Genomic DNA, 144,179 nt, shown 5'->3' on the forward strand with positions numbered 1-144,179 from the left:
AACAGCCACAGTGTCACGGCAGCAGCGGCACCTCTCCGGCAGTGAGCGCCGGGCCCACGCCTGCCAACTCCCCTCACGGGCGGGCCCGATGGTACCGCACACCGAAACCGGCGCGGTCCCGCCCGGAGAGCGCAGCACCGACCGCCGCCGCCTCGGCGCGTCCCTGAGGTGCCTCCAGCCCCGCCCCGCCAGAGCGGGCTGCCCGGGTGCAACCAACTGTCGCGGCGGGTAGAGGGGGGAGGAGAGCGCGCCGCTCGGCACAGCCAGAGCGCGTCCCTTGTAACGTGCGCACCACAACGCTCCCATCCCCCCTGCCGGCCGTACCACTTCGCTGCCTGTCCGGCGCTGTGGCGCGCTGGGCAGGAACGTACCAACGCCGCGGAGGGAAAGGGGTAGCCAAGAAGATCGCGTCACAAGCGGAGGTCACGTTCAAAGAACGCAGCGCCGACTCTCGGTCCCACTGCTTTGGCCGAGATCTCCCAGGCGGCCACGGCCTTATCGGGGCTCCCCCTCCCAGCGGGAAAGGAGGAGGAGCAGCCGGTCCTCCTTAACCCTTCCCGACGGGACTGGGATGGGCCGTCCCGCTGGGCAGCCGCCCCCGCCCCCCGCGCACAGCGTTCTTCCCGGATCGCTGCCGCCTCCCGCCGCTGCTGGTTCCGCGGGGCGCGTGAGCGGGCGGGCGGCGGGGGCGGACCCTCCTGGTGCGGCCCGACATGTCGGTGGCGTTCGCGGCCCCGAGGCAGCGGGGGAAGGGCGAGATCACGCCGGCCGCCATCCAGAAGGTGAGTGCAAGAGAAGGAGCCGGGTCGGGCCTGGGGGCTGCAGCTGCTTCCTGCCGCCGGGCCGCGCGGGGAAGGGGGTGGCGGCGGCGCTCCGGAGCACCAAGGCCCCGGCGGCGGAGGGGCGGCCAGGCCGTGGCTGCTCCAGTCGGGCACGGCCCGGCGAGGCGCTGCCTCTCTGCACTTCGGCAGTTGTTCGGGGGTCCCGGCGCCGGGAGGAGGCGCCGGGCGGGCGGGCTGCGGCGGAGCGGGGGCGGCCGGTGGCCCTGGGGCCCTCCCAGCTGCTGCGAGCGCTCCCGGGGCCGCGGGCGGGAATTAACCCGTAAGGACTCCGCCGGGCACGATGAGGAAACGGCGGAGTCGAGTAACCCCTTCCTGTGAGGGGTGTCTGTAAGTCGGACTTAGTTGGGTTGTTCCTAAAGGCTGCCGAACTTCGGGCTCTGCGTGCGCGGGCTGAGCGGCGACCGCAGCTCCCAAGCTTGGTCCGCATAGCAGTGAGGCTGCTCCTAAACTTTTAAGCGTTATTAACGAAGAACATGATGGTCGGAGCCAATGACAGCGACTCCGAACGACTCGATCTAAGCCTCTGTGGGAGGGAGCAAGTTAATTCGCTAAAGCAATCAAAGAAGAGCGTGTATAGGATTTGTTACAACCCGTGGTGTTTTGCATGGGCAGAAGCAAAGGAGTGCGTTCAAGTTCACTGGTGGTTTGGTTGTATTCAGAAACTGAACTGAAGACTTGCACTGTTACCGGTGTAAATAGCCATGAATTGAATTGATTCCAGAGCACTACGAGCTCCTTGTGTAGGAGCTTTTCAGGTAGGTACAGCTAACCTAGGATTTAGTAGAAAACGAGAGTGTCAGCAAGGTAGATGTTGTAGCAATCAGGACCTCAAAGGAGACCTCAGAGTTATAATAGAGGCCTCCACAGTTACAGAGCAGAAGTCCTTGCTTGACAAATGTATGTGAAAAATCCATACCCACTGGGTGGAAAGCTGCTTAAAGGTGATAGTCAGTAGAGACTTCAGGTTGCTGGGGTGCGTATGGCAAATGCAGACAATTAAGTTTTTCTTGTGCTGTAGTCAAACCAGTAATTTGATGCTGGTGTGCTGGCAAAACCCTGGTGTAGTTAAAGCTGAAGAATCTTTGTAATTTACATAAACTGTCAGAAGCCCTGGAGGTGTCTTCATCCATCTGGAAACTAAATTCTTTTTTGACAGTAGGTGTTTATAACTCTTTGAAAGAACTGTTTCAATTTTCTACCAGCAACTGCTCAATCAAAACTGGATAAAACAGTGCCTGCAGCCCTGTCTCAGATACAATTGTATTCCTTCTTGCTTGCTCTCCTATTCCTTTCCCACCTTCCCCTCAGCCCCAAAAGGTCCAGATTATGTGGGGACAGTGAAGAATGCAACCTTCTAACTGGCAGTTGGAAGGTCTACCTGTCTGCTAAGCTTTAAGTATCTGCTGCCTTGCTCTGGAAGGTAGGAGATGTTTTGAGGAGAGCCTTGATTCACAGCTTCCTTTCAAGTGCTCTGTTAGACTTTGGTGTCAAAGGTATTAGTTCCTTTTTCCCTTTTTTTTTTTCTTTTTTTTTTTTTTCCCCCTGGTGAAAATGCACACTGCATTTCTGTAATACTTGATGTTAATAGATGTGAAATGTGTCTGTGTAGCAGCGTGTTTATGATCCTTATCAGTGTGTGCAGCTACAGTTCTGCCTAGTTTCTGAGGCTGAGACAGTAACTCAAAATACTGCAGTTCTGTCTGTATTTAGTGCTTAATGACAGTGTTTCCAGATCCAACAGTTTAGGCAAAATAATTGCTCAGTGATTGTTCTAGTCAGTTATGGTGAATTACTGGTTTAGTTTAAGCAGACTCATCTGGTTGGCTCAGTCTTACAAGGCTAGAAGTCCTGAGTGGACTGCATGAAGTTTCTGACTCCATACTCTTTTCATAGTAGAGGTGGATTAATCAAAAGGGAAAAAAAAAGTGTCAGTACCTTTTTTCTTTATTTCTTCTTCTCCTTTCTTTTTTCTTTTTTTTTTTTTTTTTTTTTTTCCTATATAGTTTGTTTAGGTTGGATTCCTAGGGAAATAAAGATGATTTCATGAGAGTGTTTGCTTTCCTTGTAGACGCGTGAGCCTTTTGGCTAGTCTCAACCATGTTTGGAAGAAGGAAAGAAAGTGGAGATGGTTAAGATCCTGTTATTTTTGTTAAATTCAGCAACTGGATAAAGGGATCTAAACAGCTTTCGACTGAGAGTAAGCAAAGGGAGAAATTGATGCAGAATTTTCCATTTGACAGTAAATTTTCTGTTTAGTTCAGTTGACTTGGATAACTTAGCTGGTAGCTCAGATTAGCTATGGTTCTGATGACTCTCAACTGATCAGAGTGCAGGAGGGTGCTTAAAAAGATGTGAATGTGGGGATATGCAGTTCTAGGGAACGAGACTGTATTTTTTTTTCTGTTTACGGAGCTTGGAACACCTTGAATTGATCAGGTCTTTGTGAAAAGCTGAGATCTGCTATTTCTCCTTATTTTAGGACTACTTCTCCCCCTCCCTTCCCCCCCCCCGCCCCCCAAGTAATTCACTTATCTTCATATTCCTGGACACTTTTGAAGTGTAGTAGATCTAGTGTGCCCATTATACAGAATATTTATGAAGTGCAGTTTAATTGGACATTCTTAATGTAAATATGGCCTAGCTTTCCAATGCATTTCCTTGAAACAAACCTGTCTGGTAAGCTCATTTTCTATCAATAACAATTTCAGTGCCTTTTGTTATTAAATTTTTTAATGTTTGTGGGCTTCAGAAAGTAAAAGGAAATTTGGGAAATAAATTTTTAAGTAAATTTATTTGTAGAGATCAAACGAAGAAATGCAGAACTTTGAAAGCTTCATAAGAACTTAATGTAGAAAAAGGATAGGTATTTGAATAGGAAGCTTCACAAATGTAACTACAGTGGTGTCTTCAAACCCTTATGCTGAAGACTGTAAAACTAATGGGAGGGAGATGAGGAGATGGGAGCGAAATTGTGTTCTATAAATATTTGGTTGAACTTTCTGGAATACTACTTTTTTATTTGCTTTTAAAAGCTTCAAGAAGAGGAACAAGAATCAAATTTATCCTAAGTTTCTTTCTGTAAAGAACGTGAAACTTACTCAAGACTTCTTCTTTATCATTTCAGATGTTGGATGAAAATAACCATCTTATTCAGTGTATAATGGACTATCAGAACAAAGGAAAGACGTCTGAATGCTCTCAGTAAGACATTAATCCAAATCTACTGTGGACTGGGTGAATTTCCATCTAGAGGACTGTTCTTGATTTGTTTGGCTCACTTTGTATGGGAAGTGTGCTGCGGAGAATAAAAAAGTATTGCTGCAGATAGTAAACTTGAAATATATGTTTATGTTTGCCATATGACTATCACTTCTATCACTGAATTGTTGCAACTTCACTGCTACAAGTTGGTGTTATGATGGTGATGCTCATAAAAGTGGGGACTGTATAACCAGGACCTTTTTGCTCTGCATCATAATTACCTTTCAGGAAAGGTAGTTTTCCTCGTAAACCCTTCAAAATCATTCAGGGAAGGACCTTCCTGATGGCATGTTTAAAAACTACCTGTTTACCACTTGCCCAGGATGAGCAAGCTTGTCTTGAAAGTTTGGCTTGCCAGAGTATTTCAGGTGGACTCACTGTCTAGTGGGGTCTCTGGAGAGTGATCTGAGACAACTGTCGAAGGAGTGAATTATGAAGGAATATTATTTTCCCATTACTGTTTTCTGTCATGGAATCATCATGGTACCCTTGGAATCACACAAATATTCAGTTACATGACAGATGGGGCATCATAGTCTGGCTCTTGAGCCCTTACTAAGAGAGGGGTCATAAATGGTAGGTATTTTTACTTTAAGGGAATGCTTTTATTGTAGCACAGTTACTCTGTTAAGCTGTTTGCAAGCCTGTTGTTACGTATTCGTAATATGTTCCTGCTTTGAAGGTTATTCTTGTGACTGTGGGGCTACTTGTTGAGACCTTGGAATGTGGTTCTTTAGCAGAAAAATGATTCTATAGCAAACTTCCAAAGCTCAGGGTCCTGATGAAATGTGTGCATTGATCTCGATTTTGGTTCACATAATTCTATGACATCTTGCATCTGGGAACATAATAAAAGGAACTTTTATTTCCATAGTGTTTATTATGGAAATTACATCGAATAGCACCCCTCACACACAGTATATGTCTCCTGGTGACTTAGTTTGGGGCAGGAAGTGAAATAGGTGAAAACAGTATTGCCCAGCTTTAAGTTTTCATAGCAAGATGGAAGTTACAGAGAAGATACAGGCACAGATTTGATGGAGACATTGGGAAGGGTTGAGTAATAGGTGTGAGGGGAAAAGGCTTAGGATTCCTAATAATGGTACTCTTGTAAGTCTCATGAATCTTGTTTTACATAGGTAATTTTATGTGTGTAGAATTAAAGTAAATTCTTATGTCTATTGTATTCACACCTTAAGATCTGTTTTGCTTTTGTTTATTTTGATAGATACCAGCAGATGCTGCATACAAACTTGGTGTACCTAGCCACTATAGCTGACTCCAACCAGAACATGCAGTCTCTACTACCAGCAGTAAGTACAAAATAGTGTAAAAGTAGGCAATAGATTTCACTTGCGTTCCTGGAGAAAAAAAACAAAACAAAAAAGAAAACCGAACAGAAGTGTTTGAGGCAATGACAATACATTTAGCCTCTGATTTACTGTACAGTGAAGACAAGATGCAGTGTCTCTTCATCCTATATTGGGAATCTAGTAATCTCACTGCATAGGTCTTGCTCAAAATCTGACTTGTTTAACTGAGACCGATATTCTAGATTAATTGCACAGTGCGCAAGTATCTGACCTGTCTCATAGGTAGTCTTAGTTTTTTTTCCTCAGCTAACAACTTCAGTGCTGTGGTTCTTTGTTCCTACAACAGTACCACATTTTTCATCTTAGGTTAAGGATGCAGGTCTTTTTTTTGTTCTTTTTCTCTTCTGGAAGATCATCAATTCTTTTGCCTCAGTGGAATAAGGTTGGATAAATCAGTCTGCTTTTCTGTAGTCTAGGTGAGCCTCTTATTCTTTGCCTCTCTCCTGTATTGGAAAGCAACATTTTTTTAAGGTGGATAATGGTAATATGCAAGAAAAAAGGTTGCACGAGACTTAACTTAAAACACTGCATCACTTTTTATAAACGAAGCATTTGTTGAATAATGCTTATCTTTTTTTTTTTTAATCTGGAATTTTCTGAATGTCTGTTCCTGAACTCTTTATTTTAATAAGATATCTCCAATTTTTCCCCCTTTCCATTGCTTATGGAACAGTAAGGAAAGATACAACAAACATTAAAATAGCTTGCTATCTGTTTGCTTCTTGTGTTAGTTGGAAAGCTTGGGGAGTTCATTGTAACACAAGGAAGTTCTTTGGTTTTTGATAATAAGACTTTTCTTGAATGAATATAGTCTTGATTCATTTCTGTAATATGAAGCTAAAAAGAATGTCTATAAAACAGCCATTCCTAGATACTAGTTTTCACCAACTGAAATTGAATTACTTCTTCTTTGGTCTCGGGAGAAGTGTTCTCCAATCTTTGTTACTAGCAAAGCATCCTTTCAAGTTGGTACCTAGAGGACCATAGAAGCAGTGGTTCATTATGTCCAACCTGTTGTGCCCACGGAGGCTTCTCTTTTTATAAATCCATGCTTGTAGCTGAGGGAGAGGGAAAGAAACCTTTGAGAGGGCTGTGTGTATTACTCAACTAATATGTTTTTGGAAGCTTAATTCATATCCTGGTTCTGATGACAGCTGGAAATGAATTTGACCTTATCCTGGTCCCTAGTGAACAGCCTTGTTCGTAAAGTTGAATGTGATGACATTCTCCGTTCTTCAAAGAAAATTAAGATAGGGATGGAAAAGACTTTTGTGGATCAGGACTGAAGTGCCTTTTTGATATGGAATGTAAGAAATATTCCATAGTAGTGAGAAAATAGAATTGTGGGTTTTGTTTATGGGTGGGGGGAGGATTGTCCCTTTGGACAATTGGGCTGCAGAATAAAAAGGTAGCTTCTTAGTTTCTCTTTCAAACTAAAATACAAAATGACATTTAGATGTTCAGTCTTACTTAAGTGTAGGTACTCTGACCTATGTAGTCAAATCTTTGAAGATTTGCCTAAAATTTGACCGCATCTGGAATATTTTGTCCAGTTCTGGGCCACTCAGTTCAAGAAGGACAGGAAACTGCTGGAGAGAGTCCAGCGCAGGGCAACAAAGATGATGAAGGGAGTGGAGCATCTCCCTTATGAGGAAAGGCTGAGGGAGCTGGGGCTCTTTAGCTTGGAGAAAGGAGACTGAGGGGTGACCTTATTAATGTTTACAAATATGTAAAGGGTGAGTGTCATGAGGATGGAGCCAGGCTTTTCTCGGTGACAACCAATGATAGGACAAGGGGTAATGGGTACAAACTGGAACACAAGAGGTTCCACTTAAGTTTGAGAAGAAACTTCTTCTCAGTGAGGGTGACAGAGCACTGGAACAGGCTGCCCAGGGGGGTTGTGGAGTCTCCTACTCTGGAGGTATTGAAGACCTGCCTGGACGCCTTTCTGTGCAGCCTCATGTAGGTGTTCCTGCTCCGGCAGGGGGATTGGACTGGATGATCTTTCGAGGTCCCTTCCAGTCCCTAACATTCTGTGATTCTGTGAAAATGTAGTAATGTGATCAAGTAAAATGACGTTTTGATGGGGCTTTTAGAAAAATATTCTTTTAAGTTTCTTCCCAGAAAATTTTAGCCAGAAGAATCTGGAAACATGAGCACTGTTTTCTCAGTGCAAGATAAAGTACTGCAGACTCTTTACCTTTATTGGCTTTCTGTTTAAGAACTGATGAGGCTCACGTTGACTTGGAAGTATTATGTTTCTGTTCACTGTGCTTCTGTGTCAGCTCTTGAACAGTCTTGCTAAATTCAAGGGTTGTGGGTGACAACAGTTCAGTATGGAGTAAGATACTGTGTGTGTAAACATCTACTATTTTTAATAGTAAAATACATCAACTTTATGATATTACCGTTGCAGTAGTTTCCCCCATAACTTAGGAGGGCTTCAATCTGAATATCTTCTGAAGTTTATTGTTTCTGATCTATTCATATCTGGAAGATTGTTCTCCTAGTAAACTATACTTTATTTTTTGTTTAAATTTTATCTTGTTTTTATTTTTTTGGGTAAAATACACTCTTACGTTTCAGAACTTAACTGTTAGTTTTTATAAAATGTTTTCTGTGATGAAGTTGAAAAGAGAATACTGCTGTTCAAACTGAACAAAAGAGCTAAATGATAGGTTCATTAAGTTTTTAATAAAAGCTAAAGTGACTTGGACCTGATAACTTTGTTGCATCCTCTCACAGTATTCCTTAGACTCAGTGCTTCATATTGCTGGGAAAAATGCTTGTAGTGTATTCTCCCTCATGTTTTCTGTCAGAATTACTCAAGATAGTTACTGGCTCCTGATCTTTTGTATTGGACATAAATGTTGGATTTTTAATATAAAAAAAGTCAGCCTCTGTCCACATCTTTTTAGAATGCACTATTCTAATCAAATGATTGTATATCCTTTTTGAAAGTGTGGTGTTGCCTGTAGAGAGCAAACCTTATACTGGACACAAGTATAGTCCATCAACTATGTTGTGCAGAGAAATGCTTCTGTGAAGGGCCTGGAACTGAAGAAAAGGTGAAACAGGTGAAGCAAGCATTGCAGGCTGTGGGTGAGGAGAACTAGAAAGACTTTGAAACTCCAGTATCATAACAAAGCTCCTGTTGTCTTTGTATGCGTGGTAAATATCAAGTATTAAATTATGACTTCAGGGGTTAGAGGCTTGCTTTCACATTAGAAGACAGAAGTGTGAGGTTGATCTCCCTGAGTCAACAAGTTTTTTCTCAACCACATGAACAGCAGCATTACTAAACACAGGGCTGTTTTGTCTTCCCAGCTGGATGAGAGTTGTTGCAAAGTCAGCGTGTAAAGCTGATGCAACTTTTTGCTTGCTGTTTCCAAGTTACAGTAGGTATTCTCTTTCTTGGACAGGAATGGAAAGTGTGTTTACCACCACCATATAGGATAAGCTAGTTTCCCAAGAAGGGCTTGTATAGTTGGCAACACAACACTTGCATTCATGTGATTTCCACTGGTGCTACTTTTGAAGAAAGCAACAGCAAAGTATTCCTCTACTTAAACTGTAGAGAGAAAAGATGCAATTAGAGTTGATTACGGGGACTTGCAAAAGAACCACCCAAAAATAATGAAGCATTGTGTGTGTTCCTAAACACTTCAAATCTCAAACTGCAGAACACGTATCTTATCCTCCCTGACTTTTATTTTTTGTTTTCTTAATAGTGTCTTAGTGGATTAAAAAGTATTGAATGAAAGACATTTTTTGATTTGGACATTTTCCCTCCCCCATGTGTATTCATTTTGCCAAATATTTATAACAAAACAACTCATGACCATCACTGTTTTGGGAAAAATAGAGAGGAATTTTTGTCTTGCAGTCGAGCCTTTTCATTTTGGCATTTGTTTTATAACAGACAGATATTGAGGTCTGCAGGAATTACTTGATTGGGAACTTTATCTTTTGTTTTTTTTAAATGGAGAAGAAGTTGTGTGTCGTGTTTTTTTTTTTTTCCGAGTTTTTTCTTACATAATGTAACTTTCTTTCTGTGAGCCTGCAGAGCACTTAATCTTGATGTTGTGTTTCAAGAAGGTGATGAAAATAGATGCTTATGATTATTACTCACTTCTATAATGTGCCGGATTTATTTTATATTGAAAGTGCCAGCTTCTTCCAGTACTAAACTAAACTCTGTGTGTAGTTACTTCCAAGAAAACTCACTGTGTGAGTTGTAGAAAAATGTGCACATTGCATCAAATTGTTTTTCTTTATTTCATAATATTAGAAAGATTATTAATAAACTTATTAGTAAAAGTATTTTTTCTTGCTTGAGATACTTCTCTCAAAACAAGTGCTTTTTGTAGGACTTGAGAAATATCTTAATCTGTGTTGTTCCCAAACTTGTCACACAGATTAGGGCAAAGTCCATGCTATTTTGGTTACAAAAGACTCCTGTATAAAATTGTAATTGCGTTTTATAAACATCTAACATCATCAAGCACTGAAATGCTGGTTATTTCCGAAGAAACTGCTTCAAGAAGTAGAACCATTAAACTTCATTAGTAGTGCCTAATGAAACTTTTCTTCAAGTTGCTAATCGGAAGACAGTTTTGTGTGGTTTTTTTTGGTTGTTGTTAGGTTGTTTGGGGTTTTTTAAAGCTGCAGTGTTCAGGTGGCCAGGAAACTCTTCAATGTAAGAATGGTTTTACTCAATCAGTGGAAAGTCTTATGTGTACCCTTTAGTACTTTTTGAAGGGTAATGTTCAATATATGGTTTTAATGTACTTGTGATGTAAATAGTTTGTAGAAACAATTCAGAGTCTTAAGAACTGAACAGTGCACTCTGCTTTTTTTAGTAGCCTCTATTCTGAACATAAAACTTGTCTGAAATGTTTATATTAATTTAATTATCTTGATGCTGCTTTTTTTTTTTCTTGAAAAAGCAAGATGGCATCCAGGAAAGAGAAATATGGCTCAGTTTTAATAGCTTAAAATAAAATATGCAAATAAAACTCCTGTTACTGAAGACTAGAGGAATGCTAAATTAATAAAATTATTGTCCAGTTATGTACCAAATGCTTGACAGAGTCTAATATCTGTGGTGGTATAGCAGAATATCTGTTAGTGGTATCTGCTTTCTTGCTGATCACAGCTGGCATCAGTTTTTAAGTTTCTGGATTAATTCAAGGTATTGGGGGAATAGAGTGTACTATCAGCAAGTTTGCTGATGACACCAAGCTGGGAGGAGTGGCTGTGCTGCCATCCAGCGAGACCTGGAAAGGCTAGAGAGTTGGTCAGGGAAAAATGTAACGAAATATAACAAGAGCAAGTGTAGAGTATTGCATCTGGGCAGGAACAACCCCAGGTTCCAGTATGAGTTGGGGAATGACCTATTAGAGAGCAGCATAGGGGAAAGGAACATGGGGGTCCTGGTGGACAGCAGGATGACCATGAGCCAGCACTGTGCCTTTGTGGCCAGGAAGTTCAATGGCATCCTGGGGTGTATTAGAAGGGGGGTGGTTAGTAAGTCGAGAGAGGTTCTCCTCTCCCTCTACTCTGCCCTGGTGAGACCACACCTGGAATATTGTGTCCGGTTCTGGGCCCCTCAGTTCAAGAAGAACAGGGAACTGCTGGAGAGGGTCCAGCGCAGGGCAACAAAGATGATGAAGGGAGTGGAGCATCTCCCTTATAAGGAAAGGCTGAGAGGGAGCTGGGGCTCTTTAGCTTGGAAAAGAGGAGATTGAGGGGTGACCTTATTAATGTTTACAAATATATAAAGGGTGAGTGTCATGAGGATGGAGCCAGGCTCTTCTTGGTGACAACGAACGGTAGGACAAGGGGTAATGGGTACAAACTGGAACACAGGAGGTTCCACTTAAATTTGAGAAGAAACTTCTTCTCAGTGAGGGTGACAGAGCACTGGAACAGGCTCCCCAGGGGTGTTGTAGAGTCTTTTACTCTGGAGACATTCAAAACCTGCCTGGACATGTTCCTGTGCAGCCTCATGTAGGTGTTCCTGTTCCAGCAGGGGGATTGGACTAGATGATCTTTCGAGGTCCCTTCCAGTCCCTAACATTCTGTGATTCTGTGATGTTGCATGGTAGTGTGTTGGTTAAATTAGTTTTAAAGCAGATACAGAAAGCAGTATGCTGTATTATTCACAGAATCACATTACCCTTTCAGAACACAAGTCCAGGCCAAATTCAAGTTCAACTATTTGTAAACTCAATAAATAGAGAACAGAGCAAAAGGAGGGTTGAATGTCTCCTGTCAAGAGGCAAGTGAGCTATTAGTCAGAAACAGAGCTTTGGATTTTGAAGAATAATTCCTCTGATTAAATGTTTGTTAAATGCTTTTCAAAAATCATATTAATCTCTAAAGGTTTTTTTAAAAGGGAAACATTAGGGAGCAGATTTTTTGAGAAAGGGAGGAAAGTTGTTGCATTCATACCTACTGTATTATGCGAGTATGCTCTGAGGATGATTTCTGGATCATGTAACAGTGACTGTGCCTGAAAACAAGAAATTTGAATGCTTCTGTTTGGTTTGGGATTTCACATTAGAGTAACAACCAAAAGAGCAACTTTCCTGCTGCTCTTCAAACAAGAGGCAAGTAGAGCCACTGTGGTTGAAAAGGGTAAAAGAAATTAAGCTTCACGTTCCGGTCTTGTTATTGTATTAGAAACTATCAAGCCCAGTGCAAATCCACGGTTGATAAAAATGAATCTCTTTGTGCCTGCATGCTCCCTGAAGAATTTCTTGAATTGTTTCCTCTTCCACCTCTTCATACTCTACCTTTTTATTTACTATATTGATTTTGCATAGCAAAAAATATTTTCTGTGTTTTGTGAGCAAGAAACATAATGGGGTAAGCTTCCTTTGGTAATAGTCTCTAGCCCACAGTTGGTTGGGCTTTGTCACTAAAAAATGGGAGATGAGAGATGTGTAGGTTCATGTTGTAGTACCACATTATTCTAAGAAGTTAGTGGTACCCCATTGTATTTGAGTGATCTCAGAGACTCAGCACTTTGAACAAAATAGTAAATAAGACTTTTTCTGAGGTGTGTTATGATACAGCTATCTAAGTGCTTACAGGGAGGTGGACTGTGTGTATATCACTTAATTGTCTTTGCTCCAAGGCCAGCACATGATCATCTCTATCCATTTTCTTTCTTTGAGTCTTTGGATGATGTTTCACTTCTGACCTCTGAGCGAACACTCTGCCTATGTGTTCATTGTATGTAAAAATGTGGTTATGGGATATTAACCAAAAGAGAACTAGTTTTACAGATCACTACTCATATTTTTTTTCCTTTGGTGGAGCATGAAAGAGTGCATTCATTGCTTATACCAGAAAACTGAAAAACTACTCATTAGGGGAAGGAAATATTGTGAAATTGTGAGTAGTATAAGCTTTTTGGAGGACTTAAAAGGCAAAACAACCAAATTTTGCGATGATTTAAGTTTTGTGGGGTTTTTGTCCCCTAGCCTATTTGTTTAATCTCTGTAGCAACACCAGTCCATGTGTTCATATACATCCTTTGGGGCTATCAGTGTCATCCTGCTTTAGGAACAGAGAATTGGGTATGCTGCATTTTTTAAAAGAATTTTCAGATTGTGAATCCTCAGTTTATCCATGTATGCCATGGTCTTACAATAAAAATTGCTTTTCCAGGTTGTTTTGGTCCCGAGTAGCTTTTAAATGTTGGAAAGAAGTTTGGCTGTTGTTTGACAAGATTTCTTTTCGATGGTTGTGCTGATATAACCAGAGCCATACTCTTGTTAGCTGCCATTCTGTGTGATGTTTTAAAGCTGTTTTATGATCAACCAATCTGGAGAATCAGTCCACTTTAATTAGGTGGAAAGGGGGATATTTTCATTCTGCATTAGTTCAGATTAACTGCAGGGCTATATAAATGGCTGTGTTGGCACAACTGGAAGTGTAGTATTGGGAAACAGCAGCTGGAGGGAGGTTCGTAAGCCAGCAATTCAACTAAAAAAAATCAGAATATGGGAATTGAAGTTTTTGCATGTTAGGAGTATTCATAGACTGCTACTGTACTCTAAAAAAGAGGATCGCACTAACTTCTGTAAACTACTTTGCATGTATTGCTAATCAGGTGTGTCCACATGGGGAGCTAGAGCACTGTATACAAAAACTACTTGTATTGCCTACTAACTTCTGTGTCTGATTTAGAAATCAGTAAAAATAGCAGCCAGTTTGAATAGGAGTATGCTCTAAAGTGTAATTCTTTCATACTTGAGGATGTGATTTGCCTCTTTATTACAGCATCTGCACAATAAATACCTATTTCAGCCCTGGGCAGTTGCTGAGAGCTGTGCTGGGCAGTCTGGGAACATAGATGCCGAGTCCTTTAGCCTGTGTGGCTTTGCTGTTTGCCCAGTGAAATGCTCCGAGGGTTCTGCAGGATTCTTTCTGCTTTGAGTTTACCTAAGGCCTTCTAGCTGGAATAGAGGTGGAACTTTTCTCTTAAGTTACTAAATGGAAGCAAAACCTGTAAATATCGGACCAGATGTTAAACCATCTTAAATGTCAAAGAGGCAGGAGGTAAGCAGCTGTGGAGCAGAAAGCTCCTGCTTTTGAGGACAGATAAGAAGTGTATGTTATGGGGGAATTATAGAGTAGCTCTGAAGTTGTCTAGTTTCTATAACTCAGTGTTCCCCAAGTTAATATCCACAGTTAACTTATTCGAGTCAATTAAAATTAAACCATCTGAATTCATACCAGATAATTTAACATTGATTTAAATAATTTCTAGATATATTGAGAATTCTTTGTGATTATTTTTTCAAGTATCAGAAGAGCTATGTGGATATTAAGTACTTCAGGGTTAAATTTTCTGTTTGTAAAAATAATGCTAAAGAATTTTTGCACAGTGAAATATTTTTATACAGTGATAGATGCAATTTGCAACAACTGAAGATTCCCATTTCTTCCTTAAATATTACTTGTCGAAGCATTACATTATGCACTATTTTAACATTTTGTTCAAATATAAAGTCAGAGTTTCTCTGCTTTTTGAAGATACTGATGTAAATAGAGATTTAGAAGCTGGCTGTCATTCTAAATTTAGTATTCTTTACTGCTAGTGTCACAACTGGTGCTTCAACAGTGAGCGCGCAAATTACATTTGTAATTGACTTCAATATTTAGACATGATTGTAAATGTTTTTTTCACATGGAAATCCTTGCCGAGAATTGATAATGGTTCTTTACTTTTTCATTTAAGATATTCTCAGTACTAGAATACTGTGTACCTTGTAGAAGAAAAGTTGTAACCCAGTTAAATACACCTCGCCTCTTTCAGATCTCAAAAATGTATTCCCGTGTGATCTCATCTCCCCGTCCGACACCTCTGCAGGTGCTGTCACCACCAGTCAAGAGTCCTGGTCTCTGAGACGGGTTCAGGTGCTGTGGTGTCGGCAGCATGATCTGAGCAGGGCAGGGAGTCTCCTGGGACACGGGGCATTTTGCTTTGTGGGAAATGGTGTTCGAAAACTGAAAACAAAGATGATTGATTAAATCCCGAGTTAGAGCTTCTGCTAGAAAGATCAGAAGGCTTTTAGGTTTTGTTCCGTGTAGCTTTTAATTGTTTTTTTTTTTTCTGAGAGAATTTCAATGAAATTGTGGTTTTGGTAGTGTACTTCAAATATCTATTGCTATTTGTATTGATTAGCAATACTATGTTTTAGTGTGCTTAACAGTATTTCCTGTCTCTTATGTTTTTATCGATGACAGAGTTCGTGTTCCACCTTAGTTTTTATAACAAAATATGTTTCATAAAAAGATCCTTCAACCTGCTATTGATAGGAGAAATAATATAAAGTAGGGCAGTGAAGAGATGATAAATGAAAGTTCCAGGTGTACAGTTCCTGTGCGGCAGCTTTTATTGTTTGCTGTCCTGCATTTAATCCAGTTTATTACTTAAAAGAGTCCTCTAAAGAGTGCAGTTTGGCTATTGTTTTAAGTGTATGCTTTTGAAAAACTTTTGAGTTCAGTAGGGTTTTGTTTGCTGAAAGCTGTCAGTTAAAATATAACTTCTTTTTCTTGTCTATTTTTTTGCAGGTCAGTTTCAGTCTTTTTCCAGTTCAGATTTCCAGAGTTGGACAAAATAGCTTATAATTTGTTTCTTTTCATGCTCTGATAAATTTTAAATGTAGCAGCTATAAATTGTGATCTGTGTGTTTATGGAAGTGAGCAAAAAAGATCAGTGTTTAGCAAGTTAAAGCTATGTCAACATCTTACTTCTAATTCTTTAATTTACTTTTTACTGAGAGTAAAATATTTGTTTTCTATTTCATAATTGGAATAAAAACAGCCCTGATTTTATTTTCCATTTCTTTTTATCACTCATCCAGGAAAAAATAGGGAAACAGCTTTACCTTGGTTTCTGTTAACCTGACTGCGTTTGGATGTCAATCCACCCTTCCAATGTAGACTGAACGGGTAGGGTTCGTGGTGGATAAGTTTCCCTTAACAAAGGGGGTGGAGGACTTTTTTTTTCTTTTCTTAATGTTTGGCCTTTGAATACTTCGTAGTCATTTTGTATTTTAGAAGGTCTTAATCATGGGTAGTGCATATTGCTGCAGATAGTCAATTTCCTTGACTTCTGTGATGAACAAACAAGGTTAAATGACCCAGGTTTTGTAGTTGTGTGATTTTATTTTTTATTTTATTTTATTTTTTTTTTTAAATATCAAAGATGATGTAAAAGAAATTTATCAGCTCTAAAAGCCTGGATCAACTCTGGTAGAAATAGGGAAGCGGCTACTTTAAACCATTTTTTTTTTCTTTTTTTTCTGGCTGCGGCCAGTAGAAAAATACTCTGGAGGAATTTCAGCGGGGAATAATTATACCTGCAGGAGACATTTTTTCTTAATTAGTATCAGGTAGTGATTGGTTTATGACCCTGACATGAAGACTTATAATGTGTTTTTAAAACATCCTATATAACTGTTTAGATTGCATATATGTATGTGCAATTATCTCTGAATCTTATTTAAACTTTGTAGTGTCTTGTGTTGATGAGTTCCTCAGGTTTATGTGATTTACGTGGTGTCTTATATGTTTAATATTATTCCTCAATTTATTGACTATTCTCCTGGGGTTTTCTTTGTTGTTAAAGCATAAATTGGGTGATCTACATTAAGTTGTGTTTCTGTCATATCCTCTTATGTTCATTTCCTTTCGATTTAAAAAAAAAAAAAAAAAAATTAAAAGTCTGTCCTTTTTGACTTGTTTCAGGTGAAAGACATTCAAAGTCTTTAATCACTGGCTGCTTGTCTTTGGAATCCTTCTGCTTTTACAGTATCTTTTTGTGATTCCTTTCTTCAAACCAAACATATATCATGATCACAAATACCGTGACATTTTTTTTCTTGAATATTGTACCTCAGTTTTGATATATCAGGTACTGCAGGTAATCAGAAGATGAACACAGGATTTTTTTAAATATTTTTTAGGGATTTTAAAATGATTTTATTTCCCCCCCCAAACTGAGTGATAGTCAATTCTCTCTCTTCCCTCCCACCTCCCCCCGCCCCGTTACTTGCGATAAGAGTTTCTGCTTTCTGAAGAAAGAACGGTTAAAAGCTCAGTGTAACTGCTGTATAATTACCAGTGTTGAATTTTACCTGGCACCATTCTGATTATTTCTTACACATTTTTCAGTAACTAATGTTACAACATCTTCAAATCTTAATATTTACTAACAAATGTCTTCAGGGGACCTCTGTATGTTCCTTTATTCTTTGAACTTCATGTAAAGTTATTGCTTGCTTATTCCCTTTAGACAGTTTCTGGTCAGTGGAAGTGTGTACCCTTGGACAACATTTTTCCAAATGCTTTGTGAAAAAGCTTGTATTATGGAGTTTTTGATAAATATGCAGCTAAGTGGTTTAATTTATATATTTGAAAATTAGAAGATTAGAAGGATATGACTTGACTATATTGACACTTTACTAACTCATCTTTATTTTTATCATCCTTGGAGTTTACTTTCATCAACTTACTTGTAGCTTAGGGAATAAGGTGCATGGATTTATGATTCCTGGAATTGATCCTACTACTTTTTATAGAAAGAGGTACAGTGTTCACCTGCCTTCCAGGTACCTTATGGGGTAGTTTATTTTAGTCAAAGATTTAATTTTTTAGCAACTTGGACCTTTTTCTTGCATTATTTTTGAGAGTCTGAAATGGGTTCATACAGGTCTTTGGGCTGTTTCCACATCCAGAAGCTCTTCTTGCTAAATTATTTTCTGGTAATACCTTTTTGGGTGGTTTTAATTACTCCCTCAGTTCTCCCAAGTCCCTGTGGTTTTTGAAGTCTCTTGCAGATTCTTGTATCTAATGGGATTTTTAAAATCCTTAATACTTTTTTTTCCTGTCCTTGAATGTTTTTGCTCTCCATGCTGTTTTCTTTTTGATCACTGCAGTGTTTGTCTTAATGTTAAACAACAGTTGTTTTAAAAACTTCCAGAATAAAATTCAGAGTCAGAATATATGGTTTTGTCTCAAATAATCTTTGGAGGTGGTGTTGTTTTTTTGTTTTGTTTGTTTGGTTTTGTCCCACTATGCATAAGGGCATGCCCATGCTTGTGGAATAACACCTGCACGATAGTTAAAACCTAGGCACGATCTAAAATTTTTTTAGTACTTTATAGTATTTGTCATTATCAGCATGGTGTGTAAACATTTGGTTTACTAATTATTTATATGTGGAATCTAAGAAGTTCATTTTAATTCTGAAAATACTTCAACTTGGATGATTTTTTGTCTTTGCTCTGTCTGCTGATGTGGGGCTGCTCTTAGGCTCTGAGCTTCAGCTGCCCAGGTTGAGGTACTGGGTGTGTTTGTTTTGCTCATATTCAAAAAAATACTTCTTAAATTAAAAATAGTATCTGTTTTCTTGTTTGTTTGTTTCTCTGTATATCAGTTTTAGGTAATTTCTGTTAGATGCCGAAGTAGGATGACAGTGAGCTTTTGAAGTTGAAGGGAAGACTTAGTTGAAGCGGCCTTGCTGTGGTTGCTCACTAATGGAGGAAGATCAAGCAAAACAGGGCAGCATTCACCTCACGCTGTTTGGAAAGAAGAGCTGCCTCGCTTACCTTTTCCATCTTCTGTCACTTCTGCTGTAGGATGAGGAATAAGCTTGCTTATAGAAGGTCATTCTCTTCGTTTCAGAGGAATTGACATAATATAGCAAGAGAAGTTGTCTACTTGCTTGCATTTTGCTTCATCTCCGTCCTTCTTCCTGCTGAGAAAAGTTTTTAGCTAATTTCTTGAGGATTTTTTTTTAATATTGCAGGGAAAATAATACATGCTTGATGTATTTAAAGAACAGTTGAGAAAATAAATTAGTACTATTTCCCTTCTTGCCCTGGCAAATGAATACACGTGTTTGTGTTACCCAGACGCTGCCTTCTCTAAGGACCAAAAGGAGTCCCACTTTACATTCATGTGGAAAGAGTTACTCTTTGTATTATGTCTTTATGAACCCTCTGATGACTAGGTGTAGGTATAAGGTGGGGCTGGACTAGGCAGGAATGTAGGGAGCAGCTCTTTGGTTGTTTCTGTGAGGAGAAATGTGGAAAAACACACGCATGGTTGTCTCATGGGAAGAGTTTTGCGTGAATAATTACGGCCTTTTAGAGAGGGTCCTTGAAAGCTGGAGACTCAGGCATTTGCTCTCACAGAAATGATTTTTATTCCCCTGAAAGCATTTGACTAAGGTATGTGAGGAGGATTGTACAGTCTCGCAGGTGTTTTTAATAGGGAAACGAAGCTGGCTACTAGCAGTTTCTGCATCTCCTTACATTGCTGTGAGTAGAACCTAACAGTAAATTCCCCCTTGTATTACTGTTTTTCTTGTTCTCCCTCTTTGAACTCTCAAGGTTATTCAGTTATTTTCCTCACAATTTCATTAGGAAATTTGCCAAAAACATCCTTTCTAGGCAGCTGTCTCTGGACCTTTGGAGGCCAGCACTAATGTGCTTCCAGTCTGTGGGGGGTATTTGGCACAAAATTAGGAACTGGGCCTTCAGCGCTTGGGGGGAGAAGAGGGGAAGAGAGCGCAAACGTTTTACCACACCCAGGTGCAAATTTTTGCTCCTCTGTGAGCATTCAGACGCTTTCATCTCTTGTTGTACCTGTTTCATCCTGGTGCAAGGTCTGTTAGCAGCAACAAATTGTTGATGTGAGTGGGTTATAATGAAAGAGTTATTTTTCTGTTCACCAAACGTTGTGTTGAAGGAAAGCTTTTGTGTGTGTGGGAGGGAATGACTCCAGCAGTCTTAAACTGTTAAGATATAATTTTTTAATGAGGCATTGATTTGTACATTTTTAATTTTAAAGCGGTGCTCGAAGGTGCGGTAGTGTTGTCTGCATGTAATCCTTCATGTAAAATTGATCAAAATGTTAAACGTTTTGCCCAAATTAATATCGGGAGGAGTTAAACATGCCAGGAAGAGCAAGAAACGCGTTTCAGTGCTTTCTTTCATACCCTGCTTCGCAATATAGGCAACTGCCATGCCATATGTACATATAATATATTTGTCAGACTAACTGCTTCTCGTGTTTGACTAAACTGTCTCCTTTCAGCCACCCACACAGAATATGCCTATGGGTCCGGGAGGGATGAGTCAGAGCGGCCCTCCCCCACCTCCGCGCTCCCACAACATGTCTTCAGATGGTATGGTAGGTGGGGGCCCTCCTGCACCACACATGCAGAACCAGATGAACGGCCAGATGCCTGGTAAGTTTTTCTCCTCTAAGACATTAACACCAGCGTTGCCTGGCAACTGGAACGACATGGAGGCTCAAGGGATACTAGATTGTTGATGACAAAACTGCTTTGAATGCCCCCGAGTACAAGCTCTCTTAGAGTTTGTTAGCTACAGAGCTACGTGACCTGTATTCAGTGTTTATCAGGCTGCCCTTGGGCTTTGATGTAGCTGACACACAGCATTCCTCTGATGAACAGAACTGGCTAAATTTAGTCTGTTTGAAACCGTGCAGTACAGCTGGCTTTAGAAGGCTTATTGGGGAAAGGTATTGGCCTGTGGCTGAGCGAACACAAATCCTTCCATAAAAAGATAATGTGAAATCTTTGTAGTTAAATAATAAGATAATAATAAAATAGATCTTAAAAGGGGGTGTTTCGGATGTGGGTAAATATTAAAAAAAAAAAAAATTGCTTTTATACAGAAAGTCATCCAGCTTCCCCTAATCCTCCATGTTCTTTATTATTGAAGATATGATGAATCGTAAGGGATTTGTAAAGAAATGGCCTCCAGATTATTGTTCTAGGTGTAAATTTTAAGTCCGTTTTTATGTCATCCTGTTTTGTAATAAAAAGAAAAGCGCTTGGGAAGTCAGAAACAAAGCAGTGAAACAAGATGATAAAAATCCACATTGTACCTACTAGTACTGGCTTTGGGGTAACTATTCCCTTTAGCAGTCAGATCAGATTGCAAGAGGCCCTGGAAAAGCTTGCTGCTTTATACAGAGGTTGTTTTTCAAAATTTCCACTCATAAAGTCATACTGCCTATTTCATGTGAATTGGCTTCTAGCTTAAAGTTGCATTCCCAAGATTGCTTTTGTTCAGGTCCTCTTCATTTTTTTGTATGGAGGAACTTTTCATACAAAACCTCTTCAAGGTATTGGTTCTTCTGAGAAGGGAAACTGCTGTCAAAGATCCTTGAAAATTCATCTCTTAATGGGCACAAGGGTGAGCTCCACGACAGCAAACACAGTAGATAACTATGCAAAACCTAATATGAAGTAAAAAATGTCATTGCTGTAGTCTCTAGTTTCTGTGCAAATCTTGATAACATGGACCTGATAGTGACAGCTTTTCTGAGGAGAGTAGCTGAATAAGCCTCCAGAGGCCGTGTGTAATAAATGATCTAGAGAAGAAGTTGCTTTCATCATACATGTTTGTGATGGTCTGCATTTGGAAGTGGAAAGAGCAATATATGTTGCTTCCTAAGTAGGGCAGAAATATTCTGGCTGTGGAGTCCTCTATCCATCTATGATCCATCAGCTCCCATGGAGTGTAGCATCGCCTCTCACAAATCAGTCTCTTTGACCCTCTAGTGGAATCATATTACTGTTATTATAATGATCTTTTCCAAGGAGAAGTATTACTAAGTCACAATTTGAGCATAATGACTTCACTGCAGAGCCACGGGGGAGAAAAGTCACTACTTAAACATACATATTTTGTAATTACATAGAATAAGAAAAGAGCTCTTATGAAAATATGTGAAAGGTAAATAGGTTTGTTTTGGTATTCACCTAGACAAATACTTAAATATGGTTTCCAACTAAGCTTTAATTTAGCCTTTCTTCCAACATATTCCCTTTTTGAATGTCTGTTCCTTCCTTTCTCTATTTAAGGTTGTCTCTGAGGATGTGAAAATAAACAGCTTAGGATGAGAGCATCTCTAATACCAGAAAGGCATGCTAAAATAATTTCGTAGTTAGGCGTTGGAAAAAGGGAAACAGAATCATCTTGTTAAGTGGATAGCTGAATGTTTTTTGTTTCTTGGGGTTTTTTTTAAGTGTTTGCTAGTTTGTCTGTATGTGAGCCGTTCTGTATTTCATAGACATGTATTTGTTGTGATTTCCACAGCGTATGCATTTGCTTTCTCTTTATAGGGCACTTAGTCTACAGTTATGTAGATACTTCATAATAGAAGCCAGATGCAGAAACTTAAATGTCTGAAGAGATGATCTATCCGAAAGGAATAAAGCCACTAACATGCAAAGTGAGAGAATCCGTGGTTGAAAACCACAAGTTGACCAGCCTGGAAGAAATAAAATGCAGGCTCTTAAAAATACCGTCTAAGGATTTCTGGAAGCCTTTTTCTGAAGAAGGGTCCTCCACAGGCCTGAGTGCAGGTAGTAGGGTTGATTGGAGGATTGAACTGTCTACTGACAGTCAGGACATTAATTGATTTAAAGTTCTGCTATAGACCTGTCCCATTACCTAAAGGTCAAGGGGCAGTTTTTCTCATAATTATGTTGTGGTTAATAAAGGACTTAAAGTGCTGCTGGGGCCCAGAGTTACATCCCTTGACAAATTGGTGCCTGTGCCCTCTTACCAGGGAAGACAGTCATGACAAACTTTCAGCCTATGGTGGAACTGAGTGTGACAGATTATGGCTTTTGTCTGAAAAAATTACTGCCTGAAGAGTTACATTGACAGGGAGTTTGTGTGATGCGAAGTAAGGGTGGTCTGGATTTGGAAGGAGGTGATGAACTGGCTTGTGCGAGTGGCAAGCTATCTTCCCAATTTCTTGAGCTTATTTTATCATGTATAGAAAGTTGAAAGGTAAGACTCGCTGTAGGGTTCTCTGACCTTTGTCTTGGTATTGGTAAGTGACCTTCCTGAATAGCAGGTGCTTCTGTATTGCCAACAGGTTCTCTCACAGTCTTCTTTCCTTCCTGCAAATGTAGTCTCCCATGCACTTAGGCTGGTTTACAGCTTCTCAGAGCTAAGATATTGTCCGTAAGTGCTTAAGAAGAAAAAGGGCTTCTTTTTATGGTAAAGATAGATATTTATTCCACTAGCTTTAATGTAACACAATCTAATTAGTATAGCATTTGAAACAGTTATTTTAATAGCAGATAAGCACTTCATGTCTCATTCATTCATTCATATTCTAGTCTTCCTATTTCATTCATATTAAAAAAAATCAACTGTGTCCTTGTGTGCAGGAGAACTCCATGAAATATTTTGGAAAACTATTAAAAAATAAGGTGTGTTCTTAACTGTTTGTGTTTTGCAAGGTGTTTTCATAGTATTATATTAGCTTTTCCTCTGTCCAGGTCTTCTAGCTTCTGACTAACAGATTACCTATTTTGATCCCAGAACATAAACAACCGTAACATTTCATCTGCCAGCTTTTTCTTACAAGTGTTTTCTCCTGTTTTGATTCAACACTGGATGTGACATGTAAACCAGCCTTTTAGAGAAGGTGTTTTATTTTTTCAGCTTCTTCTCTACTGCAGTGATTTTTGCCTTCCCTCTTTTGTTTCTTATGTATACCACTTTATAAACTTATTCTACTGTGTGCTTGGCTAGCTCTCTAAAATCTACTCTTGACAATTTCTTCCTTTAAACAAAAAGGACCTGGGAGTGGTTTTGTTACTGACTTTCTGACATGAACCCTGTGTATTCCTTCCTTTCCTTAGGATAGAAATTAAGAAGGTAGTCTTCTAGCAGTCCTGCAGTAGTTGCTTGGCACTACAGACTGGGGCTTTTCTTCACCTTAGCTTTACTTTTAACACGTTGATGTCATGCTCAGAGATTATCTCACTTTTTCAGAATTAAACTGTCTCCATGTTCTCACCATTACAAAGTTAGGCAGTGTTCAGTTGAAGAGGGGACAGTATAGGCATCTATAGTTCTCTGTCCCCTGGTCATAATCATATTCACAGAGATTTTTTTTTTTTCCTCTGTTTGTGGTGGACTGCCTTTGTATAATTCAGCAATCTCTGCTCACCTTGTTCTGCAGAAGCAGTGAACTGTGCATATGATACCTTTTTTAGCTTTTTCACTTTCCTTGATAAAATAAGCTTATATGTTCATTCCAATAAAGTGTCTTAAAAAGGGCAAGAGGACAAACATATTCTTAAGCATAATCTCTGTTACTTCGTGGTGGCTTTTAGTAGCTGATTTCTTTGATCATTTTTATCATTTTTGTTCTGCGTCGTTTTGTTTGCAGGTCAGTTGGTATTGCCTCTGTGACCATGTGTACAACTCTCTGTCATTTTTCACTGCATTCTGTCCTAGATTAATGCATTTGTTTCTTTAGCCAAAACAGGACTTGGGAGCTGTGTACATCTGAAGGCAGATATATATCTAGTTAGTTAGTTAGCTGTTGTTTTTTTGGTGGTGTTTTTGTGGTTTATTTTTGTTTTGTTTTGCTTTGTGGTTTTGTTTGTTTTTTATTTGTTTGTTTTTCTCCATGGGGAGATATATAACCAAATTATTACCTTCCTACATAGTTTCTCTTAGGTTCCTGTAGTTTTCTGTATTTCTTAGGGTTGTGTAACTAACTAAAAAACCTATGGCATGTTTGGCAGCAATGGCATCTTCTAGTGAACTCTGTATTGGCACTTGCCTTGTTTACAGTTGACGTATTCTGTCACATATTCTAGTTTGTACGTATCTTCAAAAACTCTTCATGTGGTGCTCACATATGCATAATCCTTGCATTTCATTTACTTTTTTCACTTGTCATATTTATATCCAGTCACACCTCTTACTATTTACTCCTAGTAGCTGCTGAGTAAGCTGATCAGATGGTATTGTAATGTTTATGCTTTTAAAAATACCTATTGAGAGTAGATTTAATTCTGAGAACAATCTGATTCCAACCTGTGTTGTCAGGAAGATGAGAAATAGAGGGTGAATAGGGATAGCTGGCCTCCTGGGTATATGAACAGGTAGATGCTCTTCCTTTGCATCTTTGCAAGCATGAGAGGTGAGCTCATAATTTGGTGGTTGTCCTTCCAGTCATCATGTCCCACCCTAGTAATGTGTACATACAGTGGCAGAATATTGGCTACAGATTATGTGTTCAAACAACATCAAAAATGCCTTCAGCCATTTTTATTCTACATGTATTTGTACCATGTCAAAGTTAATACTGCCTGACTTCTGATAAAAATATTAACTGTTACTTTCAGAAAAGTGTCTAGTATGGTTTGATTGAATAAACAGAAAAGTTCTAGCTATTGTAACAGTTATATAGCCGTGATAGAGCTGCCAGTCTGGCTGCTAAACAGATGTTGTGCAATTTAGGTTGAAATTCTGAACATGTTGTGTGTATACCAAAAAGACTAGTTTTGCATATGATATGGATATAAGGTGAGCTGTATGATAACTTACACCTTTGTTTTAGTAGCTTCAGCTGCTCAACAAAAGAAAACACATTGTGTAGCAGAACTGAACTTTGACTGTTAACTTTTTTCTAAATTTAAGTTGGGAAATCATAAACTCTTAGCTTTGTTTTGAAGTAATGTTATCTAATGACGTTCATTCAGTTTTGTGATTCAGTATGACTGTATTTGCTTGTTTTGTGATACTTAATATAGAATATTTTTTCCCCATTTTTCTTTCTGAAGGACCCAACCATATGCCTATGCAAGGACCTGGACCTAGCCAGCTCAATATGACAAACAGTTCCATGAACATGCCTTCAAGTAGCCACGGGTCAATGGGCGGCTATAACCACTCAGTGCCATCCTCCCAGAGCATGCCAGTGCAGAATCAGATGACTATGAGCCAGGGGCAGCCAATGGGCAACTACGGTCCCAGACCAAACATGAACATGCAACCAAACCAAGGTAAGTGAGGTGCTTGTGAGCTTCTGTTAAAAGGAAACATCTCAGGTACAGACTTTTTTTTACAGGTCTTTCCTTGCAGATTTTCTTCTTGAAATCCATTTGTATCCATGTTTGGAGGACTCTGTATCTCCTTTCCTCCCATGTGTTAGTGGCCTGTTATTTATTTGCAGACATTGAGTTGTTTTCAGGTGCTGTGTGAGAATCTGGGAATGGGTCTGCTTTCATCGGTTATGAGTTTGAACTACTGTTTATCTTTCTCCGACTTTACACTTCTACCTAAGTGTTATTATTGCTCGAGTTGATAAAATACATCTCTACTCTTCAGTCTCTTGGGTAAACTGAAAAATTAAAAGTCAGTTAGCCGTCAATTTTTATACCTAATTAATCTCTGTTCTCTGCTGCGTGCTGTTTTAGCATGGAATGTCTGTTAATCTTGAAGAAATAAAATTCAGTTCCAGGAACAAATCTGCTACTCCCTACTGTTTTTAGGATATGTCCTTGTGCATATAGTGAAATTCAAGACTAATTTTGTGTCTAGTATATTTGCATAGCATAAACAGATGATGTATCCTGTTGACAGTATGGTCCTTGTTGAAGTGCAAGGACACTACAGAATTAAAATATTGCATTAGAGTCACAACAGACTAAATTATTAAGTTTTATATATACTGCATGTTCTTATAAGTGTGCTTTACAAGTCAGCAAGCAGTATTTTCAGCTTAACTTTTAAGTCTGTTACTACATTGGATCTGGACATACCACCCGCTAGAAGCCATACTGCAGAATTTTTTAAAAATGTTTCTGCCATGTTTTCAGCAAGTATTTTTTTTTTCTAATATGTATAAACTTTTACAGATATATTTGCTGAAGGACATAACTTGACTTGAGGTTTCATCTCTTTTCAGATACTGTAGGAGAACATATTTCTCTTTTTCTAAGGTTCCCTCCCTGGTCATTGTAGAAAAAAAAATAATCCTTCAGTAACACAGGTTCTTACTGCAGTATACTCATTGGGGACCAAAGCTCCACTCTGTTACATAGATACCATTTGTTAGTGAGATGTACAAACAGACCAGGTCATACTGATCAGTTTGATTATTAGATCACAGAAGCATTCAAAACAGACAAAAGGCTAAGTTAATGAGAGACCAAAAATAAGTCAAGACGAAACAGCTGTTTCTGCAGTTTTCTTGCCAGTAGTGGAAGTGGGAAGTCTGAGTGCTTCATAATCCACATTGTTAGTGGCATTTTTCTTAAAATTTTAACAGCAGAAGAAACAAAAGGTAGGCACATAGCAGAGGAAACCATCACAAGTGGGACTATTTTCAACTGCCTCTCTGAACTGGTAGATCACCTGTGTGTTCTTGGTAATACCCAATGGAGGGAATAATTTTGTAAGATGCTTTTGAAGTGTCTTGTGTTGCATGCTCTGTTGAAACGTCTTGGTTGCAGAGGGTTAGCAATAAATACATAGCAGTATGTGTGAGGGAGCCATCCATTAAGTTGCTCTACAGAAAACAACTTACCTTGTATGACTGGCTTACAGTTTAGGACTAATGATTATTCCATCTCAAAGTAGTGTTCTTTACTCTTCCTCATAATATTCTTCTGCTGTATTTTCAGTACTCTGTGAAACTTGAAAATTGCTCTTTAGAAATTAGGCAGAAAGATACTGAAAAGGTTTATTTTCTGAACAAACAATAGTACTAAAGTAGCTTTGGGGAAGAGAGGACTATCTAACCAAATTATAGGTTCCAAATTATAGCTGGTACCATTGCCTACACATAGGGCCACAATAACCTTTCACATAGGGTAACTCTAATTTTGCCAAATTTTGACCCTTTAGGCTGAGCCATTTTCCATTATACGTGTCTGCTTCAAGGCTGACTTTTTTTTGTGGAAGTTTCACGGAAGTGAAAGCCGTTTCTGACAGTGGGGTGAAAAATTACATTCTTTAAAATGTGTCAGTGTCTCACAAAAACACTAGTAAGTAGAGCACTTCACATGTAAATTTAGGAGTGCAGGTAGCCCTTTCTTTAGAGCAAGGCTTTGAAACTTGTCTATTATGCCAGCAAGGTGCCATTTGCTGTTTCAATGAACTAGTGTCCTGAATTAGTCATATTATAAATATCTATAGGAGAAGAATTCTTTAAGTCTGAAGATGTGCATGTTTGTTATGTGTTGGTAGCTAAGGTTTTTGTCCTAAGAATATCCCTAGTCAGGTCCACTTAATACATTTCCTCCTTTTTCTGCTCTTAGTTGTTATGTTTATATTGAGATTTGGTGACAAATTAGAGTAAATATTTTTGTATCTTCCCTCTCTTGTGACTCTAAGACAGCCGGGGAGAGAATGGCAGAGAAATCTCTGAGACCATGAGAGGTTTAGATAGGTAGCCAAGAGGGTCTCAGCCAAGCACAGACATTGCAGGCTTGTCATCTAAGTGAAGAAATAAGAATGAGCTGCTAGGAAATTGCATCGAGATGCGTTTTAACAAAAAGGGAATAATAGATTTGGACTAAAGATTTATTAACTGGTAGTGTGTGCTGCCATTCAGAAACAGAAATGAAGCAAAATTTTGTGAGCCTCAGTATTGTTGTCGGAAAATATTTGTGAACCCCTAAGCATGCTTTGTTTCTTTATCTTATTAAGGGGTAATCCATATTGAGAATGAGAGATCCTACTGTATCCACCGGTTAATAAAACAACTAGCTAAATATATTACTAAATATTCTGCAAGATAGGGTCTTAGTATCTCAAGTTGGGTGTTTAAAATTAGGAGATGTTTTTGACCTCAGTCTTTCTCTGCATGGATTCCCCATCTGTAGAGGAATTAATCTGTTGATAAGATTATGATCCCGTCTGATTTCACAGGAGTATTGTGAAAGTATGTTGTTTATGAAGATTTGGACATTTTAGTTTTAAATGCCATAAGAAAACCCATGAGTAAATTAATCATTCTGTCTTCCGTATGTGACTCGGCATGGCATCTCACATGAACAGTTAGGAGAAAGCAAAATATTGAAATAGCTTTTTCAGTGAATAATACATACTGTGTACTGAATGAGGCCAGTACTTTTACATTATAGCATGTTTTTTTCCTAATAAAAACACAAGAAGGTTTGATCTAACCTTTGGGTGGTTTTAACATAACTTTTAACATGTGTTTTCTAGCAAAACATCTTGGTGTGTACACACATTTTGAGGCAGATGGTGTTAGTAAGAAAAGATTAAAAAGTGCTAATTAAGAAATAAAATGCATAGTAACAGAACCCAGTGTTGGATTTACTTTTTCTCCACTTTGTACTCATATATTTGCATTAGTTTATAGAGTGCTAGCCAGAGGAATATCTTCAGTGAGAAGCAAAACTTTCATGGTATTGTTTTTATATAGTCAGTGCAGTTAAAGGTTAAGAATATTAGTAATTTTGGACTTAGGAAACAGAATGTTTTAAGTGGAAGGTTCTGTAGATGACTCTTGATTAAGCAGCTACTGTGGCAATCTGGGATATCCACAAGGAATATCTTGGCTACCTTTGTGGGAAAGGCAGGAAGCAGCAGGAGCTGAATATGGAAGAAACTCCCTTCTTATGGATTCATTTCTTCTTTTCAATAGGAAGCTACTTATGTTGAATGAAATATTTCAAGTCTTGCCAATTTTGACTTTTCAGAGGGAAGGTAAAAGCATGGTTTTCTGGAACCTGCAACTCGTGGAAATCCCTCTTATGTTGAACAGGTCTTTCACAGAGAACAATAATAAACAGTAGAACTCAAATGCTTCACAAGTAAGGACCAAGAAATTATCACATGGCCATCTCAGAAATGTGTTTTTTTCCCTCAGATATTTTTGCTAAGCTTGACCATCTCAGAACCTGCATTTCTCAGATCCTTTTGCTAAGTTTCCATTCCCTTGCCAGAAGCACTTGAAGGAAAGTTGCCAAGCTCTCCAGTCTGTATTTAATGAGCTTGGGGTGAGGGAGGGGAGCTAGTTTACTTTTAACAGGGAAAACTCTGCATGAGACTGTCATGTTAACCTGATAATTTGCAGAAGACCAGTTGTCAAATCTGGTGCTGAGATTTTTTTTTTTTTTTTGTAATGACAGCTTCATTTGTATAAACTTAGAAAAATTCCATTAAAGTTTCAGAGCTCTTTCATTTGCAAGCAAATATGAAGAGATCACAGAGATGAGGCAGGTGCGGAATTCCTGTTCTTTTGATGTCCCCATGAAGACAGGAACATCCGATGTTATCTGAAGAAATGGCTTGTACTGCTGCTTTTTGGTGATACTCAGCTGCTCCCAGAGCTCTATAATCAGAACAGCAGAACCACTGGCTCATTTGTGTGGTTCTGCACTTCTTTGCTTCTTTAGAAGTTTCAGCCATGTCAGCAGTTATTCTTGTCCTCTCATAGCATTTACCACCAGTATTTGAGATTCAGCAGAAGAGACAAAGTTAAGGAGACATTTTTAAACCACTAAGTTTTTCTGCAACTCTTTCATCCTCAGTACACTTCTGGTGTCAAATTTGTTAGGTTTATCTGAGACCCACTTCTAGTCTGCAGTTTTGTTTCTCTCTGTTCGTCTTACATGTCTGAAGAATAGGTTGGCAGTTTCCTGAAGTCATTTCTTGTCAGGAGATGGTCACCAGGTCACTGCACTTACAAGAAGATCGGGTAACATAACAGCTTATTTTTACTTATATCCACATACCTTTTCTTCTCTATCTGTGAGTCTTCCTTATGCACACTAGATGAAGCAGGAACAGTTTTTTTTATCATTTAGTAGGTGAAGATGACTTTGAAATGAGCAGTTGAAGAAAATGTTGTGTATTCTTGATAATGTAGACTATTTTTATTTAAATTGAAAAACAAGCAGTTTAGTTTTCACCTATTGTCTGCCTTGCTTTATACATTCACTTGCTCCAAAAGACTGATTGGAGTCAACGCTGTGCATTTCTTAAATGCCTGTTTAATGGCTACTGAAACTGCCTGCACTCCTCACAGGACCTACAGTATTACTTCTTAGCATCTTTTTTTTTCAGACTTTTATCCCAAAATGCTTCTAGTATATTGACATGTGAAGGCTGCCTTTTGACTATACAGAAACATTTATGGAACTTTTGTACTACCAAAGGTAAAATAATTTCTTGGAAAGACAATAGTGTGCTTGCATACTTGGATATTTACAGGAATAGTCCTACACGATATGTTCTTGGACTCTCTAGAAATCGGACGTTTTGTCTTCACTGGAATAAATAATTCCAAAAATTCACCAGAAAATAATTTCTAAGGAGAGTCTTTGAAAGCAGTGAGCATTCTCTTGCAGTGCACAGTTTTGTGAACTTCTGTGTTTTAAGTCTTATCTGAAAGTCTGGAAGAGATCATGACTCCCACTGACTGTAGTTTGTTGTGACCTGGTTGGAGATTCAAGAGCTCTATTTTAAGTGGGCTGTAAAAATATGTGCTACGAGTGTTAAAAGTCTTAGAACTAGTCATCTTAAGTTTTTGACCTAAGTTTTGTGGAGAGTTTTTCGTAGGTTAGTTTTATATCATATTAAACATTATACGATGAATAGATATAGCATTATTGTAGGCTTGAGTTTTTCAAAAGAAAAAAATGAATTCAAGTTCCCTCAAAACTACCGCAGAAAATGGTTTTCTTGCATGAGACGATAGAGACCATGGTTCTTCTTTTAGGTATTGTCTTAATAAGAGAGAGATGTGAACCAAACTGGAAGGAAGCCAGGTACTCTGTTATTAACACAATACACAGTCTGATACAGGGTAGTGAATTCTCATTGTGGCTCTACAAAGTGTTAATGAAGTTCTAATTTAAAAAGCAAACAGAAAACCTCTACATTGCACCATGGGGACTGAACACATTTTATCACATTGTATTGTGACTAATATTAATATTGTTAATTAACAAGCTTTCCTGAGATCTAGGAATATTATGGCAACAAGTTTCTATTTTTTTTTTTTCCAAGGCTGCCTAATGTTTCTCAGTACCTTCAAACAGAGGAGCACTGAAGTGGAGTGATCTAAATTGTCTACTTGTTCAGAAGATCAAAAAATGAAATATATTTTTGCAAAGTGAAAAATCATTACAGTATCTCAATTTAAAGCATTTAACTTTAAAATTGGGACACGGATACTGCCATGCTGTAGGACAGAAGCATAACTGGATCATTTTAATAGTAGCCGATATTTATCTTCAGAGGAAAATGAAGCTTAACAGAACTAAGGCCACTTTACTTCTCACAGAGAGATTCCACACAGGGCTTTAATGGGATTTAACTAACGTACTTTGAATTCATACTGTTAATTAACTTGGCTTAACTTTCTCTTGTATCCCCACAAAGACGGGATCTAAGTGACTATGTATTCCTTTCCTTATATAAATCCATTATCAGTATTGAGTGTATCTAGGTAATTTTCCAGTATTGTGGTTTATGCTAGTGCTTTATGCATGTGCGCCAGCACCTAGATATTACCTAGATATTTAAAAATGTTAAATGCAAGGACAAATCTAGCTTGTAGAAAACTAGATGATACACCATCCTTTTTCTCCTAGGATGTGGCTAAGGAATGGCTGTGCCAGTTTGATGTTTTGATTTGTTTTGGTTTTTAGTGAGGCCTAGTTAGTGGTCTTTCTAGTTCATAAAATGTTTTTTTTAAAGGGGCAAAAAAAGCTCAGGGTTTCACCATTATAAAATGTGCAATAGGTGGTAAATGGTGTGAATTAATGTGTTGTAAACACGTTGTTTAAGAAGTTTAGCTCCTTGTCACAACTCTTTGCTTCTCGTATTTTTAATACCAGAATAACTCATGTCTGAAGTGGTACTGCAGAGGAAGTGAAGAAGGTGTTATTTTTTTAAAAGTTATATCAACCTAACCTGCAATCTCGTACAATGAAATGGCATAATCATAATTTTCATTGCTGTAAAGGTGGTCTTTAACTGTTTTCATTACTGAAAATAGCATTTCTCCAAGTTCAGCATTAACCAGATTTTCCCAGTTGATAAAACACAGACAGTACTTGATCTCTCCTGGTATCTTCCTGTGGCTCATAGAAACTTGGTGCAGGTTGGTATGAAAAAAGATTTTTGTTACAGGCTGTTTAAGGCTGTTCAGTGGTGGGTAGAGCTTGTATTTCTGTGGGCCTTATGCATGCTGCCTATTGTGCAATTGCCTCAGTGGTACAAGCGGTTTGTCTTTACAGGCTTAATAAATGGTTTATTTTGTGATAACAGCTAAGTGACTTGTTGATGGACTATAACAACAACTACTTATTAAAACTATGTCCCAAGGAGTTCATAATGTTAAATATTTTTCTGTGACTTCTCAAGGTTTCACCATCTGGTTTTGATCTACACTTTCTTTGCAGATGCTTTTTAAAACGAGCAAACAAAGAATGGTAAAACTGTTTGTTATCTGTATGTATGAGTAAACTAATGTCTGTGTAGTTTGAAGAAAAAATATCTAGAAAGCAGCCTTGTTTAGACTGAGTTCTGTTTTGTAACTTGGCTACTGAATTGATCACCTGCATTTCCATAGGTCCAGAAATAATGAATTCTTATGAGAGCACTAGAAATATTGAGCATTTTTTGGTCCATCTTTAAAGGCTGTGTTTTCCATGCTCTTTTTGAAAGATTTAATCACAAATCATGTTTTACAGAAGACATATGTGATACTTTTACAGGTCCAATGATGCACCAGCAGCCTCCCTCCCAGCAATACAACATGCCTCAAGCAGGTGGCCAGCACTACCAGGGGCAACAGCCACCTATGGGGATGATGGGCCAAGTTAACCAAGGAAATCACATGATGGGTCAGAGACAGATTCCTCCATACAGACCGCCGCAGCAAGGTAGGACTTCGATGTGTTTAGATTGATTTTAAAATAATCATCTTTAAAACAATTTTATGTCACTTCCTGCTTACACCAAATTTTGGTCAAAACATCGGGTGTCACAGGCTTTGTTTGCAGGCTCTTTTTTATTAGCCTCTTAAGGGTGGTTCTTGCAGCAACAGATTACTGGTATCACCCTGAAACATGAAGACAAGTATTTCCTTTGTTTTGACTTCTTTCTGACAAGAAGTATCTAAAAATATGCATCTCAGATATGCTGATGCAGAATTCTGTTTCAATATTTAAATGACAGGTATAGAAAAGGAACAGAGTACCCGATTGGTTATTAATTTGTTCAGTTACAAAAAGAAACAATATTCCACAATCTTGCATTTTTTTCTCAGTCCTTTTAGAAAAGGGATAACTTCATTTTTAACACCTTAATCTGTTATACATGTTCCTAAAATGAGCTCAAAACTGTAGTTTGATATGTATGTTCTCAATCTAGTGCAGCCAAACAAGTATGTGTGTATATATATATATAGATAAATGCATATATATTTTTTATTTAAGTAAACTAGATTATATATGTTGTCTGAAATGCAACAATATGGGTGGGGAGTACATTTGAGAAATATTTCTCATACTAAAATCAGAAATTAGTAGGCTTTATATCACAGAAAACAAGTTATTTACGTATTGACTGGTTGTGGTTTTTCAGGCCCACCACAGCAGTACTCAGGCCAGGAAGACTATTATGGGGACCAATACAGTCATGGTGGACAAGGTCCTCCAGAAGGCATGAACCAGCAATATTACCCTGATGGTAATCTCTCATAAATATTAACTTTCCCATTTTCTATACCTGCCCAATACTAATGTAGTCATATGCCCCAAATTCGAGAATGAGGCAAGAACAGTAACTGGATATCATACCTCACATTTACAAAACCTTCCAAATTCAGAATTGTTACTACAGTTTAAGTTACTATGACTGATTTTACAACGTACTTAAAGTATGTAATTTGTAATACTCTCATTTGAACCGTGGAACAGTTTTAGTGTTTCAAAATGAAAATTCTGTGATTGGTTTATCTAAAATTATGGAGGGCTCCTAGTATACCTAGTAGTGTTGAGATTAATTAAAACAGTCAAGACTTTATTATAATTAAGACGAGGGCGATATCCTTTTATTAAAGATTTTATTAAAGTGGAAAAATGTGCTTAAAAGATGTGGTTTCTCTGTAAATATTCTATTTTCTAACTTAGTGTTTAGTTTTAATAGAAGTCACACAAATGTTTTATTGCTGCTATGGATGGTATGGGCCTTTTGCTTGATTTTTACAAAGGAGTAAAATGGTCCCTGCCCTGAGGAGCTTGTAGATGTCAATCCTCTTTAGAAGTTCCCCCAGTGTGTCGAAGACAAGACCATAACTTCAAATTGCATAAATCTGTCCTCCTGCCTCTTGGAATTTAGTGTGCTGAGGGCTATTGGATTGTGTTATAAGTTAGCAGAGTTGCGATTAACCTGTTTTTAGGCTGTGCGGAGTCTGGGAGAACAACGATGCCGACTCGTGACTACTCTGATAACCGTGTGTGCAACTTAATGGTGTCTCATGAAGTTCAAGGAATGGGGTAGATGTTAATGTTTTGAAAATGTGCACAAAGCAAAGCTGTGTAACTGTTAAAGCAACTACTCATTGCAAATGAAAGGATACAAGTTAGTTGTTTGAATTTTAATTTCTATTACACTGATTTTAAGATGCATCAGACCATGTCTATATAACTTGCAGTGTTAATTTTGGAGATATATGTGCAGAGTTATTTCACAAGTTGCATTAACTTATAATTATTAAACTTTCCGTTGGAACTTTTATGTTGTACATGTGAACTTAAGACAGTTACAGGCAATTTACTGTAGTAAAGGCAATTGGATGTTACCATTGCGAGCTCTGTGGTAGCCCAGATTACTTCTCTAAGACCTATTCCTTCTAAAGATTCATTCTTCATCATTACCTCATTATTACTCTTACATAGAAGGTAAAGAGAATATAAGGCTTATGTTAATGGTTATGTTTTTATGTTAGTTCAGTCAATGACATATGGTACAGTTGCAGAACTAGTTACAAAGACTGCTTAGTTTTAGAAGAATATTTTCCATTCCTTATTTTTTCCCAAAATTTAATTCCAAATTTATATTATTTGTATAATGTTATTTCAAATTTAAATAAAACTTTGGCTTGTTTTCTTGACAATAAGAGATATTTTGGTCACCCATAAGACAAAATGTCTTTGTTCTAAAAACAACAGGTGGGGTGTTTTCTGCATGTATCGGTTTCTTCATCAGGGATGCCTGTGGTCTCTGATAAGTAAAATTATCCTACTCAGGACTGGAATGTAAGAGGAAAAGTTTTCTTAAAACTTGTAGAAATTCTACTTGTAGGGAAAACCTTGAGAGTGTGATTTTTTTTTTTTTTTTTTTTTCTGTCACTTAAAAGCAAAATTTAATGTAGATTGTGGTTCATAACTTCATTGAACTTTATTTGCTATATTTCACACTGTTTTTAGCATATGCTTTTGAATTGGAGATCAGCAGAACAGGTGTTAAACAAAGTATGATAATTGCTTTCTTTGTTCATTCTAATTTAATTCAGGTTATTTACATGTGAAAGGCCTAAATGCTTTCATTTTTTTTTGAGTGAAAGATAAAGTACTTTTTTTTCCTCCCCCCCGCAACAAGGATTATCAGAAGGTTAAAACCCATCCCTTGCTGTGATGTTGCTAAAACTACTGCATTAAGCCTTTTTTTTTTTCCTGTCACATGTTAATTCAAAATGAAAGGAAATCATATTAATAAATCTTTGGCTAATACAATTGAAAATTCTTTTCCATGTATATCCAGTTGAAATTTTTTCCTTTTTCTGAGAAATGAAATACTTTTAGGGTTTTCACTCAGAGGCCATTAACGTTTCTTCCTGTCTCTTGTCGAATTGATGTAGGTCATAATGATTACGGTTATCAGCAACCGTCGTATCCTGAACAAGGCTACGATAGGCCTTATGAGGATTCCTCACAACATTACTACGAAGGAGGTATCTATATACCTTCACACACATACGCACATACATTCCCTTTCCTTCCCCACTCGCAACGGGAACAAAAATTCTTGCACAACACAACTTATACCCATGCAAAGCTCTTGTAGAATACTAGTTGCTGGCTGTCTTGGAAATTGCAGGGAACTCGAGGCATTCAGAATAATTTCTTGCAAACACCCAAAATAACCACAATTTACCATTTCTAACAACAGTAAAATGACTAAAACACTCTAGAGACTTTTTTTTTTACCTCGATGGAAATTTTTATTTAAACATAAATTTGTTGGTTCAGTTATGTATCTTTTTGTGTGTGTATATATTTTGTATAATTATAGTGCCGTTAGGAAACAGCTTGCTGATCTTGTGTAGCTAGTCTGTGCTCTTGTAGCTGTCCTTAATTTTGTCTTCTTTTTTTTTTTTTTTTTAATTTTATTTAGCATAGTCATGATCCTATGACTGTGATGGTCCAGTAAATGTAATGCTCGTTTGGCAGAGATGCTGAAAATGCTGCAGTTCAACTTTGCAAAATTGGCTTTAACTGCAGTTTGTTTGACCGAATTCCTTCTGTTTGGTTTGAGTTTTCTTTGTTTCGTTCAGTTTTTGAAATCAATATTGCATTTTCATTTTGGTCTTGTGTTGTTGGCTGTGCATCTTAGAAGGAAAAGAACCAATAGAGTAGGTAGCTTTATAATTTTTTGCTTTCTTGCCATCATCTTACAGGAAACTCGCAATATGGTCAGCAGCAAGATGCATATCAAGGACCACCCCAACAGCAGGGTTATCCACCACAACAGCAGCAATATCCAGGCCAACAAGGCTATCCAGGACAACAGCAGGGTTATGGTAAGAACCTGAAAAGATAGACAGCAGTCGCAGAAAAGAGCAAAAGAGATCCTCATATGTTATTCCATCCCTGGTTTACTCGATTGAAAGGCCAGGCTTGTGCAAAAAAAAAAAGAAAAAAAAGCGGTGTGCTCACAATGTCCCTGGGCCAAAACAAGAAGGTGTAGAGGACGGCATCTTTTGGGAAGTGGATCTGTTGGCAACCTAGGACAAGGTGGTAGCATAAAAAAAAAGAGGGTGGCTAGAAAACATTTTAGCAGGTGTCTGTAGTTTAGAAAGAGTCAAAGATTCTGCTCTTTTCTGTCTGTAGGTGAACACAGAGTCAGGAGGGCAGAAAGATGGTGGAGAGCCATTTATACCCTTTAATCCACTGGATTTGCCATTTAGAGCAAGATCTTTTAAAAATTAGATTGATCATTCCTTTAAAATTCTTGTACTGATCAGTAAGGAAATTAATAGAAGCATTGTCTATGCGTCTTTCAAGAGAGCTCGTCTTATAAATTTGCCCTAGTGGTGCAAGTTGTCAGATGTGTGGCAGCAAAGAGAAATCCTCTGCCACAAGTGAGATCATGTAGTCCTTGTATTCAAGGAAAACCTCCCAAACAGGAAACTTTAACAGTATGTAATTTTTGTGCTGTATTTCTGAAATCTTGAGGTCAGAGAGCATACTGAAAATACTGCCCTCCTAGGTTTTGTTTGCTTACTTATTTTAAAGCTGTATATATTTGTCTCAGAAGAAGGAATCTCTGAAATCTAATTCTATGTATTTTAGCTTCTAGCATTGTTGCAGGTTTAAATGCTAAAACTTCCAGCATTGTGGGTATGTGGGACAGTGCATGGCTGACTTGTTTATCATGTAGGTAAATGACAGATTTGCATTAAATCCAATTATGTTGAGACAGAGTTAAGTTTTAAGAGGATCTGCTGAGATTTAGCAAGTTTTCTCCTTTTGGAGGTTGTGGATGAATTGCTAGTTTTAAAATCATATGCTTATGTTCTGCTAAACATAACATAGGAGCAGAATGAGGACTGGAGTTAAGGTCTATTTAGCATGCTATTCTAAATCTTTTAAGTAAAGAAATAAAATCTGACTTATTCTGGAAAATTTAAGTTAAGAGGGATGAAAGAATCTGTTGAAGCAACTTACCTACTGTAAGTTGTAAACTGAAACAATCTACTAGTCAATTTCTATTGTTCAGCAGAACTAGATACTGACGTTTCATTCTTATTTTATGAAATCTGTCACTGAATATTTAGAATTCCACTATAAAGAATTACCATGAATAAATAAAACCAGGTTTCATTTGTCAGATGAACACAGCACTTTCTAGGATGTAGCATCCTTGCTCAATTTAATATTTAACTGCTTTCTAATTTGCAAAAATAAATCAGCATCCCAGCCATTATTATCAATCTTTAAGGTCTTGTTCCACTGTAGAAAGCTGAAACTGCATAGTTCAAGGTGATTTGAAGCCTGAAGAGACTGGTGAGAGCATATGGAGCTTTTCTTCTCCAGATCATCTTTTTCACCATCTCATAGATGCAGAATTACTGAAAGATTTACCAGCTGATGTCATCTTAAAGTCCAGTGCCTGTAGCTAAAACTAGTTCTCTCTAGCACTGAATCACACTGTTGCTAAAACACATCTGTTTCTTCTGAGAGGGGAAAAAAAAAAGGTTGGTTTGTTTGAAAGAAAGCACTTCTAAAGAGTTGCAAGTCTTCCTTAACTGCCAGTTTTTAAGGGTTGGTGTTGAAAAAGCTAACTTTGGTCCCCTGCAAAAGATAGATCTGAGTGTCAGTGAAATACACAGTACCGTCTCTCCCAAGGTGGGAAGGAATGGAGTTAATTTTGTTTGGAATCGTAGTAATGTGCAGCTTCCAGTGGTAGACAGGCTGAGCCCCTGTGAATAGTAACAGAAAGAGTTTGTATGGACAAAAGAACTCTTCCTTTTACAGCCAAAAGAGGCTGGAGTTAGTGTGGGGGGGGGGGGCGGATTTTTGTTTGTTTTTTCCTATCCTTTTCTGAGAAAGTTAGATGACCAGAGGAGTATGGAGTAGAGGGTGCTTTTTTCCATCCCACAATAGCATTTACCGGTTGTTACATCTCACGTTTTATGCATGTAACTTGCTTGCCTGACATCCTATTTATGGTTGCCTGCTGTGGTGTGAAACTGACTTTCTGGCAACGCAGCGCTGCTCGTCTCTTCATAAAGTCCAAATGCTGAATGCAGCTGATCATCTGTCTGCTCCTGGCACTGTAAAGTTCTGAAACTGGAGCAGCATATGGCAGGAGGAGAGTCTGCCTCCCTCAATACTGAAAGTACTCACGTTTATGACTTGTCATTTCTTGCTGCTTTCTTTCCTGTCTTATGACCTTGTGTGGGGAACTACATGCATTGGTAATAAGTAATATATAAATAAAGGTAAACATTTCTGTGGTTGGTGTACAGACCCTGTCAGCTAAGGTGCTTTCTAGGGTGAGAGGAGGGCCACTGATCCACAGAATCTTTTTAGGTTGAAAAAGACCTGCTTGCACAGTAAAAATACTTCTTAGCCCTGCTCAGTTGTAAAATTCAACGCTTCTACTGTTCTTTTCTTTTTAACATGTTAAGCAATCTTTTTGTTTGTTTGTTTACATTTTAATGATCTCCAGGCCCCTCCCAGAGTGGTCCAGGACCTCAGTATCCCAATTATCCACAAGGACAAGGCCAGCAGTACGGGGGATACAGACCCACACAGCCTGGGCCACCACAGCCACCACAACAGAGGCCTTATGGATATGACCAGGTATTCTTTCATCGGATTAGAAAGTTGTGATTCTTAGACACTCCTTTGATAATCTTAGTTTATTGCAGACATTTAAAATAATGAATTTGAGGACATGGTCTTTCAGGTGTATATATACAGTTGTCATGGATTTTGTTCCTAAGTGAGTTACACAGAATCCTTTGTCTGGAGGTGTGATTAGACATTCTCTTCTGAGTTTGCAAAGTTTTAACGCAATTTGGCAAAGTAAGGCCCTCCAGACAATATTTTTGGACCTTTAAAAATTAAGGTGATCTCTGTCATAGCCTCATGGTGAATGACTAATATGAAATATAAGGTTCCCAGATCTCATGGTAGATCATTCTTCATTACTGCTTTGAAATAAAAATTGTTGAATTGATTTTCCACAAGCATAAATCCAGTAATCCTCCTCTCCAGTTGCAGAAGCACCTCAAGTGTGCAGCTAAAGTCCTTTGACTGTAGAGTTGTGCAGGGAGACACTGAAGCCTATTTTTGCACAGATTTTCTCTGAGCAGTATAAAGGAACACTGAACGTGGGAAAGAAGTGACCTGAAAATCAGCTGCTTCTTACCTATCTCTGCTCAGATAAGTTTAAAACAAAAAAGCAAGAGCCACCAAAACTCTAAGCTGGTCTTGTAGTGGAGGACTCCTCTAAAAAACCAATGTTCTAATCAAAGGATGAAGTAGAGGTTTTATTCCTGTTGAAGGTACTAAACTCTAAAAAACTAACCTTTGTGATATGAATTCACAGAATCGCAGAATGTTAGGGATTGGGAGGGACCTCGAAAGATCATCTAGTCAAATCCCCCTGCCGGAGCAGGAACACCTAGATGATGTTACACAGGAAGGCATCCAGGCAGGTTTTGAATGTCTCCAGAGTAGGAGACTCCACAACCCCCCTGGGCAGCCTGTTCCAGTGCTCCGTCACCCTCACTGTGAAGAAGTTTCTTCTCAAATTTAAAAGGAACCTCCTGTGTTCTGGTTTATACCCATTGCCCCTTGTCTTATCATTGGTTGTCACCGAGAAGAGCCTGGCTCCATCCTTATGACGCTCACCCTTTACATATTTATAAGCATTAATGAGGTCACCCCTCAATCTCCTCTTCTCCAAACTAAAGAGCCCCAGCTCCCTCAGCCTTTCCTCATAAGGGAGCTGCTCCACTTCCTTAATCATCTTTGTTGCCCTACGCTGGACTCTGTCCTGCAGTTCCCTGTCCTTGAACTGAGGGGCCCAGATCTGGACACAATATTCCAGTTCAAAAATATATATATACATTATAATCTTTATCAGCATAAATAAAATGGAGATTAACTAAACATACCTTATGATCTAGTTGAGGTTCTAGTGTTTAAGTAAAATCCTAATTTTTCAGCAGGTGGTCAGTTGAACTTTCAAGAACTTTCTCTTGGAAGTGAGAATAGCCACAATTGTCCACATTTTTGAAGGAGAACAGTTGGTTTCCTTTCTACAGAAATTAGAGATGGAATAAGGAACAAACTCAGTCTGGTAATTTAGAGACAAACAAAATGTTTATGCACTGCATTTACAGCTTCTGCCTGTAAATAATAAGCTACAGGAAAATACTCTGCTTGTGGAAATGTAGGGTCAAGGAAACCTAATCTCAATTTGCAGTTTCTTCCCACTTTCTTTGCAGTAGAAGTGGATAACCCTCCTTGCACTTAGGCTCTACTCCTCCAGTTTGTGCAATCTATGTTCCACTGGGAAACTTAATTATAGGAGACCTCTTCACTCCTTCATGCTAGCCGTTCCCATAGGAATTGCACTGCCTAAGTTCTCAGCTGGCAGCTGTTCTGAAATACTTCTTCCTGATTGATTGTCATATTACAATGGAAAAAACCCTGAAATTGCAACATAAAACTGGAATTTAAAATACTTCCTTATCGAAATGGTGCTTAACATGGAATGGTGGTGGGCCTGCAGTTTGGAGCATGTTCACTTCATAGCACATGACTTGTTTCTGTAAGCCCTGAACCCTGTGGTGAAGGATCATGGTAAGCACGTAGCATTGATGCTTTCACCTCTGCCCTCCTCTGCATTCTGTCAAAAGAAAAGAGAATATCAATAAAGGTAATAATTCTGTGTATTGGCTCTATGGAATAATTGATTCCCATAGGATATGTTGACTAGTTCTTTATGTTCACCAGGGTGTGCCTTGTTTTTTGAGATTTGTGCATCAGTCCATTCTGTGATGCTTGATATATGAATATTTTCAGGTATCTCTGAAAGCAGGTTAGTTTGCTAAATTACTTTGAATTTAGATGACCTTCTCTTTTGGAAATAATTTTCAAATTTTAGGTGAGAAGTAATTCCCATCTTTTATTTTTGGTGGTGCTCTGTAGATTTCACAGCAGTCTGTTGAATTTAAAGACATATGATTTTGATCAAATTAGGCTAATGGCTTTAAATTGGTATTATCAGTCCTACATTAAAACACAAAGGACTTTTAGTGAGATGAAGCTCTGTACCACTTACTCATATCAGTTTTTATTTCACTGTTTATTTGTATGGTCTTCTGATTTCAGTTTTTCATACAGGAAAATACGTCTTGTGGTCTAATTATGTATTTTGAATTTCTTTTTTAGGGTCAGTATGGAAATTATCAACAGTGAAAAAATACTCACATTCCGGTAGGCAATATCTATTAGCAGCCATATTATCTCCTCAGCACTGTGGACATCTTCCTGAGATGAGAACCTCCCATTCCATCTAGCTTTTGGAAAAATCTTGTGGCTGTTTTATGGTATACAGTCTTTATGGGTTAATTGTTAAAGACTGTAGATGCTCAGAAACTGATTTCACATCTCTACTCTAGATGGCAATATTGGACAGAAAATATGTGACATAACAATATGCAGCGAGTTAAGAACTGTGTGTCAAATAGACTGTTACAGACCGAAAGGTGCGAACAGCTTTGTATGTTTATGAAGGTTATGGGAATTTAATATTTTTTCCACAGATTTTTTTTTTGTAGGGGGAAAGGGGAAATGCACACTTTTTACAGCAGCAATATTTTGTATATTATGTTTTTCATGTGGTGAATATGCAAGACAGTACACTACTCACTGGACAGGATAAGAAATCTACTGTTAAAAATGGGTAAAGGCATGATAAATGCTTGATTGTGTAAGTCTCGAAATGGTGTACAATAAAGAGAGTGAAAAAAGATGGAGAGCATCATACGTCACTGATAGGTTCATGTGCAAAAAATCCCAGTTATCTAAATGGGAACATAATTAAGGACAGTATAATATAGTCTTGTGCAAAGATTAATTTTTTAAGCTTTCCAATTTTTCTGAGTGAAGCATTTTTGTAAAAATTATTTCTAACATAGTTTGACAATTTTCTGCAACATTTTTTGGGTAACAAGATAAACGTTTGGGTTTTATTTCTCAAGTGTTTTGTCACAGCTTTGCATAAGCAAGCTGTAATCCCTCTTATTAATTGCAATAACAAAGAAAATGACAAGTGTTAATTTTACTTGGCTTGAATATGCAAAGAACTTGAAAAAGAATATGGAGGACAGGACTGTATTGTATAAGTGTATTTTAACCTTTAGTTGAATAATTTGTATGTATCAAAATAGCCTAGAAGACTTTGTAAAGCCTATCTAAACTTCCCTAACTAGGAGTTAATATCTTTAGAAAGGGGGCATTTTTTTGTGCGTGTCCATTTTTCTTATTGGTTAACATGAGACCAAGGGATCTTTTATAACATCAAATGTAAAACCTGTTGGTAAGGTAAATGCCAAATTTTGTTTTGAACTGCATTAATGCTTCTAGCGTTGCATGTGAGATAGAGGCAGCACCTTGATCAATAGCATAGTACACAAAAATTTGGTTTTGAGAGTGTCCTGCAACTATATATCAGATAAATAAATTAATATTCTGATGTGCAGGAATATATGCATTCAGGAATTCCTGGCAACTTTTATAAAGGACAAAACTTAAAATTGGCCCAGTAGTTTTTGTTTTGTTGTTTTTTTTTCAGTTGGCCATCATGTTTGTTGAGGGGGGGGGAAATTAAACAACTGGTGTTCATAATATATATGCCATTATACGTGGAAGACAAGATTTTAAATTTGCTCATAATTTTTAAAGGGAAAACACTTTTCTTAAAGTCGGTAGAAAACACGCATCAAGGTTTGAACAGATACGGCATGAGAAGCATTGTTATGAATGAAATGCTTGTAGGTTCTGTGCCAATTTTCCACCACTGTGTACTTCATTGGTATTTAAAACTGTACTCCATCAATTCTAACGGAAGAATAAATTATTTGTGATTTTAATTTTCTCATTTGTTTCTTTAAATTAGATCCCTATCACTCTGATGTCTCATCTGGAGACTCTGCTGTGGGTTTTTATTTTATAGAAGTTTGGCCAGAATAACCAAACTGTATTTGCATTCTAGGACTTTATCAAAATTCTCTTGCCATAGCCAAGTTAATTAGAATTAACTGTTCAGTAATCAGCATGTTGTGTAGGCTGTTTGTTAGGAAATTCTTCCTCTGAAAATGAAGGTCCATGAGGCTATAATCAAGATGACTGAATTAGATAAATGACTTGAGGAGGCAAAAATGTGTTGAACCCAACCTGGTGCAGATAAGTTATCTCATTTGAAATAAGCTCAACTGACATTAAGAAATAATTTGTCTTGCCAGCCCATCTTCTGTTGTCTTATTCTCCTTTTTAATGGAAACTAAAATTGCAGTTTTAATAAGCAGAATTTCCTCCAGGGTTTCCTTCCTAGAGACTACTGCATTTGCAAGGTTTAATTGTTTTATAACGGTCCTGTTTCGTAAAACTTTTTAATTGGTGGTGACAAAAATTACCTTATTCCTCTGATACTATGCCAGAAGAACAACTTGAGAGGAGATAGCTCCATGCACAAGTCTTTCTACTAAAATTACATATTAAAAAAGAACCAGTTTTCCCTAAATAAAAGAAGCAGGAATGCGTAATGCAGGACCAGAATGAAATAGCAAGATACAAGGTTCATTTTTGTAAGTATTCTTTATTAAAATAAAATCCAACCAATAGGAAACTAGTAAAAAAGCTGTTACTTTTGGCATTTCACGTGTAGAAAGCACGACTGAAGAGGGGGACTGACACAGCAAATCAAATATGTGAACAGAAATGATACAAATGTTCAAAGAGTAAAGAATGAATTAAGTGATTTCTAGTTATCACAGCACTGTGATTGTTATTTTTTTTTCCCCATTGTATTTTGCTTTTTCTTTTCAGACTGTTTTATTTCCCTTTCTGCTCTGTGAATGACTTGGAGAAGGGCAGAGCTGGCTCACTGTTTCAAATGAAATTGAATTCACAATGTTGGAACATAAGTAATCAAATGTGCTACTTTGTAGAGCAGGATAAATGTAACTTCTTGCAAATAGTCCTGCTTTTGTTTTCATATCTAAAATTACTTATAAATGTTTAAAATAATTGATTTTCTGAGAAAATATTCCTGATTAAAGAGGGGAAGAGACTTTAGTGCAAAAATATTGTACTTCTACAGTTCTCACCGCAGCGAATGCTGAAATAACTTTAATGCGTTTTTTTTTTTCTTTTTAAAAATTATTTTAGAAGCAGCATGATCAGATCTTAGATTCCAAAAAAGGAGCGGGTACTTGAATTTTCAAAGTGACAATAAATTGTTACATCAGCATGTGGAATTCAGCCAAAGGCCCTGAAGAAGTTTAAAAAGCAAGTACCTGGTTTTCCTAGACGGGCAACAGTTGCTGTATCATAAAGTAGAAGCGTAAGGGTGAAATCCTATGAAATGAACCCAAACAAACCTTTTGAAGTGAACAGAGAGCTGGATAAAGTAGTAACTTTAAAAAAAAGCCCCACAACATTCAAACCTGCCCCTTAATCTATTAGAATTGTTGTAAAACATCAGAAAACAATCCGATGGAATTGATCTTTATGTTCACAGAGACTGAAGTTCTCTGAGCAGCTGCTACTGTAAAAATAAAGTATGCAGTAAAGTGGACTGTGAAGGACTGGAAATTAGATAAGGTGTTGGGGGAGGGGGGGAATAGGAGTAAATGCTAAATAGAAAAAATTATAGAGATTGATAATTTATTATGGCAGAGCTCTATTGGAACCACTGTTTAAATAAATTGAAGAACAGAACATGTTCTGGTAGCTGAATGAGGTGGAAGTGGTGCTGCTTAGACCATGCAGGATTTAAAACTTTGTGGAAATGCAGTGGACCAGAGCAGAACTTGAGAAATAGCTGATGTTTACAAAAAAAGTTGGTACAGGGCGGTATAATATCCATTTACTCATATGCTGTTAATAATTCCATTCTAGCTGTAAGGAGAAATTCTGTGGCCCACACTGTAAAATTTCTGTTCAGTGGGCATCATCAGAAGTCCCAGGACCACCAGAAGGTTCAAAAAGCGATGGTATGGAAGGTTTAACAAAATACTGTAAACTCTGAGTTTTATCAGCACTCTGTGTTCATACTTGTCTCTCTCATATCAAAAAAAGATAGCTCGGGTAAAAGGTAAGTGGGTAGTGAGTAGCTGAGAACAAATGAAGTGTTTGTGATTCCTTATTTCAGATGTTGGTATGTATAAACCAGAGGTACGCAACACATAGTGTAATTTTTGCAAGGATACAGAAAACATGGTGAAAATTGAAGGCAGCACCTTTAAAATCAATAGCAGAAAATGCTTTTTATGACATGCACAACTGTGAACTCCATCCTCAAGACATTATTGAAGCCAGGGGCATAGTAGGATTAAAAGAAATGAATTGGAGATATGTATAAGAACATAGACAGTTACATTAGATCAGGTGAAACAGTTTATCTTGAAAGAATGTAAAACCTCATGCTTTACAGCTTTATGCAACAAGCACCATGCTGGAGTTTGGAAGATATTTCTGTTGGTGCCTTGGCAGTAAATACTGGGAGAATGTTTAGATTTCTTTTTATCATAAAGTAAAGAATCTCACTCTGCTAAACCATTATTAGCAGCAGATTGTTGGTTTAGGCTGCAGAATTAAACTGAGATGTAGATCTGAAGTGTGGTGGCAATGTTCTGTTCAGATCTTTTTTTTCTACTGTGGTGAAATGTATCACCAAAATAATGTGAATAGTGAAATACTTCTGTTTCAAGTTTGCAAGATGTTGGATGCTTTCACTCAATTCTCTTCAGCTTTACACAACACAGTTTTTCAAGAATCTTGAAAAAGAATCAAGATCTTGACTGATCCAGCAGAATGTCTCATTTCCCCTGCCTGAGATCTGATGATTTAAAATGGGAGTTTTTTCAGTTTTCTGTAGATAACGTTTTCTAATTGTCCTTTGTTGTTTTCCCTCCATCTTAAGAAATGAAGGTAGTTTGGTGTGTCAGTGACTTAACATATGTACATGTCTGGTTTCTGGTGGGGAAGAGCTGTGGGGCTGGAAAAGAAGCTGCTGGAATAGCCAGAGCTATTAATCTGCCAGCTCTTCAGAGCACAGCTTTATATTCACTTGCCTTGACACTTTTTAAACAAATGGTGTAGGTAAATTGCCATATAAATGCTTTTGCATTTTGGTTCATAATTTTCATTTAATCTAAAAGTTAATTTTACACAGCATAAATTCTAATCACCTACTGCAGTTGGTGTTGCCAGAAGTGTGCTGGCATCTTGACACAGGCATATTAGATATTTGTGTAGAAAAATGCCATTTGCTAGGGCAGGCTTGGTAGAAATACACATTTTGTTTTTATGATATTAAGTTAAATCAGTTGTACCTTCTGACTCTTTTTAGCAAACTTCAGATCACGTGAAGAGTTTTTAATCTCCTGTTTTAAATTGCTACCTTTACATTTTTCCAGCCCGTAGCTTTTCGTAGCCCAGAGCCTTTAGGCGTCCTTTACACAGGGCTACAATATAAACAGATGCCACAGTTCTTAAGAGTTTCTATCTGATCAGTTGCTGTACTCATTAAGGTAGTTTCTTACCAAGTTGGTACAGTGTCAATCTCAAAGGTTAATGGTGGTATATCTCCTCCTTTTCTTTTCCCCCAGCAATGATACAGATCATTTCAGAGCCAGCTCTTTTTATTTGAGCACCTAGATAACTACATCTATCTACTTGCTCCCAAGGCTGTTTCCAGCTTGGATAAAATGTTTGCCTTCTATCCTGAAATATCTTTAGAAACTTACTGTTGAGGGGAAAGGGTTCTGCTAAAAAGCGACAGTGTTTTTAATTTCTGAATCCCAGAGAGCCTGTCTGTCTGAGCATGACAAAGTATTTGTGAGCTTGATGCTGGTTTCAGATTTATCGCCTGCGTCAGTATCCATGTAGGCTCAGGTAAGAACATGGTAAAACTGAGACATGCGTCAAGGTTTTTGTTGTATTCCCTGAAGTTTTTGGCTGATGGCAAGTGGTTGATTTTAGCACCGTGAGTAGATGCTTGGTGGGTACCAGGATATCTGTAAAGGCTACAAGTACCATGTGTGCATGTCTAATGGAGCCTGGTGTTCATCAGTGCTTGTTATGACGGTTGCTGTGCTCTTGCTATAAAGGCAGCACTGATACTTTATTGCTTCAGAAGCCTAGTTCTGTATGGCTTGTATTATTTGCCCTTCAATTTCACATTGCTCCATGTTTTCCCACTCTTTGGCAGCAAACAAGGAAGGCAGAAAAACAGGAACCTTAGGTGAGACCCACTCTGCTGAGGAAGGAGCAAGGAACATATAGACAAATTAATTTGGCTGCTTCAGAAGTTCTTTTTACTGTTAAGAAATTTGGAGTTGAAAATGTGGTAGACCTGAGGTCTGTGGGCCCAAGGCATGGTAGAGGTGACCTGCTGACTAAGTCTTCTTGATATTCTGCACTATTATAATTGACCACTGACAGCTGCTCACCATTTGAATGCTGTGCACTTGGCAATATGTTTGCATGACCGATTTGTATCAGTTTTTTGAAGTGAGCCAGTGGGCCAAAGCACCTTTTGTTGAGTTGCCTTCATTTCTATGGAGAGTTGCAGGAGGATGCTGCGGGGTGTCGTGCTGGCTGGTGTGTGCTTGTGTCTTTGCAACACGTTGGTCCAATGACTCAGTAACTTGTAGGCTACCCCACGTTATCTCATCAGTAGCGCAGACAGTTTGTATATTTAGATGAATATTGTTGCTTTGTTGCTGTTTCTTATCATGGGACTGTGTTGACCATCTCTTTCTGTAAGCCATGATAGCTCACTTTTTGACCATGCCCATCCTCTAGAAGGGTAGCAGACAAGACTCACCTTGAAGTCTGACAAAGATGCAGAGGTAGAATTGCTGCTGGAGGTACTGGAAAATGTCTGTGAAAAAGAATGGATAGCAATTATTTATGGAACTGGCCACATGGATAATAAGATCATAGTAGTTCCTCCTTTGGTATGTGTTTTAGACTATCTTCTGTGTTGCTATTAGGAGGCTCTGAGCCCAAGAGACAGCTACAAATTAGTGGATTTACATTATGTTTATAATTTGGAAGAAGAGTGTGAAGACTGCTGTAGGGAGCTGCTCTCTGAGTTTCTAAAAGAGCACAACACCTTCCAAGCACCAGTACATGTGAGGGAAAGGGCGCCCAAAAGGCTTCTGTTGCTCAGTGGCTGATGACTTTGGAGTGGGAAAGTCTGCTGCAAAGATGGACAACAAAATCTGCCTTTTCCTGGCAAAATCCTGAAGGTATTTGGAGCCTCACCCAGTGTTGAGTCCTCAATATCTAGCACTGTGACCATACCTGTGACTACATCAACAGGAAGAGTTTACTGCTCCTTTTAAATGAGACTTCATGGATTTCCACAGGTGTATTGACTAGTGTCACTGGCCCAGGCTGGGATACCCCTCTCTGCCACCATCTTCTGCATCTTGAGAGCAGGAGAGACTGGTACTCCTTTTTCTCCAGATAAATGCATATCCAAGGAGAGTAGGTCCCTAAGTGCACTCTGGGCAGTGGTGCCAACAGTTGGTGGCATAGGGTCATGACAGTGTAAAGGGTCCATTTTTTCCCCCCATGCTGTACACTGATGAATCTGAGAGCTATGTAGACTTCAAAAGCAAAAAAATACATTTGGGTAAAGGGAGAGTGTCAAAAGTTAGGAGGAGGAAGAGATGGCAAGACTTAAAAACATCTACAAGCATAAAGGCTTCCTTCATGTAGTGCAGGAGGTTTGCAAGGACAAGGGAGGCTCTGTAGCACCAGTGCCAACCTGGGGGGAAGAACTTGATGTTTTACAATGGCTTAGATGGCTGATGGTATTCTGAGAAGGCAAAAAAACAAATACTAAACTAACACACATTGGAAGGGACCTAAGGAGGTCTCTAGTCCAACCTCCTGCTCAAAGCTGGGTCAATTATGAAATCAGATCAGGTTGCTTAGGTCTTCATCCACTCAGGCCTTGAAAACTTGCAAGAATGGAGACTGCACAACCTCTCTGAGTAAGATGTTCCCATGTCTGATTTTCCTTCATATGAAAAAGTTCTTTTAGCAAGTCTGAACTTTTTTTTCTTCAGCTCCTGCCTGTTGTGTCTTGTCCTTCAACTGCACACTGGCATAAAGTACCTGGCTTGGTCTTGCTAACCTCGCTTTAGCTGCTTGGAGCCTTCTGTTAGGTCCTCTCCAAAACCTGCCAGCATCTCAGCTGTACAAGCCCTGTGCCCACAACCTCTTCTCAAAGGGCACGTGCTCCATCCTGGTTGCCCTCCACTGAATTGCTCTATTTCATCCATTTATTTGCTGAGGATGGGACAAGGCTGGACACAGTACTGTAGGTCCACGCAGCTCCCAGTGCGCAGTCAGTCTATAGCAGTCAAAGATATCAGTGCCCAGAAACAGAATGTGACAGGAACCAAAGATTATATAGAACGAGGTATTAATTTACAAGATCAGAGGAGAAACAATAATGAGGATAATGAATCGATATGTTTAAAATTCCAGATTTCTGTATATAAATGCAGTAAGTACAGGAATATACAGAAAGATCTTTTAGTGTATGATCAAAGTTATGACTGCACCGGCGTAACAGAAACATAATTCTATTTATTTATTTACAGGGCTTGAACATTAACATATACAGAACTTTTTTCAAGGACAGCAACTTGAAGAGAGAATAGACTTTGTCAGAGAATAAGTCAGTATGTCTTCTCTGAGGTATGGAAAATTGACCAATTGAGAATCTGTGGCAGTAACAAATGGGAAGAGAGGAAATGCTGTCATTGTGGTGAGAGTTCATTATAGATTTCAAACTAGATCTGCCTGAGGTGCACTGGGCCATTCTGCAGCTGGCCAAGATGAGTCACCTGAGATGCAGAAGTTGATGGTAATGGAGAATGGTGACTCTGCAAATGTGGCTTGAGAAGGGGATGCAGCAGAATACAGGCAAGGTTCCTATGAGAGTTTTGATACAGAAGGCTGAGGAAAGCAGCCAAGAAGAGGTCCTCTGTGTTCTTTTTCACCGGTGAAGTGATGTCACCTCTCAGTGCAGGGCTTAAAGGCAGGTCAAGTAAGACATCATGAGGTGGTAAGAGTTTACTCTCAGGGAAGGAGAGGAGCAAATAATGTTTTGAACAGCAGAATGAATGTTGTCCACTTTTGCATTGTAATATCAAGAACAAATTTATGGTTGGATTCTCTGATGCCTAATGAGTTGAGCTCTAACAACAGCCTTTGCTGAACTGAGGTGTTTATCCAATCTCTTTTCATTCCTAGTTGGGTTGTTCTGTGCCCCTTATAGGAATGTAATGACTTGAAACATCTCTCTGAGTTGAGTGAAATTTGTCAAATTTGGTTGAAATTTCTCAGGGAGTTCACTGTTTCTCAGGAAGCTCAACAAACAGCAAACTTCCACAAGGAAGGTGTATGTAATCTCAGAGCCCGAAGAGGAAACATGTCATGGGGGAAAAAAGTCTAGAACAAGGAGTTTCAGGAGAGCTGCAAGTCCTTAAAATATGGACATACGAATTATCCCAGTGTGGAAGATCAAGAGCTTGTTAGTGCCTTCAAATAAAAGATGAAGTGCACAGAAAGCTTCAGTTGCTAGGATTAAGTTTAGAAGAAGAGTAGAAAATGTAGAAATAAAATCAATGCAAGCCACAAACTGAAGTGTAAATATTCAGAGATACTGTTAGAAAAGGGAGAGGTGGTCCATTATTTCACAGAGAACAAAAGCTGTTGACAGTGTTGCTGAAGAATATTCAAGCTTAGGACATTGCTTCTAGACTTAGGTAGGTGTAACTTAGTTCAGTTACACAAATACCTCATGAGGGACAATTCATTAGGTACATGTTACTTTACTATAGTTACAGGAAACTATTAGATTGCTACCCCTATTTTAGGATCAAGGAACTAGTATATTAACAGCAATAATAACAATACAGTCCAGATTTGTTATCTTAGTGCCTGTATCAGACCAATTTATGGCAGGAGGTAAGATGGTGGGCACATTAGAGGTAGGCTCTTGGTGGGGATAATTATACCCAAATGACCACTGGGAAGAGGTGAGCATGGAGAGATGATGGTGGGTGGATCTCAGAGGGGAATAACATGTATTGATCATATTTATCAAACACAGTGAGCTGACCACAAGATCCATAATACTATATTTGCTTATTATAGTACCAAACATATATTAGCTCTAACATAGATTACACTTTTAATCCCCAGCACCGCTGAGGGAGCCATGAACTTCCAGCAAAGGATCGAGCAGGGAGGGAGTAAATAAATGGTCTTGCAGAGCACCTGCCAGCTGCCACATCCCATGGAAATGGATGCTGGGAAACCAGTAGCTAGAACTCTCATTTTGAGCATCAGTTGCTGCTGCTGCTCGGTTGTACTGTTATTCATTTTTTACGTAGAAAACATCCTTTAATTTTAAACTTTGCCCACACAAATTAACAACTTCATGATTCAGTGGGTCCCATGCTGCTGAGTGATTATCAACTTTATTAAGCATCAGTGCAAGTTTCCCAATTGGTGCTGAGAAACTGTGGCTTTCGGGGACGTGAGAATCCAAGTTCTCTATTACAGAGGCTATTGTTAAGCACCACCATCTATGGTTTGTTTCTCTTTTTGGTGGTGAGAACCTAATGATGCTCAGGATATCCTTCCACCATCATCTTCAGCTGAGCTGGAGATGTCCCAGCCAGATCTGCAGACAGTGCCTGTGCTAGGACAAGAGGTTTTATTGCCATCACAGAAAGAACTCCCAGTCCCTAGACGCTCTTACTTGGGCTGGGAGGAAGAGGAGGTAAAGAAATATTCTTCTTTCTCCGCAGAGGAAACTGCTCTTACTAGGGTGGGGAGCACTGGGGTGGCACAGCAGAGTCCCTGCAAGACACAGAACTCAGCAGAAGTTCTTTTTCAGAGTTATTTAATTGGCCCACACCTACTGCTTTAGACCACGCTAGCTGGTGTGTACGCAAAAGCAAGTATAATACTTCTTCTGAGGTGTGCTGAAAAAATTAGCTTTGCACCATCTGGGCATATTTCCTAGCTAGTAAGCACAGGGACTTGGGAGCAGTGGGGGTGGGGGGGACATACTGGGCAAGGACATGCCAGGATGAGAGGAAACAGCCTCAAGTTGCACCAGGGGAGGTTCAGATTGGATATTAGGAAAAATTTCTTCACAGGAGGGTTGTCAAGGATTGGAACAGGCTGCCCAGGGAAGCGGTGGAGTCACCATCCCCAGAGGTGTTTAAGAGACAAATAGATGAGGTTCTTATGGACATCGTTTAGTGCTGGAGTTAGGTTATAGTTGGACTTGATGATCTTGAGGGTCTCTTCCAACCAAAATGATTCTATGACAACCATATTATGCATATTTTGGCACTTCCTGGAACATCTGAGAACACAGGAGCAAAACAACTATTTTTATGTTATCTCCAATCCTCTCACATTTTTAAGAAAAAACCTTTTAGACTATTCTTAAAGGTTTCTGAACATAATCCTAAAGACTGCAGTTGTCTTCAGCAGCCATAGCTCTACTAAGCTGTCAAGACCTTGTACTTCAATTTCAACATCCCACTCTCTAGCAAGTTGTTGAAGCTCCATCGCAAAGTTGAGTACTTCAAATCCTGCCAGTTAGAGCTCAGCCCTCATTCCCACATAAACACAAGCATTTTGCAAACATGATCTGATATTAATTACCCCCATGGCACCAAAAGTCAGGATTTCCTGATGCAGCCCGCTAATGTAAAATGCATTAGTGAAAATGCTGGCTCCAAGGGGTTAGGTTCTCTAAATAAACACAGCAAAGTTGTGTTTTATTTGCAGCTCCCAGGCTATTCTGAAAGACTGATTTCTCCAACAAGGAAAAAAAAGACTAAAATCATCCTTGGGTTTTTAATAGGTTATAAATGCCTTTTTTACTATTCAGTTGCAAGAACTGAGTGTCAGGTTGTAGACCAATTAAATCTGAATCTTTCTTGCCTTAGAATGAAGTTTGTCCAAGCTCCTTTCTGTGAACATGTGCTTTGTGTTGTGTCTCTAATGGCAGGTGGCTGAGGGTCAACAGGGCAGGATTGCACTTCTGACTTTTGGTCTAAGGAAGCAACACTTGCAGTGGTGGGTAAAAAAGGAGACGTTTGTAAGAACTATGGAAGATTAATATGTAAAAAAACAAACAAAAAAAAAGTGGTAATGTATAAGTCAATGAGTTAAAATTATTTTTTTTTCCCCACTAAAAATGGGAAGGAGGACTCAAACAAAGCCAGCTTGCAATGAATGATAAATGTTCAGCTCTGTTAACAAAACATGACTGTGAGGCCAGTGATTTCCATCTGAGAGATTGCCCATGTCCTCATTGGCAACCCTGGCTTAATGTATTGCCGCCTTCTGCCAGTACCACACTGCATTGCCTTCACATTTGCGCCAGCACTTGGGCACGGTCCGGAATTTGATCTCACTTGAGCAGAAAAATAAGGAAACTTTAAAAAAAAAAAAAAAAAAAAAGACATGCTCTGAGCCATTCCCAGCACTGTCCCAGGCAGTGTTGTCCTGGGACACCTGACAGGCTTACGGAAGAGCGAGAATAAGAGCCAGCAGGAGCTAACCCAGCCATGGTTGCCCATTGCTGAGCTGCTGCTGCAGCATCCCAAGTGCCAGCAGCAAACAGCTGGGGCTGTAACATTCTGGTTTGTGTGTGCCAGTAGTGTTTGCAGGGTGAGAGCTGCCTGCCCTGCCTGCGCCTGGAGAGGGTCCCAGTGTGGGACAGGACTGGAGAGCATCAGGGAAGGGTGAGCTCCACTTCCAGATGTTCTCCTGTCTCTCGCTGGCCATGCCACTGGATTCAGGAGCTCCTCCAAAGTCCCATGCAGTGGAATCTCCACACTGGCTGGTAAAAGACTGCCTAAAAATGCCTGTGGGAGATGCCATAGAAGTCATAGAGCAACATGTCATAAGCCAACTTGGACTCCCCTGCCTCTCTGACAGCTCCACATCCTATTTGTGCCCAGGGTTTTAGAAGGGTCTTTGGAAATGAGGCCCAAAGTATCCATCCTTGTTCTGTCTCTTCTATTGTTTGCTTTTCCCTACCTTTCCCTCCTTAGGGACCAGGGAAATGGATTAAAGCCCTAGTCTAGCCCTTTTATATGGTATAATGAGGCTGAAACAGTAGTGAGGATTTCAATCCATAAATGGCAAGTACTATATAACTAGATTGTCAAAATAATGTGTTCTCTTCCCATTTCAGACCAGCTAAAAATATATGCACTGGTATGATAAGATCAGGTACCAATACAAACATCTCACCCCCACCTGATTTGAAACAAAAATGCCTGTTTAATATTACTCCACTACAAATAAACAAATTTGTATCTGAAATGCTTTCCAGCCCATATAATAAAATCTGTTCAGCTAATGGTTCCTTCACATTTATAAGAAGGGCTGAAACCTGCAATAGGTTGAAAGAAAATTCCATTACAATTTCAGTAGAATACTTGTCCAGATCAAATTTCGTTTGAATCATCTAATGAGGCAGCCTTCATCTCTGGGAAGCTACAGCAGATTGTAAAGCAGTTTTCAACTGTTAATTGTGGAGGTAAATGCATATTTTTATTTCAACAGTTTCTATATGCCATGTTTCATTACAAATTTAACTTCCATGATTCCAGCTAAAATGAAAATCCTTTTTGTCTTGGCATTTTAGCCTTGCACATTCTATTCTTTAGTTGAATCATATCCTAGAAAATGTTTTACTTTTGTCTTCCCTACTTACGGAGGAACAAGTGAAATGGCAACTTCAGTCTTCTCCAAATATTTTTCTTAATCCAAAAAACCAAGTTTGCTGTACAAGTTTTCTACCAGTGTCAAGATCTGGGGGGAGAGGGAAGGATAGAGGATTCTAAAATTTCAAAACTAAATGCCTCTTTTCTAACCAGAGTTTTCAGGATTCATTCTTTGTCACACAGGTCTGAAAGGTTAAAAATAACTGTACCTCTTGAGACTTCTCCCTGGGCTGTGCTCTTCCCTGTAAACTCTTTCCACCCAAACTGGGTCAGTCTCCATACTTAATTTTAAAATCTCTGGGATCCAATGCATTATAAAAATCAATGAGAACTTTCCCATTATATAATCCCATCAGTCACATATGATATGCTCTGGCCTGATTCTGCTTAAGCTTGATTTTATATATTAAAATGGTGATTATTAGTTTTAAAGAGCTGCAAGATTCTTGTGGAAAATTATGGGGAAAATTCTTCGTATGTGGAGTCTTTTCTCTTTCTCTTTATGCAGACTCTTTCCTTTTCAGGCAGGAAGCCTATAGTTAAGATGAGAATGTTTCATGATTTAATGTAGGAAATTTTCTTTTAAACTAAAGGCTGAAAAAGTACGTTTTCTTATGTTTGCTCAGATTGTGTTTACAATGTGTTTCACTCTGTGAAGATGTGATTACAAGAAATGGTAACAGAGATCACAAATATCTCTACAAATATTGTTCTTCAGGACATTTTGATAGCAGAGTTGTTCATGCAGCAAGCCTGTGAGGCTGGGAAGAACTCAAGCAATACTAAATAATATAGGGGACCGTAACTATCAGATCAATTAATAAACCAAAATGACTTAGGTATTTATGTAAAATACCTCATTGTTTTTCCAGTCTCTGCTTAGAGAGACTCTTCTTTGCTATGATGCCTACAAAATGTTTGACAACTCTTGGACTGCTTGCATGCTAAACCAATGTCCACCACACTCACCTTTTTCTGTGTTCTGGCTTTTCTGGTGATATCCAGCTGTTTCTAGACTCAGACTGTATTGGAATAAGAATCTTTCTGATCTGCGTTTATGCAGCACCTAGCACAGTGTCATCCTAATGCACAGCAGGGACTAGAAGATGCTCCTGCAAAGAAAACGAACAGTGTCTCTGGGATTTGGAAATGACATGAAGAATTATTCAAGATTCAGCTCCAGAAAGCAAATGACTAAGTCAAATTGTTAATGAAAGCTGTGACAGGCTGCTTGATAGCAATGCATGGTTTGGAATACTATTGTAAACAATTAGACAAATACTTTAGATAATGAACAAAGTAATAAAAAATCAATGTCTGTTCCCAGATAATTTGTGAAAACGAAAAAGGAATATATTTATCAAAAATATTGTTTCTGCAAATAGTTTTCTCATGATTTCAGAAGGGAAATAGGTAGGAAGAGAAAATGAGCTCAACAAAACAAACATTGGTTTACACATCAATATCCTAGTAAATGGCAATGACAGAAGGGAAATACAGCTAATGCCGTATGGGAACAAAATAATTTCTAAATCAAATCTTCTGTTGCGATTGTCCCGAACCTCACCAGCTTCAGAACGATGATAAATCTGAGGGGTCACATGCTGTTACCTGGCAGACTTTAATGTCACAGATGGAGCCATAGGAGAGCCCTGGTTGTGCCGCTCCAGTAGCTCTTCTCAGCTCTCCCGCTCTTCCCATTGCCATCCGGCGCCATACGTTTCCTTTTGCTCTCTGTTTTTCTGCGGCAAAAGGCTGTTTGGGAGACAAACAGGCACATTTCTGAATTCCAGGGGAACAGCAGCCTGGCTCGCAGCAGATTTCCTTATGACTTTTTAAGGACAACATTAATATCATTTATAGTCATCTTAATCATTCCCTTTGACAGAAACAACTGCAGAAGAGGGAAGCTTCTTCCAGGAGATTGACTCTGCCTTGCTAGTGGCTTTTCCCTTAATTAGGAAGCCAGAGGCATATGTCTGAAACTTACCTAGGATGGATCTGGCTACCTCAGACCCTAGTCAAGGCGCAGAGATGTCTATATGACCTGCTGCCACATCCTTTCCTCAGTGGCACTGAGTTTTCATGGCAGCTCCCCTCCCTACCTCCCAGCATTTTTGTTTAAGTCTGGTGAATCACGCTTCTCCTGTCGTTGGGTTTTACAGGAAGTAGGGAACAGCTGCTCCAGTGAGGTACAATCATTTATTTTGTTTCCGACTGGAGTAGTCGTGATTTTTTTTAATGGTTTATTTTTAGTCTGATCAGATGCAGGAGAGGAGACGTGTGATGCCATAGCTGGGATCAGGATGGAAAGCAAAGCCAGAAAGGAATGCCTCCAGAAACACCAGCTTCTGACCTGGGAAAGCAGAGCAGTCAAGAGTGTGTGCGTGTGGGTGGGTGGTGGGGTGGCAGGGTCCTGCCAGTGCCCATTTGCTCTGTCCTTGGCGCAGACGCTCCTCCTCGAGCCTGTGGGGAAAAAGAAGAACATGATGTTTGAGGTTTGTGTTTTCAGCTCCCGTCTCCTCCCCCAAGGAGTGTGACTGGTGTTGCTCTCACAATGATGACAGCCGATGAGCGCAGTGTGCCAGTGCTCTGCGCCTGGAGAAATCCCACCATGCGATCCGCTCCTGACAAGCAAAGCGGGTCAGTGGTCTTCTGCTGGTGGAATATCGCATGGGGGAGCAGAGCGTTGGAGCTGCTTATGGGTCCTGGGGACCTGGCAGGATGCAAGGAGGCCCTGGTCAGGGCTGGCAGCTTCTTGCTGTACTGTCCTCACACCCTGGCTGTGGGCTTCAGCATCAGTTGCTGTACTGTCCTCACACACTGTGGCTGTGGGCTTCAGCATTGGTTGCTGCTCCCCTGGGTGGCTGAGGAGCAATCTCAGAGCTGTACTCTTGAGATCTGTGGCCACCCCTCAGATCTCTGTGTTTTATTCCCCAAAACAGAATCTCATCAGATTCTAGTGGGAGAGACTCTCTCTGGAAAAGGATTTTATCTGCCAAATGCCGGAACCCTAAATAAGAATGAGACTGCAGCTGGAGAATAGTCTGAGTATCACAAACCCCTCAGGATGTCTCTTCTTTCCCATTAAAGCCCTAAAACTAGGCAACATATATCAGGGAGTTTTATCTTCCACCTTTCCACACTATTATCTTCCATTAGTACTAGTAATCTTTTAGGGCCCTGTTTTCATTTTATGAGTTTCCCACTATGCAGAGAGACAGGTAAGCATGGTCTCCATGTAAGAACCTGTTTGCAATGAGCAGAAAACAACATCTAGAGAAGGTAGGGGGCACGTGGCTCTACAGCCTCAGCTCTACATTTGCTCACACCTCAGCAAATATTTTTTCTAGGATCTTGAGGGGGGCATTTGCATAGCTTAGCAATAAATGCCCACAATATTCAACTCATTTTGGGGTGTCAGATGTTCTCTGCCATTATGTCCATGCAAAGTCAAGATACCGTACAGCAGGGAGCTGAGTAACAGTGCTCGTCAGCAGACAGTGGGCACTGAATGCTTGCTATAATCAATGAAGGTCTATCCAATAAATAGCTTGCAGTAGTATTTAAATTTCAGATGTCTGTGGAAAACATCAACTTGAAGAACTTTCTGTCCTCATTACTTTAGAGTGTGTTCATCCAAACTGAACACAGAACATCAAGGACTCCAAAGCTCATTGAAAGCCTATGCAAAGCTGCAGCCTCAAATTCACATTTAAACCACCAAAGAAACCTGATTTTCAAAAAAGTGACTGTAAGATCTAGTTTTCAAGGTAGTAAAGAAATGCCCACGGAGGGAAATGGTGTATTGTATCCTCTTTTGTTGGTTTCTGACATCTTCCTTGGCTTGGAGAAAAATGAAAGCAAAGAGGTGGGAAAGCCATTACAGGAGGGATTGATTTCAGCTTGTTGAGGTTACACAAGTCTCACCCTGACTGCTCGTGTTCTCCAGGAGGCTAAGTGGTTCTCTTAAACTTGAGGGAGTCTCTCCAGGTACAGCAGCCAGTCAGGCAACAGTAAGGATCCGGAAAGGAACTTAAAACACAAACAAACAAAAACTAAAGAAGCCCAGTCCTGGTCTGCCCTGAAATAAGATTTTTCTTTTACCTACCTGACCTGATTTGTGGAAAAAGTATTTGCAATACTGGAATTTTTCCTTCAGAGAAGCATGAACTTCCTTCTACAGACTGTAGCTCACCATCTGCACTTTGCTTTCCTTTCCACAGTCTGAACTGAATTTTTCTGGGGACCGATGAATGGGAACCAAACAGCACAGTGCAGAGGAAATCTGGCAAGCCTCATCCTCCTGGTGTGTGAAGTATTACATCTCACTATACCTGATGGCAAACTCTATGTTTTGATAGATTCAGATGTTAAGTGCCAGTTTAAAAGGTGGCACAGAGATTCCAGCATCTCTAGCCCATTGGAAATCAGTGAGTGCTTAAGTCTCTTTATGCTAAATCTTGGGCTCCTAGCCAGAGAAGTCTGGCCTTTCCATACAATTTTCATGCTTCTAATTCTTTCGAGATTTTTAAGATTGCTTTTCAAGTGTTTGTTTTGCCAGCAGCTGACGTGGAAGCCCAGCTTAAAGTTGTTCACATCCTCAGCAGTCCTTCAGCTGAGCTTCACAGTCTTTCAGAAGACCTGTAATATCTGGTGCCTGGCTGGTACAGTAGTTTGGTACTGTCTGTCACACAGTTTAGATGATTTCCCCCTCTGTGTCTTGAGTGCCTGGATTTTTACCATCTTGCTTGGACCTGCCATTAAATTGGACTCTCTTGCCAAATGATGCACACCTGCCTCTATAGAGCTGCAAACCTCAAGTGATCAAAAATCATAAGCTAGATTCTCTCAGGAGAATCAAAGTGAAAAGGCTGCTCCCCCAGTCTAAACAGTGTTTTGTTTTAAAAGTGTCCCTTATTTTTTTTGAGCTCTTCTTCCTTTGTACTATTTGTACACCAACTTTATTTGAAAAAACAACATTTAACACATCCAGAAATTAACACCAAACCTTGCCTGCTCAAGTGGGGATTCTGCACCTGCTGAAGACATGGGAAATCCATGTCATTCAGCTGTCTGGACTTTCTTCTCTACCATATCCTTCTCTGTCCCCTATACCTGCTCACATATAAGTGGTCTGAAATGAAGACAGTGGCATATTTTTTTATGCACCCACTGAGAAATTATTTTGCAATACATATTTATGTGAACTACAAACATCTTTAAATGTAAAGTTGTCATTACAGTGTCAACCATCTTGCTAACTGCTGGAACACCCCTAACCTAAGCAGTGCTTTTTATAACTCAGCACATTAATTATATTTAGAATCCTTAATTATCTCTTTTCCATAGTCAACTCTAATAAATTCCAAACATTTAAAAATAATTTTAAATAATTCTGCTTTCTTTGCATATTTTCAATCAACTGCACAAATATCTAAATTAGCTGGTGATTAGACGACATTTGGATTACTTTAAAAACTGGTGATTAGTTGTCCAATGCAACACTTTATTCTCCTCCATTGTCTCTCCCTCTCACTGCCCTGGGACCCGCTCCCGGGTGCTGGGATGGGCGCTGCTACATCCCACCGTGTGGCCTCAGGCAGGTCACTTAACCTCACCAGGCAGATGTGCTCCTCATTGCCTGCTCACCCCTGTAAAGCACTTTGACAACTTTGGACAAAAAAGCAGTGCTTTTGTTTGGATGTTGCTCTATGCTGGGTCTTTGGCAAAAAGAAAAACAGTGATAATAGAACAGGGACTGAGTTTGCCCTTGGGGTACTCAGAAAAAAAAAAGATGAACATTTGAAGATACTTGAAGAAATGTTTTCTCGCAGATTATCTCATGTGAAAGAGGGAAAGTGGAAGCAAAGGGGAAATACACCTAACAGGAACAGAAAAGGGATTTGTGTCTTGGGGCTTCCTTTTCTGTGCCAGGACTTCCGTGATGCAGGTCTCCTCCCTCTTACCATCCCTTAAATTGCTCCTTACTGGGGATTTCTTACTGTTATTGGAGTGAAGACTCTCTCAAGGATAAGTCTGATGCAGCTCTCTCAAAAACTGACAGGCCAGAAAGCCTCTATGGGTCCTGTGAGTGGTGAGCCTGGAGCAATGCTGAAGAGCCAGAGAAGAGAGCCAGAGAATGAGGAATGGAGGAAAATGAGCCATGCATGCAGGCAGATGAGGAGAAAACAAAGCCTCTCAAATACTGTATCAGCATCTGTCTCCTGTGGCATCAAAGAGGCAACAAACAACGAGGAAAAATCATGAAATGTTGGAAAATTCAGGAAAGATCCTTTAATGGAAGAGGATTAGGAGAGCTAGTTGTCAGAAAGAAAAAACCAATCCTGGCATCATGATAACACAAAGATATTTTTCTACTGCAAGTACTAAGAATAAATGTAAAGGACAAAGTGCCTACTGTAGAAATAAAAGTTATTTAATCTCTATTAGCAGAAAGGAAATGTACTACATGTCAAGAACTCCTCTGGCTTCTTCATTACTGACTATGAGAAACATAATAGCATTGTTTTACAGATGGGTAAACTAATTGCCAAGGGAATCAAGTTTCTTGCTGTCTTCACACAATATATCTAACTCATACCTATGCATGGATCCCCTACACATCGGGTCATTCACCTGTCAGTTGCCATGTCAGCTGTTAAGAAAATACTTGGATTATAAAGAAGAACTATTCAATTCACCCAGCAGAAGCTGATTGCAGGGCACCCACTCCATCCTTTTCTAGACAGTCCATGGCACCATTAGTCTGTCCAGGTGAGTTGTTCCCAGAGGCTGGCACATAAAAATCTTCATTCACATCCTGCAAAAAAGATTTTTAAAAATTCTGATTGTATCCCAGAATTATCTTGTTATGTAGCCGCCCCCTCACGAATAAAACTGTGAGTACATGGTTTGGTTCTGTTTTTCATGTTGTGTGGCTATTAATGTTTGCACAAAGTGGGTGATGGTATGAATATTACTTTCTGGGTCTTTTGTTGTTTTCCTTGTGTTTTGAACTTGTTCTGCACTGTGTCAATAGCAAGATCCTGGTCAGTAGAGACTTAGACCAATGGACTACTTGTTCGCCTAAGTGCATCTCTGCATGTTGTTTTCTCTGCCTCTGATTCCTATAAAGTGTTTTTCCCTGTGGGATTATATTTTAAGTTGGCTTATAAAGCTGATGCACATTTCCCCTGTCCCGGGGTTATTTGTGCTGGATTGCAGCTATGGAGAAAACTCAAAGGATAGATGTGCAACTAAACAACTCAGACGAGATACAGACTGCTATGAAATACATTATTAAGTAAAATGACATTTGATTTGTAGCTGTGAGACCAACCCCTTTTGACATTCAAGGGAGCACAGCTATGGGCTGCCTTGAAAGCCTCCACGCATTGATAGTTTTTCTGTTGCTAGGAGGAAGGATTTTGAAGCGGGAGGAGAAGCAGAGACCCTCTAGTCAACAGAAGGATCCTCATGTAAAGGTCAAGAGGGAGCAGAACTCAGAAAAAAATTCAACTGCCCATACTGTGCTATTCTCTACTCACTTTAATACCTACACCTAATGATATGCTTTAAAGCTAAAACTCAGGATTGTCAGGAGTTTTTTTTTTTTCTCATGATGACATCCCATGTAGGAGGAATCTCCTGAGTTCTCTCTTTAAAATAGAAAGATGAAAAAACTTGCCTTGGAGAAATTTCCTCTGGATTTGAGCTTGTTGGTGTGTTGTTTACTCAAATGATTTATGGACTGGAGATTAGTGAAGTCATAGCAACACAGAAATTGCCAAGTGAAAATAAAACCAGCCCTGTGTGCACTTATTGAGCATCATGAAAGAAGCAGTTGACAAACACAATTTTTTTCCCCATTATGCAGAGATATTGTATGAGACAAAGACGATTCTTGCCTTTCAAAACCCTTTGAGCAGTGTCTGGCATTCCAATAGCTGGAATAATATTACTTTGTGTGATTAATATTACTTTGCCAAATAACAAGGTGTTTTTGTATCCTGTCATACTCAATATATAACCCAGAAAGACTTATTTCCTTCTGGAGAGATGAATGTGTCCTTCTAAGAGGCAAGAGCTCATTCCTAGCACTGGCACAGGTTGCAGAGTGGGAGACTTGTTTTTCTCTAAAGCCAGTGAAAAGCCACATGTCTGAGTTGAGCTCATCCCCTGGCACCTCCAAAGACCATGGAGAACCTTCTTTGCCATATCTTTTAATGTATTTTATCTATTTAGATTGCTAAGTCCTGCAGGAAAGGACTCTCTTGTTTTGCTTTTTCGCACAGCAGCATACATGAGAAGATGATGTTTGTAGGGGCTGAAAGTTGCTGCAATGCAGTTAATAGTTCACTCCAGAAAGACCCAGCTTGAAATCTGACCTCAGGAGCAGTGTGACAGAGAGGTGGCACCTTGATGGCTTCTTTTAGCACATTCTTGAGTGGCCTTGTGATAGCAAAGCAAGGCTTTGAGGTCACTTAGATGATGGTGGAATTATTTATTTACTTGAATGCAAAATGCATAGTTTCTTCTTTATGTAAATCCTATTCAGTCAAGGTAGGCAAGTAGAGAGGAAAGAAGAGTGTTTGTGAGCCTGGAAAACAGAGGAAGAATAGATAACTACATTTGTGAAAGCTGCCAAACTCTAGCCTAGTGCAAGATCAGGGGAGATGTGCCAAGACCAGTGAGAAGAGCAAAATGCTTAAGTGGTGTGAAGTGGAATGAAAGATCAGTCCAAGAACTAAACTGAAAATGCACATCACCTGAAAAGGGGAGAGGAAGGACGATACTTTTTGGCAAGTTTGGGGTCTATGAAGATTTCTCGAAGTCAGGAAAAGGCTGTGGTTCTTTGGGAGGTGGTCACAGCTTCAAAGTCAAGAATCCAACCAAGAAGTGGTCTGGAGGCTATCACAGACAAAACAAGTCCTTGTGGGGATGCAGGTAGCAAATAACTGAGAAGATGGTCATCTAGCAGAGATACAGATCTGCTGGTAGGAAGCAGAGGCAAGTGCCCAAATAGAGCCGTAAGAAGATGGGCCACGTTGTGTGTCTTAAAATCAGCATCAAAGAAAGCAACCAGAAAAGCTTTCTTCTGCTTTGTAAATCTCCATATGAGCTAGCAGGTCCTCTGATGTGAGGCTCTTGTGATATCAGATTATCCAAGCTCTAATCCTTCAGTGTTGTCTTCTCCTCCATTAGATACAACACTCCTGACCCTGTTGGGCTATTTGCTGTGGACGCTGATGTATATAAGCAGTTTTAGTATTGCTGTCCCAGACAGGTTACTGGGAGCTCATACTCTACCACCTAGCATTTCCAATTCTCACACTGTGGTTGTTTTGGTCTAACTGCCTCTCTGTAGATGGAGCTCTGCCAGGATGGCTCAGAGAAGCGACATTACCTTCACTCAGTTCTTACTGTAACAAGAAGGAATAACATCTTTTTTACTCAGCGCTGACGCAGTGGAATACTGCCAAACCCCTGGAAAGCCTCCAAATCAGCACATTTCTCCTGCCCATTAAAAACTAATACAGTACTACCAAAACAGAAAGAACTGTTGACAAAAACATATTTTTCCCACAATTTAAGATCCCAATTTACATGTAAAATAAACATTGAATACAGATTTAATTCACTTTTTACATCTTCTGATGGTGTATAATAGGAATAACACCTCTTTTAAAGTAAACTAGAAAAAGGCAGACTTTCGTGCACTGAATAAAGATCTCAGCTCACAATTTTGGCTTCCTCGGCACGCAGCACCAGTTTAGTTCCTAATTTCCTCTCGAGTGACTTAACGGTACTGTATTGCTTAATTATAGCAGTTGCAAACTCCATCCTCTAAGAAATATCACTGGGACCCAAACATCTGCAAGATTTTGAAGGAGAAAGATACCACATAAAATATCCATTTTTGTATTATTCTGTGTTTATTAGTCCGTCACACGTAGCATAGCTACTAAACAGATGGAACAATGCAGCATTTAAACAAGAACCAATGGTAATGAAATATAAGATATTATGTTACACAAACTCTCCTTCAAAGGCTCAGGCTACAGTAGGGGGTACTTTCATGTAACATGAGGTTTTGAGGTTTTTAAAAGCAAAATACATGCGGAACAGGGATCCTAAAGGTGGTACAGATCTACTGGGTCATCCTAGCCCACCCCTTCCCTAGCCTGTGAGCATTGTTCTCGGCTGCCTAGTTATTGCTGTTGTGTCATGTCTTTTTTTAAATGTCCCAAGTGATATGGCTTCTACCCTTTGCCTTTGGGAGTCTTTCCTGGCCTATTAGATCTCAATATTGTGAAGTTTTCCCCTGGTTTTTCAGTGTTACTTCTCCTTTTTGTAGTTTTATTCCCTTTACTCCTGGTTATATCCTTTTTATTACCTTTAATATTTCTCCTCCCTCCCCTCATCTTAGCATTGCAAGGGAACATTTGCACGTTATGAAAACAGTTATCCCATGTCCTGAGGTACATAGGGATCTAGGTTCTTGTAGCAGGGGAGAGAAGACAGAGCAGGATTCAGCATTCAAAATTCTGATACCTGTTCCAGCACATTGGGCAACACTACTTGTAGTGCAACCTCGATACCGTGCCGCAAATGGCAGCCGGCACTGCAGAGACACATGGTCCTAGCAATGGTCTAAATGCAGTGGGATGTCAAGTCAGTCATTCTGCAAGTTGCACGGATGCTCATGGGGAGCATGTTCACTTGCATCCATAGGCAAACTCCATACCTGCAAGAGTGTGAAAAAGCAGAATTCCCCTCAACACACAACTGGTTTTGAGGAGAGCAGGGCAGAGATCTCTCTGAAAGAAGTAGCATTTGCCTGTTCAGAGTCTATATATCTGAAATCTTAAAGCCTGATGAGGAGGAAGAAGGCTCAAAATGCTTTAATGTAGTTGCTGTTGCTATAGAAACTATTTGCTGAGCATCTGTGCGCCCCACGCGTTTGTCTCACCTGGTCCCCGGCTACTCGAAAGGAGGCCCGTGGGGTGTGAGCAGTGAAGGTGAGGGAACACACCAGAGGTCATGCGAGCCCATATTATTTTGTATGGTTTTCTCTGGAAAAAGTGTTAAAAAATAGACCGTTGGGGAGCGTCAGCCTATTACTAACGGAAGAGAGGAAAAGAAGCATCAAGATCCAGAGAACTAAATTCATCGTGATGGAGCTCCAGTGAACAAAGGAGCTCCAAAGGAATTTATCTTTTACTGTCTGAAGAGCTTGGTCCGTGTGTCCCACCTGCCCAGGTATTTTCTAAGGCATGTGATACTTTTTAAACTTCATTATGAAAAATGTTTAGTACTGCTTTTAAGAGTTACTTCTGTACTTTCTAAAAGTGAACAAATGGGCAACAGCTAAAAAAGTCTTGGTTTTCCTCAGGTTTGTTCTCACTTTTGGAATAGCAGGATGAGAAATTAATGGAAGAACAATAGAAGAGATGTCGGCAATGGAGAGAAAACTTAGCCCGACACATTCCCAGAACTTTGTGTCTCCTCTCTGTGTGTTTTGTTGTATTATTAAAATGTTAAAACCAAATTGGTAGCACTTCCCTTACCCATCGTCTTCCCCAAGCACAGTGTTTAAGGGGGCCTATTTTGAAAGGTGGCTTTGTTTTTCTAAGCATTGGGTATGTGGTTGCGGGGAGGTCAATGAGAGGTCAGGCAATGCCAGTCAGCTGGGAGGTCAGACAATTTCTTTTCTCTTCCCTGGAAAGAAAATACTTACCTCTCAGCAATCATATTTCTTGTGGGAAGGGAGCGGAATCTGAATGGGGAATGAGGAAAAGAATTTATGCATGCAGCTCCTATTAATTTTTTGCTTGGGTCATGGGTATTAAAATTTGCCTAGATTTTTCTAAAAAGTGCATCCTGCAGTTGATATGGAAGCAGCACGGCTCTTCCTCCTCGAAATGCAAAAATGTAATAGGTAAATACGCAAATCCCCATAAATAGCCGATGACATCTAACCCCAGCCAGTCTTCTGCTTTGCCAAAACTGTCAGCTGGACGTAAAGAGCCTGTTGCTGCTGGTACCTCTGCTCTTGGTCTTTTTGCCTCCACTCTTCTCTCCAAAGACTTTCCCTGGAACACCAGACTGTTAGCATAAGATATATTGAATAACTGTCTTCTGAAAAACAGTTTCAATTCCCTTTCACTTCTTAATAAAACCCACTGTGGTGAGGAACTTACATACTGTCCTTCACATTTTTTAATGAAGGCACCTAAGTGTTCTCATCATTCTTCAGAATTGTGCTCCTCCTGGAAGGAATTTAAGATTAATCTGCCTCCACAAGAAAATATTATTTTATATCAATTATTAATGAACTCTTTAAGAGAAGTTCCCTAGCTTGCTGTTGCATGTCACCTTCGGACATCTTGGCTGTTTTTCCTGGTAGCTTTGAAAGACAAGGGGAAAACTTTGTTTTATAGACTTCCAATTGAAATCTTGGGAACCACGAGAAGAACTAAGAGCGATTTTTTGGTTGAATCCACTTTATCAATTGAATAATACTGTTTCTGTCTGACTAAAGCTTTTCCACAGTGAAGTTGAGATTCAATGAACAAATTGAGCCAAACAAGACTGGAAGAAAAAAAGCCAAGTCTCACACAGGTGTTTCCAAAGGGAAGAGGACCAGCCTTCGTACCCCTTCTCCCAGGGAAGAAGAGCAAACCCTGTGGTTTCAGAAGCAGCAGCTTTTATGAGTAGCTGATTCAGGGAGGGAAACAAGTAGCTCCACGGGCAGCATGGCAAGCAAAGCCTTGCAGCTCCCTTGGCTTCCTGCCCCACATTGCTGCCCACCAGCCAGGGGACAGACATGGGGGGACCCCGACCCCCAGCACCGGGGGCTGAGGCTGGGGATGGGCAGCAGAGCTGGCACCGGCAATCTGCCTCCCTCCCCCTCTGCCGAGGCACTAATCAGGGTTTTTCTCCTCTATCCAGCTGTTCATTTTTATGAAACTTGTAGGAACTTAATATCTTTGAGACTTCTATTGCTCTTTTCAAATTTGTCTGAAAGTCGCTAATGGGTTGGAGAATTATTAGGGGAGGACTGACTGACAGACAGGTTGATTGCGGAAACCTGGTTTCCTCCTGAAACAGGGCTGAAAGCAGTTAACTGCTGGGAAAACTTGTGCCGCCTTCTTTGATAGAGACTTCTCTTTTTTTTTAATGTCATTTGGATCCCTGCCCTATTTAATATACACCTTTTGAGCATGGACATTTATTACGCTGCTAGATTAGCTGTAAATAAATCTGCCACCTATTCAACTTGTCATCCAGCTTCTGGGAAAACATTATCACTGACAAAAAGTGCCATTTTTAAAATACACGTAAGTCAAATTTCTACCAACTTTCAGCAGAGTTTTTTCATTAATCCTTAAGGTGAGCATGGCATCCTCTGTTTCTTACACTGTGTGTTTCTGCTGGAGAGTTGTTCCAGATCACTACTATTATCATTAATTAGTATCATTATTAATACTATTGAAATGAGGGGGAGAGTGTGTTATTTGCCTCTACGCTTTTTGCAGAAGTGGTCTCATGAATTTTCATGTATCCTCTCCTAAAAGTGCTGCAAGTGGCATCCTAGAATGTATCCTGGAATAATGGAAAAAAAAAGGTTGCATAACGTAATGAAATAATAAATATGAATTTCTAATTTTTCACACTTTTCTTTCATTCAACTTGATACATGTGGACAAGAATAACTATCTTCCTCACTTTTGCTGGAGGTCACCTTGACTGACTAAGGGAGAACACTTCAGAACAGTCAGATTTATCAGTCTTTAATTTAGGTGCTGAATAATGGAGTTTCCCCTTAACCAATTTTGGGTATGGTAAAGAGATACCATGAAAAAATAACAAACAGTTTTGAATCCTCTGACTAGAAGTATGTTACCCTCATTTATTTAGAGTTTGTTTCTGTCATGCTTTGACAGTAACACTGACTTTGCAGCCAGCTACAAACACTCCTGAAAAGTCAAGACAGAAATGGTTTAATCTTTGGAACAAAAAGCAAGAACCTTTTGCCCAGCCCACCTTAATAATGCTTTATAGGCATAACAGATTTTGCATCGTTAAAAAAATGTACGTGTATATAGATCAAAACCCCCGCACTGTACCCTCCTGTTTTCAGGTCAATTTTTACTCTGCTTATTGCTAATTTCCACTATAAATATATTAAAAGTGCTCAGTATGCACAGTGTTTTTCCCTGTCTTTCATTCAGTCTCTCGCAGCTGACTTTGCGTGCCTTCCAGGTTATACTAAGGCTTTAGGCTTTGTGGCTGTAGGGACAAATCTCAGCACAGATGTCGAGCTCGGGCAGGGAGGGCTCAGAATCATCATCCACAAAGACTGATGGTAAGTCAGAGGTGGGCAGCAAGGGACAGAAGAAATGATTGACTACCAGCAAAATCAAGGATTAAAAACATATCATTGGGAAAAAAAAAACAACCAGCAGAATGTAAGATTCTCTGAAATGTTCTCTGACTTAAAATCAGAACCCCAATAGAATGAGAAACAAAAAAGTTCTGACTTGCTCTGTTTTATATAAAATTCCCTCTTTGCCTTTCAGATGCAGATCAGGTATGGGGTGTTTCTTTTCCTTCTGTTCTTTAAAAGCCAACTTAAATCCATGGTTGTTTTATAGAGAAAATTGTAAGCTAGGGGGGTTTATAAAAAGATCTATAGAATGAAAGGTTTAGTCTTTTGACAAGGAGCTAACAGGAGTGCTGCACATAGTCAGTCATCACAGCCCTTCTCCTGCAATAATTTTTACTGACCTCCACTCCAATTTTATGCTCATTAGTCAGGCAAATGGCTCATTGTTTTCACTGGCAGCTTTGCCCGAGTATGAAATTCAAGAAGCAGCTTTGAAACTGCAAAGACGTTGTAGAAATTCATAACCGTTGGATTGATTTAAAGTGAAAGCCAGAGTAGCAATACTGTAAGGTGCCTGAGAGCCCAAAACAGCCAAGACACCCATAGCCAGACACCCTCTTGCCTGGCCAAATGTCCCCAGGTCTGACCTGGATGTCCTGTCTAAAATCCTAGGGGATGCCTGTGACATTAAGAGCTAGATATTTAACAAATTTGCAACATGAATACAGGCTGTGCACAGGTGAAATCTGCAATAAATGAGTGCTGTTGCATTTTTGAATGTAAAACAATGTGTTGGGGAATAAGTGATTCGCATCTGCAAAGGTGTCTGGTGTCGAAAATGAACGTAGCAAAGGATTATCCATCAGTTCTGCTTGGGTTCAAGAATCTGTCAAAGTGAAAAGGGCCAGGGCCAGGGTGTGCTCTACAGCTGTAACCCCTGGGTGAACAACCTTCCCAGGATTTACCAGTTTTGCAAGTTTTTAAGGAGCATCTTTTAGCAGAGATACATCTTGCTTCCTAAGCTGAACTCATGTTAGCTCTTTTGAAGACAAAAAAGGAGCTGGAGGGAGAGAACCAGAGCTGCAGGGAGTCCAGAAGAGCCCACGGAGTGTCCTCTAGATGGCACAGGCTGCGGGAAAGGGCCACATCAGGGGAAAAGCTCAAAGGAAGGGCAGGAAACTGGAAGAATTTTTAGAGGACATTGAGGTAGGGAAAGGAAGTTGTAACAGCAGAAGAGGCACCACTGCTGTATTTTGTTTGTTTGCTTGCTTTTTTGTTTTGTTTTGTTACTGAATTAAGTATTTCATCACTGATCAGGGTTATGCGTGAAACTGTGAAGCATGTCACTGCTGTTTGGTTGCACAGGGACCACTTCAATGTATCCACACACTGAGCCAAGGGTCACGGAAAGCACTGACATGCCAGACGTGGGGGCACAGGCAGGTCCTGCAGCACAGTTAGGTTAAATTGCGGAGTGAGACTCAGTGCCTTGTGGCTTACTAAGAGGCAGGAGCAACAGGAGTAAGACCAGGGCTGGAGCATGCAGTCATGCTGCTTCTCCAGCAGTGCCATAGATGTCAGGTGGCAGGGTCAGGTTCCTTTTTGCCTGTTTTCAGCTTGGTGCATTTGGCATCTTCCACAGAGGTCCAGCCATGAGGAGAGAGGTCACCCCAGAGCTGCCAATACTGCCTGAGAGCTGTGAAGATCAGGTCCCTCCAGGCTCAGAGCAGCTGCCAACATGGGTGTCTCCCTACTGGCACCCCATCTCTTGCAGCACACACCAGGGTCACTTGGATTGTGTCAACTGACTCCTCCAGGAGCAAAGACTGGTGAGAGGAACACCAGAACCTTCCCAGCTTGCTTAACGTCCGCTTGTCCAGAAGAGAGGCAGACACATCTTTCCCCAGCACCGATATGTTCTTCAAGAAGATGAGGGAGTCTCATCAACTGATGGGCAAATGAGATCATTGTAGACCCTGAGACCCAGTGCTCAGGGACAGATATAGATTTAAATCTGCAACTCCTTTTTACTGGAAAAAAAAAAATGTTCTGTAATGAACAATGGAGTGAAACCAAAATGAGAAATTTCCTACAGAGTGAAGATTCCAATTTTTATCTTAAAAAACAATTGCAACAGCATTATGGTTTTGTTTTTCAAGGAAAAGTTGACAAAACTCCCAGGCTGCCCAGCTGCCTGGCTCCCTGCTGCAGGGTGCAGGTCAGGGATGCTCACAGATCCCCTGTCCTGTCTGGGATTCCTGAGAGCTTCATGGTGGTGCAGAGGAAGACTGGCGGGGAGATGGGTGACACGTGCCTAGTTCCACCAGGGAAATTTGCCAAAAACATTCTGTTCTGCAGTAGTGTGTCAAGTTTGTAGACATAGCATTTTCCCCATGGTGGGAGATCTCTTCTACTTGAACCGTTCTGAATAGTTTTACCCAGGAGCAAGGAGTAAGTCCTGCCTCCTAAAGTGTCCTGGCCCACTTCTTCAACTGCAAAAGCTTCTCCAGTGGCTTTCTATGCAATGCCAATAAAGCAGCATCGGCTAATCCCAAGACAATTAAACCTTTTGATTTTATCATGTTTTTATTGTCTCTGGCTAGAGAACATCCATGAACTATGTTCTTCCATCAGCTCCTCTCTCTTGGGTGAGAAGGGATTTTTCAAAAGAGCATTTAGGACCTCGCAGTGGCAACTGGAGGAAATTTGCCACACTGAACTAGTAATCACTCAATGCCATCTTCCAGTAAAATACCTCAACTGGATGAGGGATTATTCAGACTGTTTCCTACAGATGTTGATTTAAGAAACTATATTATGAAGACTTTTAAAGGAAGGGCATCCTTCTCTCTGTACTGTGGACAATACACTTCTGTGTGATTCACGTGTTCACCTGCAGTGTGTCATGTGAGGGATCTGCCATGGCACGGGGTCTTCCTACTATCCAGTGTCACCTGCCTTCTTCAGCTCTGCCTGTCCTTTGGGTAACGGAGAGAAGGGCATGAGTGGGCTGAGGGAACTGGCTTTGGGAGCTCTGCCAACCCAGCTTTAATAACACCAACCAGCAGAATGGGATTGGGAATGGGGCATGGGCCAGTGCATCTCCTCTATAGACTTGGCATGGGGAGTGACCATTAACACTTATGTGCGCAGAAGATGAGAAGGCAGCAGCAGATGTATAGAGAGATACTAGCTGCGGGTAGTACTTAACTTCTGCAGCTGTTGTGAACATACTAGTTTTCTCATATATTTCAATTGTTTTCAGAAAAAAAAAATGATAAGAGTTAAAAAAAAAAAAAAAAGAGCCACAAATACTCATTCCTGTGTTGAGTAAATTTATACTTGCTTTTACTCCTTTCCCTGTCTGCTTAGCTTACTGTCAAGCCAAACAAGCCTCTAAGCACTGCCACTGCAGTAGCAGGTTAAGTGTTTTGGAGTATATCATCTCAAAAAAGACATCAGTTTCCAGACCACATTGCCCTAAGTAGGGCAGTGATTTCCTGTTTCATCCTAGGGCGACTGTTTTGTGTTACTTGTGACTACTGTTATTTATTTCACAATAATCTTTTTATAAGTTGCTGGACAAGCAAGAAGGATGTAGAAACCTGCAAAAAGTGTGTTTAAGATGGCCAACAATGCTGTCTTGTACAAAACTCTTACTTAAAAGTTTGTGATGTTTGTTTGTTCTTTCTGTCCTTCCTAGACATCAATTTTCTCCCACAAGCTCTTGATTTTATTTTGTGTAAGCTTTGATGTACTTTTGCAAGCTCCTACCACTGCTTCTTAGACCTTAGTTTCTTAACTAAAGCCATTTATTGATATACTACATCTCTCAGTGAAGTAGTACATCAATAAATTAAAGATTAGTTCAGTATGTCAGCTCTCCCACAGCATTCTGGGAAACATTTGCCACTTTGGATGACTGTGGAGGCCACGCAACATCCTCGCACAGGAAAGATAATAACTCTGGAAGATTTAAGCTTTTTCTCCATGACATCTCCTCCTGCTAAACAGTTTTTGAAAGTCACCTTTTAAACTAATTCACGGATTCTACTTACCACTAAACAGGTAGCAGTAAGTTCATATACTATAAAGAATGGTGCCCAAACCATTTTTCAGCTGTATCTTACTGCATTTTGTTTTTTCTGCTCTCTGATCTGATTTTATGCAGGCTACTCGTAGTGATAAACAGTTTTGTCCTGTATTTAGATGTGTCACATTTCCTGTGTGAATCAGGCTCCTATTGCACTTGTGACAACTTTAACTGCAAGCTTTCATTGCAGCTAACTCTTTGCATTTCTGCTGAAGAGGATGGCATTGGGCTTGTCTTAACTATTCATGTGAGCTACTTAATTGTTCTTTATCACTATTTTTACATTGGCACTCATGCATTCCTTGGTGCTTAGTTCAGAGTTTTGTACTGTTTACTTCCCAGATTTTATGCCTTGAACCTTGCCATTGATTTCTAGGTTTTTACTTCAGGCAAGATTTCAAAATGTGAGCCAAAAATTAAGAGTCCAAAGCCAATATCTGCATTCCTAAATAGGTGCTTTATATGTAAATGTTCTGATGGCAGAGCAAATCTCATTAATTTTATTTTGGAGATGCAGGGTAGCCTGCACTTGTGCAGATGACATCTCCCATTTTGGTGTCCAGTTGAAGCCTTGGTTTCAATCCTTTCATTATGAAAACGGTACCCCAGTTTCTCAAATCCCAAACTTGTGCTCTGTTGTCAGTGTGCTTTTTCCAAAATTCATATCGTATTCCTGGCGCATCTCTTGATGAGGAATGTGGATATGGCATGGCAAACTAGAAGAGTTTTGGGTGCACAAAACCCACTAGTTAGAAGGAAAATGGTGCAAATCAGTTTCCTCTGGTACTGTGAATCAGCTCCTTTGTGACTATGACTTTTTCTCCATTTTCTGCTTGTTGGTGAAACAAACTGGATTTCTGCTGCGGCAGCACTAGGATGATATTTGGAAACCATGTTCAGGAGCTGGAGCCTAGCTGTGTTAGGTGTTATTATAAGAGAGTTTTTGTGATTTGGGGGGGTTGTCTTTGCAAGTTGTTAACTTCTACTATTCACTGTTGGTGCTGAGTGAGCTTTGCTGAAGTATCTTGGCTGGGTACAGGGAAACATTTGAGACGGAAGAACAATGAATGATACATAGCAGACAGTCCTTGTAATGAATATTTTGTTGCACACAGACACCCATGTTAACATAGGAATGTGGCCATTTGTATGAAGAGCAGTTGTTCTCCAGACCTTCATGGGGAACAAAATCATGTTTGCACAAATGTTTGTGAATAATGAATATAAACAGGGACATGAAGAAGGCACTTAGATACCATGATGACGGGTATGGGATAATGGTACATACATAGCCAGATGGCTTTCCACAGCCAGTTGTAACTGAAAAGAATAAATGATTCCTAATAAACCCTTCTCAAGTGGTTAACCCAGGCTATACCAGAGATAACCTGTAAGATCATAGAATAAACTCTCCAGCTATTTAGATATTTTGTAGTAAAATCCTTAGCATAGATATATCACTCTGGCTTGGAGCCTTTGGGAGCTGTATGATCTGGTCAAACTTTGCAGTGTAGGGGGTTATTATTATCTGTATTGCCTCTGAAATGCAAGCTGACAGTGGCTAGAGTGTTTGGGAGGACTCATGCCCTACATGTCCAAGCTTAATAGACACATATTTTTTTGAGTCTGTCACAGTGACGGATGTTGCTGTACCAACCTTCTTCCTCTGAGGTGAGCTGGAGTTTTGATGAGTAGCAAAGAAGATGAAATGATTTAATTAATTGCCTACCTGGCATTCATCAGTGGGCAGGTTCCCTCCCATTACTAATGTGCAAAATAGCAGAAAATTACTTTAACAGGACAAGGCTCCTGCGAATTATGTTTCTGTCATCACTGCACAGAGAAAAGAAATACCTGATGCTGTCCTACCTGTTCCAGGAGGCAGAGTCACTTGTGCACTAAATTGTGGTGGTGGGATGAGACAAATTCATCTCAGCTCCAGCATGGAGCTTGCCTTGTGAAATTACCTCCATCTGTAGATAGTCTTCATCTGGTTGAAAATTCTCTGAGCTAAATTGCTTGGCTAGGAATAAGTGTATTCACACTGAGAGTGTACTAGAGAGTTTGGGCCCCAAGTGTCATCCCAAGGAATGAGTGAAAACCTCTATATGTGACCTCAGCGTAAAGTGCTGTACATTCTCTGTGTAGCCAAGAAAGGTATCTGGGAACTTTTAATATCTGACTCTCAGAGAATGACACACATTAGCCCTGGCGTTTAACTCTGCAATGTTTCCAAAGAAATCCTACAAAGACAGTACTTTGGCCTGTGTTTCAGCAAAGCTGGCGCATGGGGAAAATGAACTGTACCAGTCACATGCAGTGCTGACTCCTCTGCCACTGTACAGCTGGTTGCTGGAGTCATTCAGGGATGTATTCGCACTCCTAGTTGCAGAATTAGGATGTAGGCACTTACAGGTGAGGCTTTAGGCATGTTTCCAAAGGAATACTTCTACTACTGAGTTAAATGTGTAGTAGTTACCAGTTATTAGGAACCTTTGCATATAGAGGCCACGGGTAAGCTTTTGTTAAAGCGAAGGGTAAAACGTCAAGCAACCACCTCTGACTGACACTTGGGAAACTGAGCTGCTGTTGATTAGTATCCCATTTACAATTAAAATCTGGCCTCCTTTTTAATTTTTTGTTGATGTGCTGTTAGTCTGTGGACTCCTAGTAGACAACCTGGATTTTTAAATAGACCTTGCTTTGGCTTCCAATTACCATACAATTAACAATTCTAAAAATGCTGCCTTTTAATTTCACTGCTTGTGTTAATTTTTCTGTGCACTCTTAATTTGCCATCCTGTCGTATGTCTTATAGACTCTGGTTTAGTGCATCAGATGTCTGTGTTTCTGTTTAAGACACAGAAGTAGCTAGTCTATATATCTATGTTAGACAAATTCTTGCTTTTGAACAAAGGAAAGCTGTACATAGCTCCACAAGCTATGCTTCCCCTTAATCCACTGCATTTACTTGGCAATACCACACTGTGATTTTAATCATGGTGTTTTTGAGGCAGAAACCCCTGGGCACAGGAGTCTGTGGTCCCCAGCTGGGCTACACATACAGAGCTGTGCCTGTGTGCATGAAGCCACTCAGGTATTTCAGTACATGGTGTGCAGCTCTTGACTGTCCCCTTCAGCATCTCTGTGAACATAAGGTTTGAAAATGCTCATAAATCCAGTTACCTCTTCCTCCAGGAAGTGCAACAAGAAGGAAAACAGCCCATTGCACTGGAAGCCAGTAAACTTTTCAGGACCTGCCCTTGTAAGATGCTGGCCCCTCTTATTGTCTTGTCCACAAGACTCAGAAAATGGCTGGACACCCAGGAAGAATGTGGGGACACGCTGCTGACTCCGAAGGAGCAGAGCTTTGTGGAGAGCCGTGCTACCTCCGATGCCGGCTCAGCATCCCCCTGTGTCTCTGCAAAGGAGGTAGCTCCGTTCAGGGCTCACGTGGGGCCAACAACCAGCAGTACACTTTGGGGACAGATGTCTGGTAGGAAAAAAAAAATAAAGATAAGTGGGGCAGGACCCTAGAAAATTTTATGATGGCTCTTCCTCATTTTAAGAAGAGAATTATGTAAAGTTGTTGCCTGCCATCACCCAGCTTTGCACTAAATGACACAAGGGGTCCCTTCAGCTCAGTGTTTTCATGGGCTACAGGAATAGTAAAAAAACACTGTGGAGAGTGTTTCACTTATCATGCATTTGGATTTGTTTATTGCTGGATTTTCCCAGGTTGATGCTATGTTACAATTTTCCTAACGCTGTTCTTGCTTCATACAAATACTCAGAGCTTTCAAGAAGAGAAGTATTACCTATTAGTGTGCCCAGGAAAGGTATTTAGTAATCCTAGGTGCTTAAACTGGTAATTTAACTGGTATTTAATGGGTGGATGCTTAGACTGGTAATGTTTGTTTATTTTACAAGGCTTCCCCAGTAAAGCCATCCTTCTTGCTGCTGCTAATCCCTGGCAGAAGGGATATGCAAAGATTACAAAAGCTGCCAGTAATTTTCAGGACCAAAATTCAGTCTCCTGGTACCTCCCTGATCTCTTCATTGCTTTGTTCTAGCAAAAGGCCCTTGGTAGCCAGAAGGACACTGGTTCCTGAAAGGAATTTCAAAAAGTGCATAAACTTGGTGTCTACTTAGAAGTAAGACAGAACAGGAGCATCTGCCAGAGACAGGAGCATGTTGCTGGCTTAGTAAAACAGCAGGGGAACCTGCTGTTGACCAGATTTGTCCATATCAGCGCAGGTGTCTCTGCAGTTAATAAGAATTACTATTTACACTTGTTTTCAGACATTTGGAGACATGGGGATAATATAGATAGCCCGTAAGTCATAAAGAGCAAGTAGATATGACACATGTTCCCATTAATGTATAGTGTTACTCCTTAGAGTTTGTGATATTGAGACATTAGGAAGTACGGTATGAAATACAGATGGCTCTGAATCTTGACTGTATTTGTTTAATTAAAGCAGAATATATTCTGAGACAGATTTTTATCCTGAATTCAAGATGAGAAAAAGGATGAGTGAAGATATATGTAAATTGACCGTGTTCAGAATTACTGGGACACGGCAACCAGTCATTAAGTTTATCTTCAGAAAAAAACGAAGTGAATGTTTAAGCATTAGCAGTCATCTTCCTTTGACAAAGTGTGTTCTGATCGGTCAACAGACGCCTTATGGCCATTTTTCAGTCAGTGTAAAGGAGTCTTTCTCCATGCATGTCAGCACTGCAGAGGCAGATCCAGGCCTGTCAGATGCGCCTCCTGGCTGCTCTGGCCCTGAAGGGAGGAACCAAAGTGAGGGACTGGGATGGAGGAAGGGGAAACCCCTCAGCAGTGGGGCTTATTGGTCTTGTTACTACTTGGAGCGCAGAGAAGTTAGGCGACAGCTACAGGATCTACAAGGGGCTGGTTTGGCCTTTTTTTCCTTTTGCCTCTTGCCAGCAGTAGCTTCATCCTGCATGTCTTCACCAACCTGGCTTTGCTGACCTCTGGCACAGGCAAAGTAGCAATGTGGCAGGATGGCAGTGGCTGTTTTGGTGCCTCCAATGCTGTTTTTAGAGTCAAGGCTGGCTTCAGAATCAATACCAAGAGTCAGTCCTGCAAAAAACTCATGGCATCTGAGCAAAAAGCAAAGGCTGGCTGCATGGGCAGGCTGTTGCAAAGCAAGAGTATCTGAACCATGTGACTATTTGTAATTAAAATGGAAGAAGTTTTACTGTGTGCCAACTCCTGGCCGAGCAATGCAACAGGTCACGAAGATTAAATGTGTCCCCTCCCTCACGCTGGACACATGCTTCCTTAGCCAGCTCTAAAACACAGATATTGAATCTGTCTTATTAGTCTTCATGCCTTGACTTAGTTCATCCCAGGTGCAGTGGGGACACCGTAGTGTTTCCAAAAGACACATAACCTGCAAAAGTCTTACAAGTGAGAGAAGCAGGTTGTCTTGAAGAGGAGAGGCAGAGGGATGCTGGCTGCGGCTGGCTGACGTGTGCAGGGGAACTGGCTCTCTTTCCATGCAGTCATGGCCATTGCAGAGGTGGAAATATTAGAGGTTCTGCTCATATGTGCCTCCCATTGTGCTGGGAGAAAAAAAAAAAAAGACATTATAAGATGTGACCCGTTTCTGTGGAGAAATAAGCCTTAGTGAGTATTTTCTTTTGGCCCTGTTTTCAAGTGTAAAATTGGAACACTTCCACTAAATAACACTCTTTGTGGCAGGCTGACTACATGCTCTTTCACCAACATAAATTGTTATTTTTCTTTACAGTACCAGGTGGGAGTGAGATAAAACCTTCCTTCTGGGAAGCTGTATAATCTAATTCTTCCATGGTTTCTTACTCTGTGGGTTAAATCCCATCCTACCAACAAACACACAGAGGAAAACTACTGGGTAGGCTGCTTGGCTGGCTCTTGCCCTTGCAGTACAAGAAGATATCCTAACATGTGGTAGAAGTGGCAAGAAGCTGCCTTTGGTTCTGGAGTCCCAGTGACAGGTCACCACAGGATCTGTCACCTAATGGGAGACCTTGGTCACCTGGTGGTCCCTCCTGGGATAGCTCAGGGGAATGGGAAAGGGGGAAAATGGGAAGAAAGAATGGTCCATCCTTAGAGGCAAAATCTCCAGGATCAGGGTGGCAAGAGGAAGGGGGAACGAGGAAAACCGGGACCAGGGAAGGTGAGTCCTGCAGGGCTGGACCAAACCAGAAACAGAACTGGGTGGGATTATGAACATGAAGATTTTTACACTTAATGCTCCTTCTGACTTGGGAAATGGCTTTAAAAAGTAAATATGTAGAACATACAAGCACATGTGTGCGTGGAAGAAGGGGAAGGGTCAAGAGAGAAGCTGGAAGTACTTGCTTTCTTTTGGATATTTACTGCTTCAAAATGCTGGAAAGGGGCGATATCTTTCATACTTGATTTTTGCTGAAGTACAAAGTAAATCCTCTCTGCATTAAACAGCAAAGAGCATTCTTGAGAGTAAGGACCCTTAAAGACTCTTGTGTTTTGTTTTGTTTTTTTCCTTCTGGGCAATGAATGACTAGTCCCTTGACACCTCTAACTGTTTATGTAGAAAAGCTAATTTCACTTCTGCCAATAAAGTTCTCTTGCCACTCTGAGTTTCTCATTAAAATTAATATTCTTATTGTATGTCCCTGTCTTTTCCCTTGCTGAGAGAGAAGCTAATAATCTTTCATTCAGGGCCAAGTTCCCACCTCTTCCCCATCCCAAAGCAGAGGAGCGGGGAGAAGGTAATTGCATATGGAAAGGCACATTGGCAGGAACACAGTCCTTTGGAGATGTGCTTCATTTCATGGTAAAGAGAAGTATTTCAGTGGCTGTATCTTTCAGCTGGGCTGTAGGAGACCTTGGTTCACTTCTCGACTGGAAAAAGCTTCAAGCTTACATCTCATGGGGCAACACCATAACTAACAGGCCAGGGACTGCAGGGGATTGTTCCAAATTTCTCTCCAGTGAAGCAGCGCTATTTTGTAAGAGAGAATTAAGTAGCCAGGGAGAGCAAGTATGGAGGCATGGCATGGGGATTAGGGCACTCAGCTGGGATGTTTCAGCTACTGCTCTACTTAATATGAAAACTTTACAGAGTCATTAGGCGAGAGGAGGCGTTATTCCCCCCGCTTGCTCTGCCTGGTGTGACGCTGGAGCTGTTAAGGGAGTACCTACTGGAGCATTCCTCAGAGGTGGGGAGGATAAGCTGTTCTGAGGAGCCCACTGGCGCTTGTTGTGAAATAGGTGGGATCATCTCAGCATCCCAGATGTGCGATGCCCACCTGCACATGGGGATATGTCGTGCAGAAAGGGGAAAGCTGAGAACCAGACAGGTTTGGGCTTAGCACACCTACAGGAGAAATTAGGTGGGAAACCCTCTGTGGCTGTAGCCCAGGAGGACCGTGTGGCCAAGCAACTGTTCACACCTGAGGCTTAAGCAAGTGCGTAAGTCATTCCGAAATCCTTCCCCAGCCACGGTGGGGGATCGTTCTGCCCTCACACACGCAAACAGCATCACCACCATGATGTCCTCATGCCTGAAGGGGAAAATCCCTTTTCTGAAGCAGACTAGTTCACACTGGGGTTTCCTCTTTGCGCTCATGAAACTGAAAGATGAGCTCAGGGACAACATGATGGATAAAAACTCAGCTAGAACAAATCATCCCATCAGGTCAGACTATAACAAACAGGGATTTCAAATCCCTTTCCTCTTTTACATCCTCCTGCTGCCTTTTGGCCTTGATTTTGAGAAGGAGGGGAATGAAAGGGTGGCTTAGTGGGTTTAGCAGGTACCTTGGAAGTATGCTTGGAAGTAAGACCCAGCCTTTCAAAAAATGTCTAGGAAAGCAATTCCTGACAACACTGAGAAAATCACTAATGCTAAATATTCTTTCAATTCTAATTTTGAGACAGTTGCCAATCTTGCAAATTAAAGATTTATTGCCTGAGAATACTCAGATCACAATCTAACACAGGTTTAGCTGCTTTTTTCCATCCTGTTTGGAGTCGTTCCAGAGGCTAAGCCCCTGTATTAGAAACATCACCAATGCAAAGATTGAAAGATCGATCAAAGCAATGCAGATTATGAATTCTCCTATGCAGTCTTCCATAAAGGGGATCTAGAGAAGTAGCGCTTTTTTTTTTTTTCTGTTTATTTTTTGCAGACAGCTTTATGTCAAAGATTCTGTGAGACTGTTTTGTAACAACCAGTGTCCCTTATTTAAGGAAGTAAATTTTGCTAGAATAAATATTTTTCAAGTGAACAAGGAAATGGCATAACTGAGACAAGACAGAGAAATGAAATGTTCTGCACAGTTCGTCAGGATAGATCAAAGATAGCAAAGGGAAAAGGTATTTCTAACTTCAGAAACTCCAGAATAAATAGACTGTTACTGATGCAAACTCCCTAAAGGACACAAATAGGATGCACTTTTGCTCTGTTTTGAAATTAATTCTAAGTCCAAGGAATGGAATACATAATGTGTGTAATAATTTCAATGTGAATCCCAGGGATATTAAACATTAAATCTGGGCTGAGATCTTGCATTATAAAAAATTATTGAGAGCATGTCATTAACATACATCATTCAGCTACTTACTGTATTTGAAGAGGCTAGATTTATACAAACACATCAGAGTAATGCTTTGCATTCCGGGGCGTGACCAAATAATCAAATTACAAAGAATGAAGTGGTTAGGGCTTGAGATAGCACGGTAAACACTACAACTCAAAGGATCCTCTGTTGTGGATCAGATCTTGCTCTCTGTAGACTGCCTGCAAAACAAAGGAATAAATAGGTGTGACATCAGGGATGTCTTTTTCAAATTATGTAGATACCATCCAAAACCTTAACACAAAAAGCAAACCCAGCTATCCAGCAGGAAAGAAAACAAGCCACCTCAGGTGCTGCCCCACTTGTTCTATTTGCCTCTCAGCTGCTCAGTTTCAAGTGTCTGATTATTGATCATAATCTTTTTCTCATCACAAACCTCTTTATCAGTACAGAATATTCACCATGTCACCCTGGTTCACTTTTTATGTTTCTGGGAGCTTTTCCCACTCTAATGTATGTTGTTCTCTAGATACTACAACTACAAAAAAGAGTGCTTAAATCTGGATTAATCTTCTGAGAACTAAACTTTTAATTAACTCATGAAAGAAGCTTGTAAGAAACGTGGCTGAAGATTCTCTTGAGCCTGTAATTTTTATTTAGGTTGTCTACTAGAAAATAAAGACCCATTACCACTGACCCTTTTTACCATATTGCATCTCATCTTGATGGCGGGCAACTTCCTTTCTTCCTTCTTTCCTTCCTTGGACTTGGTCCTGGAGCAAACTTGCAAGAACTTTGGTACGTGAAGTTTCACCAATATTTTGGGTTGCAAAACAGATTTCCACCACCATCTTCTGTAGAAAAAATAGCAGAGTATGTTGCTATTTTCATGGTTTCTATGCCTGGAAATATGACAGCTTATTTGCTGCAAACTAGTTAGAAGGCCAACTTTCAAAGATCATATTTGCAATGTATCTTTCCTGTTGTTACTAGGTATGATAAACACTAACTCACTTACTAGTTAATCTATTACCTCAGTTTCTCAGACTCCTTGCTCAAATTACAGAGGTTCTGGTTTCAGAATCTATTTTTCCAGTTTTTTGGATGCGTTCACATTCCCCAGACATTCTCTCCATTTGAAATCAATTAGGAGGTTCTGTTTTGGACCTCCCAAATCTCTAGTCTTTTTGGCTTGTCTAGTCTAATAAATGTAAGGTTTGAGACAATGCCTACAATTCCTTCACATTTCACTGATTCTATTACACATTCAATCGCCAAAATTCCCATTGTTGTTGTTAGCTGTCTAGCTTGAAATACAAATGGCGTGCTGGTCCTTTTACACGTCCCTGCGTTTTGCTTCTTCAGTTTGATGTCCATGAATTTCCTGAGCTGAAAAAGAAGTTCTCTAGGAAGCAATGATGGTCTGCCCAGGGCAGTCTTATGTTCATAATAATCCTTTTCATGGGCACAGATTTCAAATGAAGTTCACATTATTCTCAATTTCATTTTACTGAGAGAAATTTTTAATTTTTGTTATTTTACAATAACTTTGTGAAGCAGATTTGTATCCTCTTTCCCTGATACAGAACAGCACTTAGACAATTTGTAGGGACTTTCTTTCATTCCTGTTACCGGAAATTGCTTCCCCCTTTGGTTCACAGCTGCAAGGAGAGAATCACAATTTCCATGGTAAACTCTGGAGACCTGTTGGAGTGTCTCTGGCTGCCATTTACTGACCTTAGTGTGAAAGCCTAAACCCAGTTGAGCACCTTTGAATTGATCCCTTGCCAGTTTATTCTGAAAGCCCTCACTGACATCTGCGCATGCCAGAAACACAAGTTTCTGCAGCTTCTCTTGCAGTTCACATGGGATTTTCACTTCCCTTTTTTTCCTTTTTCCTTTTTCCTTCTTCCTTTTCTTTGGGCTTTTAGTAGCACCTGGATTGACTCAGATCTGTAGATGGTTCTAATGAGAGGCAGAATGAGACAGAGCTTTGCATGAAGCCTATTTTTGGGAAATGAGAGCTGTGGGACTTTCCAGGAATGGCTATTCAGCCTTGCTGCTAGAACTCCTGTTCACCGGCTTTCATTCAGCCCATGCTGTTATATTTAGCAAAGTAAATCTCAAACTGAGTTTTCCCTAAAACATATTAGGTATTTGCATTATTTGACCTACAGAAGTGCAGCCAGCCTCTCCCACAGGACTCTGTGACTTTGCCAACCAAGCAGACAAACTGCAGTAAATGTCTGGTTTTGCCTAAGCTCTCCGACTGGCCCAACTGAACATCCAGATGGCTGGCTACCATGATGGGTCTGTGACCAGACATGTCTTCCTGGAGCTGAAATTTAGTCAGTGAGTCCTTGTTCCTCTGCATCCCTGCTCGTGGGTTCCCAGCTGGTGTCTCCCTGCCTTGATGCTTCAGTACTGTTGCCATTTACCTTTTGGGGCTTACCAATTCAGACTGGAAGTTTTGCAGCTGGCCTTCTCAGTCTGTTAGGACATTTTGTAGTCATTACTCCGACACAGAGTTCACCTCTGCCTGAAAATCACTTCAGCCATTTCTGGGAAACCTCCAGATGCTGCTCTAATTCCTTTTGTAAAGTTTCCAACTCTTGTTTTAGCACCTTCTGGTCTTGTTTTAATTCCTTTTGGCTAGATTTGTTTTCTGAGACCAGATTTGTTATTGGTTCAAGAAGAATACTATCTCATAATTTCTCCATTTGAATGGGGTCCCAGTGCTGACACCAGGCTTTTATCTTGTGACCTGATCAGGTTATTCAAACTGGAAGAAGAAATTGATGGGAGAGTTACTTCTGACATGATTCTGTTAATTTATAATAATATCTGAAGTTCTGTGTTCTTAGGGGAGGTGTTAAACATGCACAGATTTCTTGCCCACAGTTGCTTTTGCTAGAAACCTGTCCAAAAAATCCCCTTATTAGCCTTCCCTTGGGGCCTGCAGGAAGGTCACAGATCTGCACAGCAAAGGCAGAAGCACCTTAAGGAGACACTTGCTCCAGTCATAGGCAGGGGTAGGTATGTCATGCCAAAGAGTTATAGGCAGGACAAAACTGTAATGCTCTGAAACCAGCGGCCACGAGAAAAAGCTCTAAATAAGATAGAGTCGGCAACGGTGTGATGGGCTTAGAGGTGAAGCACATTCTGCTTCTCATGACTGGTTCAGGATCTGCTCTGTGTCTCAGCCTGTTTTGGGCCCTCACATACAATAGCAGCCAGTGGAGCTCCCTAAGGCAGAGCCACAACACTCCTAAGCCTTTATACGTCCTATAATTAGATGTAGACATGTCCTAACTGAAGGACTACAATTAAATTTAAGCTCATTACCTATCACCACATAGAGACATCATTTCACCAGCAAGGTATCTGGCAACTGGTGAAAGAAATAAAGAGTCAAGATTGTTGGCCAAAAGAGCTTATGAGTTAACAGATCAAAAAAAATTACATTCAATGTTGAGAAGAAAGTGGGCTGGGGAACACAAATGGTGAGATCAGCATAGCACTCTTTGGGGGTTTTAAAGCAAGACATGGAGGAAAGAGATGGGAAAAGCTAGCTCAAATGGTGTGAAAGAAGACAGAGAGCAGAGTGGAAGAAGGGGTCACAGAGGCAGAGCAATATGGGATCACTGAGGGAAATGGGATGAAAGGAGCACAAAGATGAGATTGTGCATGTTCCCCTAAGGAACGAGGACAACTGAAGTTGACACAACACTTTCTTCTCATTCCTAAGTACAGTTAAGGACTAGAACCTGTCCTGTACAAGGACAGCTGTAGATGAAGAGCACTGCTAGAAGTGTTGCTAAATTCCTCACCCTTGGGAGAGGAAAACCAAAAGGGCAGCACTGGTAGGGCACATGGAGGCCTTTAGAGGCCTGTGGTAAGAAGTGAATTCTTAGAGCAGAAGTCCCCTAGAGCAGATGATCACTAGCTCAGCCACTGACAGAATTCCAGTTTGAATGCATCTCCTGGCCTCAGCTATAGCAGTTTGCTACAGAGAGAGACACCATCTTAATTTAATGGATCCTCAATGATGTTGAGATTTTTGGATTTGCTCAAAACACATGGCTTGAGTTCCAACTAACAAAAAGACTAAAATATTGTGAAATGGTCCAGATTGGCAATAAGATGGTTCATGCGATTAAATGCAGATGAGAAAAAAGTGACATCTGGAACACTATTTGGTCTGACTGCAAAGAGAAGGAACCATAGGTGAGGTCACTGCGATTAATGAAATCCAAGGCCAGAAAGAACAATTGTAGTCCTGTCTAGTGATTTGCCTCTTGACCAAAGCACGCAGTGATTCCTGAACAGCGTGTTTCTGAGACTGTGCCGAGTACCTGAAAAGAAAACTTTCCCTCTTACCCTTCTAATGTCCAGACTTAGATATTCATGGCACCTGCAGGGACACCAGCCCAGATGCTCTCAGTGAGACAACAGACCTGTGTCCCCTACACCCAATCTGAACTTCCTTTCTCTTAATGCCTCACCTCTTTTCCTGCCCTGTGGGCTACATTGTCCTCTCCACTTCCCACCAGCCTCAGAACCAGCTTTTGCTCCTCGCTCTCAACATACCGTGTCTCTCTCTCCCCAAGGGCAAAATTTGTAGTATGCGCACTGTGGCCCAGACAGCTATTCCAGTGCTTGTGACTTGTGTTTCTTCCAGATGTACCTGCTTTGTCATGAGTAGACCTTTTACATGCTTTTTCTGATACACCACGTTCAACCACTGACAAGGCATCTGGATACAACTCTGACCACGTCCTTGTGGAGTTCCTCATATCACTATGAGATTAACATAGACTTTTAGTCTTGTCTGCCAAACTTTTTACAGTTTTGAGGGAGACTGGATTGCTGTTCAAGAGGCTGTGTAAACCATCTGCCTTTCCTGTTGCAGGGGCCATATCACTCCCCACTGTGAATTACTTCACTAGCTTTCTGTCATCTCCCATAACCGGTATAAAGGAAGGCACTGTCCTTACCTAAGAACGTTGCAGTTTCAATCAAACACAAATACTGGCTGAAGGCTGAGGCAGATAGGTCTTGGGGGACCATCAGTAAAAGGTGCTGGGGAATATGTCACTATAAGAAAGCACAGAAATAAAAAGTAGAACAAAAACATTTTTTTTGTAACATAAATTGATGGGGTAGAAATTGTACATGTATGTCCAAGAATGAAGAGATACATGCTATTGAAGAGAAGGATGAGAAATACAATCTTTATACAGCATGAGAAAAGAAAGGAGGTAAATGGTCTGAAAGGTTCAATGGTGTGGGCAGCAAAATGGTGGCAGGATTGTCTGCCTGTTTGGAGATGAATTAGCAGAAAGAAAGAAAACAGAGCCATGCTCATAATAGTGCATAAAAGAATGAAAAGGAAAAAAAGGGAGAAAAGAAAAAAGAGCAATGCATGTATATGCAGAGGAGATTTTGTGGATTTCTTTAGTTAGAAAGTTTATTAGCAAGATATCAAAAAATTATACAGACATAAAGTTACTTGCACAAGAATATTTACAATATAAATGCAATTTTCAGCTACAGGTTTCATTATCTAGTGGGTAATAGCTCGAAGAATGTAAGCTGGAATTCTGTCTGGCATGTAAATGACAATTTGCAGTGTTTGGTGCAACAGAAAGTATGCTGTTCAGATGCCTGTATAAATTTAAGTTGTATTGGCAGCCATAGCATAGACAAGGTGCCCTACCTGTTATCTCTTCATAGAGGATTCTTGTTGTGTTCAGCCTGAGTGTTGCAAAAAATATGAAGTCATTACAGCTTCTGGATATTTTTCTATACTTTGGGGTTTTCATCAAGATTCAGAACCATTTTCAGAGAGTGCATGCCCTAAGACCCTCTCTGTCACTTACAGAATGCTGCAAATTGACTCTATCACTTTACCCGCTGCTGTAAATTGGCTCTGAGCACACATAATGTGTCAGGTTTGCCTACTCACTTTCAGTTTTCACCCGCCTCTACTGGGCATATCTAGGAGTAATGGGATGAAATTGAGCAAAGGAAAATTTAGACTGAATATCAGGAAAATTTTCCTAACAGTGAGATCTATTAGAATGTGGAATAGTCCCCCAGGAAAAGTGATGGAAGCCCCGCTGCTAGAATCATTAAAAATAGACTGGAAAAAAACACAGTAAAAATACAGTAGAAAATAATCTGCATTGTCAGGGGATGGACAAGATGATTCCCTAGGTTCTCTCAGGCTCTAATTTCTAGGATTTTAGGAGCTGAGCTCCATCAGTATTAAATTCCCTGAATGCCCAAGATCATCTAATTGAAACAATAGAAAGTTTGCTCATAGGCATGCCAGGGAGAGTGCTCAGTAATGATCAGGCTGCATCACTGCTGAGAGTGTATCACTTGATCTGCACTGTACAAAGAAACAAGGAAGGAGACAATTTTTGTCACAATTTACCCTTTGCTAAAGCTGTTCTTGTAAGTCAAATATGCTGGCTTGATTCAGCTTTGCTGATGTTATAGAAAGAGATCTTTAAAGGGGGTAATAATGGAGTCCAGATCACAGTTTGTAGTGGTGGAGTTTTGTATCAAAAGCTCAGCACACGTGTTTAGAATCGAAATTTCCTCCTGTAACACATGTACTTTTCACCAGAAGTCTGTGCTGCTTTCATAGCAAACAGATGCTGTGCACTGTCATTTCACTTGTCTATGGAAACCTTGCCTGTATATTGAGGGATAACAGATTACCTCCATAGAGAAAAGGCACTGATTCTGAGTTTTTCCTCTCTAAAATGAGTTTGCTATTAAGATTTTCCCGTTCTCGTTGGTTTTAATGTTTCACATCCAACGTCTGAATCTCAACAGATGAAAAAAGTAAGAACAAATTGCTAAAGTAATTCCAGGTACTGCAGCCATCTCTGAAGTTAGTGCCACTTTTTTACCTTCAGCAAAATAAGTCACTTCCATGCTTGTCGTAAGACACCTAAGAAAAGGAGGGAGAAATGACATTGCACACTACCCATGCAGGAGAATGGGCTATCTTACAGTTGTTTGAAGAAGCTTTAAAGTCAGAAAATCCTTTTATTTTTGTCTCGTAGATTGCCACAGTCATTTTCCTCTCATTTCTTGCAATACTCTTGCATCCCTGAAGACATGCCTGTTGGAATGCATGCTTTTCTGGGGCCAAACTTGAAGGTCAAGAAGGTGAGTGAGGTGGAGCATTGCTCATGCTTCTCCATCCCCATGCATGTCCCAGAAAAGCCTGTTGGAAAGTCCCTCCGCCTGATCATGCAGCAGGGCCCCTGCTAGGAAGTTACTTACCGTAATAACTGAGATCTGTAACTTATTTCCAGGGCTGGCCAAGAGAACCACATTGGGGAAACTGAAAATAAATAAAGCAACTGCCCTAATTTGTGGCAACTGATTCACAGAGTTCCATCCTCAGCCTTTAAAAGCAGCAAAACCTTGTGGCTCAGACCTTCAGCCCCGCTCTGGATGCTTTGTCTCTGCAAAGGGGAGCAGAGAGGAAAGGGCTGCAGCCATCCAGAGGATCTTCAAGGGCTGTTTGTGGCCAGGACACCTCTGCTTGTCTGCAGCCTTTGGCATGGTAATGCCCTCAGGGAGAGGTGCACTTGGGGTGCCCTGGGGAAGAAGCCACCCATGTGGTTGTGATGTGGTGTGGATTCTGCACCACAGAGACGTGCAGCCCCTGGCCAGCCTGCACCCCTGGCTTGCAGAGCTCAGGCTCTCCTCAGCTCCTGCCATCCCCATGCTCCTCAGCCAAGTCCGCTCCCGAAATTAAGGCAGCCCCATTTCTCTATGTTGCCTTCCAGAGTCCACAGGTTATAGGTCTCAGCAGCAAAGCACGGCATTTACCCCAGGTACCCTTTCCCCCTTTGCAGGCAGCTCTTCACACACATGATGTGCACGTGTACACGTCATGCAACATGTGAATGTACCCACTGATTAAACAGAAGTGGCAATGATGTCCTCCTCTTCTCATTCTGAGGACTGCCAGGGCCTGGTGAGAGCCTGGAGGTATCAGGAGATAATAGGACTGCCTTGTAATTTCTGCCTGTCTATCCCTAGCTGATTCAGGTCATTAGAGTTATTTTGCAACATTCTCTTAATAACCTGCAGACGCTCTCCTCCAATGCTGAAATCATAAGCAAAAGGCCAAGGTTTAGGGCGATGAAGACAACGCTGATAATGAGTCCCTGATTGATTAAAAGTAAATACATTTTTATTCAGAGAAAAGGGCATTTGTTACCACAAACATTTCACCTTCAGCACAAATAGGAGTTGCGCTTACATTTACTAAGGGATTATAGGAGCACTACAACTAATTACTTCCCAGCAGCTATTGGCCTCAGGTTAGATGTAAGCTACTTCTGGCAATATGTGGTGTGAGTTCATGTAAAAGGGGGCCTGTATTTTCATTGTCTTGGTAGAAAACAGTGCAATGGTGAGACGTGAGTGAATCTACTATGCATAATGCAATACAAAATAAGAGCTTATTACAAGGAGAAGACTCAAGGAGATCAAACAACATTAGTCCATCCCACCATTTTATGTTATGAGGGAGACATTAATTATTCTGTTTGTATTTCGTAGATGGCCTCGAGTTGTACAATTATCACATAGGAAGGTGCACATTACTTGCTGGAGACATATTCCAAATTCAGACTCCTTGATTACCTTCAGTTGCATGAAGTCAGTTGTATATTCCTGATGTCACCCATGAAAATTATGGTCTGCTTTTGATCAGTAGAATATTATTTGTCCCTGAGTTATTTACCAGACCTCTGGTGTGAGACCTTTATTTTTTCTGAAATCCCAACAAAGATGCTTCTCTACTATTCTCATGTGAATCTCTTTACTCTTCCATCCTGTGCTACATAATTTTTACTAAGCCACTAGCAAGTTATGAGATTACTTTAAAATATCTATTAGGATTCAAAGAAGGAGGTTTGTCCAGGTACAGGCAATGAACTGCCCTGAAATTATTGAGTTATTCATAACTTTGAGCAGTTACAAATTACTGCTATTAACCAAATCCTGTAATTACAGCAAGAAGCAAGGTCTTATAGCATAATTTCTGGTGTGGATAGTTTTTAGTGCATGTCTTAGGGAGCAGAAACTCAGGGCATGCAGATAAATGACTCTTGCAATCCTGTAAAAATATTTCATGTTTCCTAAACTGGATCTGCTCTAGGTCATGACGAAATGAAACATTCATCTTGTAGGAGACACAAGTCCTTACTCTGATTTAAACAGTGAAGGGATGGTGTCTTCTAGCCCAAGTGAATGCTCTCACCAGCTGGACTATGTTTCACCATGACACAAGGAAGATCTTCCTTGAAGGTCTCTCATCAGAAAGTTTGACAATCGGCCTGTAACATCAAAAAAATTGCTGGGTGACTCTAGGTAATCACTTTGAGCCAAACCCCTGGGTGACTGGCCTCAAGGACCATATCATGGAGCAAGTGGAGACCTCAGAGCACCTCAGCACAAGTGCCAAATAACCATGTGTTGTCACCAAGCAAAAATGCAATGCCACAGACTGGTCACTTGTTTCACCACTGCAGTTAGTGCTGGCACTGCTGGGTCCCATTCTGTGCCATGTGTTTTGATGTGTCTGGAGTATAGAAAGCACTTAAGAAAAATAAGAGTACTTTAATTGCAAAAACAAACAGATATTCAAGCTGTTGGGTTAATTGCTCTAATTGCTGGAGGTCAGCACACAAAGTATTGCAAAGTATCTTCTATGTCTGGGCACAGCAGCTGGGCATGAAACTGGTATTAATTTTTGTGCTTCCCAGCTGCAGTAATGATGAGTCCAGCCTCTGTTTGCTGGTAGCCATACCCCATCATTCACTACACCTTGAGAGGGAGGCCTTCTGGAGGGTATTGAAACCTAAGATATCCCTACATTTGTATTATCTTTCACACAGTCAGTGAGAGGCAAATAGCCCTGCATCTAGTCCAAGCAGAATGAAACAGAGTGATTTAGATTTCATACTGTGTATTTTTGACCTTTCAGTTGGAAGACTTAACACTGAGGTTGTTTAAGAGTAAAAGATTGATGTACATCTTGTTCTGAAAGCAATGTTTTAAAAATGGTACCTTCTTACTCAGCAGATCCGCTTGTGTCGTGTACTGAGAATCACTGCTGCCTGCATTCAAAACTACAAAGTTTATGGGTTTTAGCCCTGCAAAACCAAACCTCTTCAGGACAAGCAAGCTGGTTCCCCTTTGTTGTATTATTAATAAAACTCTGTACTACTGATCAGTTAACAGGCCAGTCTGTGCACACACTGATTGTTAACAAGTATTCCTAGATCTCTCCCTTTTTTACCTTCAGTGTTAGCATGAGTGGAGTTTCTCCTTGTGTAGAGGTCAGTAATGTTTGCACAAGAATAATTCTTGCATACTTTCACTGGCAGAGATTTCCTCACCTGTGAGTGGAAGGGAAGAACCTTGCCTCTGGTTGAGCTTGCAATAGAAAAAAAAAAAAAAAAGACAGGTAAATAGTGGAAATCCGCAAAAAATCCCCTACTACTACAGTGAATGGGAGTTTAAATAGAAAAGAAGTAAGCAAAAAGCTCAGGATTTGGCCCTGAGAAAGTCTGTTCACATGAAGCATCTCCTAAAATGATACTGAATGGATTATCAAATACAGATTTTTAGTGGAGGTCATCTTTTACAAGAGAGCAAACATGCAAGGCAAACTCTCAGCACCGGGTGTGTTTTTATTGTAAAAACAACCTATTTGCTCTAGGTATGGATTAGCTTTCCAAAGCAAGAAAAACAGCTTCTCTGCTTTCTCCCTTACACAGTTCCCTACATAGAAATCAGCAATGTTTATGAGCGAAGTGATGCAGAAACCACGGTCTTTCCTATGCCAACATGGAGAAAGTGCCCCATTGAAATGCGAGACAACAAATAACAGTGCATGCCTATACATCAGTTGCTTGTTGAGGACTTCATATACAGAGGCTTTCTTTTAATGAAAACATAAAATTTCCATCTGTTTTGGTTACAAATATTATAACTGTTTTTATGATCTCCATTAATGACAACTGTTCCAATGCCACTTATCAATGTGGCCCTTCTACTGTTATTTCCCCTTAGAAGGTTGTCCAGTTTGTTGTCTGTGGTGATCACTGTACGGAATTATTTCTGATGCTGCTTAATAGAAACTTAGACAGTGTTTCAAGTTCCAGTACCAGACAGATGCTGAATTCAAAAGTTCTGAGAAACCGTTAATGCACTGGAGTTGCCAGTCTGTTTGGCTGTCCTTTGTGGACTCTTGAACTTTGAAGAGGAAGATGAGAGGCCTGCTGCTTTGCCCAGGACCAGCAGGGGTGAATCAAGGTTTCCTCACACACCCAAGTTTGTACAAGGTCAGTTAAAAAGCCGAAAATCCTTCCCTGTCACCTTGTCCTCCAAACTTAATTACTCGTCCCGCAAGCACTTCTGTCCAATGTGGAGAGATAGAGGAGAAATTTGGAGGAGCTAAGCTCTTAGAGGGACTGTCTGGCACCGCTACGTGTTTACATTGCTTACAGGGAGAAATTACTTTGGCGCTGCGACCTCTCAAGACACACTTATCACAGTCTGAAGTGTGCCTCAAAGAGCATATGGTCCCCTGCGGAACGCCCCCCCCAGCATGCCATGAAATTCATCTGGATGTGATCCCCACAGCTGCAAATCCACCTACCGTTTCCATTACACATTCTATTAGTCTGCCGTGCTTCCCCTTTAGCATACATCAGCGCAGCTCTTTATTTTAGCGTTATTAATTTTTGACATGAAGTCACTCTAAACATGGTAAATACAGAAAGTAATTGGTATGTTAAACAGGGGAAGCATAATGAGTCTCATGTACAAACGCGACTCGCTCCTGCTGCAGAGCTGGACTGAAACAGAATACACAATCGCGCTGCCAATTGCAGCAGGAACTTCTTTACCAAGTCCCCGTGGTTCACAGGCAGTGCCTCGACCTCTCCTGTACTTATGATACATCCAGCCACAGTTTAATGGCTGAAATGACTTTGAAGCTTTCCCAGTGGAACCAATTTTCACCCTTTGTGAATACAAGCTCCAGCCTTTCAGCAAAGGTTTTAGTTTGGTGATAAATTAACATGTGAGACCAGCCTGAGAATAAATTTTGACTGTTGCCCTGATGGTAGGGCTTTCACATTGTGACTCATGGCGACGATGTAGGGCTTTTTTGGGAGATACATGCTTTCCAGACTAATACTGCTGATGTTCCTTGCAGCTGGTGAGGCTGCTGCTGACTTCTCAGCACTGATGGCAAATCTTTGCCAGGAGGACCAGACAGGGAAGTCACAGCCCACCTCATCTCAGGCTTGCAGTGATAACAGGTTGATTGTGAAATACAGGGCATGAGTTTCAAGGGCACAGATGAAAACTTCTCCTCTAAATTTGGCTAGAAGTCATACATATATATCTAGGGAGATACAAAATCATAGAATAGTTTGGGTTGGAAGGGATCTTCAAAGCTCATCTAGTCCAACCCCTTCCAATGAGCAGTGACATCTTCAACTAGATCAGGTTGCTCAGAGCCCCGTCCAGCCTGGCCTTCAATGTCTCCAGGGATGAGGAATCTACCACCTCTCTGGGCAACCTGTGCCAGTGTTTCACCACCCTCAGTGTAAATAATTTATTTCTCATGTCTAACCTGAATCTCTTCTCTTCTAGTTTAAAACCATTACCCCTTGTCCTGTTGTAACAGGCCCTGCTAAAAAGTCTGTCCTCCATATATCTCTAGGGAGAGATATTAGAAAGGGTGAGAAGAAGAGTTAGAAAAAACTTTTACATAAGCTTCAAAATAATTCCAACCCCAGCATGGCTTTTTCTCTTTAGCCAGATTCTAAATGTCCAGTTTTGCCTTGGGAATAATACACACTAAATACAGTTATCCTAACTTGTATGTTATAGTTTCAAATCCAATCAATTTTGTCCAGAATTGAGGCTGAAAGATCAGATCAAAATTATTGCACAATCCAGAATTAACAAAACACATATATCTTCCTTGAGATGCCATTTCCCTGCCAGCTCTATGACTTTTCTTTTAGTGGTAAATCACAAATAAAAGACAGATGCACTCGGCAGCAGGATGGGACCGTAATATTTAACCAAGAGTAGAGCTGACATACATCAGCAAAATGCCCACAGACAGCATAATCAGGAACCTGACCTGTCTGCTGCTCTACCAATGGTACTACATAAATAATTAATTGTACCTGACAATGTAACATATAACACCAGGTAGTTCTTTGCTTTTTGTTTTCCACGATAAGCCTTGATCTTTTTCTGTGTTAGCTCTTGTAGAAGAAGAAACTGGAACAAAGAGAGCAGATCCTTGTTACTTGTGTAACAGCCTAACTGTTTTCTTGGGTTACTCTTGAAGAGCTGTTGTTGACAGGATATCAGGTATCTCAGGAATGCCTGGAAGAAAAGAATCAGTAGGAAAAAAGCAGTATCTGGCCAGCTTAATCTGAGTTTGGTGCATGAACCAAAAGAACCCATAGATCCAATTTTTGCTTGGGACATTTAAAATTGGGCACTATAATGTCACATAAAATAGATACAAGGAAACCAGCAGGAGCCAACAGTAGGATAGATTTAATGGCACAACAGTTTCTTTCTATTTGAGTTTATGACCTAGGTTTCAGAAGAACCCTGAAAACAGTCTGGAGATACTTTTCTTTTTTTCCTTTTCTTTACCTCTTTAACACCTTTGTGATTTAATTTAAGAACGTTTCATTCTGGACAAGACACCCATGGTATAAGGCTGACAGCTGAGACCTGAAACACATATTCGGCAACTCAGCAAGTGTATAAATAAAAAAGACAAGTTAGCACTAGTACCTTCTCTGAGGAAACATCTGAGGTAAGTTTCAAATGCTGAAATGAAATACTGAATTCAGTTGAGGTACCTCTGCACAGTTTCAGGCGAGCAGCCAGCACTCCTTATTTGTTTCCCTTCTAGGGGTTACAGTATTATTACTATTTCAATTCAACACATGTTTTCTGAAGGAGGATGGAAGCCTTGCCCCATGTAACTCACATAGCTCTGTTATAGAGACCATAAAGCTCACAAGAAAAAAAAAAGTTAGAAAACCCAGCACAGCGATTTCAAGAGTAACTCCCAGAACCTACATGAATAGCATGCCTTAATGATGCAGAAGCTGGACAATAGCACATGATCTCATAAGGGATAGGGTTTCAGCCTGGGCCTGATAAACTCAAGTACATAAACTTGCACCTGCACTTTCCAAGTGCAAACACCTGGCTTTGCATTACAGAAAGAGTCAAAAGCCTGCATGGTCTCTTTCAACAGCCTTTTGTAAGTGCAAGGATTGGAAGCTGTACCTGCAAATCACATTCCTGGACTACTCCTTAATAACAGCAATCCTCCTGGCTATGCTGTCTTCAGTACTTCACTAAACATTAAATGCATTCATTTTAGAAAAATTACAGAGAAGTCAGCTTCAGTCACAGGCAAAGAAGTAAAAAATCCTGAGCCTGAAACTTTGTTCCTGATAAATTTGTCACACCTTCTCCTTCCATCGAATAAGAGTTACATTTACGTACTAGATTAGCGAGCACTATTTAGCTGACGTTGCAGAACCTTTTTCTAACACCTCTTGTTCTCAAGCAGAAACTTTCTTCTAGGACCTGATCTGGGCTCAGACATCACTGTACCTCTAATGCCCTTCCCTGAGCTTGTCCCAATGTTGGTACCAGTCCAACTACCTGAAATCTAAGGAGAGAGCTCGAACCTTTTCTGGATTTTACAGTTAAGCAGAGACTTTTCAAATTGGGAAATTTGATTCATGGGTTTAGAAAGATAAAGAATCAAGACCTGAAGCTTGTGTTTAGGGCTTGTGTTTAGACTCATCATTAATTTGTAATGCACGACCAAGATGAACAGTGGTCCCCTTCGTCATCCACAACTATTCAGTCTGCAGGCCGACAGGCAAAAGTTTCAGCAGAGAACAGCCATTGGTAGAGGTGCACAAACATGTCAGGCAGAACCTCTGAACTTTTCTGAAGTGGTTTAGCTCCTATACAGATGCCATCAAAAGCAACTAAAACAAAGCTTTCAGAGCTGGCTGCTCAGTACCCTCCATGAACAGCTTGAATCATCCAGCACACAGTAATGGTCTGCCACAGAAGCTCTCATCAAGTGCATGTGTGTGTTTTCTTTTCACGAGATGACAGTTCCCAAGTGAAAGGACACTTCAGCTCTGATAAAACTTTCCTTCTATTGTCTGAGTTTTGTTTGTTTTCTGGCAAACCCCAGCGCTGACTCTGCTTTCTGTGCAGGCACACATTTCCCATGCTCGTGCAGGGAGGCCAACCAAAGTCTTTGGAGGCTTCTCAGTAGTATTGCCTGAAGCAAACACCACAGCTCAATAGCAATTTAATATTGTAATCAGGGAGCAAACTGTGCAGTTTTGGCACATTGTGATAATTATTAACTACATGTATTAGTGTTGCGATTCTAGTAACTAATATTTACAAAAGGTTCCCTGTGTGGGGAAGACCTCGTCTAGACGTGAGCAGTTGAGCTATTCCTGAGTGATTGTCAGTGGGCCTTTAAGCCTGTGCTCGTGTTCGCTGTTTAAAGATAAAACATCAATACTTAGAAATTGTACTTCAAAAGACCTATTTCATGAATAATAAATTCTCAGAGTGTAAAACCATACCAAGCGCCAGAACGTTTTGTGAATTTATGGGGAAGTTTTCCTGTGGAAAAAAAATCCTGGAAGATAAGATTAAAAAAGCACATCTCAAGCTCCCTAACATAATATAAAGGAGATTGGATTTAAACATTAAATCATTCTTGCTCGTAGGACTTTTTTTCATGCCATGACATGTCTCTTTCTCCTGCTTTCCCATCGCTATTACAATTAATGACCTTATGAACCCCAATTCAGAACTAACAAGCAAGATATAAGCAACAGCAAAATGTTCTCCAAACTCTAAATCTGTAATTGACAAATTAAATTTCTCCATACAATTATTATGTCTAGGCTGACCCAAGGTTGAAGCAAAGCTGCCTTTGCCTTTGTGTCTTATGCAGCTCTTGTTGGTCTAGCAGCTCTTCACCTGGCCAAACGTGGTGGTAAGGAGTGAAGGTGGTTGGGTGAACACACTCATATCAAACACAGATGACCTATATGGTATGCTTGGCTAACTTTGAACCTCATAGCATTCCTATCCAGAGTAAATAATCGTATTTCTTTCAGTAATCAATTGTGTGTTTTTCCAAATAGGTGAGGACACAAACAAAAACATTCTTGACATGGGCTTGCTCCTAGTCCGTGGGCCATACCACGTTACTGACATGCCCATATGCACAAGAGAAAAAGAAAGCCATTTACTTTCTAATAGCATTGTAGTTGGGAGAAAGATTTCCTGATGCAACCTAAGCTCTGTGTAGTTTCTTCCCTTCAAGCTCACCCACATTTCACACAATTTTTCTGGCAGTATTCGAACGGCCTTTTAAATCATGTATGCTTTTGGCTACGCCAGACTTGTAGTCTGAAAGACTAGACTTTCCTACAAAGAAGTAATGATTTGACATTGTTTATTTTGCTGCATAATCACATTAGATAAGGTGATGTCATAAAGATGACTTGAAACAACTGTATGTAAACAAATCAACACGCAAAATGCACCCTTAGCTACAGGTGGTTCCGACGTCACAGCAGCCAGACATTAACATGTATTCCTTACAATTCAGACCAGTATTCAGTGTTATATCAACATGGAAGACAAAGATGGTTCTTTCAATTTGTTTGCAATACACTCACCAGCCAGGAGATGCCTGATGGATGCTGGCAGGGTGTAAAAGTAACCAGTGAGGTAGTGTTATCTAACATGGTCATTGGTGTGCGGAAAGCACTATGACATACTAAAAAAGAAACTACAGAGGTAGAAGCACAGGCAGAAAGAGACAGAGAAGCCAAACGAAAATGAGATTTCAAGAAAAAGGTAGGGGAGCGATCTCTGAAGTTCTTGACAGGTTAAGGAGGGCAGAGCTGGCTATGAAGAGATTAATGAAGACTTCACCTGACTGCAAGGCACTGGAGACAGATTGAAGGAAGTTTTTTGGGGAGGGGAGGAGGGAAAACACCAGAGAATGACATGTCCGATGTGTGTAGGGACAGGGTAGTAGCTGTAGTGGTAGCTGCGGTCAGGTATACAAATTTATGAAGTGCATAATATAAGTATTGGTGTATACATAGTATTAAAGAACGCAGTAATGTTTGATATGTAAAGTTTGTCCATAAAAAGGTTAATACAATCTAAACAAATTCTACCAAGAAGCAATAAAATGACATGCTTTATATTTATTGTTTTACAGAACATAAAAATGAAAAAACATGGTTAATGATAATCAGCTAGTGTATGCCCTTTATATGTGTAAACACAAGTCTACAGTGTAAAACACAATATTTATTAAGTATTGTTTCCCAACTTACATTTTTACCTGTTTCGTTCCAAGTACATATTTTAAGATTAATAAATCAGCCACTCTAAATTCCATTATTCTCACAGGTTACAACTAGGACAAGTAGGCATAACATTAGTTTTCATACATTCCTTTAATTAAAGTAATTATGTCAAAGATAAGATATGGTAAGCATATTAACATTTTAAGCAAATATTTGTGCTTGTTGTCAGAATTAGTAGAAACAGGAATTTGGCTACAGTTAGGGTTCTTCACTGGTTCTGAGTGCTGTAATAAAGAAGGGGAAAGGTAAGTGTATACCTAACTTTGAGTATGTGCTTAGCCTTTCTAACCTGCTGTGAAAGCAGCAAGTTAAGGGGACTAAGTACATCCCTGAAGGTAAGTACGTGCTTGACTGCCTTGCTGATCTGAGGCTAGAGACGGAATGATGACGAGGTTTCTGAAAAGGCTGCTGGCATGCTCACCACATCCGTTCAGGGATAACAACTTTTTTACAGGCAACTTAATGATTGAAGGGACGAAGGACTCAGTTATGCAATAAATTGGCTTTGGCAGCAAAACCAGTTAAAACCCTTTTTTTTTTTTTTTTTCTCTCTTAAGTGGAGACTTAATTCTAGTGAATGAGTTCAAAGCATGCCAGTGGTGCCTTCATGGCTGCAGAGATGATGAATTTTGGCCTAAGAACAAATGGCCACCAAGGTGCAAGAAGTTATTCAGTCAAGTTGATGGTCAAAGTTGTGCATTTATATTCTGTGTCCTTTAAAATGTATTTTGGTGTTAGATATACATAGAAAAGCTCAGGTACCTAATATTGGCCTGACTCTGCCTGCAGGTGCCCAAGTCTAGACTTATGATCCTAAAATTCCTGGATACTTCTGGAGGTGCTAAAGATGTTGGTATTAAAATGCACCTTATAGTGGATTTCTAAAGTTCAGCTCTTCTGTATGGCCAGAAACACCTTTATCATCCTTGGCAGTGTTGGCTTCTGTCTCAGTCTAATCTCTTCTGAGATCCACAAATGAAGGGTTTTCTCAGTCTCTAAATGGAATGCTGCTGTAGATACCTGCAATGAAGATTAGAGAGAAGGGAAGAAAGCGGGAATTAACTCTACTGTCCTTTCATCTACCAGTTCAGTGATTAAAAACCTCAGACTGTGTATGGCAGAAATTGGATAAAGTACTGAATAGTTAGCATAAGCTGTTGCCATTACTTCCTTTGTACATATTGTAGTTCGATATTCTATGGTATAAAGCAAATGGTCTAAATTCCACATTATACCATAGCAGGCAACATAATGAGGTAAACCCCAAATGAATAAACAAAAAAAAATTGGAACTGAGGAGCTCGCAGGAGATCATTAGAATATTGAAATGTTGTGAGTTTCTTGAAATCTTGAACATTTACCTCAACAAGCGACCAAATCTCCCTTTTTTCCCCATAAATGTTGAGAAAGAAAGTTTGAATACTCTTGCCTCTCAGAAGAAATTACTCCCCCCAGGCAAATAGATGTCTAGGACTTTGCAAAGTGGGTATACACTCTGTTGTTATGAAACTGTGTATATACAAAAGACAGTTTGCCTATTAATATTTACAGATGAGAACAGTTAAGCAAACACTAAAGCTCCATAACTTTTTATGATAAAATATCAAGCTTGCTAAATATGCGCATACCTACATAAATAGATTGTGTTTTCGGCTGGGGGGAAGGGTCAGAGGTCGTGTCTGTGAATAAACAACTCTCAGACCAGCTCTCCTCCATCTCTTCCACTGCTGCTGCCTTGGGCTCCAGGGTTTTTTGTGTGCTAAGGCCAGCTGCTTCCTCACCAGTTGGATCCTCAGCCTTGGCCTGGGCTGCCTCAGGGATGGTGAGGGACCAGCTCCATCGGGGCCACCCCGGCTCTCCCAGCTGCGTGCATGTGTGTGGTTTATCTGCCCGACGGGCCCAGGCAGCAGGGCAGAGCTGCTCTGCTCCTCTCACTTTCTTATCTTCCCCTCGCTTCTCTGGCAACAGTGACCTGCATCACCTTGCCTGAGTGCATCGGCTTTGCTGCTGCCAGGACCTAGAGCAGGCAGCGGTAATCAGGTGCTCTGCCCAGCTCCTCATGTTTTTTGCATTTATCACTGCCTACCCTCCTGGTTGTTCCCGTAACTATCAATTGCACAGCGTCCGGAGGCAAGGCGCTGTGCCTCCCCATGTCCAGGCTTTCATGGGGTTACGCCTGAGCAATGCCGTACAGATCGGGGCTTCTACAGCAGCATTATAGATCCCTGGTTTTAGTTGTGGCTACATCTAACTCTTCAAGAGGCAGGCAAGGGAAGGGGGCATACACAGCACACAGAAGCCTGGAAATTGCCTACTAACACTCCAAACTCAAAGGAGCTGCTGGTCTAGGTTCATGGTCAAAGCCGTGCAGTTTTAGTGTTTAAAAAACACTATTGTGTTTTCAGTGGGGCTGTTATGAGGCTGCCCCCGTCTAGTGAAATTTAGAATCATAGAATGTCCTGAGTTGGAACGGACCCACAAGAATCATCGAGTCCAAATCCTGTCCCTGCATATGACAACCCCAAAATTCACACCATGTGTCTGAGGGCGTTGTCCAGTCTCTTCTTGAACACTGTCAGGCTTGGGGCCGTGACACCTCCCTGGGGAGCCTGTTTGAGTGCTCCACCACCCTCTGGGGGAAGAACTCTTTCCTAATGTCCAACCTAAACCTCCCCTGGCACATCTTCCTGACATTCCGCCAGGTTCTACAAAGAGTCCCTTCGGTACTTCCCCTTGGGCTTATCTCTACCAAGGAACAGGTTTTGCAAATGCTGGTGCTAGTTGAGGATTTTTAGTTGCAACTCCTCAGTAAGAAAGCAGGGGGGTTATTTAGCTGTCAGAAGGCTCTGACAAACATCTCACAGGTTTCAATGAACAGCTGAGACCATTGCTCAGTGACACAAAGATCACAGAAGATGGTGGAAGACAGGACAATTTTGACAATTCTAGGAAGCATCCTGGAGTGGACCAGAAAGGACTCACTGAGACTGGCCCCAGGTCTCCTGAGATGGAAGGTGTGGGAGTCCTGTCTGCTAGGTGTAACTCAGATCTCCAATTTGTACATATGCAAACAGCACTCAGAAGAATGTTAAACATTTCCTCCCTGCTCTGAAAAATGCTAAAATCAAAAATTGTTAAATCAGAAGCGTTCACAAAGCAAGAACTTTATTGAATTATCATAATGGGAACTGTTTCTGGAAAGAAAGTGTCATGACTGTCAAACCCTTCTGCTTCATTGATGTGCCAGTAAATTAGGGCTACTGACGTTTTATGAAAACTGAAGTAAAAATGAATTTTTTACAACAACAGCAGCCTAAAATTTTCAGCTTTATCCATATTGGGTTGTTTTTGGGTTAGCAGTTCATGCAAAATTTTGAGATATGAGGATATGAAAAGAAAATATCTCAAAATCTCCCATCTTGACACAATAGAAAGCCTGTTTCCCGAACAGTCCTGCATGTGACACAGGAACATCACAAGGCACTTTCCATCATCCTTTCACTCAGTTTTAAAGGCTTTTTTACACAAAATGTCGATGCTAGAGGGTTTTCAGAGGAAATATTGCCAGAATTAACGTGAGGAAAACTGTAGTATCCTTCCCAGCCTCTCAGAGCAACAACAGCAACTACTAAATCATATTGAATAGGGGGGACTTTCAAATTGTAGTTTGCACTTAAAATACCTACGTTTCCTTACACAAAACCTCTTGTAGTGGATGCATTGTGGGGCAGGTTGGCGAAACACTCCTAGACATGTGTAGAAATTCCCTTCAAACTAAAAAGCTGGGGCTGGGCAGGTTACTACTGCCTCTGAAGATCTCTGAGTCCAAACAGAGCCTGATGCCAGGCCAGATCTGGCAGGTAAATATTTTGGCTGCCTCCTCACCTCTCCTAGTGGGAAGTTTCCCTTCTTCTGGCAGGCTGGAGGACCTACAAGGTCACCTCACCACCCACAGGAGTGCATTTTCTTCTTTGAGATGCAGTAGGTGATGCAGCTAAAAAGATTGCCTGACATCTCCCAGAAAGAAAACCTTTTTCAGTTGCCCAGAACACAGACAAACTTTAATATTAAAGAAGAATACAGATTTTTTTCCTTATATCAAGACAGAAAGCTGAGTTTTGCCACACTTTGACAGACCACATATTGAAAAAAAAGCCCAGTCTGTGAATTCAGGACATTTCACAGCAATGCTCCAGACCTGTGACAACTCTAATTCAGGAAAGGCACGAGTTAATTTTGATTTCTCAGCACTCTCTTCAGTTCTGTTGTCATAATTAAAAAGTCAACATTTACCCACATCTATCATGAGACCTAGGAAAACTATTAGTTGCAAACAGCTGATTTGTTGAGTTTAGCTCTCTTTCCTGATTGTGGTTGATCAACGACCACATTTTAATTTCTGTTAATTTTCTTCACTGTATAAATTCTTCCGTGACTTGTTCACATGAATGCATTTCAGCCTATGTATTGCTTACAGACTGGATGGCGTATCAGATTTTGTGAGTTGTAATTCACTATTCCGTTTGTACATGAAGGATCATTTGAATCCCAGTCTATTGTTTCCGGTCTCTAAGTGAATAGTCTTCAAAAATATAAAGTGATTGCAGGATGACTTCTGCAGACAGTTTGGAAGTTTATTGAGAACAAAATTCACAGGAGTATTTGTTGTCTTAATATAAATTTATGAGCAAACATTTTTCCTGTATATGTATATTGAAAAAAAAGAGGCTAATTCCTTCTGAAAACAACAGAAATATTCTCACTGAAACAAAAAAAGAATCCCATAAAGTTCACTGTGGATAAAATGGGAGAAATTATTGTTCATTTCATTTGGTGGAGGTTTTTGGTTACTTTTTGTCTTGCTTGGACTCTTAAAACCAATCACCAGAAAGACTGTCATTCTTTCCTTCCTCCTCCCCACCATTCAGTCACCTGTAGGTATCTCTCTGGTCTCAGAGACATCTCAATAATTTTCTGTTCTTCCCAAATGATGGCATGGAGAAAGGCTGTGCTTTTTTTAAACAAACAAACAAACAAACAAACAAAAAACCCACACAAAACACCACCTCATCATTGCAACACCATTTCAGAAGAGCAAAAAGAATGCAAAAAGAAGCTGCACAATTTTTCCTGAAGCATTCAAAAGCATGTTGAAAGGGGAGAAGTCTAACAGTACATACAGCCCACCAGACACGCTCTGCCGCTTGTGTGCAGAGGGGACCATCAGCCCGAGGTCACCACCAACAAACACAGCCCTCTCAAAACAGCTCTGTCCGGCTTGACAGCACAGGCATCTGTGGCTTCTAATGCCAAATTCTGTGCATTTCTTCTCAGTGGTAGCTATCAGTATTGAGTGTATCAGTCCTGAGCTGTGTCGTGATCCTCTCCTCTCCAAAATATGTCTTTTGCCTCAGAGGTCCTGATGATGTCCCACCTTTGTTTATGCACTGAGAAGCTTGGAAACATTACAGAAAACATTATTTTGGAAATATATAGTTTGGAAACGTGTGTATGTATATATAGAGGGCAAGCTGTAAGGAGCCAGGGCTGGGTCTCGGGCCTGTAACCTGGCAGACCACTAAGGGCAGCACCCGCCAGTCCCAGGCACCACGAAAACGTGGCGCCCTTAATAAATTATGCACAGCCGATGCCTCCCACCTTGCACCTCGCAAGGCACCGCTCCCCCAATCCCTGTCGCGGCCCTCGGCGGCCCGCCTGGCCGGGGCTGGGCCGGCTGGGTCAGATCCGCGGGGCGGCCTCACGCCGAGAGCCAGGAGCTGTTGCCATGGCGACGCCGGCAGAGCCGAGCCGCGGTGAGGGAGCGCGGCCCTGCGAGTGATCATATCGATTAAACGAGCTTTATATACATACATATATATATACATACACACACACACATATATATATATTTATTTTTTTAATTTTGGAGGGCAGTGGGGTGGGCGGCCACTGCAAGCCACGCATGAGGAAAGCACTGAGTGGAGCCCCTATGGAGAGCAGCCACCAGGGCCTTTCTCCATCCCTGGGAGTGGGCAACACAGCTTGTGCGGTTGTTCTCAGGGTGAAGTCTCCCTTCCACACCACATGCAGTAAATAAATTATGTCCTCCCTTTTCTGAGCACCTGACACACTCTGCCCTGATGGTGGGACATGAGGAGCGCTTGGAGGCAAAACTCATTTGTTTTTAGGATGTTTAGGGGCAGTGATAGGCACTTGGCAGTGGGGCAATGCTCCAGCCCCGCTGGCCAGACCTCTAAAGTGAGTCAGTCTCCAGACACCTCAAGTCTTTCCACAGGGTTTCCTTGGATGGCAGGTAAGGACTTTCCAGCTGCAGGAATGTCTCCTGCAATATTCATGATCCTCAGCCTGACCTCGGCGTGAGGATGCAGTGACCCCCTCGTAACAACAGGACCCCCCTCTCTCCCAAGTCTGACGACCCGCGCGGGTGTGTGTGTGCCCGTGCGGTCCTCTTGCCTCCCCCACCTCAGGAAAGCAGCACAATACGGTGCAGCAGTCTGCCGGCGGATTTGTTACTAGAGGAATTCATGCATCTTGCATCTTGAAGATGCATTATTAATGCCTGGACAAATCACATCAGGTGGAGCTCAGCAAGTCCCTGGCACGGCAAAAAGGAACAAAGGCTGGTTCTACAAGAGAGAGAAGGATGAGACAAATTATAACAGCTGGGAGTTTCTTGTCAGTAAGATGGCATAAAAACAGAAATGCTAAAATTGTTTGCACATACGGCAAGTTTATACTTTTATTGAGTAGGAAATTACACATTGCACTGTGAAGAAGATACTTTAATTGTATCCTAACAAACATCACATTGTTGGGCATCTTTGAATTTCACAGCAAACTGGGCCAGCTTGCTGGCATCCAAATTACTTCCAAGCACAGTTTTATTTAGTATCTGGAAAGGACTATAAAGACTGGATTTGCTAGCAGAGGGCTTGCTTCTCATCTCCTTCAAGTCAATGGCAACACTCCCATTCGCTTCAGCAGTAACAGGATCAGGCCAGAGATTGCAGCAATCTTCCAAAGGGAAGGAGGCAACGCTGCCTGCCACAGCACGTGGGAAGGCACGGACCCCAGCCTCCCAGGCAGAGAGCAATACGTCTTCATCTCTCTAACTCTTGATAAGAAGATCTAATTTGTGCAGCACAGGCTTTGATGCCAGCTAATATTTTTATCCCCATGGTGTGAGTGCTTAGCCAAAATCTGGGCCTTGCTGGCTTCATTGCATGAGGAGGGGAAGAGGGTGATAGGAACCCAGGATTTCTTTTGGAATGGCCATGCTTATTTACAGAGGATGCACACAAAATGCTATTACAGCGAGACAGAAGCAAGCAAGGTAGTTTCTTGTTTGGAAGTGTAAGTCTCTTTTTAGTGAGCACTCAGCCAGGAAGAACTGTATTTTGTTTTCACCCCATGACAATGCACCACTGCTTATTACTCTAGCAGGTGGTTTTCACAATGTCTTCTCTTTTCTCATTGTTTTTCGCTCCCTCACACATCCACCTACAAGCATAAAAACCCCCAGCTGTTTTACTCACAATCTTCACCCAGGAGAACTGCTGGGTCTGCTCTCGGCTCCTGCCCTTTCTGCTCTTGTCTTGTCAAGCTGAGCCGTGCTTTGGGCAGTGACTTCAATTGTTTTTGTTACCACTAAATTAAAGGGCACTTAATTGTTGTTCCAGTTAGCATTTTAAAAAGTTAATTAAAAAAACCTTCTGACTTTCACCCACTTTGTGTTTTGTGATTGCCATTTTAGTACATCAGTATATTATTTTTTACTTCATACTGACTGCAAGGCAGTATCTTCTTTCCTAAGAACCTCTAGGGTTTTTTGGTAATTTGTGTCTAGCAGACAAAAAAAACAAACAACCCAACAAAACACTTCCGGACATCTTCTACCAACTTGCTATTTTTTTCTTCCCTAATATTTAGCTATATGATTTCTATCACAATTATTTATTAAAAAAAAAAAAAAAAGGTTAAGTACTTTAAAAGAACCCAAAGTTAATTATTTTATCACTAAAACAGTGTGAAATGTGTTTTTACAAGGTCACTGAAAACAGATTTAGCCTTTGGTATGGCGTAGAGCGAGAAGAGTGTTTGTTAGGGATGTACACGAGATGGTAGGAGATTATTGAGATATCTCTAGCCATCACTACAGTGATAATCAGTCCCTCAGAGAAAGAGATAAAGCCCTCCATGAAGTAGCACCCGTTGAGGAGAGGGAAAAAGAGAAAGGGCAAAACAAGCAGTTTTTGCTATTGAAAAAAGTAAAAAATGTGTCTCTCTAATTCTTTAATGTACTGGCAAGCTGATATTGGTAGCCTTGTTTTGCCAAAACCAGATGGATGAGTGAAGACCATGACTGAGGAGCACTGGTGTGAGGGTTATGTAGAGGCGGGCATGCACTGATAACACTGTGGGGTTACAGATTATCAACACCCAGCCTGGGGATGGATCTGCCAGAGAACATCTAGTCAGTGCTCACAGATAACCAAAAAGGTAATATTAGTACATAAAAGGAAAGGGCTTGAGGATGACACATCAAATATTTAAGATACTGCCATATAAGGGGGTGAAGCATCATGGCATACAGCAATTAATCAAACACTGTTGAGAAAAGTTAGTTATTGGGAAGCAGAGGAGATCATGATCAGCACATCAAAGAGGACTGAAAGCACAGGGAGGCTTCCTGCAAAGAGAACCTGCAGAGCTGAAGCTGTTTAGATGTGGCAAGTCTTAAGAAAGAAGTCTTTAGTCACCATTCCTTGGGACTGAAAAGTGGCAGGGCACTTAAGGCAGATAAAAGCATCTGGAGAAGTCTTCACATGAAGACTGTGCACAAAGACACATGGCATTTGCTCTGGTGCTCCAGGCCCAGGCAGGGTTAAAGCACTCTCATGGGTACTTCTGTTTCCTTCAGTGAAACTCTCATTTGATTAGACCCAAAGTGCATCTTCTACTCTTTACCTAAATTCTGAAAAGAGGATTTTCTCTTGTTAAATCACAGACTAATGATTTCTAGCACATTAGAAAGGGGCATTTTTCCAAAGCTACTTCCATGTAATCTGTCTGTTAAATAAGAATATTCCTGGCACCCTAAAGGAAATAACATTGTATTTAAACGTTACCTGCTGATCTACTAGAGAAGCAGGCCAGCAGTTTTTTTTGTTTGGTTTGTGTATGCATGTGTGTGTGGTTGTTTCGTGGCTCCTGGGTAATGTTATCCATATTTTTCTGTTTGGAGAATCACTTTTCCCTACGCACTCACCAACCAACATGAAACCACCTAATTATATTTTCATAATCATGATTAAAAACCATCTAAATTATCCTGCTTGATGTACTCAAAGAGTTTGTTGATTGCTTTTTGATGTGTATTAGAGCTTTTTGCAGAGCCACATCAAATGGTTTGCTCTACAATGAAATAAAAAAATCTTGTAATATACATATGCACATCTTTAAAAAAAACATATATAATTTATATTCTGCTAATTAAGCTACATCAAAACTCTATCACCATGAAATAATTGTGTAAAAGCTACTCACCTATTACAAGAACATTAATTTCCACTTTACTTTTTTTTTTTTTCAAAATATCGATTTTATCTTATACAAGGCAATTCAGCATTTCAAAGCCTCTGAGTCTCAAAGTGTTTTTCCACATCCATGGAGACCTTAAATCTTGAATACAAAATCAAGTTTTAGAATAGAAAACTCAAGTAAATAATATTTTCATGTAGAATATGTTCCTTCTGCATAATGGATCACAAACATTCTAATTTCTTCCTCTGTGTGGTTTTCACATCTTAAATATGCCACACCAAATCTTGACAAAAGTTCTGCCTGCTCCAACAAAGAGGTTGATACACCGAGGGGAAAAGGGGGCTTGCAGAATTTATCTCTGATACTGAGTTTGAGACTGATCTATGGCCCGTTTTACCAGGAGACCATCACAATGTACAGATGTAGGTTTGGTGCTGCTCTGGTTAATCCTGAAGACTGTGCTGGGACAACATCATGCAGAGGGGCAGAATTTAGTGGAGGCTGGGATTCCTTAAAGCCTGAAGGACTTTACTAGGTCAGTCCATGAGCACATTGGAGTTAAGCTTTGTTTCATGTCTGTCCAGCACAGATCACAAAGTCAGAACTCATTAAATAATAAAAATAAAATACTCTAGGAAAACAATTAAATAATTCAAACTCTGCCTACCTGATATCAAATCTGTTGTAATATCAAATATTCATGGGAAATAAATCTGTAGATGTGGCTATATGAATGCAGTGCAAATGTCAACGCTTTGCTACAACTTGATGGCCAGTGCTCTAAGGCAAGAGCGCAGAGGTTGATCACACGTGCAAAAGTGTCCTCCTCCACTATCGCCTTCCTTAGCTGTGTGTGTACGTGTGTGTGTGTCTGTGAGTGTGGAGGCTGTCTCTCCTCTCCTGGAAGCCTGTAGCATGCTGCCAACAAATCTGTGGTATCAGTGACAGCTATGGGGTATTCAAGTACAGCTCCATTCATCCATGTGTTTCCAGTTTGACTTTCAGTAAATGTTTAATGATCCTTTTCAATTACTGGACCAAACAGTATTTGACAAGAATGCACCTTGTCTAATACCAGCACTTAGACAGGAGTGCATTTTTTAGATAGCACTTAGCATCCACAATGTTGTCATGATATTTGTGAATGTACTCTCAGGTTGATCTTAATGACCCCATTACAAAGGTCTTCCCATGCCTTGCTGTGTTATCATCTCTCTTTCCTTGACTTTACCGATAAAGAGTGGTCAGAGTTCACCTGGGAACACTCTTACACTTGAAGTCCTGGGTTCAAGCCCTAAACGGACATTGACTTTACTGGCACAGCTGTAACTACTGTTGGAGAAGTAGGTTTCCCATATGAGACCATGTGAGGCTGATACTTTGGCTTCTCTGGCTGCATCTGATCTCACCTGTGGCCCATGTGTATCGTGCACCTCTCTCCTGTGTGTCTCATGCATCCTGCAGCCTCCATGGAGGGGAATGCTTTCAAGTGTGGTGTGGTCCCACTCCACCTGCTGCTCCTGGGCTTGATGTCTTTGGGAGCCAGGGCATGCAGCAGGAGAAGCTGTGTCCTACAGGGCGGCCATGGGCCCAGGTGTCAGGACAGCTTATACAGAAGAGAGGCAGGTATATGAAATAAGACAGATGAAGGAATATTGCTGTTCAAATTAATTGGCCTAATAATTGGCAAGAAGACGTTACGTAAGCCATTGCAGGATATGGTGACAGAGCTGTGACCACCCCTTTACCTGGCATCCAAAGGTACTTTCTGTAGTTCTGAAGACTATGAATTCCCCCTCTAATATTATGCTCACATCCTGTCTAACTACCATCCCGTCAACCGATCAGGGTGTGAAAACAGATCGTCTGCCCAACTCCTTCCTCTGCAGTAATGAAGAAACAGTGGGATGTGGCAACCCCTCAACAGGCTCAGGAGATGTTCTTAGAGCATGCCCAGCATAGCCTGGTTAGACTAAGTTCCTTGTTAAACTCTCTGAAGGCTTAACTTTCTTTTGAAAGACTTTTGGAAAAGCAACCACCACCATTGCTGTGCTGCATCAGCTTAGGGGTTAGGAAGTAGGAAACCAACATTCGGTTCCTATCCTTGCTTGAGAGAATTCAGACACACTTCTAGTCATTAGACTGTAGGTTTTTCTGGGAATGCTTTACCACTCCTCATGAAGCTGCACCACTGTGCAGAAAAATGGTTTGAATTCACTGAGAGAAGGAATAAGGCGAGTGAAAGCATGACTCTCCAGGCTAATGATTAGGCAGCTTTTTCAGAAGTAGGAGGAGGTAGGCTGCAGTCATTCCTCCTGTTTTGTGCTTTAGCTCATGCCTGTTTTATATCATGTCCTCATTCTTTCCATTAAACTGGTGCATTTTGGTATTTTGAACAAGAAATTATAGCCTGATACCTACCTACTGTATATGCTCACAGTGTTCTGCCTGTGCAGTGATTTTATTCTGTGTATGTCAATGGAGGAAGCTGAGGTTTCTCATCTATATCCGTTTATATGGGATGGGATCTATGAGTCTGATCCTGTCGCAGTGAAAACTCTTTTTGTCAAGTTTATTTTTCCCCCAGCCTTTTTCACAGTGTCATCTTTTATTAAGATCACATTAGCGCTTCTGGAACAGCCATATTTTATCAGGGTGTCTCAAAAGAGGATGAGTCAGACCATCTGATTTTATTTTGTTAAGTTCGTTTTTGATTTGCTGAGTTTAGTTCAGATATGAACACATCTTGTCCAATTTATCTTTAATATAATACAGACGCTGGCACAGGCATTGATCTCGGTTACACTCGTGTAAATTTGGGCACGTGCCAATGAAGCGCTGCCAAGGCCATATTAAAATTTCACTTTCAGCATGGCTAGAACTGCTAGCTTCTCAGGAAGCAGGCTGCCGTGGTGGGACGTGCCAACGTACCGCTTCTCGATAGATCTGCAATTCTCTCTTGGCTGGAGAATATCCCAGGTAACACAATACAACCAAAGTCAGACAGGGCCAAAAGACTACTTTACATAGCCTGAGGCTGACTGGGTCGCTAGTTCGCATAAGCCTTGACTGATGGGGATAAGCTGGTGGGATTTAATCGGTAAAAAGGGGAAAATGAAATAAACTTTGTACGGATGGCGAGAACTGTGACTAGTCAATGTGTTTAGCACCTGGCTATTTCTCAGAGTCATACAGTAAAAAATGTAGAAGTGCACCACATCTAACCTGTCCAAACTGTATTTGCTCAGAATCAGAACACACTGCAAAGCCTGTATTGGGAAAAGGCAACTGGATGCTGTCACAGCTTTTACTGGAAAACAGAAGTTTGTGTAATTGCCCACAGTATATATGTGTGCCCCAACATTCTTCAGTAAATGTTAAAAATGTAAATGACTTATTGATTTACCCAGCCACCTAAGTACTTTGATATATTAGTATTCTGATGAATTTTCAGATTTTGGCACATGCAACATAACTTCAGAAAAGTGAGCTGATAGTAGGTTAGCTTCCTTGAAACTCAGAATGGACAATTTGCACTCTATACCGAGCAAAACCCTTTTTATTTTTTTTGTACTTTGTAGGTCTGAAGGCTGCTTGGCATCTCTCGCTTAACTGAAGACAGAGCACAATACAAAATCCTTTTAATATGTACTTCATGCTAAATCAGTGATAAACATGGGGTAAAATTGACCCTGCTTCTCTGGAATGAATCACGACAAGCCTGGGTTGGCAGGAGTGGCAGCCTACTGTGAACATTGATACCCCTGTAATTATTGATTTATGGAACTCTCCTGCCTTTGATCAGTTATCTTCCTACCCTTTGCATGTTTATTTGGTTGTTTAATATTGCCTACACTCTAACTTGTGAGCTCTGTGGGTTAGTGATTCACTTTGTATAATTTTGTAGTCCTTAGAAACCTCTGCAGAGAAAAACAGTAAGGTGTGGGTTTGCAGTCTTTGTGGAGCTCAAGTGACTTTCCCTATCCATGTCACTGAATATATGCAGTGCTTTTGCCATCTCGTCCTGATTATTTGAATCAAAGTTTGATTTGACTAATATTTTACAAATGTTTAATTCTTTCAACAAATAAAAAGCCTGTCACCATTAAAATTCACAGCAGGCTTTATTGCCACGAGTAATAGCCTGGGATGAAGCCAACACCGTGGAGGAATGGGGTCTGCCAGGCCTACAGGCTTTACATGGACCTTTTTGGGACTGCCTTCCTGAAGACCCAAGTGTAGCTCCTTGCAAGGCAAGTCCCACAGCTTTGGAACACAGACTGGACCTCTGGCTTCCCCTCTCTTCCCAAATGGAATACTCAAATTCTTGTCTATGCTTTACCCTGCCTTAGTAAAAGCTGCAAGTTTTTGTGTGATAGCACAAGATAAAGCTTTTTAAAAGACTGTAAAACAACTTGAAAGCCCCTGGGTGTAAGCAGACATCTGCCTGGAGCTCAGTGGACCTGGGACTTCAAAGGATGGGTGAGCACTGATGGGTGGTGGGGAGGAGGTTGTATTTTACATTTCCCAGTAGGGATTGTGATGGGTACACAAAGCCCCTGGACTATGATGTATAATGGGCTTATGCTCATGCAACAAAGCAAAACCTAACCCAGGTCTGCTACAGCATAAGTTTGTCAGCAAGATGGCTACCAGTATCCAACCTCAGTGGTTTAAGTATCTTTGCACTGTCCTGTCTATGCTTTAGGACTGTATTGTCCTTGGAGAAATCATCCCTTTTGCCTCCAGTGTTCTTGTCAGGTGTGGGTTATCAGGAAGTCCATGGGAGCTTTGGTCCTCTTTCTCCTGCTGTGTGACCTCTCCCTGGCATGGTGTCCAGTCCCGTGTCACTTGGCTCAGCAGCATCCATGCAGAGACAGAGACGACTCCATCCATGTGAAGTCTGCAGTAAGAGAGGGCCTGTGACTGCCCTATAGCCCCTGTCACTGCTTGCACTGGATCCTGCTGGAGTCAGATGAGATGTGGGGCTGGATGCCAAAGGCCTGGGGGCCATGATGGATTTCCATTCACTGACGCTCACTGACTTCACACCCATTGTGGGAACCCCCAGGCAGATTGAGAACCACAGACAGAGCCCACAGATGGGTCCCCCCAGTTTCCCCAGGTCTTAGGTACACATGCTCTGGCAGCAACCATCTTTCTCCAAGAATCAAAGAGATTTCAGTTTGTTTGCTCTAGAGGTGCTCTTTTTTAGCAATGATGGAGCACTGAGCTTGTGACCAGAGGCTGGTGACCCTGTAGTGACGCTGGATACTCGACTGTGCACTTCTGATCCCTGCTGGTGAGTTGACAGGGTAATTTTCACCCTGGGAAGTTGGTCCCTCGCATCTCCCAAGCCATCCTTGGTGAATCACATGTCTGGGACACCGTTTACAAGTTCCTCATCCAGGAACCTGGCTTTTACAGCCAGACAGGTGCAACACAGCCTCTCTGATGAGGGCATTTCCTAGGTACATAGTCCAGAAGATTTCTAAAGCTAGCTGATGGCTCTGAAATAGAAACAAGATAATATTTCCTTTCTCATCCTCTGTGGTCTGTGGGGAGGGAATAGAGGCAGCCACCACTCATTTAGCAAGAGCAATTCAATTTTTAAGAAATGGGAAGAGACACTAAAAAGCACTCTATGACTTAGGGTCATTTAAGCAGATAGCACTGAAGCAAAACCTATGATTAAGAGTAGCAATTATTTTTATATACATTATTACATATTATTCAAATTCATTGCAACTGGAAAATAATACATCTATGACATTCATTTTCTTTTAAATAAGCCCTGCAAATGTTATAAAGGGTTTGAAACGTAATTGCTAGCATGACTACCCTATCTGCAGCCAAATAAGCATTTTTTTTTATTAGACCTCATTTTATAAATGGAATGTGGCTTGCAAGTTTGAATTCGATTCTTCTCTGCTCAGCACTAAGCCATATATTGGAGAGGTACAGCATTTAAATGTTGCCAAGATACCTTTGCAACCAGAAGAGCAAGAGGAAGTTCAGTTCTGTAAAGTGAAGGCTTAGGTTCTGGAGAGTAGAGCCAAATCTGTGGAGGAAATCCTAAAATTGCAAATACTGTGGATTTAAATTGATCCTAATAATGGATTTTATTATTTAGATGTAATAAAAATTCAAATGATGTGAAAAATAGTAAAACCTCTAGTTTAGTGAGAGAGATTGAAGTGATTTTAGACTATGCTGCATGAATGCCAATATAGACAATAGAGTTTTGATAGCTATTCATCTAACATTTGCAGAAAGACATTAACAATATATCACCCTTCACTGCCAGCTGCAAACACATAATATCATTCACAAATTATGTATTTAGGTTTTGGGAACATGAGACATTTTTTGTAATGCTAATACCAAGACTGTGTGTCCAGAGATATTAAACAGAGAGTCTCTGGCCCAATCCTGATCTCTTTGATATTTCTGTTGACATCAAAAGCAAGAACAAAATATGAAGAGTTTAACAGTTCCATCTGCAGATCTCTGTCAAATCTGCAGTTTTTTCTCACTGTTAAATGACTGTATTTTTCACTTAGAAAATCACAACAGTTAAGTTCTTGCCCTTTCCATTTACTGATGTTACCTGAAAGTCTGCTGGACATTCTCTGATAGAGTTTTCCTGGGAATGCTACTCCAGGTTTTAAAGACTAAAAGTCAGTTCTTTCTGTCATTTTTTTTTTGGTCAGCATGCCATCATTATTGACCTTTCCACCCATGAGGGGACTCTGAGCAAACAATCTGAATCAGGTAAGAATGAGGCTATTGAAGACGATGCACACATCCTATGTTCTAGGACTGCTTAGGAACAGTGGAACTCAGAGCTGGTATCTTCCTCTCACTTAATAAAATTGCCAGAAGGGAAATACCTTCACCACCAGGATGGCTATGTTAGCAGATGAATTAGGATTAATAGACATTTTTAATGAGCTTTCTATATTGGTTATAATAGAGAAGGTATTACAGCATACTTATGTCCACACAATGCCACCCCAGCATGGGAAAGATGGAAAAGAGCAAATATTGGACACAAATGACTTTATATGAATAGGTAGTTTGTACAAGAGACGTAACAAAACAGAAGAATCTGAAAATCACTGCATCAGAGCTTCTCCCGAAAGTGATATCCCTATGGGATGGGATCCTTTAATCAGGGTGAGGTAGGTCTGCACCAAAACCCAGAACCAGCTGCAGAGATTCATGAGCTCTCAGAAACCTGACTAAGCAAGTCCATGTGTCACAGTGCAATGTTGTGGGGAGTTCCCAGCTTGGGCTTCAGTCTGGGATATCCTGCATCGATACTGCACTGAACTTGAGTCATATAAAGATCTGCCTTGTACACAGTCAGCTTTGAAGTCTGAGCACGTTGCTCCACTGTACTTCTAGTGCTATTGTGGGCAATATCTACTGGAGAGATACAGACCCAGGCAATTTTCATTCTATTGCAAGCTCTGGCAACTGTCTACAGTGTGAAATTGTTTCAGATTTTTGTTTTCATATCGAAAATTAGGATAAGAGAATAATCAAATCCCTTTGTAAAATGTATCTGAATAAAAAAAATATATATGAACTGATATTAGAATCATTCCTTGATTATTAATTTATTCTTGATAAGATTCTGAGTAAGGATTTTAATTAGTAGAGAGAATAAGTAAATAATCCAACTGTGAGGGTTGAAATAAATCAGTTTTAGCAAGTTTCATAGTCTATCTATTCTTAGGGGCTGATATTAAACTGGGCACTTTTCTGCTTCAGAGAGAGTGGTATAACTGTGCAGGAGAATTTATTTTTGAGAGGGAAGAACAGACTGCATAAATGAGATATTAATATTTTCTTGATTACATCAAAGTCACATGCAGCTGCAGTTTCAAAACCCAGGTGTTCTGCACTTAGTTGCACAGACAGATCTCTGCATGCTGCTCTGGCTTGGAGTTTTCAACTGTTATCTTAAATGCTGATCTCTTCTAAAAATACGGCCAGATAATTACATGTTCAGATACTAAGAACTGTGATGATGGTGACTGGAGGCATGTGTACTGGCTCCCTGCTGGACACTTGGAAATTAGCGGTCCTTGCCTTTACTTCTCAATGGGATTGCTACAAACACTGGCCTGTTGTTACAGATGGCTTCCTTATTCTCTGCCTAGCAGCGATAGAAAAATGATGCACCCAATTACTAGTGCCACTTAAAAAAAAAAAGTGCACAGTTCATTAGTTTGAATGGGTGTGCAGTTCTGACCTAGTGTGTCATTTACATATTATAATGAGTCATTAGCATATGCTAATCACAAACCCGAGCCTAGCCCTGGCGCTTTTAAAAGATGCTGGATGATACTTCGTAGTTGCTGGCGAGCATTGGCTGTGTTGTGGACGCTGGCTCTTGCTTCAAGCAGCAGCCTGGGCTGGTTGGCTCCAGGCTTGGTACCAGGACAAGCCTGTGTTTCTCTCTGTGGCGAGGACTGCTGAATCAGGTTTGACCATGAGCAGAGGTTTTTTGAGGCAAAGCATGCTGCAGGAGGGCAGACAAGATTTCTGGGGAGCCGTCATAAATGACAGCCCTCTGTGATCCGCAAGAGCAGCTGGTCAAAAATAGATGAAGACCTGCAAACTTTTCCTAAATGTGACAGCAACGTCTGGTCCATTTGGCAAGAAGATACCATCAGAACAAAGGTAAAGCACCAAACCTCTGGCCTGGCAATTGAAATCTACTTTGCAGACCTTGAAAATGCCATCAGTAAGAACAAAACATGTCAAAGCAGAATTTCTCCCCCAGCCCACACTTCTAAAACTGTTTTAAACTTGGCTCAGTTGCCTTGGAGTCCAGTCTCAACAGTTCCATCCACATTTGGTGCAGGAGTGACACCTGCCTTACAGGCTCACCTTCCACCTGCCACCACAGAGAAGAGACCTTGGATTCCCCCAGTGTCCTAAGGGAGGGCAGAGGGAGGATGCACTTGTTTCCAGCTGAGCCTGCAGGAGTGTCTTGGCTGCCTTATTCTAGGATGAAGAAATCATTTTCTGCCCTATGATTTTCATATATTTCCTTCCTTCCTTCCTTCCTTCCTTCCTTCCTTCCTTCCTTCCTTCCTTCCTTCCTTCCTTCCTTCCTTCCTTCCTTCCTTCCTTCCTTCCTTCCTTCCTTCCTTCCTTCCTTCCTTCCTTCCTTCCTTCCTTCCTTCCTTCCTTCCTTCCTTCCTTCCTTCCTTCCTTCCTTCCTTCCTTCCTTCCTTCCTTCCTTTCCCTTGAGATTTCAGATTATCCTAGTTATTCTAGTTATTGGTGCTCTGGAGATCTTTTACTTGTTGAGTTTGGGCAGAACCCCTCACCTTTCCTTCCTAGGGTACTCCCACCATACTGTATAACATCTTTCCTACTAGGAAATGTAGTTTAGCAAGCATGAGAGCTAAGCATGGGAGCCAGAGTTAAAGAGAGATGCCTCCAACTCAGCAGAAACATTCCTGGTGTTTCCCTTTTTTTTGTGCTGCCCACAAGCTGGCAGGGGAGTGGAGCAAGGCGGTGTCACCTGCTGTTCTCACGATTTTTGGGGAACCATTCCTTTCTTCTGTAGTCTGAAAATAGTGGGTGCAATAGCAGATTTCTCGTGCTCCATGCTTTTTGTCTTCTCCTGTCAATAGTCTCCGCTGTCATTATACCACTCCAGATCAGAAGTTTGGTGCTGAAGGTACCTGGTTGAGTGCAGAAATCCAGAGCAACTTTCGCAATACACACAGTGCTTCTGGCCATGCTTTCCTCTCTTGTGTAATGAATGGGCAATAATGAGATGACTGGAAGTGGTTCTCACTGCGTTCCAAGCACCACAGCTGCTGGATGTCTCCTTTTTGGCTACTGGTCGCCCTGCCTGAAGAGGCGAGCCACACTCAGTACTGTTAAGGCTTGGCACTAAAAAAATTATGTGTTGGTTGCTTATTAATAGTGGGATTGGCATTAACATCACAGGATATTAAAAACAGCACAGTCTTGGTGCCTTTGGGTTCTGGAGCCACCAGGGGTCAGGGTCCGTTAGGGCTTTTCCTGCAAGCTTTGGACACTGCTGGAGAGGAGGAGCTGGAGCTGCAAGAAAACAGTCAACAAATATTGTAGAATTGATTATAAAATTTGGCAATGCTGCACGTGTTTTTGTCCGTGGGCAGAACAACACAGGCAGCTAAGAGCTGAGTCTAATAGAATCTTTCGTTTCTTTCTCTTGAATATGTTTTTTTCTAATTCCTTCTGATCCCAATCCCCATTCTGTTACACACAATGACCCAGAAAAGCACTCTCCCTGTGCGTTTTCATCTTTAACTCCACATTTGCTCATCCTGAGATTTCACTGTCCACTGCCAGAGATGATGGCTCTTATTACGTGACTCTTCATACAGGTTTCACTGCAGCCGAACTATCCTGTTTTTCAAACAAACTTCTATCAAGTAGAAGTGATTAGCCAAATTAATGTGAAGTTAATGTCCCAAAGCAGCACAATTTGTTCTCAGAACTTCATGCAACATTTAGCTAACAGCTTTAAGAAAGGGTTCCATTTGATAAAGTGATCAGAAAGAGTCACAGCAATGAGCTCAGATATGCAGGGCTTGGTGTAGTTTTTTCACTACAATAAATTAAAGAATAAGTATCAAATAATGTATTTAGCCAGGCAAGCATATGCAAAAAAAAGAATTTAAAAAAAGCGCCATTTGGAAAGTTTCTCAGTGTTTCTGTGGTGTATCTCGGGAACAATAGCTCTGACGGCACCCAGCAGTGAACAGTGCTGGGGATGGAGGGAGAGGTTAGACATAGGAAGGCCAAAATGCCAAACTTGAGGTGGAGGTCCAGGCCCTTCAGCCCTTGATGTGTTAATGCCAACAGGCCTTTAATGAAGTACCTCACTTCTCATCCTTATGCAATAGTCTTTTGCTAATGGAAAACTATGCCCAAATCATCTTGGGAGCAATAGAAGTCTGGCGCAGGACAATGGATGTCAACTGTTTCCAAAGAGAGTCTCAGAAGAGCCTACCCTAAAGGATGTTGAACAGTTGTTAGTGATTTTTCCCACAGAATAAATCCAGAGAGAGGCAAGACCAGAAAGGTAGTCCTTGTGCAGGTGCACTGCCTGAGCTGCCTGGGGGAGCGCACACAACACCTGCTCAGGCACTACCTGACTGGAGTTGAACCACTGCAATTAGTCCCTCATTTTAATGAGCACTAGAGTCAGTCACATCTTGTTTAAATCACCCCCTTGTGATTTTATCCTTTGAAGTGTTGTTAATACTCCACTAACAGTAAGATCAGTGAGGAGCTGGCTCACACCACTCAGGTGTGCTGGGCACCTTGCAAAATCAGGCCAGGTCTAGATGGCTGCTTCTTTATAGTTGTCAGGGCCTACTTTGGCTGCAAACAGGACCCTCCCAAAGGGAACATCCCCTGTCTGCCAGTGGGAGTAGATGGCTCCTATAACGAGGCTAACTGACAGTTTAGTCTGGGATGGCCCAAAATGACAGCATGGCCATCCCAGAGAGATGGTTTTAGATTAATTCATAGAAGTCTCCTATTAGTTTAAGCATGTGTCTTCTCTGCAAGGACAACTCCATGTTCTTCAGACCCAGGCTTCACACTTGCCACATATTCATAGAATCATGGAATCATAGAATAGTTTGGGTTGGAAGGGACCTTCAAAGCTCATCTAGTCCAACCCCCTGCAATGAGCAGGGACATCTTCAACTAGATCAGGTTGCTCAGAGCCCTGTCCAGCCTGGCCTGGAATGTCTCCAGCGATGGGGCATCTACTACCTCTCTGGGCAACCTGTGCCAGTGTTACACCACCCTCATTGTAAAAAAAGTCTTCCTCATATCTAGCGTAGGACTCCAGTTCCTAGGACTCTTCACATAACTGTGAATCGCTCTGCCCATTCACCTCAGCTAATGAAGATAAAGTATAAAAAGGCTTTCAGTATAGTAAATGTTCAGAGGATGAATGTCTGTCTGTCAAGCAGAGTGATTCTTCTTGCACTTCAGTGTTAAAGAAATCCTGCAAATTAACATTCCATCAGCTTAAAATCCAGCAACTTTATGGGAAGCTTTTAAGAACATATTCCGTGGTCAGATGATTGCATATTGGGCTAGAACCAAAAGTGATTAAATGCTGAAATTAGAAGCCTATGAAATAAGCCGGGATCCCTGGAAAATCAGTGCACAGCTTATTGTAAATTTGATTATGAATTTTTTAGGCACTAAGTAGACAAAATTACTGTTAATCACATGTAAATTGAGATACTGGAACTAATCCACTGAAATTAGTGGGATTTTTGCCATTGATTTCCACAAGAGCAGGATTGGGCCTGCTCTGATTAAGGAAGGGTAGGTGGAGAAGTTAATGTCTTGAAGAACAAAGACTGAGGCCAGGTCTCACTATCAAAATGATGGACAACTCAGTAAGCAACCACCCTCAATTCTTTTTCTCTCCCCCAAAAAAGGTTTCATTAGCTGAAAAATCTGTGCCAAGCTCGAGTGGCACTTCTGTTAAAAAAAGTTAATCTCAAAGGTCAAGCCTGTAAACTCATATACCAGATATGCACTAAAAGAAACATTTGTAACTAGCACAAAGAGTAGATATGAAGTGCTGCTGTGGGGTTCCCTGGTCTTTTCTGCCTGCCATGGTCAGATGGCATAGACAACCTGCAAAGACATTGCCGCCTGAAGTCAAGTAAGCATCCTTACTGTGAACATAGGTTTCTTAAGAACAGCTAATATCTTCAGGTAACATAGGGACAGAACCTCAGAATTAAAAGTAAAAATCAGCTGCATTTCAGAATGAAACAACTTCAAGCTAAAGAAAGAAATTCTTACTATCCAGAGTTCAGCCTCAGTATGTATTTACCTACTATAGCATTTGGGAATAAGTAGGCACAGTTTATGAATCAATTATTGATGGTGCTGTAACCTGCTCCATGGTGGGCCAGAATGCACAAATGGCCTTTGCACTTTTAAAGTTACAACCATCCAATATTGATCACTATTTCCTGTGCTGTTTAACCTCATGGACAAATCATTATCAGCTCATATTTATGAAGGCAGAAATTCTCTAATTCTCCTTTCGTCCTTTTCTGGACTCAGCACAGCAACCAAGGGCAAAATGAGGAGGAAAGTTAATAATCACTTTAAGTTGTCTCTGCGCCGTATTCTTAGGCTACTGGAGGTCCTTGGCAAAAATTCATCTTGAGCCTGGCTCTCCACAGCTCTAGCTGAGTCCTCATTCCTAGGACTGATTCAAACAACGACAGCCATCGGCCACAGCTTACCAGCCATGCTGCTCCGTCTGTTTTCTCCTGTTGCATATGCCAAAGCCTGGTGGCAGCATCTTTACCCTGCCTGAGAAATCCCTTACATAAGGGAAACTCCCCAGCGGCCCTTTATGCATGATTTACAGCGTCATTATGCTATCACACAGCCATAAAACCCATAAAGTCCCAAGCACTGAAAGCAAGACTCACACAGGCTGACGCTTTCCTCTAACTGAACCTGTACATCCAGAAATGCGTGCCGCACCAACCGCCTCTCCCCACCTCCACGACTCAATGCGATGCAGGTCACAGCGGGTGGCCAACTGGTTGCACGTCACACGTGATGCCCCTGAGGGAGAAGAGGGCCAGAGAGCCCCTGGCAGATGTGGGACATCCGTGCGACATGGCCGGCTGACAGAGGTTGCATCCAAGCGCTGTGGGTGTTTCCACATCATCTGATACTGGAAAGTCTTCTCCTGTCAGCAGATAAGCCACTGCACAGTCTCAGCTGTCAAAAAAAGAAGAAGCCTGAGAGCCTAGGCAAATGTGAATTAAACACGACTGCTCGGGCACTGTGTTATGACAAGCATATTTCCATCCATTATTTTCAGCTACCCAACAAGAAATCATTTCGGTATCACTGGCTAACTCTATATACTCACTCATTTGAATATAATGACTCCGGTTTCATCTGAAGGCTTGAAATTCCTCTGGGCAAACTGGATATTTTTTTAAATCTTTGTGAATTGAAAAATTTAGTAGCCATGGTTGATTTCCCATTTTGATGGGCACGTTGCTCTCTTAGCTATCTCTCAGGCAGAGTATATCACCTGAAGTGTGAAGTTCTGTAAGAACAAATTATGCTTGATACTGAGATGCCTTCTTTTTTCCCCTGATTAATAAAGTTAATTTGATTTAAATGGCAGTTCTGCTGAGGTACTTGTATTTATACCACTTTGAATTAACAAATGTTCTGAAAATGTTTTCAAAATATTAAATGAAGCTATAAGTTTCCCGTGGTCAAGCAAGAAAAAAAAAAACAAAACACACCGCAAATTATTACTTGCACATGCTATTCCCAAACATTTTGAGAGGGTTTGCTTTGCTTTATTCACAGGCTTTGATTTTTTAGGATTGATGACTGCTCTTATGTGGCAGAAAATTGCAAGTCTCAGCTGCAAGGACTCAAGAAAAACATAAACCTCTTTATGAGAAACACGTTACCCTAAGACAGTCGTTTCCAGTCTAGTGTGTTTGCAGACTCCTGTGGGTCCCAGCACTCCTGCTATGGGGACCACAAAAGGTAAGCAAAACCAGCGTGCCCCCTGCCTGTAGATTTTCATTTGCTGTGCAGAGATCCCCATCTCCAGCGATAAATCCTTATGGGTACATAAATTGAAAAATGTTGAAAACCACTGCCCTAGGAATTGTGCTCCTACCTCGGAGCTATCTTTGCTAATTGGGCAGAGCTGACAAGCAGGTCCAATATGGTGAAGAGAGATCCCCAGATTATTAACAACATGATGGCATCTGGAAGTTTTGTAGAGCAATAGAGGCACAGCTCTAATCAAGGACTTTTTCAGCCTCTTGTATAGCCCATCTGTTAAAGATTTAGCATATTATATGTAGTGCCCTCAGCAACTGACTTTGATGTATGTTCAACTGTTAAACGTCTTTTGTAAATAACATAAAGGAATTATTGTTTATTATCTGCTAGGTCCTTAGAATGGAATCTCTGCAAAAGCCACCAAAATGAATGATCTATGTTTTCTATATCTATGAAATATTGATATCAGATGGAATTACTCTGCTATCCAAAGCCCACTAAGTCATGGAGATTTTTTCCTGGATTTCACTAGGATTCTAATCATGACCAAACTCTGCATAAGACAAAGGAGATGTGTTAAGCTTAGAGTACTCAGATTTTAGGCGGAAAACAGAGAACAATGTGGTGCAAACATAACTACATTTCTATCTGATATGATGTGATTTATTATAAGTATCCAAATACAGTTTATTGCAAAATACTGAAGCAGTTTAGTCTTTGTTTTCCCCCTTTACTTGGTGCAGCACAAGAAAAGGGTAAGGGATGTGTCCTGGCTGAATTCCAGTTTGGGAAATTACATTTTGCCTGACCATAAATTCACCCTATAGTGACAAAAAAGAAGAGAAAAAAAAGAGGCTCCAGTCCTAAATTGTTCTCCATTGCTGTAATTATCAATCAGCAGGTACTGATGGCTTCCTTCAGTTTTGGGAAAAGCAGGTCATTGTTTGCAGGACTCTTTATTAAGTTATTATGCTTTCATTCTCATAAAGAAAAAACATACTATAAATACAAAATAACTGGTTTTGGGAAGCCCTTACTTGTTTTTTGGACTAGTCTACATCTTCAGTAACTGATATTAGAGTATATAATCTCCTTCTCTTCAAATTTGTTTTCAGTGTTTGTCTGAGTGAAGAGTTCCTTCTCCTGTTCTTCCTCAAACAGAACTTGTATCTAATTCATGGGGGGCTTGACTGGGTTAAGAGTGTGTGCACGTCAGTCAGGATTTCATCATTTGGCCTGTATGGCTGCCATGGCTTGTCAGCATCGGCTTCTCAAGGACAGTTGCCAGACCTGCTGCCAAGATGCCACCATGCAAAGGTTAGGAGACCACCTCCAGGTACCTGACAATGGCCCACAGAACCTGGCAGAGCACTTTGCTGTGGTGATGTTTCAAGCAAGTGGCTTTGCTCCTGTAGCTGGGTCAGGAAATATTTTGCTCAAACTTGTGACAGGAGGGCTGAATTGCTGTGATTTCTCACATTGTTCCCTGCGATATCCATCAGTGCAGCATATACACTGCCAGAGGCAGCTGATGAAGGAGTGTAGGGAGAACATGCCACATGGTGTCAAGCCCCTGCCCACACCACCAGACCACCTGTATGTGCTGAGGGGACGTGGATGTGTCTGGGACGTGTCCAGGTGCTCTCCAGGATGCTTTCGGCAGTTCACAGGGATTTTGTTTTCTTAATGCCAATGGTTGTCAGATGCAACAAAACTGTGTTCGAATTCCTACAGAATCAGGACTAGTGAATCTTAGGACCGGAGTGCCCTTCCAAACCTGCTTCAGATTCATCTTGATTTTCCCTGAGGTTAAGTCAGAGTCACTTTGCCAATCTCCATGTTTCTTCCTTGGCTATGCAATCCAACATCTTTCTTGAAACTGCTAAGTAGGAATAAATGGTACAATCACTGCTTAATTTGTGAGGGTGTGTTTTTATTGTTTGCAGTTAGAGGAGGGCAGCTCTACACTGGAAGAAGTCACTGAGATTCTGTCAATTTTAAGGTGGACTATGCCAAGTACTTACATTCATTTAGAGATAATAGACTCCAAAATTTGCCAGTTTTGATTTACAGACATAAATTAGTAATAAAAGTCTCTAATGACTTTAAACGTTTTGCGTTGATAATTAAATTGTAAAGGGGGCTATAAATGGATGGGAAGAAGAGAACATGTTCTTGTTAATATTTATTATAGACATTAAGACTTGACTTAAATATTTGAGGAGGAGGGGACACCTTTGGACTAGGCAAAGAACAATGCCACACTGAGTGACAGACCTTGCCCTGAAGACTCTACAGTTTTGAGAAAGCAACAAAGCTTGCAAAGAGATAAAGCAATTTTCCTGGGATAACACTGTTAGTTCTCACCAAGGATCTGGCTTCCAGGTCCATGACCCTGTCCACTGCACAGCAGTCACTGCACAGTACATAAAGGACAGAAATTACAAGATATCAAGTTCCCACAATACTAAATACAGAAATATTTTTTCCTTGTGTTCATAACAGGCTCATCGTGCAAAATAGAGTGCTTTTTCCTAGACATCCACCTCAGTAGTATGTGAGAGGTCATTTAGTCCTGTCAGCAGATTCTGTACTTTCCAGAGAAATGAAAAAAAGGAAAAGATTGACAAAATCAGGATCTTCTAAGAGGACTGTGTAGCTATATTTTCATTTTCAGTGAAAGACGGCAGTTGCTCACCCGGGTGTTCAAAAACCATCAAAAAGGCCTCTTGAGTGAGACACAATAGATCTTAACATCCTGTAATATATAAACAATACAATAATAATTGTAGTAAAGGCCTGATGCTTGCACATTTTTTATATAAAACTTAGAAAATGTGCGGAATGCACATCAAGGCTTCCTCCGTAACTCTAAGTTAAACTTGCTTTTTAATGAAAACTGAGAACTTACTAGAATCACTTGGCCTTGCCATGGATTGCTTTCAGAAAATACCACATATTGCAAGACTCACTCTGAGAAGCAAGAACCAATAATTGAGATACAGTCAGTTAGAAAAAACATTTCAGCCCTTACCAGACATCTTCAAAGCCTGTAAGGCACGTTTTCTCACCTCATAACAATCTTTTCATTATGCAATCATTCATCATTAAAAATATATTTCTCATTTGTAGATTGGTATTTTTTTCTAGTGTCACCCAGCAGCAATAGTATCTTCTGATGCATTTTTCTGGTGTGAATTACCTCCCTGTTAAAGTTTTTGAAGATATGACATAACAAAGTTTTTATCTTCCATGAAGAAATTCTGTTTATCTCCCATGTACACAAGAGCAACATTTACAACATTAAAAAAGATATATTTAGGTTCTTCCTTATCATACTTCTTTGCTTTCTGAAGAGGGAAAACAAAAGCATTTGCTAAATAAGCAAAATAAACCCCCTAAATTTGTTTTAAAATGTTCTGGACTAGGAGACAAACTTAGATTGTTTACCAGTCAATAATTGTTTTAGATATTCCTTCACAGATTTACAAAAAAAAAAAAATGAGAACAAAACAAGAATATATGTATAACTCGTGTGGCTTTTCCTGACCTTGAAAGTTCATAAATGAGTATTAACCACAAAGTTCAAGAAAATTGCAATAGAGATGTACTCAGACTGCTGACAATTTCTGAGAAACCTGCAAAGATCAGTATAATAGATTTTGATGAGAAGAAGGGTTTTGCAAAGAGATGGTATTGGTTTCTAAACGTCCTCTCCATGGGCAGAGGAAAAACAAGAACAGAAATTGCTTAGGACATGCCTTAAAGCTCAAAAAGTTTTTGAAGGGATATGTTTGTTTATCTGCTCATCTGAAACAAAGCAAAAAATCACTGAGTGATTGATTTTTACCCTAGCATTTTATATATATATTTTTTGCATTGCTCTAGAAGCTATCCAGTGGTTGAGTACTAAACAAAGATAAATTGTTATTCACTCTCAGAAACTTCAAAAGTGAATGATATAGAATTGTTGTTAACCATCTAGTCTTACACAAACTACTTCTGCTTACTTTCATAGAAAGATCACAAAAAGAGACAATCTTAACTAGTTCACTAATTAAATTAACAAAAGGAGTGAGTATACATTAATAATACATAATTCAGATGTTTTTCACCTCCATCATGAACAGATTTTATGAGATTTTAAGTATTTATTATGGTCGATTGTCAGTATGAAATATAACTCCTAGGACCCAATGTCAGTTTAGGGCTCTGATTTTCCACTCAGGTTTCTCCAGTTCTTGCTGCTGTCAATCACAATTCCCACAGATGCTATTAGTTAAATAACATGGTGTACAATATCCTGTAGTAAAGTTGTAGATTGCTGGAATCATCTCCATTGTGTAAATGCGTATCAATATTTAAATCCTCTTTATGTTGCTGTATTTATCAGAATATCATATAAGAGCGTCCTGACTGGCTCAAATTGAATGTCTATCTAGTCCAGTAGCATGTGGTTCACAAAGCCAAATAGGAGATGCTTAAGGAAACAGTATAAAAAAGGGGAAAAGAATCAATTTATCTTTGCATTGGGACATACTTTTAAACTCTAGTCCGGTGGTCTGGTGTTACTTGGTTTCTTAGTGCCCTGTTTGCTTCTACAAATCAGAAGAAAAAACACCATGAGAGCCTAAGTTGCATCTACACTTGTGTTTTGGTTGAAAGTAGTAATCAGATTTTTACAAGAATGTCCAGTTTTCCCCTTTTACCATATATTGGCTTGGTTGACAGCATGGCTTTGGTGTATGTGAATAAGATTTCTTTGGAAGCAAACTAAATGAGAAACTTTCCTCCTGGTTTGTATTAGAAATCCAGATGGAGTCATAAGGCTACAGATAACTGACTGTTGCTTTGAAACACAGGCATCCAATGGAAGTTCAATCCAGAGGACCAGGTTGAATCTAACCTGAAATAAAATCCTGTAATTGTATGTAGCGTAAATGTAGTAGAGACTTCAATACTGACCTCTAACGCTACATCTGCGAGGGCAAAGCTGCAACTGTCTTGGACTGCTGAGTTGCAAACCAGTCTCTTTCTGCTGTCTTTGTGGAAAGAGACTGTAGCATCAGGAACTCCATAAAACCCATCACTTATGGGAATTCATGAACTTATGTACCAGTAGTTAATATTAAACAATATTACCTACATACCCATCTCAGACATAATTTTAGAAGCTGAAAACAAAATTTAGATAACAAGTTGAAAGCAACAAAACGCAAAGGTAGAAAGCTCTTCTTTTTTCCTCTCAAATTGCTCTACACAGTTTACCAATTAGTTTCTCTGACACTGAATTTATTGGAATTCTGGATATTTTCAATTATATTAATGAGTCACCTGACAAAATAGAATAGTATTTGTACGACAGGGCAGCAGGTTGCAGGTACTGGTTAGCAGCTAAAACCAGCTTCAGAGAGGAGGGAAAAAAACACAGCAAAAAGGGACTGCTTAGTTATTGAGTGGCTGCAGGGTCCCCTTTCCATGCTGCGTAGTCATGTCCTGGACCTCCACGTCAGAATTCCCCCATGTGGCATATGGCACTCGTGGGAGGGTGTGTGTACAGCCACACTGGCACGTAACCGTATAGAAACTAGCTGATAATGCAGGAGGTGTACACTACTGTTGCTCTGAGCAGCAATAACTAGCTGCCTGGCTTAGGGAATTGTAGGGCACCAATCACTGTAGAATCTAAGTGCCAATAATGCTTAACATTTATTTTACACTTTACAGAGTTAAAGTGCTGTACGAACATTAGCTAATTAATTATTGCATCTCCCTTGTGAGGTGGGTCGGTTGGTAAGTATTAGTCCCATGTTACAGATAGGAAAACTGAGATGCAGTGTTTTCCCCTTTTATTTTTCTACTGCATTCTGTAACTCTCCAGACACTCTCCAGAGGAGTTTGCTGCAAGTTACTTGCCCAAAGCCAAGTTGGGGGCCTAGGCAGTGTTATAAAATTGAACTTCTGCTTCCCTGTCTCCTGCTTAGTCCTTTATGCCCTACATGGCCTGTTTCTGGATGGTAAGAAGACTATGTTGCAGCAATCACACAAAGAAGCAAACAAATCAGACATAAGGCAACAAACCCAGTGCTCTGACAGATCTGCTTTGTCCAGAAGTTCAGGCAACTTAACTGTGTACTCTGCTACCTCTACTATGCATTATCTATACAGCACCAGAAATAGGGTAGATATGCAATGGCTTTTGAATAGGCATCCAGGGGCAACTGGAGAACCTTGCAAGAAGTAGGACCTGTATCCAGGTTCTAGCAGAAGTCAAATTTCTATTTGACATATGTTTTCCCGGGAACAATTCTCAAGGGTTTGCTGGCACTTGTTCTTAATCACCTTTTGATTCCTCTATGGGTTGCATTAGTAAGCTGAGAACATTCATAGATGTTTCAAAGCATGACATTATTTAAATAAGTCAAAAAGGTTTTTGAGTTTACAAAACCACCAGACCTCCTCAGCAACAAACTTTATGGTTTTCAGAAGCCATTGGCTTCTCATTTCAACCTGCTAATGTGTTCACTTTAATCCTCCTTTGAGTTCTGAGTACTGTTTATGAAGTAAAAGCTTTCAATCCGAAAGAGAACGACTGTGTTGTTTTCTACATGTTGTCACAATTACAGCCCAGGACAAAAAGGCAAGGCTGATACACTGAGCATCCACTAAATTCTAATGTTTTCTGATCATGAAAGGGTTCTGGAATGTGGGAGCTGTAAGGTGCTTATAGGTGGAGCACCACCAACATTGCTCTGTCTCAGATGAGAACATTGCAAATGTCAAGTGAGTGTTATGGAACATATCTTAGTATTTTTATGAAAATGTTCCAAAATATTGAGTTCTGAAAGACATGCTTAAGGAGTCAGGTATTTGGAATTACTTGAACCTCTGAATGATACTTCCATACATATTTTCTCACGTGTAGGGGGCTCTGAGCTTCTCTGTGTTGGGTATTGTTGAAGAATAAATAATCTGACCATACACAGTAAATGGAGAATCATTATATTTTGACAGGTTATATTTGAAATTGGGAAAGGGTCAGCCCCAAGAATTCAGCGATTATTAGTCAGGCCCCCAAATCGTCTGATGAATACTGGATTATTATTTGCTAGTCACCTTTTGGTAAGCTCAGATAGTATTTTCAATCTTGCCTTTGCAATTGTTTACACTGAGCATAACTTAGTTTTTATTTCGTTCTTAGCCATGAATCTGATCTAATCACATGCCTCTAACAACTGATGCTTTAAGAAACCCCCACGATTCACAAGACCCGGCAATTTCAAAATGCAATTCATAATGCTAATTGCAATTCTTCATGTAAGTAGAATTAATTATGTGTATGTACTTGACCTTTAAACATCAGTTCTGTTTTCTCTATGAGACTTTTATATTTTTATTTTTTTCACCTCTCTATTTATTGTTCTTAATCAAATTGTGCCCTCAAGTGATTAAGAACTCAAATTAAGATTTCATACTTTTCTTTAAGTATGTGATAGGGAGAAGAGGGCTAACACAAACACTTTCATGGCAATATTATAAAAACTAAAAATATTAGTTTGGTTGATTTAAATCTTCAAAGCATTAACAATGCAGATATTGCTGTATTATGCTAGTAGACAAGATCCAATGATGAGAATTTTCCTGTAAAATAATTTTACAGAATGTAATAGCAAGGTGCCTTCTTCAATTAAGCAAGGTGTAAATCAAAAATATGCAATGAAGAGTGCACTTGGCTTTAAAAATCACTTTAAATAAGATAATATCAAATCAGTAACATAAGCATGGTTATTAAAAAATCATATATATCTTTTTGTTCTGGCAGCAGCCTTTGAAAGACCACTTCTGGTAGGCTTCCATGGCATTCACTAAGCATTGGCAGCCTTGGCAAACTGGCAGGAAAGAGGATTCAGGAATTATCTAATTCAAATGTCTGAATCATTGCGCGTTGGCTCCGCCAATCCTTATGTCCTACCCTCGGCTTCCCCTGCACCGTCCATCACGGCTGTGCTGGGGATTGGGTTGGTGCCTGCAGCTAATGAATACTGCATTTCCTCCTCTTGTTCCATTTCACCTATCAAGATGGAAATGTGGAATTCTGAACATTGGATCTTGCTCTGCCTCTTACCATCAACATAACCATGAAGCAGTGTCAGAGAGGGGGATGGTTTTGGGCTGTTCTCCCTCCTGACCTGGTGCCTCTACTGGAAAGCTGACACCACTTGCTGTGGGCAAGTTGTAATATGGTTTGTTTAACAGGGTAAATCATGCTTTTATCACTGGAAATAAGATGTGGTGGAGACACGTTGTCATGGTTACTTAGCCATTTCCCCAGAGTCACAACACCAGTGTCCCGGAGGGGACATAATTCTATTTTATGCATATGCATGAGGCTAGCAGGTGCTTTGGCACTTTAATTATATATTTTTTAAATGGCTAACTGTAAAATTGTGACAGAAACACAGAGTAAAAGGGATAAGAAATGGACTTGGAAGACAGAAATACAGAGTAAAAAGGATAAGAAATGGACTTGGAAAGCAGGCAAAAGGATTGTCAGGGAAAGGAAAAAAATATCCAGGTTTGTGAAGGCCACTGCCAGAATTTAAAATACAGTGAATGAATATGTTTCTTAATTATGCAGGAAAGTCAAGGAGATGCTACTGAAAAATATGATTTCCAGGAAGGAGTCTTTGTGAAAGACTTTACAGAAATGAATTCTTATATGAAATTTTTCTCAGGCAAAGTTACTCAGCTCATGGAAATGGCAAGAGTGAGATAATTAAGAATGAATAAAATATTAAACCTTACATAATTTTAAAAAGCCCCCTAAAACAACCATAAAACATGTAACTACAACAACTATTGGAAAATGATTGGTACCATCAGATGAATACTTTCCTGCCTGTTTGAAAGGTTTTGTGAATTACTGCATTGCATTTAGCTGCTGTCTCCTCATGTCAGTCATGACCCATCAGATCCTGCTGTCCCAGGTGATAATTACAGTCCCTCAGTATGATAGTAGGTAAAACATCTTTAAGTCAAAATAACTTATAAGTCCCAAATCCTCTTCAGATATAACAGTTGCTGTGTAATTACTGTACATTCATATATTGTACAAGTCTGTGCACGTTTTCACAGGTAACTGATATTTAGACATTAGCTAACGTGTGCAAGAGTAAGATGAAATCACAAAATCTGGAAAACCTCTGAATACTGATACCTGTTGTACGTAAAAGGTGCAATGCTGAAAGAATAGCCCTTTACGACTAGTTCACCTTATGTGTGTCTCCTACCACTGAAATGTAAAATTCACTTTACTACAGCTGATCATGTTAGGGATGTTTTGGACTTAATAAAAAATTTCTGGAGTTGACAGGAATAAACTGCAGTCACAGAAGGCGAATAAGCCCTGACATTTTTTTCTGAGTAAAGTACAGACCTTTTGACTGCACTTTTTAAAGGAGGTCGGGAAAAAGTTGTTTGGTGGTTTGTTTGTTTGTTTGTTTGGGTTTTTTTTTTTGTGGTTTGGTTTGTTTGTTTTTAAGTGAAAATAAGGTGCCCTCTATTTTTGTGAATGACTTCAAGTCAGATCAGGCATTATTTTGTTTTGATGACATTCACTTGGGATTTGCAATATATGAGATGATCTTTATTCTCTTTCAGGGGTATGTAAAGACAGGTGATCTTTCTCTATCTCCCACTCCACTACTCTTTCCCACTTAATTTTTGCCAAAACTCATTTATTTCCACAATGTATTTTGGTTTTGTCAGAAAACTGCATTCCGGTGAATGTTTTGTCAAATGTTTTAAACCACTCTGGTGTTATGTTCTTGAGCATCTTTTTTAAGAGCATCAGTTAGGTTGTGCTTTCATGGACACTTGGCTTGGCCTCAATGCTATTTTGCACTGCAGGGTTGTTTTTAACTCAGTTCAACTCACGGAATCTGCAAAGAGATCCAAGAAAGGGGGAGGAAGAAGCAGGGGTAGGAAGAAGTGGGAGCTGCTTACTGAACCATTTGTGTCAACAAAAATGTTTGTGTAACTGCAGTTTTGATAGACCAATGATAATGTGTCCTCTGAAACACTTAATTTTTGAAGAGAAGTTGACTGTTTCCAAGCCTCTCCCCAATAACTGAGTGGGCCCAGGAGGCACAGAAACCAAAGAAGCCACATTCATACACAGGGTGAGGAACATCCATAATCAATTGAAGTGAGACATGGACTGAAAATGTTAAGAAACATTATTTTCCCCTGTTGCAAGTTTGCCTAAATGTTTATGTTCTCCTGGAAATGTTTCATCACAACCAAAACATGTTTGGCTCATGCAGGTTCTGATAGAGGTTCAGGCTCTGTGTTCATTAGCAGAGCTTTCCTCCAAAAAATTCTCTTATGCAACCCAGCAATATTCATTTTTTACAAATGTTAGAAGCACTTTTTCCCTCCATTGTGAACGTGAAGTCAGAGAAGCATCTTGGCTGTTTTCTGTGACGTTCTAGTTAGCTAATGTAGCTGCACTGCTGTTACTGACGCGTACTATAAAATATATATATTCAATACAACCAGAAGATTAGAGAAGAACACTTGAGATATATTGCATTTTTTTTTTTTTTTCAGATGGAGCAGAAACTTCCTAAAAGGCTCTGCCATGGAGTATACACACATTTAGCCAATAGCTTTGGAGAGATATGTGTTAACAATACCCTCATGGCAGTGCCAAATGTTAGAGCTGCGTAGCACTCAGTTTTAGCAAAGATTTCTACAAAGAAATATTCACAAAAAGAGCCAGTTTCGGTTGCTAAGATAGCAATTCACCAAAGTATTTAAAGAAAACCTGTATGGCCACACTTCCTTCTGGTTCCAGATGCACCAGGTACTATCCCATCCCCTCTCCAACCTGCCCAGCGATGTTGGGTGGAAATCAGGGTTCTCTAGGCTCTAGCAGCAAAGCTGATCTGGCAGCTCCTCTCTGGCTTGCCCTGGCCTAAATGAGCCATGTTAACTAATACCATTGAAACAGGTCTCTGCTGAGACAGCTAGATACTAGTGAATCAGGTTAGGGAGCACTCATACAGCCCTACCAAAAGGTCTGAAGGGGCACTATGCTCCAACGGAGACAAGGACTGTGCAGCTGGGGTGCTCTAAGGGCAAGAATCCACTGAGCTGGCAAAGACTTGGGGGCAAGGAGCATATCTGTTGATTCTTCATGTAATTTCTCCAGAAGAAACAGCGTGAGTCAGTGGAGCACTAAAACATGTATTTGCACATCCCTGAGATGATGGGGCAGAAGCTGGGGAGAGACCCCAGCCCCGCTGGAGCCCAGGGTGAAACTTCTGTTGATTTCAACAGAGCAAGATTTCATTTCATGTGTGTAAGTACTTTGTTGAATGGGCCCTGGGACCCTCCAGATGCTCAAAGCTAAGTACAAGACTAAGCACTTTTGCCTAACCAAAGACTGAGTCCTTCTTACAAAGAGAAGCATGGGCTTCTGTGATGCTTCAGTATCCAACTCTGCTCCTATGTGGACCAAATGGCCAGTAGTACCAAATATAAAAATTAAAAGGAAGGGAAATCAAAACCGTCCTCTTGCATCTGCACCACCAAATCTGCCTTAGGGGCTTATAGCACCCAAGTTACTAATGTGTATAAACAACTCTTGTATTTATCCTCAAAACCACTCCATGTGGCGAGGGAGTACTGCTCATCCTGCAGTACTGGCAACTCAGCAGGGACAAATGGCTGCACAGTGACACATAAGTAATTCACCATCAGGCCTTGCTCTTCCATGGCTCAGGGTAATGCTTCTGCACTTCAGACTGTGTCCTCTCTCACCATGTGCTGTACAAAAAGCCTATTGTCTTGTGTACATCCTAGTTTTACTGCATGATAAGGGATCTGACTATCACATTCAAACCTGGTTTAGAAACCTTTACTCTTGCAAAATATCATGACATGGAGCTTTTACGGAACTGCTCTTGTGGGAGTGACAATTGGAATGGAAAATGTTGCTTGAGAAGCATTGTAGGAAGTCAAAACTTGACACTGATGAGGGACTGGGCTCCAGAAGGGGCTGAGAGGGCTCATTTCTCCCATCTCCTGAGTGAAAGGAAATGGTGGCCATTGAATATGGCAGGAACAGGCTGTTAGATTTGCACAACACCTAGCACCATCTGATGCTGGTTCATACCCGAGCCACACAGGTGCCACCTGTCTGAAAACAGAACTGTCCTTAACTTTACACTCAACTGCATAGAGTCTTTTAAAATCTGAGGTACAAGTGAAGAGTTTTGCAGGAGCTGAGTGAATCTAACTGGAGCACTTTGCTCTCCTGCAGCTGAAAACTTGAAATAACATAAAACCAGAAAAAAAAGTCAGGAAAAGATCTTAGGAAATCTACTATTCTGCTCCTCTGTCTTCTCTGTAGCTGTGTGGCATCTTGCCCCACTTATGCCACCTCTAACAAGGGCTCAAGTAGGTCTACTGAAAGAAATATTACAACATAACAACCAACCCCTCCCATTTCATTATGGTCCCCTTTAGAAAGGTTTCCCAAAGTCAAGCCTGAAATTCTCTGCTTCTGTTATTCAACTCCTTCAGTATGAATGTGACAGAGCATTCCTATGCCCTTTAACAACTTTTTACATACCTAAGTACTGGCATTAAATCCATCCTTAGCCTTTTCTTCTTTAGATTAAACAATCATAGATTTTAAAATCTTTTTTTCTGATGTCACCTTTTGCTCATCTCTTTCCCCTCTTTGCTTTTTTTCTAAAAGTTACCTCCCCTGTCCCCACCCAAGGCTAGACACAGAATTTCAGCAGAGACTTATCAGTTCTGAGAAGAGCTATGAGATTACTTTGTTATGGAGAAACAGGATTTTGGTTAAAATTGCACTTGCAATTTGCCGTGTCATCTGCAACTGTATAAGCACTGCACTAAACTGAACTGAACCAGATCAGACCTTTACAGGATTTCATGATAAATACTTTTGGTTTCATCCTAAACCACTGTAATTGCAATCCAAAATTTTCTCTATCTCCTCTGTAATCTCTTACGAGCGTATCAGGTGTCAAAACCTTTCTAAAGTCAAGGTACATATCATCTACTAATTCCCATTACCCACAAGGCCCATTACACAGTCAGAAAAGAAAATAAGGTTCATTTGACATAGTATGATACATAAATATTGGTTTCCGGATGCTTTACTTCTTACAGAATTTTTCCGAGGCATGAAGTTAATTTGACTTCTTCAATAACTCCTCAATTTCCCCTTTTGTTTAAATAAAAGCACAATATTGTGCTTTTCTAGCTATCTCGTTCTTCATTCCCTCTCCACAAGTTCCCAGGAATACTACTAATGACTCTGAGACAGCTTCAGACAATCTTTTAAGTATCCTATACAAAATTCATCAGACCCAAAGGATTTTTTTAAAAAAATGAGCTTCAATGAATACCTTTCACCTGTTCTTTCCCTTTTCTAGGTATTTTTTTAATTTCTAATTTTAATCAGGCCAGCTGTATGCTCACAACTGACCTTTTAATTTATGAGGATGCAGGAACCGCACTTCACACATAGGCCTTGTCTGTATCCATTTGAGACTTTTCTGCCTCATGATTGTTCAGTGAACACTGCTCTTGGCTTACCTCTTACTCCTAATGCACATGCAGAATGATTTCTTCTTACCCTTGGTGCCTCTGCCTAATGATGTTTCAGTCTGTGTTCCAGCTTTTCTTATTCTGACCTTATATACTCCTGGTAGTCTCTTGTATTCAGTCCATAGTATCTGAACATGGCTTCTTCCTTCTGTGCACACAATGTAAATGCTGGTCACTTTGTCTCCTACTGCAGGGACTTCCCATTGCCCGCATTGGCAACTCTTCCCCTTGCTGCCACTGAAAGCTTCACTTACTTCATCAGTTTTGTGGCCAGTTGTGGTGGCCTCCCACCACGTAAGTACCTGAGTTATTTTCCGCTATAGTTATTACCTACAAAATTTTCAGGTGGTTTTAGTCTTCGCTACATGTTAGGCTTCCAACAAGTAAATGTATCCAGGCTGAGGCAACACCCCTCGTGTTCCCTCCCTGCCCGTTCTTCCTTTCATATTATTATTCTAGTCATGCGAATTATCCCACCAAGACTCTGTTATGCCAATTAAATCATAATTTTGATCTTGTATTAAGACTTCCAGCTCCGCCTGTTTATCCCAAATCTTTCTTCCATTAGTATACAGACATCTAAAGTGTTTGGTGGATTGAATCACTACCCTCCATGTCTCTCCTGTGACCCTATTATGAATACCAAAAAACTCTGAAATTTTAGGCTCCTATCAGGCTGCTCTTGTTTATGCTCACTCTTTTTTTTTTTCCCCTAGTCAACCCCTCCCTCGATCCTACTTTAAAGCCCTTCTAACTAGGTTAGCAGTTTGTTGGCTGAACAGCATGGAGTCAGTGCAGCAGAAAAAGCTGAACACTCTCCAGCAGCATCTCAGGCTATGGCAGGCAGCGCCCGACCTGCTTCCCCTGAACAGCAGAGCCAGCCAGCAGAGAAACTCCTCCCAACAGAAGAGGGGCATTGGTTTTCTCAGCTAGTCTTTTATTTTGGTGAAGGTCTGGCTACAAATCTCATAGCTGAGGTGGGGTGAGTGGGTTTTCCTTAGCACTGAGATTTGCGTATTGCTTGCTCTGGGGATAACACACCTGTTCTTGATCTAGACAAGTATCACCTGCCTCAGGAGGGAGCTGGCTCCTGCATCTCTATCCGTGGAGAAGCTGTTTCCTTCTCCATTGCCAGTGCTTCTCCCTCCTCTAGCTGGCTTGCCTCTTTGTGCTAGGAAATGTCCTCCTGCACTGCATCCTCAGGCCTTCCTGGCTCCCTTTCTTGCAGCTCCCTGACTTGCCACCAAAGACACCCCAGGCGTACAGGCACTTCTCTTGCCGTTCGTCTTCTCTTCCCTACTGGAAGGGGTAGAAAGGCCTCATTCCTTGCAAATCCAACCCAATACAGGGGCCAAGGTATACAGGATCAGTGTTCCTCACCTGAGATGCATGTCCCTGGTGCAGACCAACACCAAAGCTTGTCTTCTCATACGGGTACAGCCGGACTGATCTCACTCCACCTTTAAACCAAGAGGTAGGGAGTTGCTTTCCTCTGGGAATGGGATAGATGTTTCAGAGTATATCTTCTGTTCATGGCCATCTGTATATGAGCCTGGGCACAAACCCACAACGAGATAGCTTCAGCCAGTCCTTTAAATATCCTGTACAAAATTCATCATACCCAGAGGACTTGAAAACACTGGAGAAGGGAGCCTTACAGCTTCCACATCACAGCTAGCTCATCAAGCTGACCTGCTTGGAGTCCAGGCAATGTGACTGCATGTCAAACTGCTTCTCTTCATGCACGCATGTTGTAAAAAATACACTTCTGCCTCATTTTTGTATAAGTGCAAGATGACAATGCTTCCACCACAGTCAGTCTTGTGATATTTTTTTCCCCCAACTGTGTTCTAATGAAAGACCATTTTGTGTAGCATGTGAAATGGTAAATATCTCATATCATAGGAAAATATACAATGGTTGCATTTTTTTATAAACAGTGAGTTCTCACTAGGAAAATACTAGAAGAATTAAACCTTCTTCCTTTTCCTGTTGATTGTGTGTGCTATGCTTTCAGGCAAAATATCATTTCCCTCCAAGACCTGATGCTCCATTCTTTCCCAGCACTTGTTATTGACATAACTTCCTATGTTATTGTTACTTCTCTTCTTGGTTATTATTTCCAATGCATGGAAGACTTGTAACAGCATCCAGCTCCTTCAAAGGCAGTGCAGACATCCTCACAAAGGTAGGGGAAGGTGTGAAGGACCAGCATTAATAAATGGGAGTACCAATTGTACAAGAACTATTGTAGCCTATGCACCTATTTATCTGAATGTGTTATTTTATATGGAATGAGGAAATTCTAACATTGTAGTTACTGCTGGAATTGAGTTGGGCAGATCAAAGTGATAATTACCATGTTCTAGAAATCCCTATTTTTGATGATGAGTTTTTTAAGCCTATAACAACACACAGATCCAATTGTGAAAGCTTACAATTGCCTCTTCAGTAGAAGCAGGGCTTTGATTTCATCTAATTTGACCCTTCCACCGTACTTATAAGTGCACTCCAGTGTAGCTAGAGATAAAAACTTTGAAATTTAAATGTGCAACTTGCAGCTGAGGTTGGATTTGCGAGCTAGGACACAGAGTACCTTTTGATGAGCAGCAGTTTTCATTACAGCTGTCAGAAAATACCTCCCCATTAGGAAGCAATGAGTGCATTTAATTCAAGTCCAACCCTTCCAACACCATCACTTACAGACACTCTTCTGCTCTGTGAGTGAGGTTCTAATAATACACTGAGCCGTGTGGGACACACCAGGGTGATTAATGCTTGGATGTGAACATACACTGCACAGAGTATATATTTCCCTCTTAAATGAATATATCTGGTTTTCATTGATATTGAGGTAGATTTGCTCTGTACTTGCTCACATGAGGAAGCCTAGAACTGTGGGATCTATCATTCAGTAATAGCTCCTGATAACACTAACACTTGGAACACGGCAAAGTAAAAAATGTGAATTCATATTCACTTTTAATAAACTGGGGTAATTAGTCAGTTGAAATGCAATAGAAAGTGACAGCCTGTGACACATAAAAGACTGCAGACTGACAAAGACAGAGCTATTCTTCATTGCAGTAACATCCGTTTCTTCATCAACATTGAATTTTTTCGGTCTCTTGGCATTTCAATTACATTATAAAATGAAGGGCTAAAATCCTGGCTGTGCATTTTTTCCTCTCCTCTTTGAGACTAAAGAAAAGAGATGAGAAAAACCCTTTCTGCAGTTTGCTTCTGTACCCCCTGAAATTATGTCAGTGGACCATGGCAGCCATACTACCCATGACATGTGGAAGAGAAGGTGGTCAGCCTTGATGCCATCAAGGTGCTGCCAAGACTGTGAAATGCCACCAAGGGGAGCTGCCTGGAATACAATGAGAATGGGGCATGATAGGTAAAAAACTAAGAACAATGTTTATTAGACAAATTTAACCATGAAACTCAAGATGCCCCAACCACTCATTTGCTCTTTGCTGGCATTGTAGGTTTTCCCCTCTTCATTCCCAGTGCCCAAAACCTCAAGGATGTCTAATGGGGTGGCTGAGTAACTAATTTCTGGCAGAAGGCAGTGTCACATTTCCACCTCACCTGCTCCCTCTTCCCCCAATGCTCCCACCTTTTGTTGGGCTGTGCTGCAGGTAGCTGGGAGCTGGGCCTGGCAGCATGGCCGGCAGGGCAGCGCCCTTACCCACACGGGACACAGCCCCACGCTACCCCAGCAGAGCAGAGCCAGTGATGGTACCAAGGTCAGCCACAACCCAGGTCACCAGGGTGCAGATGCAGCTCCCAGACCGAGAGGAGAGGCACAGCAGGGCCCCATCCCTGGAAACGTTCCAGGCCAGGCTGGACAGGGCTCTGAGCAACCTGATCTGGTTGAAGATGTCCCTGCTTATTGCAGGTGGGTTGGACTAGATAACCTTTGAAGGTCCCTTCCAACCCAAGCTATTCTATGATTCTCCCCGCTCATCTCACGCATGGGATACCCAGAGCCCACCTTGTATTGGCTCTGACACTTGCTGCACCCCCATGTAACATCACGTAACTTGCTGTGTCAGCACTAAACTGATTCCTCTCTCTAAAAATGATAGCTTTCTGCTCAGTTAGCAAACTGAAAAGAACATCTGAAGGACCCAACAGTTTCTAGAGACAGTGGAAACAGAGGAGGACGATTCTGGCACTGGGAGCAAAAGGTGAGGAAAGAATAGTGGGTACAGGGGCAAGAGGAGAGGACAAGAAGGATGGAGCTGAGAGCTCACCTTTCAGCTCACCTGTTGGGAGAAGCAGCAAGTCAGTTGGCTCTGCCTAAGAGATTTCTGGTTCTTAGTTTCCCCTTTTTCATGATGATTTTTGGTAAGGTCCTAATTTGAGGACACAGATGGTGTTATCTTATAAATGCATATGATGAGCCAGCTACACTTGTGTCACTTCAGAATTTGGTGAGGTTAAGCCTATATAGAGAGAAGCAGTACCTTTTATTAGATCCCCTGAGACAATTTCCAATGCATGGAAACAGTAAAAAACAGACTAGCTTTTAGGCACACAAGTCCTTCCTCAGGACTGAAATAGCCTCACTTACATCCTTGGAGCAACCTGGTGACCAGGGCACTGCTACTCTTCCCACCATTCATGTCCTCTGAAAATCTTGCCATAAACCTTCAGCAGAGAAAAAGAAGTGAGAAGAAAGTATCTTTACATGAGGAACAAATGACATTTAAATCCTTTTTTAATGACATCAGGACATTTTGCTGTGCGAAGCCTCAGCTTGTTGACTGGTGAAATATCAATGTTTTACCTCCCAGGCGTGTTATTTTGTTAATTTTTATATGGTTTTGAGAGCCTTGGGTGGAAGGCACCAAGGTTGAGCTGTATAATTTTCTCAGAAGCCTCATGGTCTCATTTGGTTCACTCATATGTCCAAGTAGCTTTTAACTTCTCAGTTGTGGGGCTCAAGTTTTAACATACACTAGCAGCCAGAAGCTCCCCTTAAAGTACCCAAATAAAAGGGTCAGGTTTTCAACTGTTTCTAGTCTCCTGCAGTTCCTATTGTTT

At 40.6% G+C, this 144,179-nt stretch overlaps 1 protein-coding gene across 3 annotated transcripts; it reads left to right on the forward strand.

Moving 5' to 3' along the window:
• The first annotated feature begins 375 nt into the window (after nucleotides 1-375).
• SS18 (SS18 subunit of BAF chromatin remodeling complex) lies at nucleotides 376-44,746 on the forward strand. 3 transcript variants are annotated; one of them, XM_082045439.1, is made up of 11 exons: nucleotides 376-782; nucleotides 3,967-4,043; nucleotides 5,332-5,416; nucleotides 20,102-20,255; nucleotides 25,641-25,862; nucleotides 33,561-33,728; nucleotides 34,432-34,536; nucleotides 36,710-36,802; nucleotides 37,529-37,651; nucleotides 40,306-40,439; nucleotides 43,044-44,746. In XM_082045439.1, the coding sequence occupies exons 1-11, from the start codon at nucleotides 714-716 to the stop codon at nucleotides 43,068-43,070; spliced, it is 1,257 nt and encodes a 418-aa protein (XP_081901565.1). In that variant the 5' UTR covers nucleotides 376-713; the 3' UTR covers nucleotides 43,071-44,746. The 3 variants fall into 3 exon arrangements, with proteins under 3 accessions (XP_081901565.1, XP_081901567.1, XP_081901566.1); XM_082045440.1 differs by lacking the exon at nucleotides 36,710-36,802 and having other exon boundaries at nucleotides 381-782; XM_082045441.1 differs by lacking the exons at nucleotides 34,432-34,536; nucleotides 36,710-36,802 and having other exon boundaries at nucleotides 378-782.
• The last annotated feature ends 99,433 nt before the right edge of the window (nucleotides 44,747-144,179 follow it).

This window comes from Streptopelia decaocto (assembly GCF_964273445.1).
Source record: "Streptopelia decaocto genome assembly, chromosome: 2".
Lineage (NCBI taxonomy): Eukaryota > Metazoa > Chordata > Aves > Columbiformes > Columbidae > Streptopelia > Streptopelia decaocto.

What these genes read in the sequence shown, in the direction of transcription:
- SS18 (XM_082045439.1), top strand. Translation starts at nt 714, where the DNA reads ATGTCGGTGGCGTTCGCGGCCCCGAGGCAGCGGGGGAAGGGCGAGATC. An exon ending in TGCAGTCTCTACTACCAGCA is followed by an intron (nt 5,417 to 20,101) that starts GTAAGTACAAAA and finishes GTCTCCTTTCAG; the next exon opens with CCACCCACACAGAATATGCC. An exon ending in GATGAACGGCCAGATGCCTG is followed by an intron (nt 20,256 to 25,640) that starts GTAAGTTTTTCT and finishes TTCTTTCTGAAG; the next exon opens with GACCCAACCATATGCCTATG.